Below are 111,707 nucleotides of genomic sequence, written 5' to 3' on the forward strand. Positions count from 1 at the left end.
ACATCATAATATATGTGGCTTGCCCTGAAACACTGTATGTTCCATTATCCCTGGGGAAGAGAATAAGGTTTGGTATAGAAGTCTGCTCTTCCTGGTGGCTCAGACAGTAAAGAATCTGCCTGCAATGCAGGAGACCCAGGTTCGATCCCTGGGTCAGGAGGATCCCCTAGAGAAGGAAACAGCTATCCACTCCAATATTCTTGCTTGAAGAGTTCCATGGATAGAGGAGCCTGGCCAGCTATATTCCATTGGGTCACAAAGAGTTGGACATAACTGAGCTACTAACAAACAGAATTCTCGCTCCCAATTCTCTCTCTGAGCTAGAGATGTTGCTCTACGGGGGTCCTGGGTTGGCCTTGTAAATTCAAGTCCCCAGAGGAGCATTCTGATGAATGACATTTCATCTGCTCTATCAGGAACACAGTAGTTTAAATGGGTGTTTGTGGGCTTTCTGGGGAAATGAGCCCGGTTGCTACGAGATTTACAACCACTTATAAAAAAGAAACTAATTCCTCAAAGGAGTGTAATCTAGGTTCCAAAATCTGGATCTCCAGCCAGATCGTCTCTCTTTCTGGCACTTCCATTTAGAAGTCCACGAGGTGCCAAAAACCTAACATTTTCACTGCACTAAACCTGCCTGTCCTCTATTCCCTGTTTAGTTAATAGCGCTTTATCCACTGATTGTCCAAACCTAGAAACCTGAGATGGCCGTCTTGTTTCCTGTTCTTCACAGGCTCACATCCTGCTAGGCCTTTCCCTGAAATGTGTCCCAAACCTCGCTCACCACCACAACCTAAGTGCAGACTCCAGCAGCCTTTTCTGTGATTATGACAATAATTTCATTTTTTTTTTCCATTTATTTTTATTAGTTGGAGGCTAATTACTTTACAACATTGCAGTGGTTTTTGTCATACATTGAAATGAATTAGCCATGGATTTACATGTATTCCCCATCCCGGTCCCCCCTCCCACCTCCCTCTCCACCCGATCCCTCTGGGTTTTCCCAGTGCACCAGGCCCGAGCACTTGTCTCATGCATCCAACCTGGGCTGGTGATCTGTTTCACCCTAGATAATATACATGTTTCGATGCTGTTCTCTTGAAACATCCCACCCTCACATTCTCCCACAGAGTCCACAAGTCTATTCTATACATCTGAGTATGACAATAATTTCAATGATTTCCTTCCTTTGTTTCTCCCTACTTTCTTCAGATCTATCCTTGGTACTGCCTCTTCCCAAAATACAGGATTATGACAAAGCTTGTTTAAAACAAAAGGCAATAGAAACACCACCACCACCACCACCACACACACACACACACACACACACACACACACACACACACATATACACAAACCACCTGCTTTCAGGAGATTATTTTCTTTTAGGGATATGACAGTGAAAGTCATTCAATCGTGTCTGACTCTTTGTGACTCTAGAGACCATACGGTCCATGGAATTCTCCAGGCCAGAATACTGGAGTGGGTAGCCTTTCCCTTCTCCAGGGGAATCTTCCCAAGCCAGGGATCGAACCCAGGTCTCCCACACTGCAGATGGATTCTTTCCCAGCTGAGCCACAGGGAAGCCCAAGAATACTGGAGTGGGTAGCCTATCCCTCTCCAGCAGATCTTCCTGACCCAGGAATTGAACCAGGGTCTCCTGCAGGCAGATTCTTTAGCAACTAGCTATCAGGGAAGCTCCTTATAGGTACATAATAAATTTTTTAAAATTTATTTTTATTTTATTTTTTGGGCTCACTGGGTCTTCATTGCTGTGCATGTGATTTCTCTAGTTGCAGTGCGAGGGCTCCTCATTGCAGTGGCTTCTCTTGTTGTGGAGCACAGGCTCTAGGGTCTGAGGGCTCAGCAGTTATGGCATGTGGGCTTAGTTGCCCCACGGTTTGTGGAATCTTCCCAGAACATAGGTGGAATCCATGTCCCCTGCAGTAGCACTTAACCACTGGACCACCAGGGGAATCCTAAAATAATTTTTTTCATTGAAGTATAATTGACCTGTGGGCTTCCCAGGTGGTGCAGTGGTAGAGAATCTGCCTGCCAGTGCAGGAGATGCAAGAGATGTGGGTTCGATCCCTGGGTCAGGAAGATCCCATGGAGAAGGGCATGGCAGCACAGTCCAGTACATTGCCTGGAAAATTTCATGGATAAAAAAGAAAAAAAAAAAATGTCATGGATAGAGGAGCCTGGTGGGTTACAGTCCATGGGGTCACAGAGTCAGACGCAACTGAGTGACTGAGCACACACGCATAATTGACCTAAAATATACTAAGTAAGTTTCAGGTGCACAGTATAGTGATCCAGTATTTCCGTATGTTACAAAATGGTCACCATGTAGAGAGATCACTGCCCACACTGTATCACTCAACTGGTCGGCACCTCTGCAGCTTTTGCTGGCAACAACCCCCAAGCTCTGATGTGAGTCCTACAATAAGGCCAGGGAACAGACGGCTTGAATGCTTCCAGTCTCTCGGTCTTGCTCTATAGTGAGCCCCTCTTTACGGACCAAATGAAACTGACAAGATGACTGGAGGCCGCAGAGACAAAAGGAAATACAGAGAGGAGACCAGTTCATGGGCTCAAGCGGGGACTCCTGCTACAGAAATAATCTCCTGGCTTTTTCGTCTATTCTCAGATTTCCAAAGACCAGAGGGAAATGTGTTGTTGTGATAACTCCTCTTAACCACAGTTTTTATGCATTCCCCCCTTTCACCATTTTCCTGATTTGTCTCTGGTCATATTATTAGAATTTTAATGGCTTCAGTTTGAATCAAGTTATTAAAACAGTCTATATATTTACCTATTCAGATAAATTAGAATAATGACTTAGAATGCCACCATTTTCTTTCTGCTCAAATTCTGAAAGAATTCTCCTCAAATTCCTGAAATTCAAATTAATTCAATAAACAAATATACGTTGAGCCCATATTTAGCAGCAAGCACTGAAACTGGTGCTGGGGCTACAACAGTAAGGAAACCAGGCGTGTTTCCTGCCCTCCTGGAGCCTACAGTAGGGAGAGTTGAATAGGCACTAACCAATCACATAACACGTTCAAGCATAAAACCGCAAGTGCTCTGAAGGGGAGGTGCCTGGTATTTTGAAAAACTATAAAGCTGAAATTTGACTTAATCCACAGGACTCCTAGGTAGGGACACCTGATCTGAAGCAGGAAGGATGACTAGGAGGTATCTACTTGAGATAGTCAAGTATTCCAGGCAGAGACAAGAGCTTCTGCAAAGTGGGAATATGAGATGAGCTTGGAGAGGTAGGTAATAGCTAATCCCATTCACAGGTAAGATGTACCTATCATTATCATAAACACAATGGAAGCTCTTCAAGAGCTAACTTTACTGGGAGGGAAAGTGCGCTACCACGTGTGACTATGGTCTCATCAAAGGGAGGGGAAAGTGCAAGAGTTAGTCACTCAGTTGCATCAGACTCTTTGAGACCCCATGGACTGTAGCCTGCCAGGCTCCTCTGTCCATGGAATTCTCCAGGCAAAAATACTGGAAGGGAGAATACTGGAGTAGCCATTCCCTTCTCCAGGGGATCTTCCCAATCCAAGGATTGAATCTGGGTCTCCTGCGTTGTAGGCAGATTCTGAACCACCGGGGAAGAGAGGGGAACTTCTGAATTCCATCTCTGGGACACCTTGTTAACCCTATAATGCCTCCATGACTCAAGTGTCTTTACCTATAACCAGCTTACTTCAATGAGTGCAGTCTCAAGCGTTGTGAGATATTTTAAGAAACAATGAATCATAATTGCTGAGCTCTTTGAACTCTTTGGATGAGAGATGCTGTAGAGCCTATAAATGTAAAGCATTGTTATTACCTATCAGACAGAAAGCTGTCTCCAGCCAGAAAGAAACCAGCAATATATAAAGTGTTTGAGGCTCCAACTACTTATATAACACATTCATAATCTGGGTATAAATTAAATGGGTTTAATGCTGGGTAAACTCAGCATCTTTGATCTAAAATGCTCAGAGCACTCTGCAAACATGAGGTCATCTCTTCTCAAAACACCAGCCACCATAATTCATTCCTGAGAGTTACAATTGAGTTCACAAAGTTTACATTTCATTTTAAAGGTCACCACCCAAGGCAGGGTAAAATGCCCAGAAGAGGATATAAACTCCTGGTTTATTCTGCCAGTCCTGTTGTTTGTTTGTTTTTCACTCAAGCAAACAAAAATACCTCAAAACCAAAATATAAACTACAGAACATGGAGATGGGGACTTCTCTGGTTGTCCAATGGTTAAGACTTCACTTTCCAATGTAGGGGGTGTAAGTTTTTGATCCCTGGTTGGGAAGCTAATATCCCACATGCCTCATGGTCAAAAAAAATCAAACGTAACACAGAACGATATTGTTAACAACTTCAGTAAAGACTCCAAGAAAATGGTCCACGTTTAAAAAACATCTTAAAAAAAAAAAGAACATGGAGATGAAGGAAGAGGTTTTTTAAAAAAAAAGCAATAAACTTTTCCCCTTGGTAAATGTCTTCTCTCAGTGGATTGCCATTTCCTTCTCCAGGGGATCTTCCCGACTCAGGGCTTGAACCCATGTATCTTATGGTTCTTTACCACTAGTGCCTCCTGGGAAGCCCCTATCTCTTTCTTTCACATAGGGAAAATTAATACCTTATGTATTGTTGTGGTCTAAGAGGAAGAGTAGAGAAAAGGAACTGTAGATGAAGAAACCACAAGGATAGAGACTTGTGGCAAAAGAAGTAACATAAAGACAGAGATGAGAAGGAAGTCTGCAAGTTGCCTCCTCTTCTTTCCTTCCAAAGAAGACCTTTAATATTATTGGTATCTTCAGAACAGCTTATCTTAGGGGTGAAGAAAGGGAGGGAGAGAGAACAAGGCCCAGAGTAAACTTATCCAGGGCCTGTGAAAATGTTTTCAGTTCTTTTAAAATGATCTAGTCTGGGTTAAATTTGTCTCTATATCAACACAGCCATAAAAGATAATGCAAAAAAAATTTTTTTTATTTGGTGGGAGGGGTTCATGGAGGCAAAAATACCCAGGGCCTGTGAAAGTTAGCATGAGGCCTTACAAATGCATTAACTTAGATATTTTAAAGAAAAATTGATGCGAAAATCATTGACAAAGATTTATTTATTCTACCCAGGCACTGGAGAATCTCACAAAAAACAACTGAAAACGATGTTTTTCAAGTGATTCAACAAACCGAATGGAGCCTGGCTAAATGAAAACATCTGGAGGACAACCAACAAAGGAAGACATGGTTTGATTTCCCTACGCAGCTAATCCAGAGAGCACAGGGTTGTTATTTTATCTAAACGGGCTATTGAAGCGATGCGAGTGATGAGTCTCATTGAGAATTTATAACTTCAAGCTCTTCCTCGTGCTGGTTTCTGACCTTAATTTACATTAACTGTGCTATCTGGTAAACCTATTGCAAAAAATTATTTTTTAAGTTTTCCTGGATTGGTAGTGCCCCTAAGATCCCGAAAGAAGCTAATACAAATTCTCTCTCAAGCAAGGTATTTAAACATCCCTCAGATGATTCACACAAAGCCCCACAAATAAGAAGCCAACAATAAGAAATAATCATAGAACATGAAAAAAGAGGCCTAAAATAATCAAGAACCTGTATAAAGAAAAGGATGAGACACACAGATTTCCAATAAAGTAATTACTGTACACCTAATCTATATTCAATATACTTAGAGAAATATGAGAGGTATTTGGAAGTATGAGTAAGGAATAAGAAACCAAACAAATAGGAAAAAAGATTAAATGTCTATAAATGAAAAATGTAGTTGAAATTAAAATTCATCCAGAGAACTGAATAGAAGACTCAACACAATTGAAGAGCAAAGTTGTTAACTCAAAGACAAAATTGAAAAATTACCTGAGATTTAGCTCAGAATACCAAATACTTGAAAAATAAAAGAGAGTAAGATACGAAAGTTCGAATGAGGAGATGTAATATATATCTAACTGGTATCTCAGGGGATGATAAAAGAATGTGGGGAAAACAATATTCAACAAAATTTTGAATACTCAGATTTTTCCAGAATTGAAGGATGACAGTAATTCAGGTTTAGGAAATCCCTGGCTGGACAAATAAACAGAAACTCCGAACTAAACATCTTGTAATGAAATTAACAAATTAAAGAGAAGATCTTAAAAACAGCCAGATTAACTACAAAGATCATCAGATTAACTTCATTCCAGCAGCAAAGACAGAATACCATGGAACAGAATTTTGAAAGCACTGACAGAATAGACTGACAAGACCCAAATTCTACACCAAGAACTCTACTTTTTAAGAAGGAAGGCAAAATAAAGGCATATTTTTAGACAAACAGAAATCATTTCTCAGTAAACGAAGTTTCCTCAGTAAAGGAATTTGTGAAGGACATACTTCTGGAAGAAGGAAAAGAAGTGGTTTGACATACAAGAAAACATGAGAAAGAATGTGAGAATTGTTGACTAAAGAAAAATGCAGAATGTGAAAGTTGTGGGTGAGGTTTTATTTGTGGACTATACTGAGGACTATAGCCTGGGAAGCAGTCTCTCAGATAGTTTAGGTATCTGTTCCGAGGAAGTAAGGGGAAAGCTAGGATATACATTATATAGCAATTTTCTCTTGAAAAAGGGGGAAAAAATACATGTAGTCAAACATCAAAATATTACTACTAGTAACAAAAAAACCAGACATCTCAAGTTAATAATTTTAGTGCTTTGCTATATGTGGGAGAAATATTAATAACCTCAGATATGCAGATAACATCACCCTTATAGCAGAAAGCGAAGAAGAACTAAAGAGACTCTTAATGAAAGTAAAAGAGGAAGTGAAAAAATTGGCTTAAAACTCAACATTCAGAAAACTAAGATCATGGCATCTGGTCCCATCACTTCATGGCAAATAGATAGGGAAACAGTGGAAACAGTGACAGACTTTATTTTTTGGGGCTCCAAAATCACTGCAGATAGTGACTGCAGCCATGAAATTAAAAGATGCTTGCCCCTTGGAAGAAAAGTTATGACCAACCTAGACAGCATATTAAAAAGCAGAGACACTACTTTGCCAACAAAGGTCCATCTAGTCAAGGCTATAGTTTTTCCAGTGGTCATGTATGGATGTGAGAGTTGGACTGTGAAGAAAGCTGAGCTCCGAAGAATTGATGCTTTTGAACTGTGGTGTTGGAGAAGACTCTTGAGAGTCCCTTGGACTGCAAGGAGATCCAACCAGTCCATCCTAAAGGAAATCAGTCCTGAATATTCATTGCTGAAGCTGAAACTCCAATACTTTGGCCACCTGATGTGAAGAACTGACTCATTTGAAAAGACCCTGATGCTGGGAAAGATTGAAGGCAGGAGGAGAAGGGGACGACAGAGGATGAGATGGTTGGATGGCATCACCGACTCGATAGACATGAGTTTGAGTAAACTCCGGGAGTTGGTGATGGACAGGGAGGCCTGGTGAGCTGAAGTCCATGGAGTCACAAAGAGTCGGGAACGACTGAGTGGCTGAACTGAACTGACATATGAGATGATGCAAGAGTCTGACCTCACTGAAATTATAAGTTAGATAGGCTTCTTTACTATCTAGGGCCTATAGCCAAAGCACAGAATGCTTCCTGTTTTTCTCCATCCTGAACTACCCTCCAGGTGTACATTGGTGGGGGTGGGGGAGGAGGTTAGTTGCAGTTGTTGATGGCTTGATCCTTGTAGAACTGGAATGGCAGGCAAAATTCTTTGTTTACTAGAATGGCAGGCAACATTCCCTTTCCACAAGACAAATCTAATTAAACAGTGCTATGTAACAACAACAACAAAAATGGCAATACATAATTATAAGGTAGACAGAACAAAAACAATGGATTACAATAAATTAGGAGAGGGATTTGGTAGGAGTTAAAACCAGTCTAAGATCTTCATATCATTGCAGCATAGTAAAGATGTCAATTTTCTTCAGGCCTTAAAATTTTCAATACGCATGGGGACATTTCGCCCCAACTGAGGGCAGATTTTTGAATAAAGGAGAATTAAACACATGCATTTGCCTCTACTCCTCCCAAAGAAAATCTCATTATAGTAAATGGAATTTTTAAAAAGGCCTCCAGGCATACGGACAAAGGTAAAAGGACAGACGTTAACAATACCAACATTTTAGAAACTGAAAAGCAGATGATGAATTACAGACTGAATGCACTCAAGAAAGTTGAATTCTAAGCCAGCAGTGGTCCAAGTGAAGCTTCAAATAGTTTTGAAACCAAACAGAACCCTGTGGTGTCCTCCTAGGTACAAATACTTTCTGTGTCCCCATTCCCTGTTAGTAGGAAATAGGCATTATTCACTTTCCTTGTCCTTCCCTGAAGTCCAAAAGGCAGCTTCAAACAGCTGACAATTAGAAAAGTGAGGGAGGGACTTCCCTGGATAGTCCAGTGGCTAAGACTCCAAGCTCCCAACATAGGGGGCATGGGCTCAATCCCTGATCAGGGAATTTGAACCCACATGCCATGTGGGTTCAGACTCAATGGCGTACAGACTCCACAAGAGTTTTCATGTCGACACTAAAAGACTCTGTGTGCTGCAACTGAGATCCAGCCAAATAAACAAATTAAGAAATATTCTTTGAAAGAAAGAAAAGTGAGGGAATGCAGAGACAAAGGAGGACCAATCAAGAAACAATAGTGTAGGGCTTCCCTGGTGGCTTAGTGGTAAAGAATCTGCCTGCCAATGCAGGAGACATGAGTTCAATCCCTGTCTGGGAAAATTTCACATGCCTCTCAGCAACTAAGCCCTCGAGCTGCAACTACTGAGCCTGCATGCCCTAGAGCCTGTGCTCCACGACTACAGAAGCCAATGCAATGAGTAGCCCTCACACTGCAATGAGGACGCGGCATGGCCAGAAAAATAAATAAATAAAATTATGTATGTATATATTTATGTTCAGCTCAGTCACTCAGTTGTGCCCGACTCTGCGATCCCATAGACTGCAGCACACCAGGCTTCCCTGTCCATCACCAGTTCCTGGAGTTTACTCAGACTCATATCCCTTGCGCCGGTGATGCCATCCAACCATCTCATCCTCTGTTGTCCCCTTCTCCTCCTGCCTTCAATCTTGCCCAGCATCAGGATCTTTTCAAATGAGTCAGTTCTTTACATCAGGTGGCCAAAGTATTGGAGTTTCAGCTTCAGCACCAGTCCTTCCAATGAACACCCAGGACTGATCTCCTTTAGGATGGACTGGTTGGATCTCCTTGCAGTTCAGGGGACTCTCAAGAGTCTTCTCCAACACCACAGTTCAAAAGCATCAATTCTTCTGTGCTCAGCTTTCTTTATAGTCCAACTCTCACATCCATACATGACTACTGGAAAAACCATAGCTTTGACTATACAGACCTTTGTTGGCAAAGTAGTGTCTCTGCTTTTTAATATGCCATCTAAGTTGGTCATAACTTTTCTTCCAAGGAGCAAGTGTCTTTTAATTTCATGGCTGCAGTCACTATCTTCAGTGATTCTGGAGCCCAAAAAAATAAAGTCTGTCACTGTTTCCACTGTGTCCTCATCTATTTGCCATGAAGTGACGGGACCGGATGCCATAATCTCAGTTTCTAAATTTTGAGTTTTAAGTCAACTTTTACACTCTCCTCTTTCAGTGTTATCAAGTGGTTCTTTAGTTCTTCTTTGCTTTCTGGCATAGGGCAGAGATACCACAGAGGCAGAGATGCTAAGAGATACCTGGAGTAACAGGCAAATTTGGCTTTGGAGTACAAAATTAAGCAGGGCAAAGAGTTTTGCCAAGGGAACACACTGGTCATAGCAAACACCCTCTTCCCACAACACAAAAGACTCTACACATGGACATCACCAGATGGGCAATACCGAAATCAGACTGATTATATTCTTTGCTTCCAAAGATGGAGAAGCTCTATATAGTCAGCAAAAACAAGACCAGGAGCTGACTGTGGCTCAGATCATGAACTCCTTATTGCCAAATTCAGACTTAAATTGAAGAAAGTAGGGCAAACCACTAGATCTCAAATCCCTTACGATTCTCCAGTGGAAGTAACAAATAGATTCAAGGGATTCGATCTGATAGAGCACCTGAAGAACTATGGAGGGAGGTTCTTGACGTTGTACAAGAGACGGTGATCAAGACCATCCCCAAGACAAAGAAATGCAAAAAGGCAGAATGGTTGTCTGAGGAGGCCTTACAAATAGCTGAGAAAAGATGAGAAGCTAAAGGCAAAGGAGAAAAGGAAAGACATTCCCATCTGAATGCAGAGTTCCGAAGAATAGCAAGGACAGATAAGAAAGCCTTCCTCAGTGATCAATGCAAAGAAATAGGGGAAAACAATAGAATGGGAAAGACTAGAGATCTCTTCAAGAAAATTAGAGAAACCAAGGGAAATTTCCATGCAAAGATGGGCACAATAAAGGACAGAAATGGTATGGACCTAACAGAAGCAGAAGATATTATGAACAGGTGGCAAGAATACACAGACGAACTATACAAAAAAGATCTTCATGACGCAGATATCAACTATGGTGTGATCACTCACTTAGAGCCAGACATCGTGGAATGAGAAGTCCAGTGGGCCTTAGGAAGCATCACTATGGACAAAGTTAGTGGAGGTGATGGAATTCCAATTGAGCTATTTCAAATGTTAAAAGATGATGCTGTGAAAGTGCTGCACTCAATATGCCAGCAAATTTGGAAAGCTCAGCAGTGGCCACAGGACTTTCATTCTAATCCCAAAGAAAGCAATGCCAAAGAATGTTCAAACTACCGCACAATTGTGCTCATCTCACACATTAGCAAAGTAATGCTCAAAGTTCTCCCAGCGAGGCTTCAACAGTATGTGAACCATGAACTTCCAGATGTTCAAGCTGGATTTAGAAAAGGCAGAGGAATGAGGGATCAAATTGCCAACATCCACTGGATCATCAAAAAAGCAAGAGAGTTCCAGAAAAACATTTACTTCTGCTATATTGACTACGCCAATGCCTTTGACTATGTGTATCACAACAAACTGTGGGCAATTCTTAAAGAGATGGGAATACCACACCACCTAACCTGCCTCCTGAGAAATCTGTATGCAGGTCAGCAAGCCACAGTTAGAACTGGACATGGACCAACAGACTGGTTTCAAATTGGGAAAGGAGAACATCAAGGCTGTATATTTTGTCACCCTGCTAATTTAACTTATATGCAGAGTACATCATACAAAATGCCAGGCTGGATGAAGAGCAAGCTGGAATCACGATTGCCGGGAGAAATATATATATATGAAACAACAGTTCAGCCATGGGGCAGGGTCCTGGGGCCTCCTCAAAGGATATATATAACAATATCTTTGAGTTCGGCTGCAGGAACTAAGGCGTCCACGAAGGTGGCGGATGGTAACAAGACTGAGAGCAAGATTTCTAGATTACCAACCTGTTACTGTTGTTGTTTGGTCACTAAGCTGTGTCCTACTCTTTTCAACCCCAAGGACTGTAGCCCACCAGGCGCCACTGTCCATGGAATTCTCCAAGCGAGAACACTGCAGTGGGTTGCCACTTCCTTCTCCAGGGATCTCCTCGACCCCGGGATCGAATCTGGGTCTCCTGCACTGAAGGCTGACTCTTTACTGTCTGAGCCAGCAAGGAAGCCCAACAAAGACTGATCTCCTCCCCAGATGATTAACCACAGTTAGCTTCCTTTCTCTCCCTTTAAAAGTTTTCATGGTTGAGCAGAATCTTGGGAATTGGATACAAGTCTGCCTTCTCCCCAGGTTGCCAGTCTCCTGAATAAAGCAACCTTTCCTTTCCAGCCAACACTTGTCTGAGTGCTAGGTCCCTTACTGAGAAAGGGAAATTCATTTAACAGCTGTGAGTTATTTGTAAGCTTGGTTTGAGGATACCAAATAATCCATAATTTGCAAGTTCCAGAAATAATGAGATTATCTCACTGCCCATTCTAGGAACATAATTTCCAAGCAGACAGTTACAACAAAGGTTTTTAAGGTGTCATTAATAAGTTTCAGATTATTGCATAATTTCAGCTGCTGTTTATGTGAAATAATGCACTAGTAAACCAAAGTCTAAAGATGATTTCAAATAACTTTTATCCCTTTTCCCCCAGTTTTAATGTAATTTCTAAAAGAAAAATACTTCACTAAATAGGATAAACTGCTCATTTCAAAGTGATTTAATCCTTAGATATACTCGAGTGTGTGTGCCCAGTTGTGTCTGATTCTTTATGGCCCCACGGACTGTAGTTAGCCAGGCTCCTCTGTCCATGGAATTTTCCAGGCAAGAATACTGGAGTGGGTGCTGCTGCTGCTGCTAACTGCTAAGTCGCTTCAGTCGTGTCCGACTCTGTGCGACCCCATAGACGGCAGCCCACCAGGCTCCTGTCCCTGGGATTCTCCAGGCAAGAACACTGGAGTGGGTTGCCCTTTCCTTCTCCAGTGCATGAAAGTGAGAAGTGAAAGTGAAGTCACTCAGTGGTGTCCGACTCTTCGTGAACCCATGGACTGCAGCCCACCAGGCTCCTCCGTCCATGGGATTTTCCAGGCAAGAGTACTGGAGTGGCATGCCATTCACTAATCCAGGGGATCTTCCTGACCCGGGGATCTAACCCTCATCTCTCTCTTATACCTCCTGCAGGAGGTGGGTTCTTTACCATGAATGCCACCTGGAAAGCCCTCCTTAGCACTAGTGTCAGCCCTTTAGAGATGATTCATTTGGAAAAATCTATGCTCAGTAATCTAAAGAAGAAAACATTAATTTAGTGAAATTTACCTTTTAGAAGTACATTCTGAAAGCTATATTAAGATGGAATGATTTGTGAGATACTGTATGGATATTTACATACTCCATTAATATAGCCAATATACTAATTAATATATGAATCTATTCAACAAATCCTAGGGAACCTACTGTGGGCTATGCTCCCCAGAGTAAAGAAGATGAGTAATGTGCCTTTTGGCCTTCTAGGAATATTCAGGAAAGAGAAGTGATTGATAGGAATGAAAATGCCTACCACAGAAGGAGGCAAAAGGCAAGGATTGTACAACAAAGTACCAGAATAAAAGAGATTAAGATGAAAATAATTTCAGGTAATTTTTAAAGATCTCCTTTAGTAAGTGACTGAGATGACCCCAGAGAGTGGGTTTGATTACTATGGAAGGAGACACTCAAGGTATTAACAACAACTTTATAACAAATGTGTGCTGCTTGGAAGTGATTCACTAGAAGAGTCCTCATAAATAGTCTGAAACTTAAATACTTCCCTGGGTGGCTCAGATTGTAAAGAATCTGCCTGCGATGGGGGAGATCCAGCTTCCATCCCTGGGGCTGCCCAGTTGGCTTCCTTCATCCAGGTAGTATAGTGGCAAAGAACCTGCCTGCCAATGCAGGAGACATAAGAGAGGTGGGTTCGATCCCTGGGTTGGGAAGATGCCGTGGGGGAGCGCATGGTAACCCACTCCCAGAATTCTTGCCTGGAGAATCCCATGGACAGAGGGGCCTGGCGGTCTATAGTCCATGGCGTTGCAAAGAGTCAGATATGACTGAGGGATTAACACGTCACATTTTCTTTCTCATTTCATAAAGTATAATGTGAAGTGAAGTGTCAGTTGCTGGAGTGGGTTGCTGTTTCCTTCTGCAGGGGATCTTTCTAACCCGGGGTGGAACCGGGTCTCCCATATTGCAGGCAAATTCTTTACCATCTGTGCCACCAGGGTGCATGCTAAAGTATAATGTGGTGCATAAAAATTCAACTTCCAAATATTTTATATAGTTCCTTCAATTATGGGCTTTCCTGGTGTCTCAGTGGTAAAGAATCCTGCGATGTAGGAGACATGGGTTCAATCCCTGGATCGGGAAGATCCTCTGAAGAAGGAAACGGCAACCCACTCCAATCTTCTTGCCTGGGAAATACCATGGACAGATGGGCCTGGCAGGCTACAGTCCATGAGGTCACAAGAGTGGAAAACAACTTAGAGATAACCTATCACCATCACCTTCAGTTACATCCAGTAGAATTCTTCTTTACTCAACTAATAGGAAGTCCCTAGCAGTTACTCTGGACTCTTCTTAAATCAGCCAAGATTCCACTGGAGACAAGTTAAGCCAGGATTGCCGGACTTGGTGTTCAGGTATTTGTATTTTATAAAAGTTCTCCAATAATTTTAATGTGCAGTCAGGGTTGCAAACCACCCACCTAAATTGCAGGGGGGGGCAATTTTGGCCTTCCTGATAACTGTTTCACTTTCTTTGCTGGTTCGATAAATAACAAGACTTTTCCATCACTTCTTATTAGCTTCCACTTTGATGAGCACTTACTATGTGTCAGGCACCATGCCAAGCATTCTTTCGTGAATTATCTCATTTAATTTCCACAGCTACCTGTGAAAGTGTTAGTCACTCTGTCATGTCTGACTCTTTATGATCCCATGGACTGTAGCCCACCAGGCTCCTCTGTCCATGGAATTCTCCAGGCAAGAACACTGGAGTGGGTTGCCATTCCCTTCTCCAGGGGAATCTTCCAGATCCAGGGATTGAACCTGGGTCTCCCACATTGCAGGAAGATTCTTTACCAACCCAGCCACCAGGAAAAACCCCATGAGGTAGGTGCTATTTCTAAGTTACTTGCCCAGTTATTGCCCCATTCAGAGCCCAAGAACTCACCCACTGCTTTTCTCCCCTAATTCACTCCCAATAAGGAACTCCTGGGAACACCAAAGTCTGTCTATAGTTATTCCTGGTGTCTCAGACAGTAAAAATCTGCCTGCAGTGCACTAGACCCAGGTTCGATCCCTGGGTTGGGAAAATCCCCTGGCGCAGAGAATGGCAATCCACTACAATATACTTTCCTGGAGAATTCCACGGACAGAGAAGCCATGCTGTCTACAGTCCATGGGGTCACACAGTCAGACACGACTGAGTGACTAAGGTTTTCACTTTCAGTTATAAATAAACATTATCTGCAAACACCAACCAAGGAGAAGTAGCAAAATGACAGAAGAACAAGGATGGCCAGCCCCTGCAGGCAGAAGCCACATCGCAGGGCTGACAGGGAGAGTCTGGAGATTCAAGATCTCCTTCCCAGGTCTCCCAATCACCACCCTCTTCCCCACCCCCAAGCCTTTAGCCGTCCCTGCTTATCCCCACTTTTCAGACTCACTGGTCGTTGGCCAATCTCAGGGCTGGAATAACCTTTAAATAGAAGGGAGGAAACCCAATCTGGGAATTTCCCAAATTAGTTCCGTCATTATTGAAGACGCAGAAAAGCCTCTAGCCTTCTAGTACAACAACCAAAGGACCCTACCTTATGGGAGCAAATGCCCGGGGAATGCCCAACTGGCTTCCTCCATTGAGGTGGCGCTAGTGGCAAAGCTTCCCCGGTGGCTCAGGCTGTAAAGAGTCTGCGGGAGACAGGGGTTCGATCCCTGTGTCAGGAAGATCCCCTGGAGAAGGAAATGGCAACCCCACTCCAGTATTCTTGCCTGGAAAATCCCATAGACAGAGGAGCCTGGTGGGCTACAGTCCATAGGGTCGCCAAGAGTTGGACAGAGCTGAGCGACTTCACTTCACTAGTGGTAAAGAACCCGCCTGCCAACGCAGGAAACAGGAGAAGCGGGTTCGATCCCTGGGTTGGGAAGATCCCTTGGGGGAGGGCACGGTAACCCATTCTAGAATTCTTGCCTGGAGAATCCCATGGACAGAGGAGCCTGGCGGGCTACAGTCGACAGGGTCGCAAAGTCAGTTCAGTTCAGTTCAGTCGCTCAGTCGTGTCCGATTCTTTGCGACCCCATGAACCGCAGCACGCCAGGCCTCCCTGTTAATTAAGCACACATGCCCACACCGGGATCCTTAGGTGGGAGAGCCCGCGCCAGCAGCAAGTCTCCAGAGGTAGGAGGCGTGGCTGGAGGCTCCCACACTTCTCCCCGGAGGGTAGGGTAAGGGCAGGCTGGGCCGACTGCTGTAGCAGCCCTTTTGTGTCGGGGGTCAGGTGGGCGAGGGTTGTCTCGTGCCTTGCCTTTAAGCAAGGGTGCGACAGCAGTTTCAGTCGTCTGGGGAGAAGAGCTGGTCCGACCCACGTGCACCAACCCGATTTAAATGAAGGCATGGAGGCGGGGATCCAGGCTCCGGCTTGGGGCGAGTGGCTGCTGGAGCACCTCAGCGCCCGAGCTCCGGGGGACAAGAGTGCTTTCCCGGGAGGGTTCCCGAGGCTCCGGGTTGCCATAGCAACCCCACGCACCCGACGGGGATGGCGCGGGCCGCCGGGGCTTCGCTACTACCGGAAGTGACGTGTTTCACCTGCCGAGCGAGGGCGGGGTGGGACCGGGCAGCGAGGTGCGGCCGCCGCCAGCCAGTCGGGAGCGCGCGCGGAGCTGGGAGACTGAGACCCCGGGGTGAGAGCCGCCTACCTGCCGTCGTCTCCCACGGCCGGGCCGCCACCATGGCGCTTCTGCTGCGCTTCGCGCTCCTGTGCGGAGTGGCGGGTGAGTCGGGGCGGGGGGGGCGCGGTTCGGTCCCTCGGGTCCCCCTCGCCTGGCCAGCCCTCGGGCGCTCGCTGCCTGCGGCCACCCGGGAACAATGAGGCGTGGGGGAGGGGGCGATTTGGGGGCGCCGCGGCCGGCGGTGGCTGTGCGCGCCGAATTGCGCCCGGGTGGTTTTGCAGGACCCGACGCGCGAGCCGCGTAGGTGGGGTCGCTGGAAGGGGAGCCAGGCGAAGAGGTGGGGTGCCCGGTGGCGGGGGGCAGGCGGGCAATGGAGTTGGGGGGAGGACCGAGCCCCGGGAAGAGGGGGCGGCGGCGGTGGAGGGGCGCCCGGGGCGCGGGCGAGTGGGCGCGGCGTTCTGGGTGCGCCTGGAGCTTCTCCCGGACTATTCTTTGCTGCCGGTGCAGGCTTTGCTTTATTTACTCTCGCCCTTTCCCTTGTTGGCTGCTGGGCCGTGTCCGTCCAGGGTTACTCGATTTCAAAAGCCTTGGGCATCAGCGGGTTTTTTCAGGTGCCGAGCTGCCCCAGCCAGGAGACCGAATTACAAACGCCATGATTAAATGTACAGTGAGCTGCTCAGCGCCTCTGATCGTCCGGGCTACCTCTAGGAAAGAGGCGCAGAGCGATCTGTAGGCTGAGCATTCTCGGTCTCTGGGAAAAGGCGAGCTCGAGCTGTACTAGACGGTAACTCGGCGAAGTAAACCGTGGAAAATCGGAAGTAGGTTCCAGAAAAAAAATGCAGTATTGATTTCGGCAGTCGCCGGGCCGAGTGCAAAGGAGAAATTAGTAACCTTGAGTTTATAATGTTTTGATTCATGTTGATGATAAGATAGGATGACTTGTATGGGGTAATTCCGAAAGGATCCGCCAAGTGCATGTTCGACTGAGTCTTTGTCAAGGGAGGGGGAAAGGGCTTTTAAAATAATGTGGACAAAAGACGTGGTCATTTGATAGTTTTTAAAAAACGGATTTGTTTCCATGTCCGTGGTTTAGCCTACTGATCTTGTTATGTCAAAGTAAGCGCTTGTCTCATTGTAGAACCAAAAGATTTCGGTAAACCACCCACAACAAAACATCCATCGGTGGGACCCTAGGACAGACACTTTGTGTAGCCCCGGAAGGATAATTTTAAAGTGCTCTGAAGCTGGACGGAGTGGCCCGTTGTATTGGGATGGCTCTCTGCTTCCTGTTGAAACGTTAATTCCATTGTTGGATGCCACAGCTGTGAGCATTACTCATGGGATCAACATTCTATTAACAAGTCTAATTTTCGATCTGAGTCTATATAGCATTACCTCCACATTTTTAATGCTTGTCATTTCGACATGGCTGAAATATCCAAAGTAAAGCTTCCGGAAAAGATGAAAGATCAGTAAAACCATTTTAGGTGATAGGTTTTTCACCTTGTTTTGGTCTAGGACTAAACCGAACAAGTTGAGAACATTGTGATCTCTGTGGGAAAAAAGGAGAACAATGTTTTAGGCTACATCTAAAGCAGAGAAGTGGAGGAATATAAACTTTATAGAGGATTCTCCATCCCCTCCCCCCAACCCCCATATGAGGATAATTTCATTTCTTCTGGATGCCTCACTTTGGTAGGCACAATCTAAACCCAGGATATTTTGATAGGTATAGAGTCCTGCTGCTTGTAAACTGCACACAGTAGTGTACATCTCTTTAAAGGACTATTGTCTTCAACTAAACTAGTTTTACTTCAGTTTTCCTGCTTAAGCAAGAACTCAAAAACTGTAATTGATTTATGGCTTTGAGTATTTCTTCAGATACTTCTTGACACTTGAGAAGTTGATTGCCATGAACTCAGTTTGAGTGGTAACACAATTGGAATCTGTTTGACAGTTGGCAACATAAGGTGGAGGCTGACATTAAAAACGAGCCAGGAGTAGATCTTCCTCTGGAGCTGTCTGTATGTGGGTTGCAGAGTTTTGTGGTGTACTCTGGTTGCTGGTGGAACACTTTTCATTGCCTTCCGAGTAGCAAGCCGTTCCACTAGTAGTTAGTTGCAGTAGCAATAGAGTAGTAGCAGTAATAGTAAAAAGTAAGGCTTGATTTTGCAGTTATTACATGCCAGGCACTGTTGTAAAGGCTTTACATACACTTATCCAATGTACCTTGCAGCCCTGGAGGATGTGTATTGTAATGATCCCAGCTGCACAAGTGGAGAAACTGAGGCACAATGTGGTTGCATACCTTTACTTGCCAAGATCATAAATTTCCTCCTGAATCCCTGCTTTTATCACTGTGCTATCACTTTCCTCTTGGATTACCTCTGATCGACACCCTAAATTAATGTCACTGGTTATCTGTCACTTACTAAGAACTTGCTGTTGGTTTGACCACATGCCAGGTACTGAAGGCTTTTATTAGTAGCCTTTTATTAATAATTTCATAATCTCAGTCAAATATTTTTGGACGCTCTAAGAACATGAGGATCCAGGGCTTGAACTGGTGTTGTAAGCTTATATGGCTCATGACCCAGCAGCACTGTTGTCACCTAGGGATGGCAGTGTGAAAAATTTGAGATGCTGCTGCTTTTCAGAGTATCAGTCTGAGTGAGAGTAAAGTCCTGGCCAATGATTCTGGTCTCCAGACTACTTGTTAGCCATTCGGTGACAGCAGGACCCTGTTCTCTGTGAGGCTCAGTTGGTTTATGTGTCAGGAATACTTATTGCTTTGCTTTACCAGGGGTATTTTCCTTTACTTAAAAGAATAAATGAAGATTATTAGATGTGAACTTTATCCCCTCCATATGCCTGTCTCTTAAGTACATTCCTGTATTTATGCCACCACCAAAAGTCCCCATTAGACCAGGGCAAAAGTTGCTTTTCCTCCAAGGCAAGCCACCCAGCATTGGCTCCTTACCCTATCTGTTGTGGGGTTTCCATAAAAGTACCCAATATATCTCACTGCACTGGGTCGTGGGCCTTATCTGTGTTGCTGTTCACTGTTACAGTCCCAGTGTTAGTTTGTGGTGCCTAGCAGATAGCAAGTATTCAGCAAATGTTGAACGACCAGACGCTTTCAGCCTCTTTGCCACTAGGCTTAAGGATATGGTACAGCTGTCATCAGTTACATCTCTTATTCTCTCCTGGTCTCACCCCCCTACTCAATTGTCAAAGGTATCAATAATCAAGTGCCAAATCCATCCATTTCTTTGCAGCTCCATTACACCTGTTTTGGTTCCTTTCGACTGTGTTCCCCTGCCCTTCTCTGCCTTCTTCACTACGTCCCTTAAATGTCAGCCTCCCCCATGATTTGGCCTGTAGCCATCTTCTCCATCTGAAACCTGGATGACTTCATCTGTCCATCACTGCATTCTCAAAATAGTCACTAGGGATATCAAAATGTTGCCAGCTCACCTCTCTTTTGATTTCTGGGCCACTGTTTCCAACTGCCTTCAACATTCAGCCTTCCACTTTGCATGCGCTTGAGTACCTGAGACTCTGCAGGTCCTCAGCTGAACTTAGCATTAATTAACTGATTAAATGGTCCAGTCATTAAAATATTTATGGCCTGCTGCATACTGTGGTTGTGCCAGATGCCCCGACAATTGTATAGGATTTTGCAAGATGCGCAAGGTTTGATGGAGTATTCCCAGCAGATAGAAATCTGGAAGGAAACCTAACTTGCCTTCGGAGCTGAGATGTCCAGGGCATACGAGGCATCTAACTAGCCCTTCTTTTGATGTTCAGCTGAGTCAGAGGGATGTGGGGTGGAGCTTGAGGTTTTGAATGTTAACAGGTTCCACGTGATGTCACTGCTGACTGCACTTTGGGCCAAGGCCTGGAGACTGTGTGGAGAGCTTAGGGGAGGATCGCTGTCTGTCAAATAAAGTGTTGTCTTGCCCCCTGCCGCCCAGGAGTGGCACTAAGAAGCTCGTGGAGGTGTTAAAGAAGAGAGGCTGTACGCTGAGAATGATTCTCTTGAAGGGTGTAGAGCTCCACGATCCATCTGGAGGCAGGGAGAACCACAGCTCCAAGGCAGGAATCCATCTGGGATGACCTGGGCATGTGCAGCCCCTGGAAATAGAGCAGGAGTGGTGCTGGGCCCCGTCTTTCATCTGAAAAGTCGTTCTGAGGGTGGTGCAGTGTAGCCCAGTATCAGGTTGATTGAATGAGTGGGCAAGAAAAAGCTGGAGGGGAGGAGTAAGGCTTCTGGCTTGAGTGAGTGGTGATGTCGCTAGTCTACAGGGAATCAAGAAAAAAGAAGCAGATCTTAGATGACCGATCTTTGGACCAGTCGTATTTGCAGTGGATGCCTGAGAGGAATGGAGGTGAAAGAAATCCAGTGGGAAGATTCCAGCAAAGGACTGGATCTCACGAGAGGCAGAGACGGGTGGCACAGAATAGAGAATCACTGCTGATAGTTTAGCATCTTTGTCAGGTTAACAGGAAAAGCAGGTAGGACTCCAAGAGAAGGTGAAACGTGAAGCTGGAGAACATCAACATCTTACTAGATGGCGGGAAGTGAGGAGCTGGGGATGGGAAGGGGTGATGGGATGCTGGAGAGCTAGAGGATGAGGGGGTCCCAGAAATTGATGAAGAAACGAGACCAGCAGGTCTTATGTTAGGAAATTGTTGAGAACATTTAGGAAGTTATTGATTCCAGAGAGAGGACAATTCCTATGCTGATAGTAAAGCTAGATTTTAGTACATTGAGGAGGGGACATCAGGTAAGTAGAGAATGTACTTAGAGATGTACTTTGCACTTGTAGTTGGTTTGATAGTGCATGTTGCTGGTCTTCACTGGCAGTCCAGTGGTTAAGACTCCGTGCTTCTATTGCCGAGTAGTAAGGGTTTGATCCCTGGTTGGGGAGCTAACATCCCGTACGCGTGTGTGTGTGTGCTCTCAGTCATGTCCGACTCTTTGTGACCTCATAGACTGTAACCCGCCAGGCTTCTCTGTCCATGGATATTCTCCAGTGGGTTGCCATTTCCTCCTCCTGGGGATCTTCCCAACCCAGGGATCAAAGCAGCGTCTCCTGCATTGGCAGGCAGATTCTTTTACCACTGAACCACCTGGGAAGCCCTTTTAAGATCCCACATGCCACCAAAAGACAAACACAAGAAAGTAAAAATAACAACAAACAGTGCATCTTGCAGATGTGGCCTTAATTTCAGGGGACAGTAGCAGACTCTGTGGGAGAATGAAGAAGCCAGCAGATAAGGGCTCTAACTTGTATGTGTGTGTTTAATGGAGTTTAGATGATTTACAGTATTTCAGATGTACAGCAAAGTGATTCAGTGTGTGTGCATGTATATATATGTATATACACATAAACTTTTTCATGTTCTTTTCCATTCTAGGTTATTACAAGGTACTGAATTTGGTTCCTTGTTCTATACAATAGGTGTTTTTTGTTTGTCTAGAGCTCTCACTTCCAACCACGCCTACTTGGAACCTTGTTAACATGATTATTCTTCCTTGAAACAGTGTGTTCCTCTTTACACTCACTTCAGGACTCTGAACCTTTGGCTTCCCATCTCATTTGTCTCTTATGTAGGGATTTCCATCAACTTTAAGGAAGCTTGAATATCCTTCCTGACATGCCCTCAACCCTTATATCCATTATATCCCTCCCTAAGCACCCCCCAGTCTCTCTTTTCTCCACCAGATCTCTTGAAGGAGTTTGCTGCATTTGCTGGCTCCAGAGACTTCCTTCATGCTCATTCCCGTACAGTCTCATTTTCACCCCCCTCCTCCTGTGAAACTGCATGGCCGTGTGGCTGCATCGCACAGTGGACCTGTCCCACTGTCACCCTCTTAAAGCGAGAACGGCTCCATGGACTAAGCTCTTTGCTCCTCGAGTCATCCCTCATTGTCCTTAGTGGATCCACTTTCCTTCCTCTGCTTACGTGTCAGTTTCTGGCCTCAGTTACCATTTCTGTCCCTGCAGCCTCCAGTTTTTTTCTGGTCTCACTCACCCAAAGCTTTGCCCATCACGTCAAAAAACCACTCACTCGACAGTGCTGCTTACACTTGGCACAGGCACCACCAGTCAGCTGACCCTGTCCCCACACCACTGTTCTCTCACCCATTAAATGGCATTTTCAGCTGCCAGAATGCCCAGGCAGAAATCTGGGCGCCTCACTTGACTTTCCCCCTTTTCTCCCCAACTTACACCCATGTGTCTAGGTCGCTTGTGTCCTTGCAGCCACCACTCGTAGTTCAGAGTACTGCCATCTCTTAAGATGGTTGAAATAGCCTTATACGTGGTTTCTCATTGAGTGACTAAACGGGGAACGCTGGACCAGGCAGGAATTTCTGCTTGTTGGCTTCAGAAGAGGCCTGCAGCAGGGGCAAGAGCATCTGAAGATCGAGAATAGGTCTGTCATTTGAAGAGGTGAGCAGGGCTGGGCCCGTGGCTGCCCAGGCTTGCTGTGTGTGCCAGCTCTGCCTCGTGTGCCTCGGTGGGGTGAGTTTGTATTACTCCTCCAGTCTCATCGTAATCCTCCGCTTGAAGCCTCTTCTCCCTTCAGTTCCTCCTTTCCTCTGTCATGCTCAAGTGTAAGTAAGCAAGCAAAGGCAAGAGTTGAGACCAGGAGCTTTTGTTTTTTCCAAACTTTTTATATTGTATGGAGGTGTAGCCAGTTAACAACATTGTGGTAGTTTCAGGTGAGCAGCGAAGGGGCTCGGCCGTCCATGTGCATGTATCCCTTCTCCCCCAAACACCCCCCATCCAGGCTGGCACGGAGCATTGGGGAGAGTTCCTTCCGTCTGCTGTACAGTGGGTCCTTCCTGGTTACCCATTTTGGATATAGCAGTGTGTACAGACCTTCCTGAACTCCTTCACCCTGCTTCACTTGGTGGCCAGCAAGTTTGCCAGCAAGCAGTATTTAATTTGATGATTATTAAAGTAATTAACAGGCTTCCCTGGCGGCTCAGACTGTAAAGAATCTGCCTCCAGTGCTGGAGACCGGGGTTCAGTCCCTGTTGGGAGGATCCCCTGGAGGAGGGCAGGGCATCCCACTCCAGTATTCTGGCCTGGAGAATCCCCATGGACAGAGGAGCCTGGCGGGCTAAAGTCCATGGGGTCCCAAAGAGTCGGACACGACCGAGCGGCTAAGCACACAGCACAAAGTAGTTAATTATTTAGGTAGCCTGAGAAATAATTAAAAGTTAACTAAGATGAGCTTATGGCTTGATCTTACTGTCGCTCATCTACCTTGCTTTTTAAACGATTTATTAAAATATTCATTTATTTATTTATTTTGGCTTCGCCGGGTCTTATTTGTGTCTCCAGAGCTCTTCACTGTGGCATGCACACTGATCTAGTTCCCCAGCCAGGGATCAAAGCCAGGCCCCCTGCACTGGGAGCGCGGAGTCCTACCCACTGGGCCACCACGGAAGTCCCTTGCACCTCTAGAGAAAATAAATCTAATGTTGTAGATTAATCGTTAGATTGGTTTTGAAATTAGAGTGTGAGGAGTGTGATGCTAAGTGAAAGTAAAGAGCAGTCGCCTTCTCTAGCGCTGGCTCCTTTACCTTCTACCTAATTTCTTCAGGGGGGCTGCAGTGGCAAAGGGCAGAGAGTGGGGGGGTGGGGGGTGCTCACCTTGGCACAGTGATCTGTGAAGGACGCCGGTCCTTCCCGGTTTGGTGATCTCTTGGGAGCCTGTTATCGGTGTTCTTTGTAATTTGTTCAGTTTGATTCCATTACTATCTCCACCCGAAGGAAAATGGGCGGGAAGTTGAAAATGTTTCTGCGTTGAGTGGCAAGATGGTGACTTAAAGGGACATTTTATCTCTCTCTCCCTTTTCCACTGGTTGTAGACTTTCCCTCCCCTCACGGACTCACCTTTTCTGGTTTCTAATGAGTTAGCCAGTTGAAGTTTAAGCCTTAAAGGCCTTTGCTTGACTCAGCAGTATTTGCAGTTCATTTTAATTGGCAGGATTCCGGTAGAAGAAAAGATGATTGCCTGCTTGTCATCCTACAAGGGAAGGTAGGATAAGGGACAGTAACAGCCTATTTTTAGGGTGGGTGTGAGATCCGGGACATAGTTCAGTTTGTCCTTTGATAGTTGGTGAGAAAAAGGATTAATAGTCACATTAACCCGTGTTTACATACTGAGACAATGCACTTTTCTTCAGAGACTGTTAAATCACTTCCATTCTTTCAAAGGTACTTTACAGATTGGAGTGGGAATAACTTTGTTTCATTTATTTCTAAAAAATATCAATAAAACTGTGTTTAGATTTCTAGAAGAAGCAACAACTCATCACGGTTCCCTTTTCACTTCCCCATCGTGTCACTGCATGTTCTATGTGAGTTTTATAGGTTTCTCCGAAGGAAGAAACACCGATAAAAATGCTCTCAAGGAATCTCAGGGAATATGCAGATGCAGTGAAATCAAATGTGCTGCTCCCCATCTTTGTTGAATTGTTAGAATGACTCAAGTTGACCCTCCTCAGTCTCTCAGACTCCCCAGTGAAGAGTGCTTTGAACTCTTGAATACCAGGCGATTCCCAGGGGGGTTTTCTTTAATGAACCAGACAAAAACTTTCAAGTGTTTTATGCCCTGGATAGTTCTACAGTAAGAATTGAGAAGACTCTTTGACCTACTTGGTTGTACAACGTGAAATCTGAGACTTATAGAAGGAACTGGTGACTCGGGGCTAGAAGAGTATCTTACTGTGTTTTTAAAGACAATTTCACACGCATCTCATTTGAATCCAGTCTCCTGACAGCCTATGAGTAGGAGGGACACTTTTTTTAACAGGAATCAAGTCATAAAGCCAAGGTCTAAGTCCGATAAATTATGGCATCGGTCCAGACAGTGCCGTCCTAGTAGAAACATAATGCAAGTCACATATGCCATTTAAAATGTTCTGGTAGTCACATTTAAAAGTGAAAAGGAAAAGGTTGAAATTGATTTAAATATAATTTTGTTTAACCCAGTATATATAAAATACTAATTCCATATGTGGTCAGACTGAACATCAATAACATTTTTTTTTTCATACTAAGTCTTCAAAATCTGGTCTGTATTTTACCTGCAAGCACATCTCAGTTTGCACCAGCCACATTTCATATGCTTAGTAGCTGGGTGTGGCTACCACACTGCTTACCACAGGTCTAGAACCTGGAGCTTTAATTCCAGTCACCTTCCACTAACTTTAGTTTCAGAACATGCTGCTGAATGAAATAGCATGGGTGTGGTGTGCCGTCAGAACAGCTTCCTCAGTGGGAAGTGCCTTTGGAATTGCTGTCATGAGATTTTATCTAAAATATTTACATCACATAATATTTCTGTTGGCAACAAATTAAAGTCTCACTTCTTATTTAGTTTCTGAAAATCATCAGAGAATTATATAAACTGTCTTTATTTGATAGTTATATGCATTTGTATTTTAGGTATAAGGTAAAAAACCAAATATAGGAGAAAAATAATATTTTTAGCTTGCCTATAAGGAAAATAAATGCATTTATGGAAATATCAAAAGTAAGGATAGAGTGGTCCCTGGTGATGGTTGCTAGGGAAATTTGAATTCATTTTGGGATATTAGAAAGATTGAGGCTGTCAAGTTAAATATACTTACAACAGGAATTTTTTATTTTGGTAACCTTTTCTTGATTAACTTCACGGTTTTTCGTAAGATCAGTTTATTTGCTTCTTTTGCTATAATCTCTTTGCTTTTTTAATTTTCTGTGATCTCTCTAAGACACTTCACCTGAGTATTGTTGCTGCTGTTGTTTTCGCCAAGTACTCACTTTTTCTTCTTTCATGTTAATTAAAGGAAGAAAAGAGAGCCTGAGGTTTTTTTTGAGCAAGGAGGCAAAGGCAGATTTCTTAAAATGGAGCGATACATACTAATCTCTGAAGGTGATGAAAATATTCACCATGGCAACGGATCTGCTTTACCCATAATGCAAAATACCCAATTTGCATTTGTTTTGCCAGAGAACTCTGAAATTAGCATCTCTGTATTAGAGAACATGAGGAAAGTAGTATACTAAACAGGCTGAGACTTAATTTTAATTAAGAAATGAAATTTGAATTCTTTCCTTAAATGAGTCTGTCTGTGTGCCCATGAGGAGAGGAGGAAAGAGTGGGTCACAATCCAGTTCAACAAATACAATCTGTGTGTTCACATTCCTAACTCCCCCATTTGGTTTTACATTGTAATTTGTGCTTTAACTGCTCCTGATTTATAAGTTACCTATTCAGTCTCTCATACAGGACCTCAATTGCTGTGGAAGAAGTTTGGGGAAATAAATAATATGTATGTGTGGGTTAGGGATGGCAGTAGGTCCTTTTGCAGACAGGAGGAAGATGTCATTCCTACACTATGGGCAAGCTTCAGTCTGGAGGAGGGTGACTGGCATTTAATCCTGAATAAAATAAATAAAACCATAAATAAGTAGATAAGTAATAAATAAATAAATAAAAACGGGTACAGACTAGGGCAACTGTGCTATGTGATGGTTTTCTGATTATTCTCTTGAGGACCCACTGGCTTCTCCAGATCATTTCCCCCTTCACCTTCTATGCCAGCCCTTCAGCCCACTGTTCTTATTGTCCATTTGGCTACAGTTTTTTTTAAAGTACATTTTTATAAAGCATCAGAAATATATGGGGTGGAGCCTGCAGTGAGGCTTATTGGGTCTTAGTTTCCTGACCAGGAGTGGCAGCAAGCTCGCTGAGTCCCAACCACTAGACCACCAGGGATAAAATAAAGACAAGTTTTCTGCGTTAACTCCTTCACTTTTTTAACTTCATTTTAAACAAACCTTTCACTTGTAGAAAAGCGCGCTGTGCTCTGCTTAGTCACTCAGTGGTGTCAGACTCTTTGTGACCCCATGAACTCTAGCCTGCCAGTCTCTGTCCATTGGGATTCTGCAGGCAAGAATATTGGAGTGGGTTGCCATGTCGTCCTCTAGGGGATCTTCCCAACCCAAAGATTGAACTCAGGTCTCCCACATTGCTGGCGGATTCTTCACTGAGCCACCAGGGGAGCCCCGAAAGCATGCAGTTTAGAGCATTATTTACCAGTGAGAGAGCATTAGCACAAAGCAGACACATCTGTACAGTTATCATCCAGGTCAAGAGATAGAACATAACCCACCATCAAAAAGTCCCCTCCTGCCCCCTGCAGTCATTTCCGTCACTGTCTTCTGATTTCTAAGGGCAAAGGTTGGCGATGACACTATGTACACAGAATTATACAGTGTATGTTTTTCTGCCTAAACCTGGCTTCCTGTCACGTTGGTACAGTTGTTTCTGTTGCATAGCTCTAGTTTAGTCATTTGCTTTGCCATATGGTATTCTGCCACGTGACTCTACCAGAATTGATTTACCCATTCTACTGTTGATGGACATGTTTTTCCTCTCATTTTCTCCTCTTGTGAAAAATGTGGCTATAACATTCTCAGCCATGTGTTTGCGTGCACACGGTAAATATGAATGGCATTTCTGGGTCTTGATTATAGCTTTAGGTGATGCTACCAAACGTTTTCCAAAATTAATTGTACCAGTTGACACTCCCTTCTATAGAGATGAGACTTGCTCCGAATCACAGCCTTTTTTCATTTTGTTCTGGTGAGTGTGTAGTGCCACATCACTGTAGTTTTCTTTTTTTAAACTATTTTATTATGGCAAATTTCAAATATATATGAACTAGAAAAAAATGGTACGATGTTATGATATAAAGCCAGAAAAATTATATGATAAATGGTATTTATCATACCAAAAAATAGTATGATAAATGTCTTTGCTCCTCTTCATCAACTATCAGCTCATCTCCGTTGAACTCATGGTATCATTCTGTAGTCTTTCCACTCTTCTCCCATTTCTCTTCACATATTAAAGATTTCAACCAGTCTCTGAAAACTTCTCTTGATTCATTCATTCAGTTGTGTCCAGCTCTTTGCGACCCCATGGACTGCAGCACACCAGGCCTCCCTGTCTATCCCCATTTCCCAGAGCTTGTTCAAATTCATGTCCATCCAGTCAATGATGCCATCCAACCACCTCATCCTCCTGTCTTGTCCCCTTCTCCTCCTGCCCTCAATCTTTCCCAGCATCAGAGTCTTTTCCAGTGAGTCAGTTCTTCATATCAGGTGGCCAAAGTATTGGAGTTTCAGCTTCAGCATCAGTCCTTCCAATGAACACCCAGGACTGATCTCCTTTAGGATGGACTGGTTGGATCTCCTTGCAGTCCAAGGGACTCTCAAGAGTCTTCTCCAACACCACAGTTCAAAAGCATCAATTCTTTGAAGCTCAGCTTTCTTTATGGTCCAACTCTCACATCCATACATGACCACTGGAAAAACCATAGCCTCAACTATGGACCTTTATTGGCAAAGTAATGTCTCTGCTTTTTAATACGCTGTCTAGGTTTGTCATAGCTCTTTTTCCAAGGAGCAAGCATCTTTTAACTTCATGGCTGCAGTTGCCACCTGCAGTGATTTTGGAGCCCAAGAAAAGAGTCTGTAACTGTTTGCATTGTTTCCCCATCTATTTGCTATGAAGTGATGGGACCAGATGCCATAATCTTAGTTTTCTGAATGTTGAATTTTAAGTCAATTTTTTCACTCTTCTCTTTCACTTCCATCAAGAGGCTCTTTAGGTCTTTTTCACTCTCTGCCATAAGGGTGGTGTCATCTGCATATCTGAGGTTATTGATGTTTCTCCCAGCAATCTTGATTCCAGCTTGAGCTTCCTCCAGCCCAGCGTTTCTCATGATGTATTCTGCATATAAGTTAAATAAGCTGGGTGACAGTATATAGCCTTGACATTCTCCTTTTCCTATTTGGAACCAATCTGTTGTTCCATGCCCAGTTCTAACTGTTGCTTCCTGACCTGCATACAGGTTTCTCAAGAGGCAGGTCAGGTGGTCTGGTATTCCCATCTCTTTCAGAATTTTCCACAGTTTGTTGTGATCCACACAGTCAAACGATTTAGCATAGTCAATGAAGCAGTTTTTCAGTTTTTCTGGAATTCTCTGTCCACATTGTTTTCTGCCTCTTATAGTCTAGGTAAATACTCCATGTCTCTCCTTTCTTACAGCAGAAGAACTGTCCTTCCCTCGAATCTTATTTAAAATTGTCTTATCCCTTTTTTCTAGGTCTCATTGTTTCTTTCAGTCTGAGTGTTCTGTGTATTTAACCTCCCATTCCCCTTTCCTTCTGACTTTATAAACATGCTCTACATTTCTCACTTCAAAACAACCTTTCCTTGATGACATATCACACTGCTATTTTTCTCCTACTCTTAAGAGCCAGTTCCTCAAAATAGCAGTCATTTCTGTCTCTGCTCACATACTCCACTTCTGTAGTTAGAAATATCCCTCCCCCACCTGGAGCCTTTAAGTGAAAAAAAAAAAAAAAAAAAAAAATCAGATTTGGTCTAGGTCGCCAATGAGGTTCTGATTGCCAGATCTAGTACATACAAGTGTCCTTTATTTACATAACAGATTTTGAGTTCTGTTTCTAAGATGCTGCTCAGTGTGAGGGATAGATTAAAAAACACCTTCCCAACACAACGCGAGTTCATTTCCTAGTAGGAATGACAGGTTTGGAAGACAACAGCGAGTTGTCATACTGGATACTGTTTATCGAGGGGATGATACCTAAGAACCTTACATGCATTATTGTATTTAACCTCTATGTGGAAGTAAGCATTCTTACTGCTAATGCTCACTTTACAGTAGGAAACAGTAATACTTAAAAAGACTAGAAACTTGCTCTGCCAAAGCATTTGGTAGGCCTTCCCAGATGGCCCAGTGCTGAAGAATCCGCCTGCCAACGCAGGAGACCTGGGTTTGATCCCTGGGTCAGGAAGACCTCCTGGAGTAGGAAATGGCAACCTACTCTAGTATTCTTGCCTGGAACATCCCATGGACAGAAGAGTCTGATAGGCTACAGTCCATGGGGTCGCAAAGAGTTGGACACGGCTGAGTGGCACGCACGCAGGCAAGCATTTGGTAACCTCAGTTTGAATTACGGCACAGCTCGGACTTCAGAGCCCATGCTACTTGTAGGCAGACCTGCTTGCACAGTTTAGCCTGCTCATATTTCAGAAGTGTCTGCACTTGCTGTGAGGTAAGCCCAGACAACTGTCACTACTGGCTTTGAGTTGTGCAGGGAGGGGAGGGGAGGGGTGTTGGGGGAAGGCTTCTTGTTGGTTGCTTGCTTGATTGATGGTCTAAACTTAGGACATATTTAGATCTGAAAGAGATAATTTAGTTTAACACCCTTAATTTATGTTTGAGCCCTGGAGAAACAACATGTCCAAAGTGATAGAGCTTTTTTGGTGACAAACTTGACAACTTGATCCTAGTCTGGTATATCTCTTGTTTTAAAAAACGGGTCAACCCATACTCCTGAACTACATGCTACCTAAAATGCTGTCTTCTTGGAAATCTAGTACAGGAGGGGAATAGTGAAAATTCCAAACCTTCTTCCACCACAGTGACTGGAAGGGGATCTAATAATGTACCCACTGTATTATTGTAGTGATTTTTAAAAGGAAATCTCTTAATGTCCAGGGGTGTTGACTCATCGATTTCTACTTGCAGGGTGAGTGTGGCTTGGGAGCCAATCTGCCTGGATTTGGATCTTGCTCACTTAGTAGCTTAAGTACCTCTTATCATCTCTGTTTCGTCACTGTTCAATTGAGATAATAGTAGTAACGCCCTCAGAGTTGTTATGAGACTTGAAGGAATTAATTTGTATAAAATATTTTGAAAAGTACCTGGCACATAATCTAACACCCATGGGGGCTCAGACAGTAAAGAATCTGCCTGCAGTGCAGGAGACCCAGGTTCAATCCCTGGGTCAGGAAGATCCCCTGGAGAAGGGAATGGCTACCCACTCCAGTATTCTTGCTTGGAAAATTCCATGGACAAAGGAGCTTGGTGGGCTACAGTCCATGGGGTTGCAAAAAGTAAGAAAGGACTGAGTGACTCACCCTGGCACTTAATAGATACTCAGTCACTGCTCATTACTATTTATGGTTAAGGTGATGGTTTCCCTATTTCCATCTCAGTTTATTTTCTGGGCACTTGCTTTTTGATTACTCATTGCGGGTGGGGAGCTGAGAGTTGATTTTTCAAAAACAGCATAGGAAGGCAAAGAAGTAATGTTGTTTCTCATTGTTATTTACTTATCTGACTCTAAGTATTATTTTCTTAGCTCGAAAGTACATATTAACATACTGAGTAACACTTGGGAATTAACTATAATTCCATGGACGGAGGAGCCTGGTGGACTGCAGTCCATGGGATCACAGAGAGTTGGACATAACTGAGGGACTAACACACACTTGGCATTACAGAGGGTAATTTCTACCTTCCAGTGTTTTTTTTTTTTTTCTCTTCCTGAGCTATGTTTAAAGGCCTAGTTGGAGTAGTTAACTACCCTTAATGTATATTACGTTTTTCTTTTTCTTTCCTAAAAAGAAACACTTAGTATTTAAGTAACTTTTAACATTGCTAATCCCAAAGCAGCTCCCTGGTGAGAAGGAAATGGCAGATTAGATTTAGGGTCAAGGAAATGGTCTAAATAGCTTGGCAGTTGCATTTTTGCAACATTTAAAACAGAGTTTAAAGCATCCCAGTGAGTTGCTTGCTAACCCAGACATCTGATTTGTAGTATTTGTTATCAGACATACACAACAAAATTTTACTTGTCCCAATCAACTTCTTAAACATACCACTTCCTGATTTTCCCAGTTTATTTTTTAACATTGCCCTAATGAATCGTTTTTGAGTGTTTCTGTGTTTTTATGTAAGGTTCCTGAACTTGATATTCTGAACTCAGCAATACAACTGAATATCTTCTCTATTTAAAATAGTAACCTTTATGACATTCTTTGATATTTCTCACAAAAGTCAATATCAAATAGATTATTTGTAGAAATTGACATTAAGATCATCATAACATACCCCTTTTCAAGCAACCAAAGAATTATGCCAGACCTTTGGATAATGAAGTTAAATTACTCTTATTTTTATTCCTAGTTTCTCTTTTTTATTAATATCTTTGGAATGACTCCAGATATTTTGAGAAAACATGCATAAGTGTATAACATTTTTCTCATTTTGCTTCTTGTTGTTCTGGAGGTAGTTGCAAGATAGACAAGCACCTTTTTCTTCACCCCTAGCTGTGATTTTAGTGAAGTGAAAGTCATTCAGTCGTGTCCGATTATTTGCGACCACATGAACTATACAGTCCATGAAATTCTCTAGGCCAGAATACTGGAGCAGGTAGCCTTTCCCTTCTCCAGGGGATCTTCCCAACCCAGGGATCGAACCCAGGTCTCCCACATTGCAGGTGGACTCTTTAACTGGCTGAGCCACAAAAGTTGTGATTTTAGGATATTCACAAGTTAAAGTTTTAGTGTCATATTTCTTTCATGTTAACATAAATTTACAGGCTTCCCAAGTGGCACTGGTGGTAAAGAACCCACCTGTCAATGCAGGAGATGTAAGAGATCCTTGGATGGGGAAGATCTCCTGGAGGATATGGCAAACCACTCCAGTATTCTTACCTGGAAAATCCCATGGACAGAGGAGCCTGGCAGGCCACAGTCCATGGGGTCACAAAGAGTCAGACACAACTGAAGTGTCTTACTCGCAACGTTGAATCCAATGTTAATTTCTTATCACATCTGCTGATATTTCTTGTGATGTGAACATTAAAGTAATAAGCATGAGTCTCTGCTCCTGCTAGCATACAGCCAGGCTTGCTCAGCTCCCTCTGAGCTCCATGCATCCCCAGAGGCTTCACTGTTCATTTATTCTGCTAGATACACAGTCTTCCCATGGCCCTCCTTCCCATGACTTTCCCAGAAGGTTTCTTGATCTTTTCTCCCATCAGCATGCCTCTTTCAAACAGCTCCTTCACTTTCACTCTGCCCGGAACTCCCGCTCTGCACTTGGAACTAAGCAGTTTCTTCTGCGGCAGGTCCAGGGTGTGTTGAATAAGGTTGGAACATGCTCTCCAGAGATGAAACCCTGGGACCCTGTTAAGCAACTGAAAGTGTGTGCTTAAGGGTGTGTGTGCTTAAGAGTGTGTCCGACTCTTTTTGTGACTTCAGAGACTGTAGCCTGCCAGGCCCCGCCGTCCATGGGATTTCCCATGGAAGTAGGTAGTGGGAGTGGGTAGTCACTTCCTCCTCCAAGGGATCTTCCCGACCCAAGGGTGGGATCTGCGCCTCGAGAGTCTCCTGGAATGGCAGATGGATTCTTTATACCCCTGAGCCTTCGAAGAAGCCCTCAGTTAAGGGTGGGAACATGTCAGCAACCACGTGCATTAGAGGTCCAGGTTGTGTAATTGTGAGCAGGAAGCAATTAACCCTGCCTGTGGGGACCTGGGGGGAGGAGGTCCCAGGTGAGAGGCGTTCAGTGGGAGAAGGTGGGCCTTGCAAACAAGGGAAACATGTGCAAACAACAGATGCTCCACAGTATGTATGCACTTAATTCATCTTACCCCTTCGGTGCTTCATCTGGTGTCTTGGCCCCTGACCAGGATGCCATCACTGTTGTTATTTCATCTTTGATAGAAAAAGACCTTAACTAATTTTCACCTACTTTTAGCCGCACGTTGTTAATTTTTCTTCACTACTTTGAAACGTAATACCTTTCATTTGGGTAGATTCTGTTTCCTTCCTCTTACACAAAGGAACTACACACTTATGCCGTAGTTTTTCTTTTCCTTATTTTTAAGCCGAGCACTAGAAATTTTTGCTCCGCTAAAGGAAATCAGTGATAATCAAGAAGCTTTGGCTTCTAAGTCAAATGTATGTAGAGTAGGAAGTGTTACCAAGCCCAAGTTATCTCTGCTCACCGCATGACAGGCCAATGAATCCAAGAGATGAGGAATTGAGGCAAAGAAAAGACTTTATTCAGGGAACCAGCTGACTGAGAGGATGGCAGGCTAGCGCCTCAAAATAACCATCTTATCGGGGTGTGGATACCAGGTTCTTTTATAGGTCAGAGATGGCGGGGGTGTGTGTGTGTGAGGAAGCGAAGTAAAAAGGCCATTAATCTTGGAAATATCTCCTAGAATAGTAAGCCTCAGGCAGGGGATGTGTTCATTTCTTCCTTCCTGCCATCCACAGGTGGACAGGGTTCTGAACAAAGGCACTTCAGTTTAACAGGCAGGCAGAGGGGCAGCCCATTCTGTATGATTGTAATAACAAAAGCAAGTCAAAAAAACAGTTCCAACATGGAGTCAGAGTTGGCTTCTTCTCTGCAAAAGAGCGCTTCCCAAGCGGCACTCGTGGTAAAGAACCCAGCTGCCAGTGCAGGAGTCATAAAAGACGCGGGTTTGATCCCTGGGTCTGGAAGATCCCCTGGAGGAGGGCATGGCAACCCCCTCTAGTATTCTTGCCTGGACAGCAGAGCCTGGGGGGCTGTGGTCCTTCTGGTCGCACAGAGTCGAGCACGACTGACTGAAGCGCCTGAGCGCGCATGCACTGCAGCAGGAGGACGTTCAGTAGAGAAGCAGCCTCAGTCAGACGGGGCGAGTGCTCTGATGGAGGCCTTATCCAGTCAGTGAGCCAGCCAGCCGATGAGGCCTCCAGCACGAGCACTCACCCTGTCTGACTGCGGCTGCTTCTTTACCGAGCGTCCTTCTGAGACAGTGCGTGCACGCTTAGGAGTTTTGGTCACGTGTGACTCTGCGCTGGATTCTTGGTTGTTGGACAGCTGTTTCTGTATTCAGGCTCTTGTTTAGTTGCTCAGTCATGTTTGACTTTGGGATCACAAGGTCCTTCTGTCCATGGAATTCTCCAGGCAAGAAGACTGTAGGTTGCCATTCCCTTCTCCAGGGGATCTTCCCAACCCAGGGATCGAACCCGTATCACCTGCATCGCAGGCAGATTCTTTATCACTGAGTGACCAGGGAAGCCCTTATTTGGGCACAAAGAATACTTTCTGGGGAAGGGCCTGGCCTGAGACCAAGCTAGCGTAATTGCCCTAACAGGGGGGCTTGAGCGGGGAAGGCGGTGCTGTAAAGTGTGTGGGTGCTCAGGGCTGGGGTGCATGTGGGGAGTGGGGGTACTGAGCAGCTAAGGTGGGGAGGTGCCCGGGCATGAAGGGTGCTGAGGGGAATAAAGGTGTCTGAGCTAGCGTGGGCCCACCAGAGGTGTTCAGACCAGGAAGCAATGTAGTCTAAAAAGCAATGTGTAGTGAACACTCTAGGTGAAGTATGGAGATGGTTAGAATGAAGTAGAGTGGGTGCCGGGAAGACCTCAGGCTCAGCCTATGGGAGAGATAATAGAGGCCTGAACATGTTACAGAATCCGAGCTCAGCCTGCTCCCTGCACGGCAGGAATTTGGAATTTGGAGATTAGAAAAAACAAGCAGAAAACCAGGAGATGTTATTTCAGTCACTGCCAAAAAGGGGCATGACACGGCTAGTTTATTTACATAATCCAGTACTGAGCCCTTCCTAACAAGACTCTGCAAACACTTAGGGTTGATCATGTGCTGCGTCTTTCATCACATTCTGAATATAAGGTTGAGTAAAATTGTAAGAAGATTTGTTACATGATTCAGTTCAGAGATCATGTTTGAACTTGAAAGTAGTTTACAAGTTAAGCTATCCCTCATGTGCTGCATAAATAGAATTGGGCGGTATTAAGAATATCCAGAGACACGACATGAGACCAAGTGTCTGCCTTTGTCTTCTACAGTTTGTGACTGATGCATGCATCAATATTGAAAAACTATGCCTCCATGCCGAGGGGCCCCTTCAGAGTTGCTAGGAAACCCAATAACTGTTTTGTACCATCCTGAGATTTTAATTCCTTTCTAGTGCAACACAATGAGGAGCAGCTGAATGTTTTAAACATTTTTGGAAAAAGAAGTACTGCAAGTCTTTAAAAGTCTCTTTAAGATTTCTTATAGCAGTATACATATTAAGGAAATCTCATTATAAAACTCACCTTTCTTAAAACCTCTGTCATGAAAAATAACTGCCAACAATTTGTCTATCCAGATCACTTTTATACACATGTAACTGTTTTCTAAGATACTGTTTGAAAGAGGTAATTTTATGTATCTAACAGGAAAGAATGGATGATACTATCATGAAAACAAAGTTACATTTCATTCTAATGATGGTAATGTCAGTGCTGAGAACATGAATTAGGAGGATTGGAACTTTTACTCAGTTTAGATGTCTCAGTGATGCCTGTTAACTTTTCAATTTGATTTTTATAAAAGAAAAACTTGAAGCACAGAGTAACTCGGATTAATTATTTATTATTAATTATTATTAATTGTTTTTTCTAAAGCAAATTTCATTGTTAGATATTTTGCCTTCATATTTTTGAGCTGTCTTGATTCATTTGAAATGGAATTCTCTATCTTACATCATTTGTGTGGCATTCATTCCCAGACCAATTAGATGCAGGCAAGGGTTGTAGTAGCTGTAGATAGATCTTCAAATAACAGGACCTTCTGACAAATTAATGCTCTTTTTCAACATTCCTCAAATTGATCAAACTTACAGTCCAGTCACCCGTTGTTTTCTACTAGTGTGCAAGGAACCCAGCAAGAGATAAAAGCCACAATTTCCCCGAACCCTGGTGGAGCTAATGGTGAATCAGGGTATACATTTTAAAAATTCCCTTAAAAATACAAGGTTGTATGGGAAGATGAGCTCGCTGACGTCTGTGTAGATGAGGCAAAGACCATGGAGCCTGAGTCAGTTTCACAGTAAAGTTTATAAAAGGGAAAATAAGAAAATAGTATACACTGAGTGCCGAGAGAGTGATAATACAGATAGCAGAAGGTGAGCTACTTCACAGAATACTGTGAACATTCCAGGAACACAGAAAGAAGAATCACTGTAGGCTGAAAAGTTAGCAGAATGCCTCAAGTGAATGAAGCAGGACTGGAACTGAGTTATTAGAAACGATGGAAAGTATTCATTCAGAGAATTGAATATTAATCAGGAGAATCAGCTGTAATTATACACATAAGTATCAAATCATACCCCCTAAGCTAGAAATGTGTACATGAAACGGAGATGGGGATAGTATGGACTTTGGGGGATGGTAAGTAGTTCATTTGGGCTGAATCAGAGATTTTGGATGGCGTATCATTAATATTTGCTGTTTAACAAACCAACCCAAATTTGAGAGGCTTTAAAACACCAATCATATGTTGGTTCACGACCTGTCTGGCTCAGTCCTGGGGCTGCAGGTGGCTGGTGTGAGGCTGGGCCTGTGTTCCAGGGGGCTGTGTGTTGGGCACTTGTCGCTGTCGTGCTCACACCTGGGATCTTTCTTACGTCGTGCACGTGGTGGCAGGTGGCAGGGGTCCTAGCGGGCCAGAGCAGGGGCAAGAACACCTCTTGAAGCCTGGCCGTGGGAAGCTCAACAGCACTCAGGCCACAGTCTGTTGGCCAGAAGCAAGGCCAGCCTCTCGTTTAGGGGAAGTTGTGCAGAAAATCCGTGTCCAGTTTTTTTTTTTTTTTTTAATTATTTTTGGCTGTGCTGGATCTCTGTTGCTCCGTGGTGTTTTTCTAGCTGCAGCGAGCAGGGGGCTCCTCTCTGGTTGCGGTACGCTGGCTCCTCGTGGTGGCTGCTCCTGTCGCGGAGCACAGGTTCTGGGGCACGTGAGCTCGGCAGCCGCGGCTCCGGGGCTCCAAGCGCAGGCTCAGCAGTTGTGGCACACGGCCTTAGCTGCCCTGCAGCATGTGGGTCTTCCCAGACCAAGGATCAAGCACATGTCTCCTGCGCTGGCAGGCAGAGTCTTTACCCCTGAGCTGCCAGGGAAACCATGCGTCCAGTTTTAATTTGCTGTTTGATGAGTGCACTTAAGTGTGATAAAAGCTTAGGATGGTGCATGAACATAAATGGTCTTGTATGTAACTTGACTTTCATTCTCAAATCTATTGGCTTCAGCCTTACTAACATTTTATTACAGCTGATAATCCATGTGTACTAAGCCTCTTGTAAGGGCTAATAGGAAGGATCGTATAATGGCTAATAATACAGTTCTTCATTTTGGTTTGTTCTTTTGGAATGTTTATCATTTAAAAACCAGCAATGAAATCATCATTATGGAGAATTAGGACTGGATTTACTTATAATTTTGCTCTGTGTTTATTTTTACATTGTGAACGGGGAGAAGGGGGGTAGAGGGGAGAGAGGAAGGCCCCAAGTGTCATCATCTTAGCGCCTGGGGCCCCTTCCCGGTCATCTTTCAGCCCTGAAAGGGTTGGATGATGCAGAGGTCGAAGTGGTAGAGCTGCTAAACAGAAACCAGTGTGTGCATTTGAAACTTCAGGTCTGCATTCGTTACACATTTGACTTTACACATAACAAAATGTTGGGTTATCACAAGGAAAACATACAGTGACAGACTGGTGCTGTGCAAACTTTTATAGTGTAAATAGAAAAAAAATTAAGTTTTGTGTGATAGTTCATTTACAGACTGAATTTATGTTAAATTGTTGGCTGTTCAAACTGCAGTCTTACTATAAGTAGTGAACAGACCTATTTTTATGTGTGAATTAAAATTAAACTGGATTTTTTTTTCCCTTACAGGTAAGAAAGAGCATCATTATATTCATAGCTTGTTCCATCTTTTATGCATGTAATAGATACTGGTTTTGTTACAGTAAGTCGTTAACCACAAGGAGGAGACTTTTTTTCAGTTCTTATGGGATTGCACTGAGTTTAAACTATCTCAGAATCAGTCAGAAGAAACTATGCTGGAATTTTTATTTGGGGCTCTGGACATCTATTTTTGCTTTTAGAGAGTTTTTAAATATTGCTATTCAGCATTAATTCTCTTCGTAATCTAAGTGGAAGTTTCATAGGATACAAATTTCAAAATAATTTATAGAATTTTAAGATGGCCTTTTAAAATTATATAATAACTGACTTTTTCAGAAGGGAAATAGGAAGAAAGAAAGAAAGGTCTTAAAGATAATATTGAGGTCAACCTTTTGGTATGTTTAAAGCTATATAAATTGACAATATTTCTTCTCCTTTTGAATTGTCATCAAAATTTATTGCTTAGAAATTTTTTAAAATTAATTTTAATTGGAGACTAGTTGCTTTATGGTATTGTGGTGGTTTTTGCCATACACTGACATGAATCAGCCACAGGTGCACACGTGTCCCCCATCCTGAACCCCCTCCTTCCCCGCCCCATCCCTCAGGGCCGTCCCAGTGCACCAGCTTTGAGTGTCCTGTTTCACGCGTCAAACGTGGACTGGCGATCTGTTTCACATATGATAATATACATGTTTCAGTGCTATTCTCTCAGATCATCCCACCCTCGCCTTCTCCCACAGAGTCCAAAAGTCTGTTCTTTATATCTGTGTCTCTTCTGCTGCCTCGCATATAGGGTTGTCATTACCATCTTTCTAAATTCCATATATATGCGTTAATATACTGTATTGGTGTTTTTTCTTTCTGACTTACTTCATTCTGAATAATAGGCTCCAGTTTCATCCACATTATTAGAACTGATTCAACTATGTTCTTTTTAATAGCTGAGTAATATTCCATTGGGTATAAGTACTACAACTTTCTTATCCATTCATCTGCTGATGGACATCTAGGTTGCTTCCATGTCCTGGCTATTGTAAACAGTGCTATGATGAACACTGGGGTACATGTCTCTTTCAATTCTGGTTTCCTCAGTGTGTATGCCCAGCAGTGGGATTGCTGGGTCATGTAGCAGTTCTGTTTTCAGTTTTTTAAGGCATCTCCACACTGTTCTCCATAGTGGCTGTACTAGTTTGCATTCCTACCAACAGTGTAAGAAGGTTCCCTTTTCTCCGCACCCTCTCCAGCACTTATTGTTTATAGACTTTTTGATAGTAGCCATTCTGACCGGTGTGAGATGGTACCTCATTGTGGTTTTGATTTGCATTTGTCTGATAATGAGTAATATTGAGGTATTTTTCATGTTTGTTAGCCATCTGTATGTCTTCTTTGGAGAAATGTCTGTTTAGTTCTTTGGCCCATTTTTGATTGGGTCATTTATTTTTATGGCTTAGAAATATTTTTAAGCATTCAATAAAAGTCACCAAATGAAATTTAATAAAAATTTGGAATTACAGAAGCCTTGACACAAAAAGTGTCAAAATTCATCAGCACGTGCCCAGTGATGGGAATTCCAAGTGTGTTTTTGGCACCATGGCAAGCATGAATTAATGTGGCCTTGAATTAGACTGATGTAACTGACCTTTCAGAGACTCTAGCCAGGTTCAGTTTTAAACAGCTGCCTGGATAATAAAAATCCTCTGCTAGGTTCTTCCAACTCATGTGAGAATGCTGTTATTCCAGATAATAGTGGGAAGTTTCCAGTGCTCTGAAACGAAATTGTATTGAATAGGATGGGTATTAGTATTTCTATTTCTACAGAGGCGCACACACACAAAACGCGACTGCTGAGTTGGAGTTTCATTCCTCTGGTCCCCAGTAAAGTCCTGTTTCCCCCACATCCTGTGGTTCCTCTGAACAGTCAAGGTGTCCTGAGGGTGCCGCCAGCCTGGGAGCAGATGCTCAGTCCATGTGTGTTTCATTTTCTAGATTTCGCCAGAGGTTTGAGTATCACTACTCCTGAACAGATGATTGAAAAGGCCAAAGGGGAAACTGCTTATTTGCCATGCAAGTTTACCCTCAGTCCGGAAGACCAGGGGCCGCTGGACATCGAGTGGCTGCTGTCACCAGCGGATAACCAGAAGGTGGATCAAGTGGTAAGTGCTGCTCACTGGGCAGATGTCGGGGGAACCTGTGTTTGGTGTCTGTCACTGTGTTGATACTGTAGGTGGGGGGACACGGGGAGCTGTGAAGAAAGCCTGAGACTTCCTCGGCTTGCAGCGTAGGGGAGAAAGGCAGATGCTGGGAGAAAAAGCACCCTGATGTAATGGAGTGAAATCCTCAGATTTCAGAGGAAGGAAAGGTCACCAGACTTCTTACACAGGGCTGCAAGGAAGAAGGCGATCTTGAGAATGTTCTGAAAATCTGGCCTTGGACGTGTGTGTGGCCCAGGGGCCTTGGGAGGCGTGTACGGAGCAGCATGTTTTCTGCAGGGAAGCGGGTGACCTGTCAGGGGGCACCGGGTAAACTGGACGTTGTGAGAGGTTAGATAGAAGTGAATTTCCAAGTTTCACACAAGAATTCCATCACCAGTATAAGGGTCAAGTCTAACAGAGGAGCGAAGGTACATATCATTACAGTCTCTTTTCCATATTTTTGTAAGTTAAATATCCTGTATGTTGAGTGCCTTAAAAAACAAAATAGCAGTTGGCCCTCCAGATCTGTGAGTTCTGCATTGGTGGATTAAACCAGTTATGAATTGAAAACATTCAGGTAAAAAAAATTCCAGAATATTCCAGACAGCAAAACTTGAACTTCCCACATGCCAGCAACAATTTACATAGCATTTACATTGTATTAGGTATTCTAGATAAAGGTAATCTGGATAAAGTATATGGGATAATGGATAAGTGACCTCAGATTTCAGAGGAAAGAAAGGTCACCAGACTTAAAGAAGGCTGCAAGGAAGAAGAGGAGCTTGAAAATGTTCTGAAAATCTGGCCTTGGAAGTGTGTGTGGCCCGGGGGCATGGGAGACGAGTAAGGAGCAGGCATGATAGCGCGCAGGGATGTGCATGACATGCCGGGGACGCTATCACACGTCATCTAGATGAGGATATGGGAGGAAGCGTATACTTTACCATCTCATACGTGTGTCAGACTTCCCTGGTGGCTTAGTGGTAAAGAATCCGCCTGCTAATGTAGGAGACACAGGTTCGATCCCTGGATCAGGAAGATCCCCTCGAGAAATGGCAACACCTGCTCCAGTTTTCTTGCCTGGGAAATCCCATGGACAGAGGAGCCTGGTGGGCAACAGTCCTTGGGGTCACAGAAGAGTTGAATACGACTTTAGCGACTAAACAACATATTTACACCCTCTTATTTGAGGGAGCTGAGTATCTGTGGATTTCGGCATCTGAGGGAGGGAAGGGGGAAAGGGAGGAGGTCCTAGAACCACCCCTCCCCCCACCCCATGGTTACCTAGGGATGACTGTCTTGTTACAGAATTTTTTCTAGTTACACCTGAACAGGGACCTAATGTAGAAAACCCCATTACTCTGTGACCCATAGTCAGAGGCATTTTTATAAAGGTGATTAAGGAACTAAATAATTAAAGCAAGCTTGGTCAGTGAAGGCAAGATACAAGTGGAAGGGTTTTTATAAGCTGTTCTCTTATGTGCTATTCTGTAAGACAAGCTCAAGGCTTTCTGTTAGTCACCAGTTTCCATTAACCCTGTGGGGCGCGATTTCAGCCCCGTCTACAAATAAATGTATCACACTTTTAATGGTACCATAATATTTCACTTCATTTAGAATGCCTCATATTAGCTTTGCCTAACATACTTAAAAATAAGTCAATGTTAACAAATACTATTAAACCAGGGAGAGAAAAAGAAGTTCAAATATTTGGAGTAATGTTGTACTATATATATATATTTGGAAGGGAAATTTTTACTTGTGGTCCATATTTTAAAAAGGGGTTATCCAGGCAGTTAGTGGCGGAATCAGTGCAGTTAGGTAATTAACTGTTTTTGGCAAATACAAGTAGTGTGCCCATGATGTTTTTGTGAAGGAAAAAATTAAGGTGCTTTCCCGAGTTGTAAATGGCTGGGGCCACTCCCTCCAAGGATAGATCTCTACCCTGATTCTGATATGAGAACTTCCTTCTCTCCCTGAAGGAAAAGAAATTGAGCCCGACTCCTCCTGTCTACTCAGCCCAGATACCCTGCCCCCCTCCCATCCTGCTCTTCATCCCTCCCCTCTTTCCATGACTGTGCCAACACCCTGAACTCAGGCCTGAGCCCCTGCATGCCCCTCATTCCTTTGCCAGTGAAGTGCCCACCTCCTTTAGAATCCAGGACTCTGGTTCCATGGTTAAGATGTGAGAATGGAGAGCCCAGATCCCGGCTTAAGGCTCAGGGGTGAAGCCCTGTGACAAGGTGCCTCTTGAGACCAGAAAGGCCGGTGTGTCCTGCAGCCTTGGGTTTCCATCCAGGGAGGGAGAATCCAGGGACTTCTGAGCTAAGTGGAGGCCCAGCCTCACGGTCCACAGGACCTGGGAGACAGATGTGATCGTGGGTGCTGGGCTGAAGTGTCCATTTCTGGGTTAAGACACCTAGCCTCTGACCTAAAGCACAGTAAATAAGGCCACAGGAAAGAAGGGTTAGGGAGAGATTGATGCAGAGGAGGACACATGCATAGAATTAGAGCTGTATTAGAATGCTTGCTAAATCCTTGTAATATTTTTAAGCTAGCAGGCAGTGTGATGGGGGCCTGGGCTGGAGAAATTTCCCTCCTCATTCCCTGTGTGATCTCTTTAATCAGCAGTTACAATGTACTTGGGCACTTACCGTGTGCTGGGCTGGACAAGGTTTTATATGCTTTAATTATATATACTTACTTAAGTCTTAAAACAACACTCCAGAATGAAGATCATTATACATGTGAGGAGGAGGAAAAGGAGGCCCAGAAATTTAAGGAGCATGCCCAGGGTCACGTAGCTGGCAACAGACACAGCAGGGCTTTTGAGCCCAGATCTCTCCAGCTACTCCCCCCACCCCCCGCCCCAACCCCATCTGGATTATCTTTTGCAGTATCATGTACTGCCTCCCACATTTCACAATCCTCCGTTTCCTCTTATGTGAACTAAGAACAGGGACACCTGCTTCTCAGGGTTGTGATAAGAATTTTCTGAAAGTACTGTATGCTTTAGTGTTCTCTGAGTCTACAAGTCATTCAGAAATGTTCATGCAGGCACCCTGCGATGCCAGACCAGATGGATCTGGTTTGCATCGCAGCTGTATGACCGAGAGAATCGGCCTGTGACAGCCACTGTCTTCCGCAGGGTTAAAAGGTTAGATGTGGATCGTGCCTCCATCCCCATTGGGCTGTAAAGAGGAATCAAAATTGCCTGGTACATGTTACTTCCCCATTTCTTAGCTCCTGTTTATAAAATTGTTTTCATGAGAACATGACCAAGTTCATTTACAAAAATGACAGTGAAGACAGATTTGTCAGGCCCTCCTTGAAAGGCTGGGCTTCCAGGTGGCTCAGTGGTAAAGAATCCTCCTGCCAATGCAGGAGACTCCACTTCGATCCCTGGATCAGGAAGATCCCCCTGGAGAAGGAAATGGCAATCCGCTCCAATATTCTTGACTGAGAAATCCCACGGACAGAGGATGCTGGCGGGCTATGGTTCATGGGTTCGCAAAGAGTTGGACATGACTTAGGGATTGACAACTAGGGACTCCTAGAAAGGTGTGTGTGTGTGTGAGAATGAGGGATTCAAAGTATCATGGGTTGAGCTTCCTGGCTTTTCACAACAAGAGAGTCCATAGGTTAATACAGAGGAAGATACACTTAAGGAGTTCTCAGTACTGCTGTTGACAGGTGGATGTGGGCAGAGATGGAGCAGATAAAGTGATGGCTTGTGTTTACGGAGCAAGTCAGCTGTAGACCCTTCAACTGCTTTTATTTACTTAGCAAGCTGATATTGAGTGCTTCCTCAGTGCTGACTGTTAATATATAAGCAAAAGATCTTTAGTGAATTAGGAGCGAGATCAACATGGTAGAGGAGGTGATGAAAGAAAACCCAGGTCTGTGCTCTGGAGAAATTCCTACACATACTGCTGATTCTGATCTTACTGAACATATGAGATAAAAGGTCTGCAGGATGTATGCTAGTTTTCTGATTATTATTTAAGTTTGGTACTATTGCTCTTTGGCCCTTGGGTCTCAGATGGCCAGAATGAAGGACTTCATGAGTGAATAAAATGTATAACGTATTTAATTTTCAGTTCAGTTCAATCACTCACTTGTGTCCAACTCTTTGTGACCCCATGAATCATAGCACACCAGGCCTCCCTGTCCATCACCAACTCCTGGAGTCTACTCAAACTCATGTCCCTCAAGTCGGTGAGGCCATCCAGGCATCTCATCCTTTGTCGCCCCCTTCTCCTCCTGCCCCCAATGCCTCCCAGCATCAGGGTCTTTTCCAATGAGTCAGCTCTTCGCATGAGGTTAATCCCTTTTGGGGGAGTAGTGGTGGTGGTTGATAACCCGATTTTATACAGTTAATTGGTGTGCCTCTTTCTCTGAGGCAGCTGAGAAGCAGAGTGTTTAAGAATTCACAAACCCACGCTACTGTGGGTCTCCCTAAACGGCTCGCGTAGAGGGCTGTCTTTAATCATGTCGGGTCTTGCTTTCCCGTCTGTGATGACCGCGTGTGACCATACTTAAGGGTCATATTGGCCTCTTTCCGTTTTCTTGAGAGCTCATTTGGAGATTCTAGTAGGAGAGCACAGCTACCTGTTATACCCTTGATTGAAGACCGGTCCTCCTCTTTCGGGGAAGGTCTTCATCTCCCAGCGAGTGAGCCGCTTCGGGAGGGGCGCTCCTGGAGTGGTGAGGGAGGAGGGGGCTAATCTAGCCAGCCAAAGCAGCTGAATCAGCCCCGGCGATCAGTGGGCTGACAGATGTTGCAAACAGATCGCCCTCACATCCTCCTTCTGTTTTCTTAACCTGTGGTTTGAATAATTGTAGATTCCTCAGGATATTGTGTTCTTTTTATTTTGGATCCTACAGTACTGTGCTGTAACCAGAACTCCTTTAACAAGACAGGCAGTTCGCTTGCTTGCTTGTTTTCTCATTGTCTCATTTTGGCTTTCTTTCAGATTATTTTATATTCCGGAGACAAAATTTATGATGACTACTATCAAGATCTGAAAGGACGAGTACATTTTACAAGCAACGATCTCAAATCTGGTGATGCTTCAATAAATGTGACAAATTTACAGTTGTCAGATATTGGCACATACCAGTGCAAAGTGAAAAAAGCTCCTGGTGTTGGAAATAAGAAGATTCAGCTGACAGTTCTTGGTAAGTTATTTGTATCAATGTTAATTATTAACAGGATAAGGGATCACAGTACTGTAGGAGCAGCATTTACGTGAGACAAAACTTAGAGTTCTAGAGTAGTAAGTTTAAATATTTGACATACTGTCCTCAAATAGCATAAAACATAGAGCTGGCAATTTTTTTTTTTATAGAAAAAATAAGTGAACAACTTCTTCGTGAAGTTCATGAAAGCATTTGAAAGCGAACGAAGGAGTCCTGTGATACAGGAGATGAACCCTAAGGCAGGAGAGGGGATCCAGACTTTTTGCCTTATTCTCAGGTTTGCCCTGGGAATTAAATAAAACCTCTTCATTTCCTTGGCCTCAGCCGGCATTTTTGAAACATAAAAAATAATTATCATTAAATCTCTATGCAGTCTCATTCACCTCAAAATTGTGATGTGTGCTTTAAGCTTTATCAAACCGCATGTCCCAAGGAATAAATGAGATTTCTATGATGAATAGTTGGAGTATTTAGAGCAGAGGAGATGGAATATGGTAGCTGGAATATTGAACTGGGGAAAGATCTCAGACAGTCTTTTAACCTCCCTGAACATCACTGTTTTTTCATCCTTAAAAGTAAGGAGGTTAGACAGATGCGCACTAGGACGTAGCTCTCCAGGACAGTTAAGAAGGAGAATAAGTATAAACTGCTTTGTGAAGATCATAGACTGAAAAGTTTATTATCCTTCTCCAGATTCTGTGGTCATGCACAAGCACCCTTAAGCCCTGCAAACTGAGAAACACTGAATGGTATTGCTCAGAAATATTCTTCTAAAACCTTGCTGTGGCAGCTTTGCCCAAAAGTACAATGAGCTGCAGTGTAGAGAATTTCAACAGTCTGGCACTATTGTATGACAGTAAATTCCCATGTGACCTAAGGTGTCCGGTTTGGGGGACACTTGGGGACCCACTTCACATCAGAAATGCTGATTGCTGGAAATGTCTTCCATATCCCTGGAAAGACCTCATCTACACAAGTCTCCCTCACATCAGCTTCTACCTTTTGTTCCTTTTAATTTAGAGAACTGAGCAGGGCTTAAGTGTGTCGGATTCCGGACTCACTTAGAGCAGGCCAGTTCAGTCCAGTCTCTCAGTCGTGTCCGACTCTTTGTGACCCCATGAACTGCAGCACACCAGGCCTCCCTGTCCATCACCAACTCCCAGAGTCCACCCAAACCCATGTCCATCGAGTCAGTGATGCCATCCAACCATCTCATCCTCTGTCATTCCCTTCTCCTGCCCTTAATCTTTCCCAGTATCAAGGTCTTTTCCAGTGAGTCAGTTCTTCACATGAGGTGGCCAAAGTACTGGAGCTTCAGTTTCAGCATCAGTTCTTCCAGTGAACACCCAGGGCTGATCTCCTTTAGGATGGACTGGTTGGATCTCCTTGCAGTCCAAGGGACTCTCAAGAGTCTTCTCCAACACCACAGTTCAAAAGCATCAATTCTTCTGTGCTCAGCTTTCTTTATAGTCCAACTCTCACATCCATACATGACCACTGAAAAAACCATAGGCTTGACTAGATGGACCTTTGTTGGCAAAGTATTGTCTCTGCATTTTAATATGCTGTCTAGGTTGGTCATAACTTTCCTTCCAAGGAGTAAGTGTCTTTTAATTTCATGGCTGCAGTCACAATCTGCAATGATTTTGGAACCCAAAAAAGCCAGTAGAGACTAATTTTTGTGCATCCCAGCAACAACTTCCAGGGTTGTGGTTGATAAGGCAGTCTTCTGGAAACATTGTTGAGGGCATCCTGCTAAGAGGCACTCCATGCTGAGTGGAACTCATTCAGAATATGTCTATGGTATGAAAAAAAGTGAACATGAAGAGAAACTGGGAAAGGCAATATGGTAACATTGGAAAGTCTAGCCTTTTGTGTCTACATTCAGCAAATATGGAGTTGCCTTTCTTTTTTATAAATGTGGGAGCTGGTAAAAGTTTAATAACTTGTCTGAACTCTTATCCCAGACCGTGACATACCTGAAATTATAACCCTGAGTGTATCTTCTTTGGGGCTTCCCTGGTGATTTCAGATGGTAAATAATCTGCCTACAGTGCAGGAGACATGGGTTGGATCCCTGGGCTGGGAAGATCCCCTGGAGGAGGGAATGGCTACCCACTCCAGTATTCTCACTTGGAGAATCCATGGACAGAGGAGCCTGGGGGGCCACAGTCACTGCCTTCCAGGAAGTGTTGAGTTAGGATATACGTGGAATTTTAACTGGTTCCTGAGGTACCAAGCAGATTATACATATTTTTCAGAATTATTTACTGTGGAGTCCCTGTTTGATGGGGGCAGGTACACTGGGAGGGATGTGATTGGCACATGTTCCCAAAAGAGGTGTGGACAGATACTCTGTGTATCTGTGTGTGTGTGTGTGTGTGTGTGTGTGTGAGAGAGAGAGAGAGAGAGAGAGAGAGAGATCTCATAGGGGCTGTCGCAGACTCTGGCCAGGCACACCCGAGGTGGCAGCCTTGACTGTCGGGCAGGAGGGATGGCCTTTTACATTAAACCCCACACCTCTGACATCTTCCTCCTCGGCCTGGATGGGTGGGAAGCACTGACACTAACTCCTTTTGTTCGCTCTGTGTGGGATCACCATGGCCAGGCAAGCCCTGGTGTCAAACCAGGGTGGGAGGGAGGGACTGAACGAGGGGCCAGGGGAGAGAGGGGCCAGTGGTGGCTGAAGGGGGAAGCGGGGATGACCTCTGACCTGCTGAGACTGTCTCAGAGCCAGAGGAGAATTTCTCCATCTCTCCTCCATGTTTTCAGATGAGTCAGGACCACTGTGGCAGAAGACACTAGAAGTTTCTCTTAAAAGTGAGAGCTGGATAGAAACTTAATTTGTTTGCTTTTTTCCTGAAAATACTGCTTAGGCAGTCTGGAGGAAAGATTGTGCAGCCTCTGAGCTTCACTCTCAGAGGCTCGGCCTGATACTTTGATTTGCTTGTCTAAAATCTGTAGATGCCACCATGGCGTCCCCATAGTAATGAAAACTTGTTCGGGGACTTCCCTGGTGGTCCAGTGATTGAGACCCCGAGCTCCCAATGCAAGGGTTGTGGCTTCGATCCCTGCTTGGGGAACTAAGATCAGCATGGCACAGCCAAAAAAACAATTAAAAAAAAAAAAAAGAAAGCTTGTTCAGAGCCCTGGGTGTGTCCAGACGCAAAGGGGGGTGGCTGTTGGCTGTCTGGGTATGAGGGGTGGTGTGTCGCTCTTCCATGCTCTGTTGATAGGGCCCGCCCTACTCTTTCAGATGCGCCAACTGTACATGTGGATGCAACTCAATAAAGGAGCTAGACAGGGGTGATGATGACAAGGGTTAGTATGGTGGCTGCTCACTGCCAGCACCTTCCCTGGGAACTGCAGCAAAACCTGTTCCTGGGACCTCTTGGTGTAAATAGGCTTGGCTATTTTGGTGTATTTGGTGTACTCAGACTGTACCCGCACCATGAGAGGGGCATGTGCAGGGATTCAGTCAACACTGGGATTTATTTGTTTTTTTTCACTACTTTTTATTCTGAAATAATTTTGGTTTTACAGACAAGTTGCAAAACTAGCAGAAAGTTCATGAGAGTGTACCCATTACCTAATTTTTCCTAATGATAACATTTTGCAAAATCATAATACAATTACTAAAACCAATAAGTTAGTACTGAAGCTATACTGTTAACTATGGGCTTAATTTGAATTTTACAGCTTCCCATTAATGCCCTTTTGTACCTGGGTCAAGTCGAAGGTCCATGCTGAATTGATGTCCCCTTTAGTCCGCTCAAGTTAATGTCAAGGCGCACATGTTGTTCTGCCTTGTTGTTAACCATGGTCACTTGGTTTAAATTTTATCTGATGGATTTCTCCATTATAAAATTACTAATTTTCCCTCTGGGACTGAAAAATACCACCACCCCCAAATCCCCAGTACCAGCTCTACCACCACCACCCCCCTCCCCCAAATCCCCAATACCAGCTCTTTGTATATAAAATAAAAGTTTGAAAACGTAAAAAAAAAAATCCCAGTGGAGGAGCCACTTTGACACTTTGCAAATATCCTTTCACCTCAAACTTTTTGCCTCTCGATTTTTAGCATCTATGCATGGATTTCACCAGAAGTCAGGGTATTTTGAACTAAGCAAAAATACTATTCCTGGGTGGATGACATGATGATAAAAGTATATTCTGTCCCAGACAGAGATTTAGAGTATTTTCTGTAGTCTGAGGTACGGGGCCCCTAGCTTGGAGGGATGATGATATAACACACAGATGGAACACAGCATTACTAAATTGGTGGGATCCCAACCAAGTGCAAGTTGAAAGTCATAGATCTTTAGCTGAGGATTATTTATTGGTTTTGTCACTGAACATGGTGACCGATGTTCTGAAGACAATGACTGGGTATCCTGGAGCCCCAGACTGAAGAAATGTTAGATGATAAAACTTGATCTTTGTTCCCTTTCTGGTTTTATCTTTCAGTTCAGCAAGGTGCCATGGATTAATAGTTAATCTTCCCTATATTGGGATGGGTAAAATTATAATATGGTTAGTGGTTGGGGTTGCCATGTAAAAGACTTGGCCTTTCTCCTCCCTTTGGAAAGCAGGTAGCCACCCCTAGGCGGGGTTTCCCAGGTGTCACTAGTGGTAAAAAGCCCGCCTGCCAATGCAGGAGACATAGACTCGAGTTCAGTCCTTGGGTTGGGAAGATCCCCTGGAGGAGGATATGGCAGCTCATTCCAGTATTCCTGCCTGGAGAATCCCATGGACAGAGGGGCCTGGTGGGCAACAGTCCATGGGGCTGCACAGAGTTGGACATGACTGAAGCAGCTTCCACACCTGCACTCCTCAGCGACACTCACTCAGACCTAGTGTTGGTAAAATCTTGCTCTGTTGTGGATGGAGTATCTTGAAATCTCAAACTCAGTGGAACCCTGACTTCCTGAACAGCTGCTGTAAATAACTGCCCATTATTGGATATGTTTGGGAGAAGGACATTTTCAGTAGAAAAAAAGTTTAGGGTTAGGTTAGAATGCTGTATTACCAATAGAGGCTTGATGTCCAAAGCATTGCTTCAATATCTCACTTACTGCTAGTCTGTGTAATAAAGGATTTATTGGTAGTCAGCAAAAACGGAGAACAAGACTTATTGAAGACTCAAAGGATGAAATACTTGTGCAAAACTGATTCAGAAGTCCAAATGATGTAGTGTCCAGGGCAACTGATAGATGTGAAAAAGAAACAGATTTGCTTAGGAAAATCAACAGTGTAGTTAAATGCATCTGTTGATCCTTATTAAAAAGTGTAAGTTGTAACAGACAAAGGGGAGAAATCCAATTAAAATTTAGAATTATCAAGAAATGTGTGAAGTGAGACCATGATGAACACCCTTAGTTAAAGAGGCCTCACTGGGAATGACAGATCCTGTCGGCTAGATTTGGAAAACAGTTTGACATTTTCTTATATAGTTAAACATCACTAACCTGATGTGAAAGAGGAAAACATATAACAGCACTTAAGAAGCAGCGTTGTTTATAACAGTGCAAAACTGTAAAACCCATTCACATTTATTCTTAGTAGTGAAAAAATAAAAGCCCAACCAGGACTTGAAAGACTCAACAAAGAAAAAAGCAGTCCTGCTGTTGATCAGACTGGGAGGGTGGCTGCAGGTAGTCAGGTCGGGGGTCTCTGGGAAGGTTGCTCTCCAAAGGGTGTGGAGCGTTGGTAAACTCTCGCCTGCAGCTGTCTCCTCACTGTTGCCCCCAGAGACACGTGCACTGCGGGGACTCAGGCTGCTGGATTGTCCTCATCTCCAGTTTAATCTTCGCTTCTCCTAATCCTGCCGCAGAAACGGCATCAGATTCAGAACTGGTCTCTGCTCTTGAAGACTCTTCTCCGGACCTTCAGACTCTCTCACTGCCTTTCCAGTGACATGCCACCGCTTCTCACAGTGCCTCACCCCCAGTCCATCTGATTCCCGCTGACTTCACACCCACTCCTGGTCTAACTGGACTTTGGTAGTAACCCCCAGACAGAATCAGTATTCATCAATATCTGAATGAACAAGCAAATTTATGTTACAGTCAATGGGATCCAACTCAGCAATAGGAAAAAACAGATAACATATATATATACAACAACATGGATCAATTGGATCAATCTCAAAATGAAGAGAAATTAAAGAGCCTCTTGATGAGGGTGAAAGAGGAGAGTGAAAAAGCTAGTTTAAAACTCAACATACCAAAAAACTAAGATCATGACATCCAGTCCCATCACTTCATGTCAAATAGAAAAGGAAAAAGTGGAAGCAGTGGCAGATTTTATTTTCTTAGACTCCAAAATCACTGCAGATGGTGACTGCAGCCAGGAAATTAAGACAGTTGCTCCTTGGAAGGAAAGTTATGACAAACCTAGACAGCATATTAAAAAGCAGAGACATTATTTTGCTGACAAAGGTCCATCTAATCAAAGCTGTGGTTTTTCCAGTGGTCACGTACAGATGTGAGGGTTGGACCATCAAGAAGGCTGAGCACCAAAGAATTGCTGCTTTCAAATTGTGGTGCTGGAGAAGACTCTTTGAGAGTCCCTTGGACAGCAAGGAGATCAAACCGGTCAATCCTAAAGGAAGTCAACTCTGACTCCACTGAAAGGACTGATGCTGAAGCTCTAATATTTTGGCCACCTGATGCAAAGAGCCGACTCACTGGAAAAGACTCTGATGCTGGGAAAGATTGAGGGCAGGAGGAGAAGGGGGCGACACAGTCTTAAGATGGTTAGGTAGCATCACCGACTCAATGGACATGAAGTTGAGCAAACTCCAGGGATAGTGAACAACAGAGGAACCTGGCGTGCTGCAGTCCATGGGGTCACAAAGAGTTGGACATGACTGAGCAACTGAAAAGCAATAACAGAAGCCTTATGATGAATAAAAGAAGCAGAAGTGCATACTGTGTATTCCATTAATATGACTCACAGAGAACAGAACCAACCTGTAGCGGTTATGCAGTTCAGCAAGCGGGTATGAGCTGCCAGGGTGTTAACTAGCATTGAGGTGGGTTGCATGTAATGGAGCTATTAGCAGCTGCTCTAAACAGTACCCCAGAGAGACCTGGAGTATAATCTCAGAACTGCCTTTTTATACCACTGCTCTCTGGGAGGGCTTGGATTGCTATAACTATGGAATGTAATTGGCCCTTGCTGCTCTTATGTGAGTTGTCCATTTTATCAGCATACCTTATCATATACCCCCTGACTGTGGGCTAACAGAAGGATGTCACAGTGCACACACACTCCAAGAGGACTGCATACTCCCGGAAAACTATGCTGCCTGTCAAGGTCCAAGTATAAGAATAGATTTAGGACTGGAGGGGAAGCATCCTTGGGTCTGAAGTAGGCCAGGCTGCATCATTCTTGCTGCTTTCAGATGTGCCCCGTGGGATGGAGGGGCACAGACCCGCGTCTGAGCTGCTGCCTGGCCTCTTACGCAATGGCTGCTTGCCTGAGCTCATTCTCGCATGTTCTGTGCCGGACGCAGCTAAGGAAACTGGCCTTGGCAGCCTGTTTTAATCTTTCAGTCTTGTCTACTCCAAACCCAGGACCACTGCTCTTGATTGAGCGGTTTGCGACATGCTGTGTTTGTTTAAATCATCATTAGAAACATACATTCTGTTTTCCTGTATAAACTTACAACTTTTCTAATGTCTTTTCTTAGTTAAGCCTTCAGGTACAAGATGTTACGTTGATGGATCAGAAGAAATTGGAAATGACTTTAAACTCAAATGTGAGCCCAAAGAAGGTTCTCTCCCACTACGATATGAATGGCAGAAGTTGTCCGACTCACAGAAACTGCCCACCTCGTGGTTACCAGGTACAGCTGATTATACAGCTTGATTCTGTGCCATTGATTTGAACTACAGCCTAGTAGGATTTGTGCACAGATGTATAGATTTTTTAATCCCAATTCTTCCCTTCCCTAGACAGGGCAATCAGGATTCTAAGGGAATTAGTGTTTTATAATGACAACTTGGTGTCACGTAGTATAAATGAAGAGACATTTTACAACTGTTTAGGATATTATCATTGATTTCTTTGGTGTATATTTTTAATTACCGGTAATATTGATGGAAACTTCATTATCATAAATTAGTGGCTAAGCTACAACGAGAGATGGATCTTGAGTGTTTCGGCTGGATTCAGGTTGAAGATATGGTTATTTACACGTAGCATGTTTGTAAAAACAAAGCAAGGTAGCTGTGTGACACTATCCACGATGATTCAAATGTGTTAAATCTGATCGCTCGTCTATGTGTTATAATCAATCTATTCAAACTGATTAATCCCCCTCCACCCCCTGTCCTCCGTAGGATGTCTCTCCACCTCTGTGTCTTTTTTCAGACTGAGAGGCTGAACAGTGGGACCTTCTGCGTTTCTGTCTCTTCTGTTTGGGGGATGAGATGCATTTTGCAGATCTTGCTGCTGCACCTAAGAGCTTTCATGCCACGAAGTATTTTTTATAATCCGCGTGGCTCTGTTTCAGCAGAGACTCTGTGCCTGGCCGAAGGGTTCATGATTACTTTGGCGCTGACGCGAATGGACTGGAGGCGCAGTGGTGTGCGTTCGGGAGACATGCACGTGTCTTACTGTGTTTGTTCTGCATCTCGCTTCAGTTTGTCTTTTACCTGGATTGTGAATCAAGTAGGGTTTGCCTTTACTAGAAACTCAGCAGTCTGTTATTATAAAAATGGGTTTTGCTCCCTCACCCCCTCTTTCTTCCCATAGAAATGACGTCACCTGTTATATCTGTGAAAAACGCCAGCGCCGAATACTCCGGGACATACAGCTGTACAGTCAGAAACAGAGTGGGCTCTGATCAGTGCCTGCTGCGCCTGGATGTCGTTCCTCGTAAGCATCTTCTCTGTGCTCTGATGAGGTGGTTTCGTGATGTTTATGCAGTCGCCTTTGGTTCCATCAGCAAGTGTGTGTGATGGGCAGTGGGATGCTGCCTTTGAGCAAAGCACTGTGGCTTGGTTACTCGCTTTTCTAAGACATGGAAGGGAAAGAAGTACTACATTTTATTAATAAAAGCTTCATTATTGTAGCACCATCATGGCGGCAAGAGTTGTCAGGTTATTTCTTGTACCATATTGAGCCCACGTAAGTGAGGCTTCCCTGCTGGCTCTAGTGGAAAAAACATCCATCTGCCAGTGCAGGAGATGTAAGAGATGCAGGTTCGATCCTTGGGTCGGGAAGATCCCCTGGAGGAGGGCATGGCAACCCGCTCCAGTATTCTTGCCTGGAGAATCCCATGGACAGAGGAGCCTGGAAGGCGGGGTCACAAAGAGGTGGACACGACTGAAGCGATTTAGCACGCATGTGACTAAGGACGAATTATTTAGAACATTCTTATGCCAACCTAGATAGCTGTGAATAGTAAAATCTTTCAGAGTGATTTTATTGTTTTTATCCTTGAAATAGATTATGCAGTTCAGAAGAAAGTTCGTTTAGTAGATTTTCCCCGACAAGGAAAAGCTAGCTAATTTGTCTCTTAAAGTTAATATTGGCAATGAAATCGATCTGTTACTTTGTATCATTACCTTCAATATGACTAGGTAAAAAGTATTTTTGTTTTGTGTTGTTTTTACTATTAATTATTTTCTTGTTAACATCTTATCCTAGCTTCAAATAGAGCCGGGACGATTGCAGGAGCTGTTATAGGAACTTTGCTTGCGCTTGTGCTTATTGCTTTTATTGTCTTTTGCTGTCATAAAAAGCGCAGAGAAGAAAAATACGAAAAGGAGGTTCACCATGATATCAGGTAATTAAGTGACACAGGAGGTGACTGATACACTGAATTTATTACGTCATTAAAGCGTTAGTTCTCTTAACCGTCTGAAGCATTTGGCTGCATGAGGACTGGATGAAAGCTGTAGCTTTTCCCCTTAACACATTTGAAAGCATATATACTTATTTCAAGTGTGTGGAGCCAACTAACCTCTCTGCTACCTTGGGCCCTACTTTAAGAACCACTGCCGGATGCGCGTCTCAGGACTGTTTGCCTTCTCCCAGTAAAGTACAGGCATGAAGTTTTTAAGAAAAGAAGATGTTAAGGTTGGTTAACATCTTTAAAGGTCTGATTGTATCTAGTGACGTAGTTAGTTAACAGATCTATTGGTAATGTGATTTAATTTTTTAAAAATACTCTAAACCAGTAGATCTTAACCAGAAGTGAATTATAACATTGAATTATAGAAGTTGTAAAAATAACAACATATGACCAAAGTAACACCCAGAAAATTGACATTTGCTGAGTCTGGGGTGGGGTCTGGCACTTTTCTTTTCGAAGTGTACCAGAAGTAACTCAGATATATATTCTATGTCAGGGCTCATTATGAAAATTCTTATGCCTGCTTCTCAGGTTTTGCAAACTTAAATCTGCTAAGTTTTCAGCTAAAGTCTTAGATGAGTAGCTTTCATAATAAAAAGGATATTTTATCTTGGGTGTTTTTTTTTTGGTTGAAATATCTGTCAGTTTATTGACTATGAAGTATTACACGACTATAACCAGATTATCTAGATCAGTGATACTAGAATATGAAAATATTTGAAGTTTGTTCTTTGTGAGACAACATTACAGAGTCATGCCTTTTTGTAAAAACCACGTTTCATTGTGTGTGAAGATAGAAACTCTGTATTGATAATCTTGGGCCAAACACACACTTGATGACATCATGCCTTCCTGAGCGTGTTTTCCATGTGTCACTCACACTTTTACACACTTGGTGCTTAAATAGCGGCTCTTCCCTCATCCCTGCCCCGATTCACAGCTCACATAGTGTAAGATTTTTTTAGAAACGTTCTTTGGGATCTTCGCTTTCTAGAGAAGACGTGCCACCTCCCAAGAGCCGTACGTCCACTGCCAGAAGCTACATCGGCAGCAATCACTCATCCCTGGGATCCATGTCCCCGTCCAATATGGAAGGATATTCCAAGACTCAGTACAACCAAGTGCCAAGCGAAGACTTGGAACGTGCTCCTCAGAGTCCGACGCTCCCGCCCGCTAAGGTAGCTGCCCCTAACCTGAGTAGGATGGGGGCGGTGCCTGTGATGATTCCAGCGCAGAGCAAGGACGGGTCCATAGTGTAGGGCGTCTGTGCTCCTCACCCGTGCTCTCCTCTGGAAATAGGAACACCCGTACGTTTTGCTACCAGCCTCAAAATACATGAGAGAAAAAAAAAACAGCTAACCAAAAACTGTAAGAATAATACATCAAAAAGTTTTGTTTGGTTATACTGAAATAGTAAAGGCATTGACATTCTGAGGACAGATTCACTATCTAAATAATATTTCCTTTAAGAGCTTGACTTTATAGGTTTCTGAATATCAATACTTAAGTCAGATGTGGCACTTTGAATATGAAATCAGAGGTGAAGAAGGAAATTGGTGAACTTTCATGCACACCAAGTTGATACTTGAATCATCTGAAATTTCTGCCATTGTTTTTAGATTGCTTTTTTTCTACTTAATTTATGTGACCCAGTAGTGTTCCCCTAACCCCCTCAAGATCGGTAAAGAAAGATTCATGGCAAAAATACTTACATGCATTTATGTTTGTTCTTGTTTTCACCTCTTTGAAAGCTTTGTGTTTGAAATGTCTCTAATAACTAGAAAACACTACAGTGTTCTAGAAATCACCTGGTTCCGTGTAATTCATAAGCCTTGGATATGAAATGACTTCTTAAGTATTTAACGGATAGATTGCTGTGAGTGGCAGGGACATAGATAGATTGCTGGCAGGGACATAGTAGGCTCTTTGGTATGCTAAATTAAAGGAGCATTTATCTGATTCATTTGGAAAATTTGCTGTTACCTGTATACAGTGATGACACTAGTGGTGCAATAGTGAGGATGGATTTTGTTGATTAGTGTTCCAGTGGCCCGAGGCCTGTGGTGGTCTGCAGAACAGTGACCTGCTATCGAAGATGTATAGTATTTTGCAGTTCCCAAGTAAATGCTGGCCCTGCGCTTTAGGTGATATTTTCCTAATAAGAAAAAAAAAACTATAACTCATTTATTGTTTGGCAATTACAGATTGTCATTCTCTAAATTATTGGTTCTAAATTGAAGAATTTTTTGTTTTCCTGGTTTGGTTTTTTGTGTTTGTGATGGTGTTGCATATTATAAAGCTAATCTGAAATTTACCCTCTTAAATGCAGTTCCTGGAGGATATTTTCTTCATAGACTTAGAATGATGAACTACATTTTAAATTAGTAAGTGTCCTCTGTCAATTCTGTATTTCAGACTTGGGAGGATGTACAGTTGCTATTGTATGGCCAACATGTCTTGTGTAGTTTCAGAAAATCAAGTTGAGCTTGGAAAAGTTTTGTCTTAGTTTTGTGGAAGTGACTTAATCTTTAAAAAAAAAAAGAGAAATGAAAGGAAGAGGAATTAGAAAAATACTCCTACTGCCAAATGTGTTAAATACTGTTTTAGTAGATGAAAGTGAATTTATTGTATTTCCCTTAAGACTGTGAGGGAGTGTGGATTTAGTAGAATGAGCCAACAGTTTCTTTAAAGTAATAAGGTCTGCAATAAATTATTTCACTAGCTCTAAAACCTTTTCCCTAGATTTTAGTAGGGAGTTGGTTTCTGTTCATCTCTTTGGGTGCTGTGGTAGTAAATGCTACATTACACATTAATGTTGGCGTGTATTTATGATTAGGCAGAGTATTGTATACATTTTTAATGGCAAATTAAAGCTGAATGTGTAATGGATTCATGTATAGTTTTACATATTTGGAAGCATTTTTAACATAGGTTTTTAACATTACATAATGTTGCTTTTATACTTACGTTAACATTTTCATCTGTGCCTTTTGGGTAATTTAGTTTTATTATGAATTTCTGGTGCCTATGAGCTAGCTATCACCTGAAAGGTGCTTAGAGGTGAAGGTACTGTCCCTAAAAGTGCATCACTGTGATACCTATCTATCCTCATACCTTCAGTCTTGCCTCTTCCTGTTCTTTTTGGATACAAGGTAACTGATTGCATTGCTCATGTATAGTTTTTAAAATGTCAACATCCCCTACACTCTTTGACTGTGTTTCTGATTTTATAATAATAACTATTTTTGAATATCAGAGCTCTGATCTGTTTTATATGAATAAAATGTATAAGGTATTATAGAAGTAAATAACCGAGCACAGACATTACTAATAAGAATTTTGGTCCTTCCTCGTCCCAGTTTTGTAATGAAGAGTATGCTATCAGTATACGTAGAAATTCCTACAAAAAGTGGACATATGTAAGGCTTTCCTTACCTTAGACTTCATAGTTAATCTGGGATTTGGCTGTAGAATCTCTTCTGAAAGTGCTTTTCAGGCAAGAGTACCGAAGTGGCTTCCATTTCCTACTCCAGGGGATCTTCCATACCCAGGGATCGAATCCACATCTCTTGCGTCTCTCCTGCGTTGGCAGGCGGTTTCTTAAGCCCTAGCGCCATCTGGGAAGCTCCCCATTGTTTCTCTTCCCCTAGACTTCGAAGTTAATCTAGGATTTGGCTGTAGAGTCTCTTCCAGAATGCTTCCTTCCAATTCAGGTCCATTACCACCTACAGCCTGAGAAACAAGCTCGGAGAAAAAAGGCCACTGTCATGACCTCAAGAGACCTGTTAGATGTGGTTGAGTTTAGAGGACAGAACTCAGTTTTCAGTTTAAATCTCTAGCTACTCGTAAATTTCAGTGAATCCAAAAGTCAGATAGTACTGATAACTTCCTAAATATTTCTGACTGATAGTTTCCACTGAACTAGAGATCAAATATTTGTTCTAGAATTACTGTTGGTAATCATCAAGCAAATCAACAAAAGATTATTATTCAAGCGTTTTGAAATGTCAGTCAAGGATAGTGCTGAACCATCAAAGCAAAGCTGTTCCATTCCACCTTGTACCTAAGACAATTGACACTGTCTTTTTGAGTTAGTTGGAGTACCTTTAAAAGAAGTATAGAGGTTATAATTCTGTGTTTTGAATATGTAGATTACAGGTGTTTGTTTTCATATGGCAACCTTACTAATATTTCCCTGTTTGGAAATCAAAAACAAAAAAAATATTGATTAAACTGGCCAGTTATTCCAGGAAGATAACCTTTAAATTTGGACAATCATGGAGTCATTACAATGGAAACACAGACTGAGTGTGTCTTAGGGGGATGTTAATTCAAGAAACACAATTATATTATTGGTATGAAGACCTGGTTCTTATTAAAAAGATGATTTTTAGGATTGAGTTCTGGATATTTGTAGCAGGTAACAGGGGCAGATAAGACAGTTTGATTAAACATGAAAAGAATTCATTGCATGAAGTTGGATATCCAGTCCTGTAATGTATGGCTTCTTAACTATTCTGTCTTTCTCTGTGCGTGCAGCATGTAAATTTGAAGTTATATAAACGTTTAAAGTTTTTTTCTTATCTTTTTCATCTCCATAGTGTTTAGGGCTTTCAGATGGCCTTATTCCAGTGTGCAAAGAAAAAAATTCATATTTTCTGTGGTTGATGCTTTGATGTGTCATGTAAGGAGTAGTTTGTAGAAAATGTTGGCACAATTTTAACTTTTTAGTGGCTTGTGACATATATTATATATATGTGTATATATATATATCTCTTTATAATATTTCTGTGTTTAGTAGTATAAATGTTCTGGGCAAGTTTTAATATTTCAAATGCCTTTGGATATTCTTGCAATAAAGGCGACATGTTCTGTAGTTAGACCTTTTTTACTCATTTGACACTAAAATGGTTCATAACTGAGCACAAATTCTACCTAATAGAAATAGGAAAGAACAATATATAAATTGGTGAATTGTGGTTCTCTTTGTCTTATGAAAGGTAACACCAACACACGTTTGTTGTTTTGGCTTCTCACTGTTAATTAAAATCTAGTTTTGCAAAATACCCTCGTTTGTAATTTCAGAGCGCGGTAAATGTCAGTTGAGTTTCGTTTAGACCTCAAACACTAAAAGCTCCAAAGAACTCTGTTTTCTACTAACTTATTTTATGACGCAAGTGTTGAGAGAGCCGCAATTCACTGATTCTCTTATTCTCATTCCTAACTGTGAATTTTTGTGACAAATACACTTGTGCTACTGAGAAGAAATATTTTGACACTTCACATATGCAAGTAGAGAACTGCAAGTGTCAGTTTCAAAAGTGATTTTTTTGTATTTCAAGTTTCTGGCTTAAATATCCAATGGTGCAGATTTTGAAATTTGTAAGAACAAAATTTGGTTTCAAAAAAGCCAAAAACTTGCTCTAGTTTTGTGACCTTGTGTACTTTGAAAATAAAATCAAGAAAGCAGTTTTTTGCCTCATGGTGTGGCTTCATTGTGCCTCTTATTTAAAAAAAAAAAGTGTGCTTTATAATGTTTCAATATACTGTTCTCCCTGCTTTCCTGAGCCAGTGTTTCTTCCCCCACACCCCCTTGCATCTTTTATTAAACAAAGTAAAGATCAGAACAATCACACATCAATGAAAACTTATCAATGAAAATTTTTCCAGTCCTGTGCATCTATATGACAGTGTATAACAATGTTTTTGTGGTTGAAGCCTCCAAAGTTCCATGGAGGATCGTGTCACAATTACAGTCTAAAGAGTTTTCAGATACATTAAAAATGTGTGTACAGTGACTTGCCTGCTGGCCCAGTGGTAAGACTCCATGCTTCCATGCAGGGGGTTCAGGTTCAGTCCCTGGTTGAGGAACTAAAATCCCCCATGCCCCATGGTATGGCCAAAAAGAAAAAAATGTTCATGCGTATATGTATTAAATACACATACATCTAGTTAGGCTTTAAAGCTATTTTCATTGACTCTAAACAGTGATTTCAGAAAAAAAAAAGGGGGGGAGGTAGTAATACTTTTGTAAGAAGATATTTTGAGAAATATTTTGTTTTTACTATAGTTTCTCAACCTTGGCTCTTTTAACATTTGAGGATGGATGATTCTTGGTTGCGGGGGACTATGTGCATTGCTGATGTTTAGCGGCATTGCTGACCTTTACCTGCAAAGTGCCCATAGCTCCTGCCCTCCCCACCAAGAGGTGACAACCAGAAATGTCCCCAGTGTTGCCAAACAGTCACTGGGGCGGGACAACAACACCCCTGGTTGAGAATCAGTGGTTTATACTAATGTGAAGCTTTCTACTCACATTAAAAGAGAGCATAGACTTTGGAGTCAGACATATCTGAGTACCATTTATTACTAGATGCTTTACTTTACTTCAGTTGCCTGGTGTTTAAAACGGGGATAAAAATACCTGCATCACAGGGGATGTAGGAAGATTTTAAAGAAATAAAATTGATATAATGATGAAAATTCTTTGCATTTGTCCCTGTTTGCTGGGATGCTGTAGTGAGGCACAGATTTTCAAAGCATCAAGATTACAATAATATAGGCTTAGTGAAACTACTAAGTATAGTTTAATGCTTTTCATTTAGATCATATTTTAATCATGCATTTCTGAAGGCCAGATCATACTTCTGGATAATTAAGTGCCAAATGCCAAAACTGTTGAAATCGAGACACAATTTTTGTCTCAAATTTGAGCATGAAATAATTTGTTGTTAAATAAAAATGGTTCAGCTCTAAGGCATAAACAAATGTAATTTCTAAATGTGGCAAAGGCAGCCAAAAAAAAAAAGCCAGTGCTAGAAATTCAGCTATTTTTCTTGCTGGTATTTCTGATGTATAAATCATATGGGATTTGTTTTTCTACTTAAATGATTTTTCTAAATTTTTAAACTATTTACAGGAGGAAAAAAGTCATCCTAAGATAACTGCAGAGAAAATAGAATTTCCAGAGTTAATGAAGCACTGAGATATAAATTTTAGTCCAGTTAACCAAGGACTAGGTTCTCGATCAGTATGCTTCTTGTTTTAAGTGCTGAGCTTGGAAATTCTAACGGAGACCGTGAGGTGGTGAGAAGACAGAGGAAATTACAGAGGTGACATCTGATGTTAGCTGCCAAGAAACTGCTAAAAAGCCGTCATCATCTTGACTTTGTCTTTCCCTAAGTCATTTGTTGTCTGTGGTCCTAGCGGATTGGTTGTCTTTAAAGTGTAAATCTGATCATATTGAAATTTAAACCAGATCATCTTAACCTGATATAGAAGGTCTCTGGTGACCTTGCCATTTCTCTGTGGTTTATTTTTTGCACACTCCTAGATGCATCTCTGTGATAGCCATACTCCAGAAATAAGGGGCAAGGTCTCATAACTTTGTGAACATACCATTTCCTCAACCAGAAAGGAACCCAGCCTTGTTGATCTGCCCAGTGCATAGTTGCCTGCCCGTGTCAGTCCACACTCTTGTCTCCTTGGAATCGTTTTTCCTATTCCCACCCCTGCCCCTCAACTCAAGCTAAACTAGGGGTGCAAGACCCTTGACATTGCCAGTATGGGTCTTTATGGCACAGAACCTTTTGCATTCTAATTGTTCAGCATGCTCAGTATATCTTCTTGATGAGTTTGACTGACCTTTATCCCCAGTTCCTAACTCTAATTTGCATATTGCTTAGTAAATGCTGAATAAATTTTTGGAAGGGACGTTATGGACATGTGTCATGTGTTTTGTAAGACAATTGGCCTGATTTCTTCCAAGAAGGCAATATCAAGAGGAAAAGGGTGAGTGAGTTCATGTGGTGATGGAAAATTCTGCATAGGGCTTAAAAAGATAAATAAATGTGCAAATAAAGACTAGGTGAACTGACTCAATAAGAGCCAACACAGAAACAACCTAGTTATTATACAGACCTAGAGCAGTGGAGAAGCATTGGAGAAATACATTTCTAAAACCCTCCTCAGAGATTCTGAGTAGGTTCAGGTAAGGTCAGTGGGTCTGTGTCTCTCCCAGGTTATTTTCAATAATCACCCAAACTTGGGAACTTCTGCATTGTTTGGAAACCTGCAGATGACTGGTGTCCATGCTGCATCACTTGGGGTAGAATGTTTTTTCTTGAGATTCATGAACTTTCAGAAATACTTGAGTCTACCTTCAGTGAGACCAAAAAACTTAAATGCTTAGATATCAGGGCCTAATTTGAATATCAAAATAATATTTCAGAATTTAGGGAAACCTACTTAGGTAAATAAAGCACCATATCTTAGAAGATTTAATTTTTAATGAAAAAATTTTTTTAAATTGACAATATGTCAGTTTTCAAGTCTCTTAAAATGATTAGTCTCCCAAACAGACTAGTCATTTATAATTAATTCTGTGTATAGTTGTATTAGTTTGCTGGGGCTGCCGTAACAAAGTACCACAAATTGGGTGACTTAAAAAACAGAAGGTGACTGTCTCACAGTTCTGGAGGCTAAAGGTCTGAGAGCAAGGTGATGGTAAGATTGGTTCCTTTTCCAAAAAAATTTGAAGTATAGTTAGTGGATTTACAATATTAATTTCAGGCGCACAGCACTGTGATTCAGTATTTTTTAATAGATTATACTCCATTCAAAATTATAAAACAATGGCTGTATATCCATGTGCTGGATGATAAATACTTGTAAGCTTATTTTATACATAATAGTTGGTACCTGTCAATACCATACCCCTCTCTTCCCCCTCTCTCTCTGCTGATAACCACAAGTTCTGTGAGACTTTTTATGTTTTGCATATATATTCACTTGTATTAGTTTTTGATTCCATGTGCAAGTGATATCATATAGTATTTATCTTTCTCTGACTTAATTCACCAAGTATAATATTCTCCAGGTCCATCCACATTGCTCCAAATGGCAGAATTTCATTCTTTTTGATGAATGAGCAGTATTCCATTGTATACATATGTGAGATTTTATTTATATAAATATATGAAATTTTATATGTAGGGATATAGATATATATGGTGGTGGTTTAGTCATGTCCCACTCTTTGCGACCCCATAGACTGTAGCCCACCAGGCTCCTCTGTCCATGGGATTTCCCAGACAAGAATACTGGAGCAGGTTGCCATTTCCTTCTCCACATCTTAATCAATCATCTGTGGGTGGGCACTTGGGTTGCCTCCATGTCTTGGCTGTTATGAACATTAGAGTACACATATCTTTTCAAATTTGTGTTTTCATTTTGTTTGACTGTATACCCAGGAATGGAATTTTTGGATCATATGGCAATTCTATTTTTAGTTTTTGAAGAATTTCCATACTATTTTCCATAGTCAGTCAGTCAGTTCAGTCACTCAGTCGTGTCCGACTCCTTGCGATCCCGTGGACTGCAGCGTGCCAGGTTTCTCTGTCCATCACAAAGTCCCAGAGCTTGCTTAAACTCACATCCATCTAGTCGGTGATGCCGTCCAATCAACTCATCCTCTGTTGTCCCCTTCGCCTCCTGTCTTCAATCTTTCCCAACATCAGTGACTCAGTTCTTTGCATCAGGTGGCCAAAGTATTGGAGCTTCAGCTTCAGTATCAGTCCTTGCAATGAATATTCAGCATTGATTTCCTTTAGAATTGACTGATCTCCTTGCAGTCCAAAGGACTCTCAAGAGTCTTCTCCAACACCACAATTCAAAAGCATCAATTCTTCTGCGCTCAGCTTTCTTTATACTCCAACTCTCACTTCCATACATGACTACTGAAAAAACCATAGCTTTGACTAGATGGACCTTTGTTGGCAAAGTAATGTCTCTGCTTTTTAATATGCTGTCTAGGTTTACCATAGCTTTTCTTCTAAGGAACAAGCGTCTTTAATTTCTTGGCTGCTGTCACCATAAAATAAAGTCTGTCACTGTTTCCATTGTTTGCCCATCTATTCACCATGAAGTGATGGGACTGGATGCCATGATCTTTGTTTTTTGAATGTTGGGTTTTAAGCTAGCTTTTTCACTCCTCTTTCACTTTCATTAAGAGACTCTTTAGTTCCTCTTTGCTTTATTCTATAAGGGTGGTGTCGTCTGCATATCTGAGATTATTGATATTTCTCCCGGCAGTCTTGATTCCAGCTTGTGCTTCATCAAGCCCGGCATTTCATATGATGTACTCTGTATGTAAGTTAAATAAGCAGGGTGACAATATACAGCCTTTTCCATAGTAGCTAAATATTTTCAATAGTAGCTGTATCAATTTACATTCCCATCAACAGTATACAAGGGTTCCCTCTTCTCCACATCCTCACCAACAGTAATTTGTAAGACTTTTCAGTGATAGCCATTCTGACATGTGTGAGGTAATATTGTGGTTTTGATTTGCATTTTTGATGATTAGTGATGACCATCACATCATGTGTACCTTTTGACCATTCATATGTCTTCTTTGAAAAAGTATCTATTCAGGTTTTCTGCCCATTTTTTTTTAATTATTTTTAATTGAAAAATAATTGATTTACAAAGTTTTGTTGGCTTCTGCCAAACATCAACATGAATCAGCCATAAGTATATGTATGTCCCCTTCCTCTTGAACCTCCCTCCCCACCCCACCCCTCTAGGTTGTTAGCCCCTGTTTGGGTTCCCTGAGTCATACACCAAATTCCCATTGCCTGTCCATTTTTTAATCAGCTTGTTTATCTTTTTGATATTGAGTTGCATGAACATTTTGTATATTTTAACTATTAAACCCTTACCCATCTTATTGTTTGCGCATTTCTCTCTTTTAGTAAGATGTCTTTTCGTTTTGCCAACAGTTTCCTTTGCTGTGCAAAAGCTTTTCAGTTTAATTAGGTAAAAGCTTTTCAGTTTAATTAGGTCCCATTTGTTCATTTTTACTTTTGTTTCCTTTGTGTTAGGAGATAGATCCAACAAAATATCACAATTTGTTTCAAAGAGTCTTCTCCCTGTGCTTTCTTTTAGGAGTTTAATGGTTTCTCTAATTCATTTTTAGTTTAGTTTTCTGTATGGTATGAGAAAATGTTCTAATTTCATTCTTTTACAGGTAGCAGTCCAGTTTTCCCAGCACCACTTACTGAAGAGACTGTCTTTCTCCACTGTGTGTTCTTGCTGCCTTTGTCATAGATTAATTGGCCATCGGTGTGTGGGCTTATTCTGGGCATTCTATCCTGTTCCATTTATTTGTTTTTGTGCCAGTACCATAGTGTTTTGATTACCATAGCTTTGTAGTATAGTCTGAAAGTCAGTGAGCATGATATCTTACAGCTTTGTTCTTTACCCTCAAGATTGCTTTGGCTATTGGCGATCTTTTGTGGTTCCAAAGAAGTTATAGGATTTTTATTCTCAATTCAGTTCAGTCGCTCAGTCGTGTCCGACTCTTTGCGACCCCACGAATCACAGCACACCAGGCCTTCCTGTCCATCACCAGCTCCCGGAGTTTACTGAAACTCAAGTCCATCGAGTCGGTGATGCCAAAATGTCATGTGTGAAATTATCCTTCAATTGAAAAACATAAAATTTTTTAAAATGGCATGGGTACTTTGATAGGGTTTACATTGCATTGATAGATTGCCTTGGGTAATATGGACATTTTAATAATATTTCTCCAATCCATGAACATGGAATTTCTTTTCATTTAGTTGTGTTTTCAGTTTCTTTCATCACTGTCTTATACTTTCAGAGTATAGGTCTTTTCATCTCCTTGGTTAAGTTTATTTCCAGGTGTTTTATTCTTTTTGATACAGTTGTAAATGGGAGTCTTAAATTCTCTTTGTGATAGTTCGTGGTTAGTGTATAGAAAAACAAAAAATTCTGTACATTAATCTTGTATCCTGAAACTTTAGTGGATTTATTTCTTAGTTCTGATAGTTTTTTGGTGGAGGAGGTTGGCTCCTTCTGATTGCTGTGAGGGAAGTCCTGTCTCCTGGGCTTGTCGATGGCTGTCTTCTCTCTGTGTCACTTCAGGTCACTGTCCCTCTGTGTGTCACTGTGTCCTAGTTTTCCCCTTTTATAAGGACACCAGTCATACTGGATGAAGACCCACCCTAATGACCTTATTTGAACTAATTGTATCTTCAACAGTCCTATTTTCAAATAAGGTAACATTCTCAGTTACTGGAGATTAGAACTACAACATAGGAATTTGGGGGCACACAGTTCTATCCGTAACAGTAATGATTATTGGAAATTGTGGAGCAGAACTAATAAAATAGTGAAAGTTGGGCAGAATACATTCCCAGAAAGTTTTCATTTTCTTCTTAGTTGTTAGTGGTATGGTAAAAAAAATCAGCACCTAAGTAACTGTGCCAGTTTAGTTTTTGCATAGTTTTCAGTGTCCCCCATTCTTACCCCAGGAGTATACTATCTTTATTTCAAAGATGGAGTGACCATAATACACTATTAACCTCACATCTGCTCGTCAAGTGAAAGAGTCATTGATGAAATGATTATGGATTGTCTTCTTACGAATCTTGCTGACAAGGTGAAACTATTTTTCCAGGGGAATACATTTTTAAAGTACTGTATTTCAAGTTGTATTTCGAGTTGCTAATACAGTTTTTTGTAGAATGAACAGCTTTTTTTTTTTTTTTTTTAATGTTTCAGATAGATAGTGCACATGATATAGAGTGAAATGTAAATCACCTTCCCATTCACGTTTTTCAGTTTCTGTCCTCAGTTTCCTTCAAGAAACATAACAATTTTTTGTTAATTTTTTAAATAGGTAGTTCATTCATGGCATATAAAATTCATAAGGTCTAAGAGCATGTAGTGAGACGTATGATCAGTTTCTTATTTATCCTTCTAGAAATACTTTACAGTTATAGAGATACATGTGTATATTCTGAACACTTATTTTAAAAAACTAATAGTAAATGGATTGGCCATGGAGGTATGAGGGGATATTGAGTGGGAAATGAAGACATTGAGTCCTGTTTCTATTAGAATTCATTGGAATCTATGCAGGATGATAGTAGGCAGGTGAATCCTGAACCTGGATCTAAGTACAAAACTCAGGGCCGGAGATAAAAATGTGGCAGTCATAAGCAAGAAGACAGATTTTAAAGACACAAGGAAAAATAGAGAAATAATAAAGGTGGAGATTGGATCCCTGACTCTTGGAATGTTTGAAAGTTAAGCTAAGGAGTTTTGAACATGTTGAGTTTGAGAAGTTTATCATGTGTATTAATGAAGTGTTGGATGGATACATGGATATGTGGATCTAGAGTGTGAAGGGTGGGCTGAAAACGGAAGTCATGCATGTGAAAACTTTGGAGGTTACTCAGGAAGTGATGTAGGGGACGATGAGTGGCCAAACCAGGCACTTCACTTAGGGAACTAGTAAGAAAATGAAGGCAGGAAAAGGTGTATGTATGTGAAAGGTTTGATACTGTGGGAGTCCAATGCTGTCAGATAGTAGAGAGCTAATATTCCTGGAAACTTTGGAAGAGCTGTTTCAAACCATCTTTCTGTTCCTGTTGAGAAGGTTTTTCTGGTATTTTGAAAAGTTTCTGTTCCTCAATTTTGGATTTTTATTTTTTAGGGGATTGCTGCTTTAGTAGGAGAGAAAAGTACCCAACAGGGATCTATTGATTGAATACATTTCATTTTGGTGTTACAGGCAGTCACTGCAGTGTGCGGTGGGGGTGGGGCCTTGACAGGGTAACACTCTAAAATGAGTTTGGAAGACAACTTGCCTGGTTCTATCTGGGTAACCTTAGACAAAACACTTTACCTGTATTCTACTTTTCCTTAACACTACAGTGAGAATAACAGGACCAACTTTGGAATTTTTCTGAGAATGGTTAGGACATCTGAGGCACTTAAGCTAGCACATCAGTGGTCTGTAAGCATTGGTTGCTGTCATTATTATGATTATTACTGTGTTGTAAATAGCAGTATTTGCCTCATATCTTATGGGATTGGGTGACTGTATGCCTTTCCCCAAGACAGTTCTGTCTTTGCCTGTTATCTCTGTAAATGCAAACAGCAATAGACGTTTTGCTCTAGAAAATAGATTGGACAGCAAGATCTGCCATTACCCTGCCTTTGACGTGCATGGAGGCATGGTGATGTAGTACTCGGCATGAAGAAAGGAAATGTCTGTGTTCACTTTTTCTGACACTGTTCAATGCAAAGCAACACCAATATATTTACATTAATTAAATTTCCTTTAAGTTTAGGTTACCAGGACGACTATAACACATGGGATTGTCCCATGTGTTACATAGGAATATTTACCAGTATGAAAAGTAGTGAAGAAGTGTCAGTTCCAAAACAGGGTTAACTCATTACACCTTCTAAATTTGATTTCATCTGACTTGAATGGTGGAATATTTTGAAAAACTCTTTCCTTATTAAGATAGCATTGTAACAACAGTAAATGAGTTGAAAAATAATTTCACCTAAATGACATCTTTACAAAAGCCCTTTCTGTTCTATTTCTCTTCTCATATATTTAATATCCCTATTATTTTTAAAGTGAACATCCTATTTGATTTCTTTCTCCTACTTGATATTGTGTCATATTTGTTTATCTTAACTGTTGTTAAAAGTGTTTATGTATATATGTATATATCCATTTTAATAGCTGCATAATGTTTCATTAAGATGAGCTTCTATAATTCATTTTTTCCCCTACTTTTGGACCTAGAAGTTCTTTCTGATTTTTTTAGTTGTATGTAATTTGATTTGCATTCCTAGAGTCTCCCCCATTCTTTGAGGTATTTCAGAGCACAAGGATTAAAACACTGGTGGTTAGGGCAAGTTAAGTTGTGGGATTTAAGTGAAAGTACTGTTGAGTTGTTTTGTATACAACTAAACTAGATTATTTCACAAGCTGCTTTTTGTGAATGCAGAGCACAATTTGAGGAACCTGGTGAGGTGAAAACGTGAAGTTCTGGCCGTTTTAAGCCAAAGGTGTATATATATGTACATTCAGTTCAGTTCAGTCAGTCATGTCTGACTCTTTGTGACCCCATGAACTGCAGCACGCCAGGCCTCCCTGTCCATCACCAACTCCCGGAGTTTACCCAAACTCATGTCCATTGAGTCGGTGATGCCATCCAGCCATCTCATCCTCTATCATCCCCTTCTCCTCCTGCCTTCAATCTTTCCCAGCATCAGGGTCTTTTCAAATGAGTCAGCTCTTCGCATGAAGTGGCCAAATATTGGAGTTTCAGCTTCAGCATCAGTCCTTCCAATGAATACCCGGGACTGATCTCCTTTAGGATGGACTGGTTGGATCTCCTTGCAGTCCAAGGGACTCTCAAGAGTCTTCTCCAACACCACAGTCCCAAAGCATCAATTCTTCGGCACTCAGCTTTCTTCCCAGTCCAACTCTCACATCCATACATGACCACTGAAAAAACCATAGCCTTGACCAGACGGACCTTTGTTGGCAAAGTAATGTCTCTGCTTTTTAATGTGCTGTCTAGGTTGGTCATAACTTTCCTTCCAAGGAGCAAGTGTCTTTTAATTTCATGGCTGCAATCACCATCCACAGTGATTTTGGAACCCAGAAAAACAAAGTCAGCCACTGTTTCCACTGTTGCCCCATCGATTTGCCATGAAGTGATGGAAACAGATGCCATGATCTTAGTTTTCTGGATGTTGAGCTTTTTTCACTCGCCTTTTTTTCACTCTCCTCTTTCAACTTTTTCACTCTCCTCTTTCACTTCCATCAAGAGGCCCTTTAGTTTTTCTTCACTTCTGCCATAACGGTGGTGTCATCTGCATATCTGAGGTTATTGATATTTCTCCCGGCAATCTTGATTCCAACTTGTGCTTCTTTCAGCCCAGCATTTCTCATGATGTACTCTGCATATAAGTTAAATAAGCAGGGTGACAATATACAGCCTTGACATACTCTTTTTTTCTATTTGGAACCAGTCTGTTGTTCCATGTCCAGTTGTAACTGTTGCTTCCTGACCTGCATACAGGTTTCTCAAGAGGCAGGTCAGGTGGTCTGGTATTCCCATCTCTCAGAATTTTCCACAGTTTATCGTGGCCATGTGGGGCCACCCAAGACGGATGGGTCATGGTGGAGAGGTCTGACAGAATGTGGTCCACTGGAGAAGGGAATGGCAGACCACTTCAGTATTCTTGCCTCGAGAACCCCATGAACAGTATGAAAAGGCAAAAAGATAGGACATTGAAAGATGAACTCCCCAGGTCAGTAGGTGCCCAATATGCTACTGGAGATCAGTGGAGAAATAACTCCAGAAAGAACAAAGGGATGGAACCAAAGCAAAAACAAAACCCAGTTGTGGGTGGGACTGGTGATAGAAGCGATGATTCGATGCTGTAAAGAGCAATATTGCATAGGAACCTGGAATGTTAGGTCCATGAATCAAGGCAAATTGGAAGTGGTCAAACAGGAGATGGCAAGGGTGAACATCGATATTCTAGGAATCAGCAAAATAAGATGGACTGGAAAGGGTGAATTTAACTCAGATGACCATTATATCTACTACTGTGGGCAGGAATCCCTTAGAAGAAATGGAGTAGCCATCACAGTCAACAAGAGTCTGAAATGCAGTACTTGGATACAATCTCAAAAACGACAGAATGATCTCTGTTCATTTCCAAGGCAAACCATTCAATATCACGGTAATCCAAGTCTATGCCCTGACCAGTAACACTGAAGAAGCTGAAGCTGAACAGTTCTATGAAGACCTACAAGACCTTCTAGAACTAACACCCAAAAAAGATGTCCTTTTCCCTATCGGGGACTGGAATGCAAAAGTAGGAAGTCAAGAAACACCTGGAGTAACAGGCAAATTTGGCCTTGGAGTACAGAATGAAGCAGGGCAAAGGCTAACAGTTCTGCCAAGAGAATGCACTGGCCATAGCAAACACCCTCTTCCAACAACACAAGAGAAGACTCTACACATAGACATCACTAGATGGTCAACACCGAAATCAGATTGATTATAGCCTTTGCAGCCGAAGATGGAGAAGCTCTACACAGGCAGCAAAAACAAGACCGGGAGCAGACTTTTGCTCAGATCATGAACTCCTTATTGCCAAATTCAGACTTAAATTGAAGCAAGTGGGGAAAACCACTAGACCATTCAGGTATGACCTAAATCAAATCCCTTATATGTACGTTAAATTTGCCAAAAAAAACCAGGAGGGGTGTGAACTCACTCAGGAGAGAGTTGTGTGGGATGAAAGGAGGACCCAGGTCAGCCCTCTGGAGCAGAACAGACTGAAACAAACCATTCTGGGAATGAAGTCAGTCATGGTGACGGACCAGTTCTCGTGGAATGGTTGTCCCACTCAGTTCTGCAGGTTGAAACATGGATGAGAGCCGAAGAGGATCTAGAAATGTAGTTAACATTCAAAACATGCCCCACTCAGATTAAATCCTGCAGAATGGAAACAGTTCTTGTCTGTCTTCCCATGATATCCCCACCAGCTCTTGAGATGTCTGATTCATAAGATGCAATTTGAAAGCTATGTTAGACTCTTCTTTCAGTATTCTTGGCCACGAAGGGAAGGAGGCAGGCAGAGGAAACAGTAACTAGATTTGGGTAAAAGTTAGCTACTTTGTGAGGCTGCGGAAGAGGAGTCTGGAAAGAGGAAGGGGTCAAAACGGAATGTGGGTAGGATTGGGTTGACCAGATCAAAGAGAATGTCTTCTCCTGAGATTGAGGGTGAAAGTCAGTGAGGTTGGGAGCAGATTTAATCAGATTGTGACTGTATGGAATATAATTAGATCTCACTTTTCTCCAGGAAGTAAAGGTGAGGTCATACTCTGGGAGGGTGGGGTGAGGGTGGCTAGGTGGTAAGACGACTGAGGGAAGAGATGAAATTAGGAAGTTTTGGCTGAGGAATGGGAGAGGGAGGAGGCTAACACACACAGAAAAGGGACCCCAGATAGTCCCGAGAGAGCAGATGCGGTTTCGACCATGAGTGTGTTATGCCTGGCCTGTTTAGCATCTGGTACTAGAGCTGACTAAAATTAAGTATTCAGTGAAAGCGTGTTTATAATTAGTTTCAGCTCTGTTGCTTTTATAAAAAGAAATATCCTTTTCCATTCATTTACTGCTTGCTTGGAGAGAACTGCAAGCATCTAACCTCAGGAAGACTTGAAGAGGTGATTGTTGCTCAGTCACTAAGTCGTGTCTGACTCTTTGCAACCCCATGGACTGCAGCATGCCAGGCTTCCCTGTCCTTCACCAACTCCTGGAGCTTGCTCAAACTCATGTCCACCGAGTTGGTGATGCCATCCAACTCATCTCATCCTCTTTGCCCTACTTTTGCCCTCGATCTTTCCCAGCATCACAGTCTTTTCTAATGAGTTGGCTCTTTGCATCAGGTGGCCAAAATACTGGAGCTTCAGCATAAGTCCTTCCAATGAATTTTGGCTGCCTTAGATAGAAATAATCTATCTGATATTAGAAGGAAGTAGATGACCATTTCTCTATAGTTACCTTTGTTCAGACAAAAGTTGATTAAAACAATCCGATTCAAAGTTAATCTTAAAACACTTCAGTGCACTCCCTTGCTTGAAAGCTTTCCTGGACAACATCTAACTTAAAAGTCCACACTCTGCCTACCTTTAAACTTTCACATCTAGCTCTCCACTTCAACATTTACTGTATGCTTATGCTTCCATATATGTACATGTATATCGTGTGTTCAGTCGCTCAGTTGTGTCCAACTCTTTCTGACCCCATGGACTGAAGCCTGCCAGGCTCCTCTGTCCCTGAAATTCTCCAGGCAAGAATACTGGAGTGTGTTGTCATTTCCTTCTCCAGGGGATCTTCCCGACCCAGGGATCAAACCCAGGTCTCCTACATTGCAGGCTGATCTTTAGTACTGAGTCACCAAGGAAGCCCCACATGTGTTTTTTTAAAATGTTTTATGCACACTTATTTTTTTAATTTAACAAATCCTCTCAGACCATCCTGCATTTATCTATTATCTATCATTTATATATCTAAAACAATCTTATTTTCATAACTGTATAATATTACTTCAGAGTGCTACACTGTAATTTATTTAACCAGTCTCCAACTGGCCACTTAAGTTGATCCCATCATTTTGATACAATGAATAAAATTATAAGTAGTATTTGTATATATATCAGTTTTCATATGTGCAAATATATCTTTAAACTTCTAGAAGGGAGAAGTACTGAGTAAAGCCTATTTTGATAAGCTGTTATTACAATATCTTCTTTAATTAGTGTAGCAGCTTATGCTTGCAACAGATAAGAGTGCTTAACTTATCTCTCTCCAGTTCCTCACCGATACTCTTCTCCAACATTTTTATCTTTCCTCATCTCTGAGAAGAAAATTTTGTCATGGCTTAAATTCCTATTTCTGTTTGGTTAATTGAGCGTCTTTTCCTATGTTTAAAAACCACTTGTGGTTTTGAGAACTATGTTCATATGCTTTGCCCATGTTTCTTTTTTATTACAATTCTGCTTATTTGGTGTGTGTGTTGTGTGTTAGTCACTCAGTCATGTCCAACTCTTTAGCAACCCCAGGGACTGTAGCCCACCAGGCTCTTCTGTCTGTGTTCTCCAGGCAAGAATACTAGAGTGGGTTGCCATTCACTTCTCCAGGGGATCTTCCCAACCCAGGGATGGAACCCAAGTCTCCCATATCGCAGTCAGATTCTTTACCATCTAAGCTGGAGCTCTTAAATAATATAAAAAATAGCCCTTTGTGATATGAAATGCACTTTTTTCCCCCCTTTTACCAGGTTACCCTTTTTCTTCCACTCTGCATATGGTCTTATCCTTTTCTGACCATGTAATCCCAATCCTTTCTAAGCTCTCCTCCTAATTTTTTCCTTCTTGCGATTGTACCCTCCGAGGAAACTGAGGGTCCCCTGTCTTCACCTGGTCTGTCTCCTCTCTGTAAGTAGAGTCACACTTCTCAAAGACAAGATCATGTTTACATCTAAATGATCAACGCATAGTAGATTCTCAGTTAAACTTTGTTGATGAAGTAGGAAATGGCAACCCACTCCAGTATTCTTGCCTGGAAAATCCCAGGGACGGAGGAACCTGGTGGGCTACAGACCATGGTATCACAAAGAGTTAGACACCACTGAGCGATTAAGCACACGCACTCAAACTCTGTTGATAATTGGGGCAGTTCTGACTATGTTCGTATCAATTCATTGCCACAGTATACCCATCACTGTGTATTTCTTCATCATTTATCCTTGGTTTCTTCTAGTCTCTGGAGTTTTTGCCCAGAGCAGTTTTATGGAATCAGCACAAACTACTAATGGTGAAAATGAGTTATCTTGCACTTAAAAAAGATGTGTTGGTCACGTGTTAGGTCAGCCGTCAGGCTGGTTACTGGCACTGTGTTCTTTTTATGTTGCTAAGTAAGACATTTTTCCTCATGGAGTCCCAGAACTGTCAACAGTGAGAGCACTTCTGGAGAACAGTAGACTGACCTTGCAGTTCTGAGAGGAGACTGTGATGGTGAAGATCCAGTAGTCCCCCCTTGCCCCTGGGGCATTCAGTTCAAGACCCTCCTTGGACACCTGAATCTGCAGGTAATACTGAACCCTATGTTTACTGTGTTTTTCCTACACATACATACCTGTTTCATTTATAAATAGGCATAGTAAGAGATTAATAACATAACTAATAATAAAGTAGAACAATTATAACAATGTGCTATAATAAAATTTATGTGAATGTAATCCCTCTCAAAAATCTTATTGTACAAATTTAATGCCTTTTCCATTTAATTAAATACCTGCCCCTCTCAGTGGCTATAGCTTGGCAGTTTGAAGTGTGACAGCAAAACCAGCACAGATTTTTTTTTTCTTCTTCACAATTTACAGATGAAAGATTTATTCCTGTAGATGTTAGCAACCTCAGCAGTTTTTTCTTACTAAGTAAAGTTTTATGTTTTCACTTAAAGGAAGCACTTTATGGCTTTTCTTGGGCTTTTTTTTTACAATTACCAGCATTACTACACTTGCACTTTAGAGCCATGATTAAGTAACATAAGGGGTTACCGGAACACGAATGTCCATCTGATGACTGAGAGGGTCACTAAATGACTAGCAGGTGGGATACACAGGACAAAACGATGCTTCATGTTCCAGGCAGGACAAACAGCATGGCCCGATATTTCATCACACTGCCCAGAACGGTGTGCCGTTTAAAATTTATGAATTGTTTCTTCATAACAGTAATATTAAATGAAAAAATGTTTGGACGATGGTTGACTGCAAGTAAGTGAAACCGTGGAAAGTGACACCATGCGAAGGACTCCTGTGCCAGTGATTTGAAACCTTGTGGACAGTCAGCCCTCCATCATTCAGTCTCCACCAGGCTTTTGACCTCCCGATAAGGGGGAAGACCATTTATAAGTTCACAGAAACAAAAGAACACAAAGTAAGATAATTATATGAAAGGAAATGGAATCTCTGCCTTGCCAACTTAAAGATACAATCTGTTACATCCAAGACACTGGATAGTAGCCAACAGAACTTGATGAACACATGTTTTTGTAGGTTTGATTTTTTCTGTGTGTGATTTTGTAGCAATTTTCACAATATTATGGGCAAAAGATTTGTAATATAGTTAAGTGAAGAAAATTCACATAGCAGTTAAATTTGGTAAAAGCCAAACAACCCCCAGGATATCCTTGGGCTATGTTATCTAATTCAGCATCATTTTATGAGGGCTTCCCTGGTGGCTCAGTGGTAAAGAATCCACCTGACAATGCAGGAGACTCAGGTTCAATCTCTGGGTCCGGAAGATCCCCTGGAATAGGAAATGCCAGCTCGCTCCACTATTCTTGCCTGGAAGATTCCATGGACAGAGGAGCCTGGTGGGCTGCAGTCCATGGGGTCACAAGGAATTGGACACGACTTAGCGACTAAACAACAACAAACATCATTTTATGAAAAAATCAAGATTAAGAAAGGTTTGGATTTACCAAAGCAAATAGAAATGAAATGCAGTTTTCCTGATTCTATTTTTTTGGCTGTGTGGGCTTCTCTGATTGTTGTGCACCGATTTAGTTGTGGTGTGCATATGAGATCTTAGTTCCCCAACTAGGGATCAAATCCTCTTCCCCTGAATTGCAAGGCAGATTCTCAACCACTGGACCACCAGGGAAGTCCTGTTATTAGACAACTGACTGTATATTGATTCATTTTAAACATTTAAAATGTTTAATGGATAGATCATTTGTAATGGTTTCCCACCTAAACTTTTTGATTGGCACTTGTAATCATGCTAGGGAGGGTAATTTTACAGTAAATCTGCATGCCAAATCCCTGTAAGAGAGCTTGGATTTTAGTTTTTTGTGTATTCCTTTCGGGATTTCACAGTGACTATCAAGCATCCACAAGCGGTCTTTTCGGAATTATTTACGAAATAATTTGACCTTATTAGCTATCAATATCTAATTTTAAATATGGTGTCTATTAACATTGGCAATATTAGGAGACATGAAATAATCAGATTTCACTTTAACTCAGGTGAAAAAATTTAAGTTTATATTTGTCATGTTCCAGTCACTTTAGACAAAGTTCATAAGTTTTAAATACTTTTAATCAGTAAATTTTATTTTGTGTCTTTATATGTGTTTGATGAATGATCAATAAGATTCAAAAATGAAACTTTTTTTTCATTGAATTTAGTGAAATAGTCCTATTTTATAGCTTATTATCTTGACTCTTAAGAAATTTATCATCTATATACTTTCTGTATATAAATTAAACTGGCAACCCTAAAACAATTTGCTCATTTATTTCTGGACTTCAAAGGAATACCTCCCTCCCCCAACCACCTCCAACAAAGGAGATATATATTTAAATAAAGTGGCTAAAAAAATTTCCTAAAGAGATCAGTAGCTTAATAGCTAATGATAAAGACTGGTTAAATCAATTAAGGTACATAAATATGAATTCCATGAAAATATTAAAAATCATGTTTTAGGAAAAAAATCAATGACATAAGAAAATGTTCCACATTTTCAAATTGTGAGACCATAAAATGAGTATATTTCATAACAACAAAACAGAAGTCTATAAAGTAAAAGCTCCCTCTTAAATATCGTCATCCACTAAAATAGTAACTCAGCTACTAGATAAAATAATTTTCTAGATAAAATAGTTATCTCAGCTGGAAAGATTATAGTTAATTTTGATGATCTCTTTCTTTGTGCTTTTAGGTACTTTTATTTTCCTTAATGAACTATACTTTTTTTTTAATTAACAAAAATGATTCCAGTAAAGCAATGTATGTAATAACTTTGGCATACTTAACATTCTCCATTTCAAGTAGCAATTTCTGTATGTAGATGTCTAGGAAAAACAGTGATTTAAACTATAACCACGAATACTTTTCCTTGGAGAAGGGAGATTATTTAGACACAACCTTTAGTTTGGAAGTTAGAAAAAGAACATCTGATGCCCTCTTGTGGCCAATAATTTTTATAAAGTGACTTTTCTTTTTCATTGAAATCCAGTCTAAACTAAGAGAACAATGCCATAGCTCAGTCGGTAAGGGGCTTCCCTGATAGCTCAGTTGGTAGACAATCCGACTGTGATGCAGGAGAGCCTGCCTGGTTCGATTCCTGGATTGGGAAGATCCGCTGGAAAAGGGATGGGCTACTCACTCCAGTATTCTTGGGCTTCCCTTGTGGCTCAGCTGGTGAAGAATCCACCCGGGTTAGGGAGATCCCCTGGAGAAGGGACAAGGCTACCCACTCCAGTATTCTGGCCTAGAGAATTCCAGGGACTGTATAATCCATGGGGTTGCAAAGAGTCAGACACGACTGAGCCACTTTCACTTCACTTCACTTCAGCTGGTAAAGAATCTGCCTGCAGTGCAGAAGACCTGGGTTCAACCCCTGGATTGGGAAGATGCCCCGGAGAAGGAAATGTCAACCCACTCCAATATTCTTGCCTGGAAAAGCCCATGGACAGAGAAGCCTGGCAGGCTATACAGTCCATGGAGTCGCAGAGTCGGACACAACCTAGTGACTAAACCACCACCTTCTATTTTGTTGCTTTCTAAAACAAACAAGCAAAAATAGTAATAATGCTTACACACTATTATTAACAGTTTAAGGGTAACTATTATAAACAGTTTTGCCTCTTTCCAACCCTCTATCTTGCTCTTAAAAGCATGTGGAGTCATACTGCCCTGGTTTGAAGACCTACTAGTTTAGGTCACCTGACTTAACTTGAATACTCAAGATTGTCTTCTAGTAAGATGAGGATAATACTACACACATATCATCAAATGGAAAGCACTTAAGTACCTGTCAAATGGAATTACATTTTCCTAGATGAAATGCTTCATAGATGTATGCATATGTATGAAGTATAATGGTGAACATTATCCTGTGATAAATCTAGATGGGTTCTATTGTCCTCACTTTTTATACCTGTTTTCACCTTTCATACATCTTATGTAAACATAATAAAATTCTTTGAGCACTGGATATATTCCATGTATTGGAGCACCTTATATTAATCATCTTACTTCATTCCATGATAATAAACCTATTAAGTTCTACTATTATCCTCACTTTTTGTACCATTTTTACCCCTTACATAATATGGTGGACATCATTTCACATCATTGGATACAGATCATTCTTTTATTGGCCTCTTACACAGTAAAATGAATTATAGTCTTTTATTATAAATATAACAAAAGTCCACATCCATTGTACATTAATTTTTATACATTTTTGGAAGTGTTTCTATAGTTTATCTTATATATAGAATTTGAATTACTGGGCAAAAGGATATATGCATTAAAATTTCTTTTCAGTGTCAATTTGTTGGGTGAAAAATTGTATTTCCTGCCTTCAACTTAAATTTTCTTTGTCCTTAGTGTGTCATTAGCACATCTGTTATTTTCTTAGTCTTTTGTGTTTCTTTATATTTATTTGACTCTGCTAAATATTTGTGTTAATACTAATTTTTCTTTTAAAAATTTTGTGGAAAATCTCTCCCTCTTTGAAGTTTGTCCTTGAACTGTTTGTCTTTTGCTAGGTAATTTATTATCTGTAAGATGGATAGAGTGATTACTCTAGCCAGGTAAATGCATATAAGTGTTTTTAAGTTTTTTTCCTCTTCCCAATAAAATCACTTTCACAGTGACAGCTGAGTAGAAGCCAATATAAAGTGCTTCATTATCTTAATTTGAAGCTATAGATAAACTAAAATCCCAGAAATAAGCACTTTGGTATTTATGTCATAGAACTTACCAAAAGAGTTTGTATTTTTTAATATTTCATGTCCAAGTTTAACCTCCAAATCTGTGAGCTTTGCAGCTATGGCTACAGATGTAAAATAAAATAGAGAATTAAAACAGATTATCATCATTCAGTCACAAACTGCTCATTCCTGAAACCACCTCATAAATGCTCTCAAGCTGAAATTATGCAGTGACATTGTCTTCATGGAGCAGTCCTGGAATCTGAGGGAGACAGACTGCGGTGTTATGGCTCCTAGAGTTCTAATTACTAGTCAAAAAGTTTTACACACTATGAAGTGCATATTTATCAAATTGAATTTAAGATGCAGCTTCTGATAGTTTTATTTCATTAGGAATGGCTTGGAAAACCTATGCTTATGAGCACTTTCTTTTGCTTTAAATGAATTTTGGAACAATATGTGAGGTGGATAGTCTATTAAAGGCAGAATCTTCTATAGGTAATACATTTAACATGCAAATTCAAAATTAGCATTTTCCCTAAGACACTCTGCCATTTAATTGTCAACAGTAATGAATAAGAAATTTGAAGAGGTTTTATAGTAATCTAATGTGGAAAGAAAGGTGTAGCTACTAGGTATAGAACAAAAATATTTCCCACAACAGTATAGCTGTTATGTGTCTGATTTTACAACATGGTAATAACCTCAAAATGAGCAAACTAAGAGAATAAATGCTATCTGCTAACGCCATGATAAAAATACCTGAAACTTGCCACCTTTATGCATTGTCCACAAATCTGCCACTATCACCCAAACTCTCAAAGATCTCTAAGGAAACTAACAATAAAAAATTTTATTTTCAAACTTAATCTCCTGTGACGCCAGTTACCCCTAGGGAAATATACTCATGTTTGAATATTGTTGTGTTGTTCAGTGGCTAAATTGTGTCCGACTCCACAACCCCATGGACTATAGTACATCAGGCTCCTCTGTCCTCCACCATCTCCCAGAGTTTGCTCAAATTCACATCCATTGAGTCGGTGACAGTCTAACAATCTCATCCTCCGCCGCCCCCTTCCTTTGCTTTCAATCTTGCCCAGCATCAGGGTCTTTTCCAATGAGTTGGCTCTTCACATCAGATGGCCAAATGATTGGAGCTTCAGCTTCAAGTCTTCTAATGAATATTCAGGGTTGATTTCCTTTAGAGCTGACTGGTTTGATCTCTGTGCTGTTCAAGGGGCTCATCTTCTCCAGCACAATTCGAAAGCATTGTCAGCACTCAGCTCTCTTTACGGCCCAACTCTCACATCCATACCTGACCACTGGAAAAGCCAGAGCTTTGACTCCACAGGCCTTTTTGTCAGTAAAGTGATGTCTCTGCTTTTTAATACGCTGTCTAGGTTTGTCATGGTTTTTCATCCAAGGAGTAAGTGTCTTGATATCATGGTTGCAGTCACCATCTGCAGTGATTTTGGAGCCCAAGGAAATAAACCTTGTCACTGATTCCACTTTGTCCCCTTCTACTTGTCATGAAGCGATAGGAATGGATGCCATGCTAATTTTTTTAATGTTGTGTTTCAAACCAGCTTTTTCAATCTCTTTTCACCCTCATCAAAAGGCTTTTCTTCTTCCCTTTACACTAAAAACCACCTTATGTGATTAAGATTAGTTTATAGGTATATATATATATTTGCATGTGTGTGTGTGTATATATATATATTTATTAAAAACTCTTAGGAAGTGTCTACCAAAAAGCAAGTGTTCAGTAATTGTCAGCCATTTTATAATTTGTCACTATTGGCTCCTGCTCATGATTTTCAGAATCTCTCCCTTCCTGGGACACTCTTCTTTGCACTACTCTCATTCCTACCTGCATTCTTTTCTTTCTGCTCCTTAAATATCAGTGTTTGAATAAGCATTCACTATGTATCTCAGAAAGAAGTAGATCCTGTGGTTTAGAAGCATGTAAAACATTGCATATGGCTTCTTGCTTCCCTGCTGGCTCAGGCAGCAAAAACTCGGCTTGCAATGCAGAAGACCTCGGTTCAGTCCCTGGGTCTGAGATCCCCTGGAGAAGGGCGTGGCAACCCATTCCAGTATTCTTGTCTGGAGTATTCCATGGATTGAGGAGCCTGGCGGGCTACAGTCCATGGTGTCTAAATTTAGAAAATTTCTAAATTTAAAAGTTAAATTTTCTGTTGAAATTGCAGACATTCTGAATTCCACATACCCTGAGAGCTATGTATCTTTATCATTTGTGCACTTTTCTGGTAGTCTATACTTAACAAAATTTATCACCAGGCAACAGGAATATCTGGAACAGCCAAGGACATCCAATGTTTATTACCAAGTGGTGATTTTTCTGATCAAATAATTTAGGACTAGAAATTTAAAGATGTGGATAATGAGAAAGTGTAGTGATCTTAGTTTTTTAAAATATACCTTCGGGGAAAAAATCCAATTTTTTTTTAAAATCCAAATTTTTTTATCTCTTTTTGTTTTTGTAGTTCAAGTACACTTACGAGACTGATGGCACTACAGTGGTATAAGTATGAAGGGCCACTGAAGAATCTGAAGTACTGTACTGTTTGACTTTATTTAAGACCACTAATAAAGACTAACATGTTGAAGAAAAAAAGCACAAGGCAGAGTTCAGAGCATCTACAAGAACATTTTTGCTTTATGCAATGGCACTAGGCGTATAAGTCATGTCTTATCAACATTTGTACAGGCCAAATTCTAGGCTAAGAAAATCCTATGTATAGTGACTTTGATGACTGAAAGATGTTTCACTATATTTATATTTTCAATTAGCTACTACTAACAAATTTTAGACTTTTTATATGAATCACCTGCTACTATAGCCTTTGGGAAAGTTATGGTTAATAAAAAATTAATTTTTTAAAGAAAAATGGAAATTGCTACATTGCTTTTTCTTTGCTAAATAATTACACACACTACAGTGAGATAACCCTTTTGTTCCTTCCCTGTTTATGCACAGAACAGAAGCACACATTGCCATGCCTCAAACTACTTTTTATTTGCAACTACATGATTTTATGCAATTCTTCTAAACAATGACATAAAATAGATTTCCATGTATATAAATAACTTACATACTTTCCATAAAGTAAATGCTCAAAGGTGCTAGAACAGATCATCCACTCCTACAGTATCCTCATAAGCAACAGAGCTGATGCACAATATATAAATACTCAAGTTTAATATTAAAAACTCAGGCACTTGACTAACTTTTATAAAGTTTCTCAAACTATATCAATATATCTAAAGTGCATATATATTTTTAAGAAAAGATTATTCTTAATAACTTCTCTATAAAAATAAGTTTGATGGTTTAGCCCATCTAACTTTACTACTTTAAGTATGAACTTTTAATATGTAGTCAGGCTTATTCTACCTTCTCTCAACATGACACCAACAGACAAAAGCAGCTAGTGAGGTGCTAACATGTGAGGATTAATCCAGTGATTGCGGTCACAATGCATTCCAGGAGGAGGTACCCATGTTACTGGAATTGGGCGATATGGTTTATTCTTCCGTCCCTGATTTGGATAACCAAATGGAATGGGAGGAGGGTAGTGACTTTGATTGCCATTCCCTCGATACATCATTGGCTTTTTTCTGGGCAACGGGTGCCACATTGGAAGAGGTGGGAATATCAATTCTGAAATCTGTAAGGAAAATAAAATGGTAAATAAAAAACAAACTCACTCACCCACAACCCAAAGAGTAGCTCTAAGGGACATTCCCTACAGTCAAGTCTAAATATGTTAAAAACTTCAAATATAATAAATCAGTGTTTTTCATATGAACGAAAATTAATAAACACACCCCTAGAAAACCAGGTATTCTCTGGCTATATCAACGAGAAAAGATGAAAACAAAGAATGAGTACAGGCCTATAAGGACACATCATATTTAAGACCACTGGTGTCCAAAACTGGCTAAAGAATCACCTGTGAAGCTTTTAAACACAAAAACGTCATGCCCTAGTCCTGTTCTATTGAACAATATTAACAAAATTTTAGGAAGAGAAGCTGCCAGGTATTTGATGACACTCTGCAGGTGATTCTAATGTAGCCAGTTTAGCATTTTGGAACAAGTCTTAAATTATCCTGTAAGTCAAGTGGGACATCAAGTTCACATTATGAAAAATGTTTTCAGCAGTTTTGGACCTCTCTGCTCAGAATACTGTACCCTGTGACTATGAGTTTCAGAGTTCTCTGATTTCTAATCTGCTCTTAGCATAGGGATTAAAAAATTTATATTCTGTATATCAGCACTACATTCAGGATAGAAAATTCAAAAGGCACAAAGTTGTATATAGTGGGGAAAAAAGTCTCTCTTTATCTGATTACCAGCTACCCTCTCAGAGGCAGCAGACACTAATCAATGTTTTGATTACCTTTAGAGATATTCTATGAATATACTTGTGTGTACATCTATATACACACTAAATATCCACAATTCTGCATACTGCTTCTACACTTAATACATATCAGAGACATTCATATCAATATATAATGACTTTTTTCATAAATCTACAGCTAGACAGTAATGCAATGACTATGCCATAACTAAATTAAGTGGTATCTTGATAGGACATTTCGGCTGCTTTCAGTCTTTTAAAAAAACAATGCACTTGAGAAAAAGGTGCAACCCAGATGCCCATCAGCAGACGAATGGATGAGGAAGCTGTGGTACATATACACCATGGAATATTACTCAGCCATTAAAAAGAATTCATTTGAATCAGTTCTAATGAGATGGATGAAAATGGGGCCCATTATACAGAGCGAAGTAAGCCAGAAAGATAAAGACCGTTAAAGTATACTAACACATATATATGGACTTTAGAAAGATGGTAACGATAACCCTATATGCAAAACAGAAAAAGAGACTCAGATGTATAGAACAGACTTGTGGACTCTGGGAGAAGGCGAGGGTGGGATGTTTCAAGAGAACAGCATTGAAACATGTATATTATCTAGGGTGAAACAGATCACCAGCCCAGGTTGGATACATGAGACAAGTGCTCGGGCCTGGTGCACTGGGAAGACCCAGAGGGATCGGGTGGAGAGGGAGGTGGGAGGGGGGACTGGGATGGGGAATACATGTAAATCCATGGCTAATTCATTTCAATGTATGACAAAAACTACTGTAATGATGTAAAGTAATTAGCCTCCAACTAATAAAAATAAATGGAAAAAAAAATAAATTAAAAAAAAAAGAAAGAAAGAGGAATGTAAAACCTGGGTGAAGAAAAAAAAAAACAATGCATAAAAAGCAAACAAAACAATGCTGCAGTGAATAACCTTAGCATGCACAGTTAATTCTTGATTACCTACAATAATGGGGAAATGGAAAAATTTATTAAGAGTTCCAACTAATAATCGACCTATACTACAATAGCGAAGTAGAATGTTTTCATTTCTTTCTATATTGGGGTGCTGGTAAGCTTTTAAAACTCAGAAATTAGACACAATTCTGGAACAGTGGTTCCCACAAGCAACCACGGTTCAAATTTCTATCACAGACTGAGTTCTCCCTGTTTGTGAACATCATATAAATGGAAGACATATATTCTTTTGTGTCGAGCAATATTTTTCGGGGGCTGTAACACCTGACTTATGGGATCTTAGCTTCCCAACCAGGAATCAAACTTGTGCCTTTGGCACTGAAAACAAGAGTCCTTAACCATTGGACCACCAAAGAATTCCCTGGCCAAATTCTTTTGCTCAACAGAATGTTGTTTAGGTCTTTCCGTACTGTGTCTATTATGACACAGTATTATTGCTATTATCCTACTGTATGAATGAATATATGACTATCTTCCCCCATTCACTTGTTAATGGATTTTTTTTTTTACTGTTATGTTAAAAAAGCTGTTACAAACATTCTAGTAATAGGCTTTGTAGATATGGTTCTTTTCATTTCTCTTGTTAAATACTTAGGAGTCGAACTGTTGAGTTATAGGACAGATGCATATTTAAGTGCCAAGCAGTTTTCAAAGTGGTTGTACCATTTTACACTTCCATCAACAGTTTATGAATCCAGCTTCTTCACATCCTTGTCAGCACTTGGTACGGTCAGATGTTTTAATTTTAGCCATTCTGAAAGTAGTGTTTCACTCTGGCTTAAATTTACAATTACCTGATAACAAATAAGGTTAAGCACCTTTTTCATTTGGTTACTGGCCATTTATATAACTTCTTTTGTACAAGTGTTTTTTCACATCTTATACCCACTGTCATTATTTTGATCATTTGTCTTTTACTGTTGATTTATAGGACTGATTTTTAAAGTATATTCTGAAAACAAGTCCTCTGACAAATACATGTATTGAGAATATTTCGTTCCAGCCTGTATTTCTGCCCATTCATTTTCTTTACGGTTTCTTTTGATGGGCAAAGATTTTTAATTTTGCTGAGGTCAAATTTATTAACATTTTTGGAATAAATCTTTGCCTATCCTAAATAATAAAGGTATCACCCTATGTTTTCTTCTAAGTGTCAGAGATTTAGCACTTACGTTTAGGCCTGTGACCCATTTAAAATTAGTTTTTTTTTTTAATGTATGGTATCAGGTAGCAGTTAGGGTCACTTTTTAAAAAATAAATGAATTATCAAAAAATAAAAAATAAATGAATTATCAAAAAATAAAAAATAAATGAATTATCCAATCATTTCAGTACCAGTTCTTATAGACTTTCCCCACTGAATTGCTTTGGCCTATTAAAAAAATTTTTGTACATATAGAAGTCTACTATCTGTTCCAATAACATATTTGTGTATCTTTAAACCATTACCACAGGGATTCCCTAGTGGTTCAGTGGTAAAGAATTTGCCTGCCAGTGTAGGAGGGTGGATTGATTCCTGGGTTGGTAAGATGCCCTGGAGAAGGAAATCATAACCTACTCCACTATTCTTGCCTGGGAAACCCCATGAACAGTGGAGCCTGGCAGAGCACAGTCCATGGGGTCACAAGAGTCGGACACAACTTGGTGACTAAACAACAACAAACTATTAACACACTGTCTTGATAAACATGACTTGATATTAGTGTGAGATCTCTAACTTGATTCTCCTTTCTTTGAATTTTATCTAGAAAAAAGCCTTTTGGGATTTTGATAGCAAGGTGAATCTGTAGACCCATTTGGGAAGAAATTACACAATCTTCATTCTTAGTGGAGAATTATCTTTCGAGGGTCCTTTCAGAAAACACAGACCCCTATCAGAGAACAAAGATCCCCAAGCTAGAAATTATTTTGTCTGTACTTTGATAACCTCTTTTTTTTTAAGGTTCTTGGTAAAGCCAGATTCAAGATGAAAAAAAATGGGACAGGTACAAAAGATCTTAAAGTGGACCATCTGCTCCAACTTTCTACACAATGACTGTTAAGAGCTGACCTATGCTTCTCCATAATGAAATGTTTTGTAAGTGAATGTAATGTCAAGAAGAACTGTTTTATTTTAAAAGCATATAAAAGACACTTCAATTTCTATGCTTTTCTGTTAGAATTTTATCCCAGTAGTCTTTCAAAATGGGGGAAAACAAATACAATTTAATTTTAAAAGAAAATCTAAAAATTAAAGGTCAATTTACTTGTAAAAATTAGTAGCAATAAGTTCAATTTGGGATTCATACTCTTGCTTTACTGAGTAACAACAAATAAAATTCTGAGATAAAATTAACACACATCTCAATGAATTGCAGGTAATTTAACAATGGTAATTTGTAGTATATAATGCATCAGAGGGAAAAAAAGTCCAAAATATTTATGTCAGTGGTCTTAAAATGACCCCTGAAATACAAATATTATGTTTACTTATCTATATAGGGACTCTCTTGGGAAGGATACAAAAATAACTGGTCATAAACACCTTCATGCAAGAGCACAGGACTGGTGGTTGGGGAAAAGGAGGACATGTCACTGTCATACTCTGGCTTTGCAGGTGACGCTAATGGTAGAGAATCTGTCTGCCAGTGTAGGGGACATTAAGAGATGTAGGTACAATCCCTGGGTTGACCAGAGTACCTGAAAAAGGGCATGGCAACCCCTCCAATATTCTTGCCTGGAGAATCCCAAGGACAGAGGAGCCTGGTGGGCTACAGTTCATAGGGTTGCTGAGTAAGGTTCAGTTTCTAATACTCATGATACTTTTATTTCTCACTCACTAAGGTCTAAATTCTCATGTTAGGCCAAATCAAACCCTACCAGAAACCTGTTATATTTAATTATGTCTAATTAAGACCAACTTAATAAAAACAGGTATATTTAAAAATAGACTTAAAATCAGAAAAAGTACATGTACAGAATAAGGCTCAACTCAAAAGATTTTTCATTTCTTTTACTTGAAAATATATTTCCTGTTGAAAAGTACTGTTGCTAAGAATTTTTCAAACTATAATACATGTTCTTTGGTACGTGGGGTATAAGTAATAAGTAAGTGAACAAAATACTTGCATGACTGCTATGTGTTAGTTGCTCAGTTGTGTCCCACTCTTTGTGACCACATAGACTGTGGCCTGCCAGGCTCCTCTGTCCATAGAATTCTCTAGGCAAGAATACTGGAGTGGGTTGCCATTCCATTTTCCAGGGGATATTTCCAACCCAGGGATCGAATCCGGGTCTCCTGCATTGCAGGCAGATTCTTTACCAAATGAACCAGCAGGGAAGCCCTCATGCTTGCTATATGATTCTTTACACGTAAAGGCAAAGAAAGATATTGTTTCAGCTTAAATGAAAAATTAACTAAAGAAAAATTTATTGAGGTTTCTCTTTAACCACAGGGAGGGAGGAACATGAAAGTTAAACCTAGAGTTACAAATTGGAAGTGTTAAAGGCTACCAAAAAAGAAAAAAGAAAAAAAAAAGTGGCTGTTTCTGAAAGCACTAAGGATTTTAAAACATCAGGAATGTTTTATTTCCATGATTTTTCCTATTCTTTTTGAAATATATTTATCCTTATTGAATAGTAAAGCAGACCTTTGATAAAATAACTCAGGATGCCTATTCTCATCTCAGATGAAACGGCTTCCCCTTAGTGTGGAAAGGCAAGAACTGTGATCTAAAATCTCAAGTCAGAAACCCTGGGCAATATGAGCAGGACTACCCAGGATGACCTTGCAAGCCTTGCTCAGGACCTTCATTATGGAGCCACTTCCCGGTTACCTGGTATACAGGGCTGGGGGTCGCAGCCACAGAATTCGGTTTCACTTCCACTTCCTTACATGTTTCTTCATCTGAAGAAGAGGATCCTGAATGATAATCAGAGGTAACCTTATCAAGGGCCCTGGTAACTTTCTTGGAAATCTCATCCTTGTTCTCATCCTCATTTTCAAAGCTGGCAACAATAAATGCATTATTTTTCTCTCCATACCTAAGAATAAAAAAATCCAAAACCAAAAAACTTAGAAACCCTTGAGTTACATCAACAAAGCAACAAAATGTCCATAAAAACAACTCAACAGGTCTGGACATGCCACCAGTCCCGGGCCAAGAAGGAACCCTCCCAGAACTTGATTCTACACATACAGTATGTTAACCCAGCTCCATGCCAACAGGTATGCCACAGTTTTCCAGTCTATTAACGTACCAAAAAAGTGACCACATTCATTCTCTTTTCTGATTTTCTTTTCTACTGCCTCCTAAAAAGATAGTTGTTTAAAATGTCAAAGAGGAATTCATTAATTACATTTTTGTATGCACCACTGAAACTGGCCATACATTAATGTATTGGTCATTTACATTCATACAGTAAAACTTCCTAATAAATTAATTGACCCTTATATTGCAGATCATAGTAATTCAAGTCAAAAATCAACTAAATATTTCCTATGGGATTTACTTTTACTGCAATTAAATTAAAAAGGGGGCCTGTGTTTCCTGTATCTACACTGACAAAAATGAGAACTGAGGCAACTGTTGAGGTAAAAGAGGAAGAGAAAACACAGCTACTGTTGAGGAAAATAAAAGGATTTGTCTTGACTCACACTGCTGATTTCACAGAGATTCCTATGATAAATGTTCGCTTCTTTTAAATTAAGCAGTGTTTTTTATCCTTCCAAAACATTTTTAAAGCCTTGATCTAAGAAAAACTGTCAGGATATCTAACTTTGGCTATTGGTTACTAGGAAAAAAAATTCTGCTATGAGGGAAAATAGCATAATACACAGTAAAACTAGGAGTTTTCATTGAGAGGACAGAGGGGAAACCACAAATCCATTCAAATAAATTACACATCATAAACACTATGAAACAATTTCTAGGAAGTGTTAGGACAAAGACTGTTAAGCAGTCTTACACAATATGTAATTAAAGTTAAACAAATGATTTCCAAGCTTACAAGATGTAAGAATGACTTCAATAGAAAAATAAGGTTAACTATGATATCAATTAATTTCAAGATAACTCATCTCAAATTATTTCTGAATCAGGTATTTACAATTAAGTGTAAAAGGCCTAATTACAACAAAGTCTATGAAAGTTTAAATGGCAATCAAGGAGTCTCATAGGTGAGTTCTATTTCTTTCAGCTGTGCTATCTTCCATTCTCATGGGCTGAATGGGGTCATAAATGCAATCCAAATACAGTATATAATTCCCTTTTTCTATTCTTTTTCAGTCTATCTCATAAACGGCTATAGGATGGTGGAAAGAGTACTAGACATGTTTTTGGTTCTGCTGTGCCATGTACTAGCTGTGACCACATACAAGTTATTCAATCTCTCCAGGCCTTAGTTTCTTATCTGCAGAATGAAGAAACTGGAAATAGTTGGAGAGTGGTTCTTCTTCAACTGTTGATTCTTCTTAGTAGAAAATGCCTGAACAATTGGGTGAGTTCTTCACAACACAGAATTCATGAACTACAATTTCACCTTGGGCAAAACAGAAAGGCAAGAAATCTGAGGAAAAACCCTGCCTCAGTAGAAACAGAAACCTAAACCAAGGGCAGACATCTGTATGACTGAAGGATTAGCTTTATTAACTCAAATTTCTTTGACACTTGAGCTCAATTAGGTTTTGCATTTTTCCCTTGGTAGTATTTTGGTATGAGGGCTCTCTTCAGGTTAAGTGAAGCAGCTTACTATGTTACTGTAATATTAGAACATGCAGTTAATTCCTCAGAATTATTAAGGGACAACTTTTTAACTTTCCAATTTAAAATTTAAACACACTGCTGAAACATTAAGACCAACTGAGTTAATTTGAAAAATATCAAGAATATCTAATGCTCTTTATCAGGAAAAGAAAGGATTATAGAAATTACAAACAAAAAAGAAGTGTAGACTACTGAGTAGATACTACATGCCAGCTATTTGCAGGATTTCTCCTTATAGGAAAGATCTGTTTTCTATTCAGTATAATCTGAAGTATTTCATGAAGTGATAACCTTTATATAATGCTTTTGCATTCTTCCAGTATCTATCCTGATGGAATAATTCTATGAAGAATGTTCTCTCTGAGTAGATTTCAAATATTTTTTATAACCATAGCCTTTAGTATAAAATGATTTATTATTTTTAATGACTCAGATTATTCAACTATGTAACTGCTATATCAGTTTTAATTTTCAGAATATTCCAAGTTTGGATTCAAAAGCACTAATAAATCTCTCGATTTCCTTTATTAATTTACAGCAATCATCTCTACCCAATTACTAACACTTTGTTTCCCCTGGGATTTCTATTATCACTTAATGAACATTCTGAAGATAATTTCTATTAACTGTGAAAAAATTCACATCATAGTCAATTTGGGGCAAAATTTTGATCATATAGAAGGCTACTGAATGCAAGGATTTTCCTATACTAGCAAGATGAAAGCTCAGTAATTTTTCATTATCTGGTATTATCAAATAATGAAGTATTCACTTAAGTAAAATAGAATGTCCAGGTAACTAAAGCTCTCATCTTCAGCTGTCAAGATATGGTTTAAGCATTTCAAATAAATATGTCCAAAATGTTCATGTAATTCGCCAACTGCTTAAACATCCTTGGATACAGAAACTTTCCCCTAATGATTTAAGACCGTTGTATTAAATATTCCTTATTTGACAGTGTGATAATATATTTGGCTCAACTCTTGCTTTTTTGTTCCCACTTCTATGTTAGACTATTATTTTTTTTGTAGATTTATGACAGCAGTATCCTGGGGGACTGGTTCCAGGACCATCCCCTCCCCCTCCTCTCCCAATGCCAAAATCTATGGCTGCCCAAGTATTGTACCTTAAATAAAATGGCAAAGTATTTGCATACAACCTGCCCACATGCTCCCATACATTTTTTTTTCCCTCCATTAATTTTTATTAGTTGGAGGCTAATTACTTTACAATATTGTAGTGGTTTTTGTCATACATTGACATGAATCAGCCACGGATTTACATGTATTCCCCATCCCGATCCCACCTCCCACTTCCCTCTCCACCCTATCCCTCTGGGTCTTTCCAGTGCACCAGGCCTGAGCACTTGTCTCATGCATCCAACCTGGGCTGGTGATCTGTTTCACCCTAGGTAATATACATGTTTCGATGCTGCTCTCACGAAACATCCCACCCTTGCCTTCTCCCACAGAGTCCATCTGTGTCTCTTTTTCTGTTTTGCATATAGGGTTATCATTACCATCTTTCTAAATTCCATATATATGTGTTAGTATACTGTAATGGTCTTTATCTTTCTGGCTTACTTCACTCTGTATAATAGGCTCCATTTTCATCCATCTCATTAGAACTGATTCAAATGAATTCTTTTTAATGGCTGAGAAATATTCCATGGTGTATATGTACCCTAGCTTCCTTATCCATTCGTCTGCTGATGGGCATCTAGGTTGCTTCCATATCCTGGCTATTATAAACAGTGCTGCGATGAACATTGGGGTGCACATGTCTCTTTCAGATCTGGTTTCCTCAGTGTGTATGCCCAGAAGTGGGATTGCTGGGTCATATGGCAGTTCTATTTCCTCCCATACACTTTAAATTATCTCTGGATTACTTATCATATCTAATACAATGTAAATATTATGCAAACACTTTGAATATTATATAAATGTTATGTAAATAGTTGCATAGCATGGCAAATGCACGTTTTGCTTTTTAGAACTTATCTTTAATTTTTTTCCCTTCAAATATTTTTGAACTAAAGTTGGTTGAATGCGTGGATACAGAACCCTCAGATATGGAAAGTCAACTGTATTTTGAACAATCCCCCTTCAAATGTCATGTAAGTCTTTATGGGCTTAAAAAACTACACAACTAACTTAAAGAACTGTGCATGAAGTAAGGGTAAATCAGGATCAAAGTGTAGGCCTTGAAAAAGTTAAGTATTTCAATATACTTAACTTTGTGATAGCTATTTCTTGTATACTGAAAAGTCTTCTGAAGGAATTCAGTGGACCAAGTCTACAAAACAAAGTCTGACCCAGGCCTGAGGTAAGTCCTTCCTTAGTCCCAGGCTCTAAAAATTGTCTGACCTTCTCAGACAAAAAATTGCTGCTATTCCTTCTTAGGAGAAATAAGTACTGGAGAATCTACCTGCCCCCAGTTTCCCAAAGCAATAAGCTTACATAAGACACCAGCTTATATCAAGCAGCTCCAGGGTGGTCCAGAAAATTGTTGCAGAATAACCATGTATTTATCCAGCATGTCTTCATCACCACTTTCATTGATGGAGATCAAGTCACAGCCTATGACCATCTTTAGAACATATTAGGGTTGTATCAAAAGCACCTCTACTACAAACAATGGGTGAACTGTACCTCTAAACCAAAGAGAAAACCCTAAAGGAACAACGGTAGGAAATCACTCACAGGGGGTTCGATGCATCTGTTCATCCTGTTCCTCCTGCCTGGAAACATCTTTCCTACTTTGTCATCTAGTCAACTGCAACTCATCCTTCCCCACTCAGCTCAAGTATCACCTACTCAATAAAATCAGTCCTCTGTATCCATGGGTTCTGCATCCGTGCATTTAGCCAACCACAAACCGAAAATATTTGGGAGGAAAAAATCTAGAAAGTTTGTAAAAGAAAAACTTGAACTTTTTCAATCTAAGGCAACTATTTACATAGCATTTACACTGTATTAGGTATTATAAGTAATCTAGAGATGATTTAAAGTAAATGGGAAGTTATACATAGGTTATATGCAAATACTGCACTATTTTATATAAGGGACTTGGGCATCCGAGGATCTTAGTTCTTGCTGTGCATGCGTGTGTGTGTGGTGAGGAGTGTCCTGGAACTGATCCTTCACTGAAACACCAAGGGGTGATTACAGTCTTCTGTGAGGCAGTAACTTTCTCCTTTGTGCCACCAACCAGTGCATCTTGTACATATTTCTATCATAGCATAAATCTCACTCTGTTGTTATCTGCTTATTCTTTCTTCTCCCTTATTACACTTTGAACTACCTGAAAGAATAATGTCACTTTCATTTCCACAACTAAGAATGCCTGGTCCACAATGAATGCTTTTAGAGTGAATGAAGTTCAATTTCATACCTAACACACCTACCTTTTACAATTCTGCTCGTTAGGAGACAAGAAATAATTTCCATTATGAAAATAAAACCATGAAAATTTCACTCAGTCACTTAAAAGCCAAAAAGGGGGAGAGAGGCAAGAGTAGAAACAAACAGCAACAGAGACCAACCAAAAGTAATTATCCAGTATTATTTGGGATTAGCAACTTTACTAGTCTGAAGAGGGGAAAGACAAGGGTACCATCAATGCGCGAAGGTAATAATTGACCTACAGGGAGTCAAGCTATCTAAATTCTACAATAAACTTGGTAAAGCTCTTCAAAAAAAACCCTGGTCTATCATTTCTTAAGTTTCTTTAGTTGTAAAACAGGAGTGTAACCAATCTTTTACTATCACCTCCAAGAAGAATGGTTTACAAAATTCACATCTGAGAAAGCCAAACCACCAGCTCCTGGCCATTAAGATATGTGTATAGGCAGTACCTGAGAGAATTTCATAAAAATCAGTTCCAGCATGGTAATCAGTTCAGCTGCCAAACCCAAGAACTCACCTACAGCACACCTCACATGGGTCCACCCATAGAGTTAGTTCCTTTGGCAAGCCTAGGTCACTGTACAAGATGCAGCTGTTCTCACAGGCTTTCAGGACATCAGGATCAACTCTCTGAAACTTATTGACACGAATGCATCTACAAAAAAGTGGAGTAATGTTAATAGCTTTAAATAAATTTAAATCAAAAACTTAGTTATATCTACTAGTATTTGCCAACATGAATTTAAAAAAATAAAACCCTGGTAAAGAACTCAGGAATACCTATCCTAAATAGGTAACAAATCTGAACTAAAGGCAAAGAGGCAAGCAGTGGCATCAACGCTACCCAGCCTGGCAGAGAGAAGAGGGCATCTGCATGAGCACAGGGGAATCAGGAGAAAGGGCTCTCCCTCACTTCAGACAGTAACTACTCACCTCACATGCACTTCAACAAGCAAGGAGTATGAAAGTTGCATGATATTACTTAGAACTTTGACCGCAAAAAATCAGCCAAATTCATATATAACAAAATCTCCAGCTAACAAAAAGACCTCAGCTAATGTTTTAAATAATATTCGGAAATTCTTGTGACAAGGTTTGCTCTGTCGTTACTTTGCTTAAGAAGGGTATCCTTTGCCTTACCTATAACTGTTCTCTAAATACCAAATCAGTCCAGGACACAGAACCATTTATATCACGTATTAAGAGTAAAATATAATCCAAAAGTGTTACTGGCTTACTTAAGTTGTGTTACTCGAGGGTTTTCATATTTTCTAGTTAGCAAAAATGTGAAAAAATTCTAAGCCAATAAAGACTGTTCTAGCACACAGTTTACAGGATCTTAGTTCCCTGACCAGAGATCAAACCTGGGCCCACAGCAGTAAAAGCATAGCGTCCTAACCACTGGACTACCAGGGAATTCCCATCTGTCCCATTTTTTCTTTTAACCTAAGAAATACCAACCACAGCTACCTAACAGAATGCTCAAAGATAGCTCTCAGTATGAATGCAAAAATACCTGTTAAAATAAGCATCCTGCTTACATAGATAAATTTTTAGTTACAATGAAAGTATTTACTGCCTACAGCTAAGAAATGAACCAAGAGAATCCAGGTTTTCATACTAATCCTGATTTATAGGGTGAAAGTGTGAAAGTAAAAGTTTTAAGTCTCTCAGTCATGTCCAACTCTTTGTGATCCCCATGGACTGTAGCCCCCAGGTTCCTCTGTCCAAGAGATTCTTCAGGCAAAAATACTGGACTGGGTAGCCGTTCCCTTCTCCAGGGGGTCTTCCCGTCCCAGGAATTGAACCTGGGCCTCCTGCATTGCAGGCAGATTCTTTACCATCCGAGCCACCAGAGAAGCCCGCGATTACAGGGTGAATTTAGATTATATCATTTTACTTCTTCAGACCCAAAGCTTTAAAATATAGAAGATATAAGTTTATTGACAAATATTGATAATACTACTAACTATAATACTGTAACATCAAGAGAATAATGTGTTTAGTCAATTTCTATTTTCATTTAAAACAGTGAAAAAGTTCTCATTAGATAATAGCTAATATATATTTCTAAGTAATAATAATAACCCTTTTTGAAGGTTTACCATGCAATGGGGAGTTTTCTAAATACTTTGCATGTATGGCCATACTTCGGACATTGTGGGTTGGTTAAAGACCAGAGCAATAAAGCGAGTATCACAATAGCCAGTCACACAAATTTTTGATTTCTCAGTGTACATAAAATTTCTATTTACACTACACTGTAGTCTATTAAGTGTGCAAGAGCATTACATCTAAAAAACAATATACATAGCTTTATGCTAAAAAATGCTAACCATCACCTGAGCCTTCATCGAGTCTCTGTAATAGTAACATCAAAGATCACTTATTACAGATCACCAAAACAAATATAATAACGAAAAAGTATGAAATAATATAAGAATTACCAAAATGTGACAGAGACACAAAATGAGCAAATGCAATTTCAAATGTGGTGCTGACAGACTTGCTCAATGCATGCTTGCACAAACCTTCAATTTATAAAAACCACAATGTCTGTGATATGAAATAAAGCAAAGTACAATAAAACAAAATATGTCTATATTAACTCTTTAAATTTTCACATTGATCCTGTGAGTTAGATACTATTTTCCATTGCAAGAAAGAAAGGAGGCAGAGAGAGTTTGAGTAACTTGCCTAACATTACCCGGCAAGAAAGTAGTGAAAGCAGGGTTCAGATCCAGACCAGATGCCAAAGTTCACCTTATTAAACAACCCAATTAGGCCTATGCTTATCATAACATCACCATTAACGATTTAGCAAATTCAGAGTAGAAATTAAAAAAAAAAAACTAGTTTAAAACATGTAAGAAAATCTTTGTTCCTTTCTATGAGATGCTCTTATGTTATAGATTCTAATGTTGTGTAGGTTGATTCAAAAGTCCCATGTGCCCAGGATCAAAATCAGTTAAGAGTAAGGAGACAGATCTTACATATATATATGTATGTGTTTTTTAACATACAGTGAAGATGTAGGCTCTAAGCTTAAAAAAAAAAAAATGTAAATATAGAGGCTTAGAGACTCTGTTTCAACAAAATTTGCATACCATACATATTTCTATGCTTTTTTTTTTTCACTCTAGATACTGTGACTACTCACCCATTAACCACTCTTCAAAAACAAGATTTTAAAAGTTGCATAAAAATAGTCTATCATTTACTTGACAGTGCTTTCCAATTTTTTGCAATTATAAAGTATAAGAAATATCCATATTCATACATATTTGTCTGCATTTCTGATTATGCTTCTAGAATAGATTTTAGGAGACTCACTTTTCGAAGACTGAATATTTTTACAGATCTCAGTAATGTTGCCAAATTGCCCTTATTTGTATATGTTACAGAGAAACATACTAATTTATAAAAACTTTAGAAGAAAAAGAACACGTCCAACCTACTCTATGAAGAGTCTAGTAACTTTGGTTAATTCTATAGCCTACTCATTTTTATAAAAGAAACAACCCACTATTAACTCTAAGAGTTTTCTACTTCAAAGATGGCTTCAAAATGACTCAATGATAGTTCTGATTACATGCCAATTTAATCCTGTTTGGCTAACTTTTTTCCTCAAGTTTTTGAAATTAATGGAAATGAAATTGTACACTGTCTGATCTTTAAGCATTTACTTGACAGTGTCTCCTTTTTCAGTAACAGTACAGTGGCTTGGCACTACCAAAAGCCTTAGTCCAATGTCAATTACATCAGTGTAAAAAGCCTCAAGAGCTCTAATTCACAAAAGCTGTTCACTTTATCAGAAATGAAGATGTGCAGGAAAAAATTAAGAGAATCAAGTGAGAGGATAAAAAATAACTTGAATTACATTCACATTTCTACTTTCACTCACCACATTTTCCAGTACACTAGGAAACCTCTTTGAATAAAAATGAGAGAAATATATCAATTACTTTGATTCTTTTCAACAGATCACATGCTCACCTTGTTTTTCACAAATGAGAACTAAAGAAGTTGTGTTTTCATCTCCTTTGCACACTCTGTGAATAGTCATACACTTGACAAGAGCTCAGTGACTGTAAGAAAATTTTTACTGTGAAGTGCTGATTTGTGGAGGAATCTTTAGGGTCAGCAATATGCATAAATAAAAGAATTTCTGTATTCATGACAGTCACAACTGTTCCACTTTTTTTTGGTCACATCCACAAATGGGACACAGTTTGACAGCTGAGTTTAGTAGAACATTCTCAACTCAGGTTCCCAAGTAGTCACACAAATACTAAAGAGAGAACATGCCAGGACATGTTTTATAGGAGTCTGCTCTTCTTTAAACTGTATATGGAACTTATAAACTAGAGTACAAAAGACAGCTGGGAGTGAGAACTGCCTTCACTCTCAGAGACAAGGCAGTGGTCACACTGAGGTGTAACAGAAAGCTCCTAAGAATTTAGGGTGAGTTAGACCTGAATTCAAATTCCAGAGCTAGTATTTATCATTTGCAAATCATAGGCAAGTTACCTTCATCTATAAAATGGTTACACTGGCTTCTACTACAATGAATTACGCACAGTACAGATGAAATTATTCCTGTGTCAAGAACATATCAGGTGTCTAATAATATTATTTCTCATTTGCCAGAAAACTTTTAATATGTCACATGTAATTTAGATACAAGGAGCTCATTTCTCTCGACTCTTACCATGCCCTTTTCTAAGTGATAGTTTTAGGGGTCCTCTACAATTCTGGAAATCCTCAACTACCTGTGATACACAAAGAAAAACACTCAAGAGTTACACTATGACCACAAGACTAATCCCCAGGAGTCTACAGATTGGCCTCCCAAGTCCAGGCAGTAGCAGTCCCAACAGCAAATGCTTGTATTTTAAAGTGAATAAGGAAAAAATTAATCTGAGCCACTCCTGAGCTGGGTATGATGCAGCTAACCTGTGAAAGACATGGACAGGACACCATCACTCCTCTGGCCTGGCACTTATTTGAGGAGCTGATGATCATCCTCTTCACTCAGTCCAATCCAAATGTCCAAGCTAATCCTTTACCTGTAGGCTTGTCCTTTTGATGGTTTTTCCGGATACCAGTGATTTTTATATTTTTCTTGAAGTATTAGGGTCAATTTTTCAGCAAACCTCTCGACTGCTTCTTTTTTCAATTTATCATGTTTTCGAACTAGTCTTGTGAAAAAGAAGACTACAGCAGCAATTTCATTCTTCATTTTCCCCTGCAAAGATAAAATAGTTTTTCTCAAAAAACTGAAACATCAAAATTTGAAGATAAAGCTCTGTGAAATATACCTCCTTTACAGCCCCCTTTCCTCCTCCCAATTTTATCTTGTGTTTCATTGACTGATTTCTGGAGCAGGCAACAGTCACTAATTTATGCCATAAAGACCTTATTATAAAATACTGCTTAAGAATTTTATCACCTTTGTAAGGAGTTCACTAAAGAGAGCACACCAAGTTGCTCCTGTTAGCTAAAATAAAAATCAGAGATATCACTCAGACAGAAGCACTACAATGACACCACTATATAGCTTTTACTACATGCATAAATATTTAACTACAATAATTCAAGTTTAAAATTCTAAGAAATATTTTAAAAAAATAAATAATAAATAAATAAATAAAAACAACAAAAAAATAAACTGATAAAAAAAAAATTCTAAGAAATAACTTGTACTTTGAAACATAAAAAAGTCCACTTTAAAATCCAGTATTGTAGAGCCAATATAGAAAATAGTTTGGCAGTTCCTAAAAAGGTCATATATATATATGGCTACCATATGACCCAGCAATTCTATTCCTAGCTCTATACCCAAGAAAAATGAAGCCACATGTTCACACAAAAACTTGTACACAAATGTCCACAGCAACATTATTCATAATAATCAAAAAGCAGAAACAAACTAAATGTGGAGCAACTGATATATGCATAAATAAAATGTGGAATATTATTCAGCAACAGAAATGACAAACTGATAGGTGCTACAACATGTATGAAACTTGAATACATTATGCTAAGAAGCCAAAAGACCAAATACTATATAACACTAATTATTTGAAATGTCCAGAATAAGCAAATCTATATAAACAGGAAATAGATTAGTGGCCTAGAGGTAGGAGAATGGGGGAGAAGGAGTGATGTCAGTGAGTAGAAGATTGCCTTTTGAAATGATGAAAATGCCCCAAAATTGACTGTGGTGATGGTTGTACAACTTAGTGAATACACTAATACCAATGAACTGTACATTTTAAATGTGTGGATTATACAGTGTATGAACTATAGTTCAACAAACCTGTCATACACAAAGAAAAAGATCCACTATGGAGCTTCTGTAAGCATTCTTTCAGGATCAGAGACACATTTACCTTAAATGTGACCAAAAAACCCAGCTCTATCAAAGCATATTTTAAAAAGTGGAAATTCAGGGTCATTCATGGAAAATCCAACTAAAAGTAATAATTAGAGATTCAGCTGCATTTTGGAACTGCCTCAAGAAGGATTCTTTTTAAATGTCAAATCTGATTTATCATTGATTAATCCATAAAAGCAAAAACCTTGTATTGGATATCTTGCACTGGGATTGTTTCAATGTATATTCTGTCTTTACCCGATGAGCTCATTCATTTGGCTGCTGTAAGTAACTTGGAGTTATCAGATGCTGCATTTACTAAGCAACACCACCTTTTCAGAGCCAATTATTAAAGACATACAGCACCTGCTATGTTTGTTGTAAAAACTGACTAACCTAGCCCATAGTTCTTTCAGAAAAGCTGATTCTGTTAGCTTCCTTTTTCTTTTCCCAAACCTCCTCTTAAAGTCTGTCTTCATAATATGATTCCTTTCCTCCTTGTGAAAATTCAAACAAGGGATGTCAGTGTGAAATAAATTCTGTATGGTATTTGAGAAGTATGCTCGCAGCCATAGCTACCCTGATCCTAGATGGAAAGACACCCAAACCTTCCTCCTGGAACCCTAGAATGGGTTTTTTCTATGGCCAGCAGCACACAACCCGAGCCCGCTGCAACTGCTGTGCAGCCTCCTGTTGAAAAAAACGTCAGCCATTTCCACGTATAAAGCTATATTTATACTCCACCACGTTATGATAGAAAAGAAAACCCACTGCAATTTAATATATGCTTTGGGATGAAACTTGCTGATGGAACTACATCAGCCTCCACTCCACCAAAGAAAACAAGGAATCACGCTAAAGAAATATACTCCATCCCCAACTAACTCATTTTCTTCATTCAATTTGCCAACTCTGCTCTACATATCTGAGTTTGGGGGTTTGTTTTCCTTTCCCGCCCCCCCACCCCCACCCCCGGCCCTCTGTTTCACATAAGAAAATAAAAGGAAGAAAGGAAGGAAAGAACCACTTAGTGGTGGCTTTGGGTTGTAACACAAGATGAGTCATTTGGAATTATTCCCCCCCCCCCCCCCCCCCCCCCCACTTTTGAAGGAATGGTCTCTGAATTGCTGACAATTTAACCCACCCTCACCGGTCAGTATTCCAGAAGGATCCGAAAGGTACCCCCCAGAGGGGAGAGTCATAAAGTCAGGAAGCAGAACCCAGCAGGGCCCAGAAGACCCGAGGTACGCAAGGGAAGTATCTCGAGTAAGGGGCCGCAAACCCTCCACCCACACTCGGACGAAAAGCTCCCATTTTAAATCTCGCACGGTGACGTCATCCGGAGACGTAGTCACCGCGGCTGCTCCTCAAGTTCTACTTTGTTCCACAGGCTCCTCGGCTCCCGGCGGCGGGCCGAGAACCCCAAGGAAAACCCAGCCCTGCCTGCCAGGAGTTTATAACTTTGTACTTTTTCCCTCCCTTGTAACGAGAGACGAGTCGCACCCGTTTCTGGAAACAAGTATTTTTCCGGACAGACTTTCCCAAGGTTGAGGGAATCCCAGCCGCGGGGGGTGGGTGAGGAGCCCCGGACCAGCCCCGCGGCGGCAGAAAGCGGGCGCCGGACCCCGAGAAGCAGGATCCCCGCGGCGCCGGGAGTTGGGCTTTTCAAGCCCCGGCAGCCCGCGGCCCGGCACTGGCAGGGGGCTCTTGAGGAGCGCTAGGTGAGGGGGCACCCCACGTCTCCACCCACTCCTGGAAGAACCGCCCGCGAGCGCGTCCAACTTCTGCAATCGCGGTTTTTCCCGAGTTAAGGGGGCAGGGCCCGAGCCCCGTTCCCTTCCTCCCCCGCCAACAGTCGCGCAGGGTCCGCCGCCCCCGGGCAGGTTCCAGCCTTCGGAGGCCCGGCTTCGAGAACTCGACTGCCCTCAGGCGCGACCTCCGTCCACCCCCCAGACAGCAAGCCGGGTCTCCGGCTCCAGAAAACCCACGGCCGCGCGAGCCAGGCTGTCGCCCACCCCGAGCGGAAGGTAACGCGCTGTGGAAACGTGGCAGGAGCCTCTAGGCGGCGTCTCCGCCGTCGCGATGGCCCTGAGGGTCTCGCGGAAACCCTCGAGGACCGCCCCCTTCAGTCCCCAGCGCTTCCTTCGCGCCGGGCCGGAGCCGATGCAAGCTTGTTCGACCCCGCACTCCTCACGGTTCCCCCACGCACTGCCCGCGCGCGAGCCTTCGACGTGGCCTCCAGGGCGCCCGGACCACCCTCCTCCCGCTACCCTCAGCCCCGCCATGTCCGCCTCCTCCCGGCCCAGTCCCCTCACCGCCACCGCCTCCGCTCTGGGGCCACAGATTCGGGGACCCCGACAGTCCCTGGGCCGGGAACCGAACGTACCGCCTTAGCGGACTGGCGCTTGGTGGTAATGAGCACTGCAAGCCTCGTCAGGTTTGTGAGGCTCCCGCGTCGTCGGGCGTCCAAGCGCGCGCTGAGAGGGCGGGCTGGCTAGCGCGCGCGAGCTAGCGAACGCGGCCCAGAAGCGACGCGCGGGGGGCTAGCGGGCCGGAAGAGGGGCGGGGCGATGACCCGGGAAAGGGATGGCGCCGCTCAGGACTGGCTCGCGCTCCTAGGGGGAGGAGCCTAGGGTGGGGCTTTCTCCTAGGCCACGCCCCCGAGGCGCCGGCCTCGCGGCGCGGGTGGCGAAGCACCCTCAATCGTATCATGCGCGCAGCAGACCCTCCAGTCCGAAGGCAAGGTCAACAACGCCACCAGCTTCCCCTTTCCGGAAAGAATGGTACTGAGGGTCTAGCGGACCCTCACCAGCCCGACCCACCTGCTGCAGCCCCTTCGGGGGTCGCGTGGGTCGCGTGGGCCATTTCCCCTCTGCCGCTGGGGCCTCTGCTTCTCCCTCTCGTGTCTCCTTGTCGCCCTGCGCCCTGACACCCCGTGGCGGGGAGGGCGAGTTTTAGATCCTGCTCTGTAGAGGCGCAGCTCTCTAGACCCCGGGCTTGGGGGGCGGCTGTGGGGGTTGCGATTAGGGGGAGTCTACACAAATCCGACGGAAGGCAGACGTTGCTTTTGTGGACAGAACCTCTTCATTGGTTTGATAATTAGGGGCACGTCAGCTGTGCGGCCTCCTGGTGACATTTCAGTTTGTTTCAAAGTCCTAGTTGGGCCCCTCTCTGAGCGGCGGGTAGCTCCCTCGGAGCAGGGACTGCCGCCTGCTGACCTTTGTGTCCCAACCAGACTCTGAGTACAGGGTCTTTCTGGCACAAAAGAGAGTCGCCAGGGATATTAGCTGAATGAAACCCTGAGAGTCCAGCCTTTCTATTTCCCAGACACTTGTAGTCAAGGACTTCCACATGCAAAGTTTAATCTTTGAGCAAATACACATGTGGAAAATGTACATTAACTTTCTGGGGGGGTGGGGAAGAAACATCTTTCTAACGTTTCCTTTTGGCGCTATGGTATTAGTTTTGCGAGAGCACTTTAATAACATTAAACAGGCCAGAAAAACACAAGATATTTCTACTTTTTTCTTTTAACTGAAAGCTAGCTTTCACTGTTTCTAGCCAAAACATGATGCAAATTACTCAAGAACTTATTGTTCAAGTTATACGTTGACCAGATATTTCACTGCCTGGTAGGCCTGGGAGCATGTTCTCAGCCCAGTTCTATGAATATTTTAAGTTTGCATTACTGATGGTGAGTATAACCTATTTGCAATTCAAAACGCTAGTTCTTTAGCAGTAAAAAAGTTCCCAGACCAGTACAATAAAACTGTGTTTGTGTGTGTGTGTGTGTGTGTGTGTTTGTATAAAGTATACTGTTCTACCTGAAGCTACTCACCGGTCAATTTGAAGAGGATACTTAAATTCATAGCCTAGTCTGTTCTAGGAGATACGAAGCTGTTTTCATTCTAATCTCTTAACTATCTGATTGAGGTTATTTTACTGTTGAAGCCTTTTCTCTCTACAATTTAATAAAATAGCTAGGCAGTGACAAACACTACTCAGAACTTGTCCAGAAATTTCTATACCTCAAGATTAGTATTTTGATGTTTTTTTTAATAAATCTGTGACCCATAAGGTCCAGTCTTAGAACACTACTATATTCAAAACACACAGGAATACCTGAAACCCAATTTCAAAATCCAAAAAATTCTCATAGCCTTGAAACTGGGAAGCAGGTAATTAACAAACTGTCTTAAACACTTCTCTCTCATCAACCATTCTCATGCAAAGTAACTGCTTCTGTGCCTCTTTTTCAAAACACTCTACTCTTCTTCAGTCCTGGCTGTGTGCTTTAGATCTTTCTCCCTCAGCTCTTTCCTCTTAATTCAGAATCACACAAGCCCAAAAGAAATGGTCTCAATGCAGGTCCCTACTCTAGAAGGCTGGAACAGGGGAGCAGAGCTGATACAAACAATTACCCATTCAAATGGGTTTTTTCCTTTCACAGTTGATTTCTTTTCTCAGTTCACTCTAAATGTTCACTAAATCATGTATTAATAGATGTAGTTTTCTTTTAGTACAGCTGTTTCCTTTGAGAATGAGCCACCTAAATGAGCCTAGGGCAAGGGCTCTATAATCACACACATAAAGTCACAGAGACCATGACTCAGTAATCACCAAAATTTCAAATCTGTTATTCCTTCGAGCTCAGAGAAATTCAGCAATGAAAGCAGAACAGTCTCAGGTACCGTCTTCTCAATCCACATTTCAAGTTTGGATCTGAATACAAAACTGCCCACTTTTAAAGTGGACAGGGAGAGTTCTGTTATATAACATTCGGGAAAGTGTGTGGCTTTTGAGGGCCTTTGGAGGTCTACCAAGTGGGATTTAAGACTTTTTAATTCTAAAAACACTTCAACATATTACTTCAAAAATTTCCAGGACCTAACCACTTGGCTGAATTGAAAGAAACTAAATCAGCTTTCTTTGCTTCAACTTCTTAAATATCCATAAACTGGCAGTAGTTTAAAACAACATAAGCATAAAGAAAATTTGTAATCTTCATTATTTTCTCCATTACATCATGCAATAAAACTGACTTCCAAGAGTCACAACACAAACTCTCTTGATGAATGAGGCAATGGAAACTGGGCAAATCATCTTATTTTGAGTTGCATTAACTCTTAAACTCCTCCCTGTCCCAAATATGGCTTATCTTTTTTGGAAAAAAAGGTTTTGATCAAGCTTCTCAGTTTATTAGAAGTTGGTTATTGTGTTATTGTTTAGCTGCTTAATTTGTGTCTCACTCTTTTGAGAGCCTATGGACGGCAGCCCACCAGGCTCCTCTGTCCATGGGATATCCCAAGAAAGAATCCTGGATTCCTGCCATTTCCTTCTCCAGGGCATCTTCCCAATTCAGGGATCCAACCCACATCTCCTGCATTGCAGGTGGATTCTTTTCCACTGAGCCACCATGGAAATTGCTTAGGATTTGTCAGTTCATACGGACTGGCTTAAGAAAATCTGTGTGCTTAGTCACTCAGTCGTGTCCGACTCTTTGTGACGCCATGAACAGTAGCCCACCAGGCTCCTCTGTTCATGGGATTCTCCAGGCAAGAATACTGGAGTGGGTTGCCATTTCCTTCTCCATAAGAAAATTTATAGGACATAATATTTAGGTAGGCTGCACACTCTGGACTCAAATAGAGCTTCATACTGGAAACTTCTGGTATAGGATTTCTCTGCTTGCCAGGAGAGGTGCCAGTGTTGTTGGATTCCTTGCACAATACTCTCTTGTTCTTCACACCAGCAGAATTTACTATTAGTAAGCAGTATATAAACTCCTACCCCTATTCAATATAACAAAAGTAAGAATATAGATATATTCATTAAGCGGAACATTCAGAAATACTGTGAAAGAAAGAACTGTTTAGAAACACAATTGTGTTAGGGTTCTCCAGAGAAACAGAACCAAGAGGATACATATATGGCAAAAGAGATTAATTTAAAGGATTTGGTTCATGTGATTGTGGGAGCTGGCAAGTCTGAAATCTGTAGGTCAGGCCAGCAGGAAACAAGAGTCAGAGCTGCCGTCTTGCCTCTAGAGTCCATAGAAATCCTGTTGAGTAATATTCCTTCTACTCTGGTAAATCTCACTTATTTGCTTTGAAGGCCTTCAGATAATTGAAGACCACACATGTTATTGAGGGTAATCTTTTCTTGAACTTCTAATTATAAATGTTACCAACATCTACAAAATACCAGTCACAGCAATATCTAGGCTAGTGTTTGAACAAACAACTGGGCACCACAGTCTAACCAAGTTGACACATAAGGTTAACTGTCACAACTACCTTCACTCAATAGTATTTCCTAAGCAGGTTTAAAAATGTAAATTCCCTTAGTGAACACCGTAAAGCATGCTTTTAATAAGAAAACGAATCCCTGCATTTTTATTTTTCTTTGCTCTTTTCAGTCAGTTGTGTGGTGATGGGGATGGGTGGGGGTGAGGGAGAGAGGATTGGATGATGGTCTTCAGGTACGCAAGTCTGCTTAATGATGTCACATATCTATGCTAGAGTATTGGGGACAGGACCCTGTGTCCATTCAGGAGGATCTAAAAATGAGCAAATGAGTTGCTCACAATCTAGTGGAAGATAGAGATAAAAACAATCCACCTGACATGTTACATGTTAACTTATATGCAGAGTACATCTGAGAAATGCTGGGCTGGAAGAAGCACAAGCTGGAATCAAGATTGCCAGGAGAAATATCAATAACCTCAGAAATGCAGATGACACCATCCTTATGGCAGAAAGTGAAGAAGAAATAAAGAGCCTCTTGATGAAAGTGAAAGAGGAGAGTGAAAAAGTTGGCTTAAAGTTCAACATTCAGAAAACTAAGATCATGGCATCTGGTCCCATCGCTTCATGGGAAATAGATGGGGAAAGAGTGGCTGACTTTATCTTTTTAGGCTCCAAAATCACTGCAGATGGTGATTGCAGCCATGAAATTAAAAGACACTTACTCCTTGGAGGAAAGTTATGACTAACCTAGACAGCATATTAAAAAGCAGAGACATTACTTTGTCAACAAAAGTCTGTCTAGTCAAGGCTGTGGTTTTTCCAGTAGTCATGTATGGATGTGAGAGTTGGACTATAAAGAAAGCTGAGCACCGAAGAATTGATGCTTTTGAACTGTGGTGTTGGAGAAGACTCTTGAGAGTCCCTTGGACTGCAAGGAGATCCAACCAGTCCATCCTAAAGGAGATCAGTCTTGGATGTTCATTGGAAGGACTGATGCTGAAGCTAAAACTCCAGTACTTTGGCCACCTGATGCAAAGAGCTGACTCATTTGAAAAGACCCTGATGCTGGGAAAGATTGAGGGCAGGAGGAGAATGGGATGACAGAGGATGAGATGGTTGGTTGGCATGACCAACTCAATGAACATGGGTTTGGGTGGACTCCAGGAGTTGGTGATGGACAGGGAGGCCTGGCATGCTGCGGTTCATGGGGTTGCAAAGAGTCAGACACGACTGAGCGACTGAACTGGAACTGGACATGTTACAAGTTGTATTATAAATTTCCACAAAAAGTATATAGGCAATAGTGATGTAGGTATATAAAAGGGTGTGGATGTGATTGGGCCCCCATCTGAAAGGAAGTTTCACAGACTTGGAAGGCAGCATTGCAAACCTCCTTACTACTTTTTCAGTTCGGGTAGGTGGAGGGGGAGAGGCCATAAGCATAAAGAAATTGCTCCTAAGGCAGAGTCACTCCTCTGATGCAGCAACATCAGTTGCACCACAGAGATAGCTAGAATTAGTCAAATTCACGCAGCATGTCCTGACACTTGATGGCTTAATTAGGATGATTATGGGTGAACTTTTAAAATCTGCTTTGTCAGCAGATGATCCCATCAGATGTTACCATAAGGAGCATGTTCCCATCCCTCACCCAGCCTAGGAGAAGCTCAAAACATGGAGCTAAAGTTAGTACATTAATAGTTTGTGATGTGGTTGGTGAAAATATTTTGTAATTGTGTTTATAGGAGTACTTTAGGTACTTTAGATAATTGCAACAAGTCTGGCTTTTTTCTATTAGGTTGTTGTAAAAGTAATTGCAGTTTGCATTGTTGAACTTTGCCATTTGATATTGGAATATATTCTTAAATGTGGTTATGTTATATATAATTTTAATGCTCATTTCTCACTTTATCATTTTTTTTGCTAATGATATTACTTGATGCTTATTTTATATATATTTTAGACTATAGAAATGATGTTAGACAAAAAGCAAATTCAAGTGATTTTTTTAAAATTCAAGTTCAAAATGGGTCATTAAATAGCAGAGACAACTTGCAACATAAACAGCCATTTGGCCCAGGAACTGTTAATGAACGAATGGTGCAGTGGTGGTTCAAGAAGTCTGCAAAGGAGATGAGAGCCTTGAAGATGAAGAATGCAATGGCCGGCCACAGGAATTTGACAAATACGAATTGAGAGGGATCCCCTTACAACTACATGAAAAGTTGCCGAAGAACTCAGTGTCGACCATTCTATGGTCATTTGGCCTTTGAAGCAAATTGAAAAGGTGAAAAAGCTCGATAAGTGGGTATCTCATGAGCTGACTCCAAATTTTTAAAAAAATTTTCAACTTGAAGTGTTATCTTCTCTTATTCTGTGCAACAACAATGAACCATTTCTCAATTGGATTGTGATATGCAATGGAAAGTGGGTTGTATACGACAACTGGCGATGACCAGCTCAATGGCTGGACCGAGAAGAAGCTCCAAAGCACTTCCCAAAGCCAAACTTGTTCCCAAAAACAGGTCGTGGTCACTGTTTGGTGGTCTGCTGCCTGTGCAATCCACTCTAACTTTCTGAATCCCAGCAAAACCATTACATCTGAGAAGTATGCTCAGCAAATCAATAAGTTGCACCAAAAACTTCAGTGCCTGCAGCCAGCATTGATCAAAAAAGGCCCAATTCTCCACAACAATGCCTGATCGCATGTGGCACAACCAGTGCTTCAAAAGTTGAATGGTTTGGGCTATGAAGTTTTGCCTCATCCACCATATTCACCTGACCTTGTGCCAGCAAATTACCACTTCTTCAAACATATTGACAACCTTTTGCAGGGAAAATGCTTCCACAATCAGCAAGAGGCAGAAAATGCTTTCCAAGAGTTCATTGAATCCTGAAACATGAATTGTTATGCTACAGGAATGAACAAACTCATCTCTCATTGGCAAAAATGTGTTGATTGTAATGGTTCTATTTTGATTAATAAAGAGGTCTGATTAATAAAGATGTTTGAGCCCAGTTATAATGATTTAGAATTCATGATCCGAAACTGCAATTACTTTTTCCCCAAACTAATATCTTGTAGGATG

General features: G+C 41.1%; 2 protein-coding genes across 6 annotated transcripts; one reads left to right on the plus strand and one right to left on the minus strand.

The window, feature by feature from the left end:
- Positions 1–16,165: 16,165 nt before the first annotated feature.
- CXADR (CXADR Ig-like cell adhesion molecule) lies at positions 16,166–88,983 on the plus strand. 4 transcript variants are annotated; one of them, XM_070455095.1, is made up of 8 exons: positions 16,167–16,501; positions 41,027–41,193; positions 46,209–46,413; positions 54,134–54,289; positions 55,201–55,323; positions 56,098–56,236; positions 57,300–57,483; positions 88,783–88,983. In XM_070455095.1, the coding sequence occupies exons 1-8, from the start codon at positions 16,267–16,269 to the stop codon at positions 88,873–88,875; spliced, it is 1,302 nt and encodes a 433-aa protein (XP_070311196.1). In that variant the 5' UTR covers positions 16,167–16,266; the 3' UTR covers positions 88,876–88,983. The 4 variants fall into 4 exon arrangements, with proteins under 4 accessions (XP_070311197.1, XP_070311196.1, XP_020761033.2 ...); XM_020905374.2 differs by lacking the exon at positions 88,783–88,983 and adding an exon at positions 83,968–84,372 and having other exon boundaries at positions 16,172–16,501; XM_070455096.1 differs by lacking the exons at positions 57,300–57,483; positions 88,783–88,983 and adding an exon at positions 83,968–84,372 and having other exon boundaries at positions 16,166–16,501.
- Positions 84,038–104,906, minus strand: BTG3 (BTG anti-proliferation factor 3). 2 transcript variants are annotated; one of them, XM_020905375.2, is made up of 5 exons: positions 104,757–104,906; positions 101,061–101,239; positions 96,509–96,646; positions 90,656–90,863; positions 84,038–85,152 (listed from the first exon to the last, which is right to left on the minus strand). In XM_020905375.2, exons 2-5 carry the CDS (start codon positions 101,231–101,233, stop codon positions 84,913–84,915), a joined length of 759 nt encoding a protein of 252 aa, XP_020761034.1. In that variant the 5' UTR covers positions 101,234–101,239; positions 104,757–104,906; the 3' UTR covers positions 84,038–84,912. The 2 variants fall into 2 exon arrangements, with proteins under 2 accessions (XP_020761034.1, XP_020761035.1); XM_020905376.2 differs by lacking the exon at positions 104,757–104,906 and adding an exon at positions 104,686–104,709.
- Positions 104,907–111,707: the final 6,801 nt, after the last annotated feature.

The sequence above is a fragment of the Odocoileus virginianus genome, chromosome 25 (assembly GCF_023699985.2).
Source record: "Odocoileus virginianus isolate 20LAN1187 ecotype Illinois chromosome 25, Ovbor_1.2, whole genome shotgun sequence".
Classification (NCBI taxonomy): domain Eukaryota; kingdom Metazoa; phylum Chordata; class Mammalia; order Artiodactyla; family Cervidae; genus Odocoileus; species Odocoileus virginianus.

Excerpts from the sequence above, each read along its gene's own strand:
- BTG3 (XM_020905375.2), bottom strand. The coding sequence starts at position 101,233 with ATGAAGAATGAAATTGCTGCTGTAGTCTTCTTTTTCACAAGACTAGTT. Across the intron at positions 90,864-96,508 it reads CCATGTGAGGTGTGCTGTAG|GTATGGAGAGAAAAATAATG; the intron begins GTGAGTTCTTGG and ends TTTTATTCTTAG. Across the intron at positions 85,153-90,655 it reads CCCCCAGCCCTGTATACCAG|ATTTCAGAATTGATATTCCC; the intron begins GTAACCGGGAAG and ends TTTTCCTTACAG.
- CXADR (XM_070455095.1), top strand. The coding sequence starts at position 16,267 with ATGGCGCGGGCCGCCGGGGCTTCGCTACTACCGGAAGTGACGTGTTTC. Across the intron at positions 46,414-54,133 it reads GATTCAGCTGACAGTTCTTG|TTAAGCCTTCAGGTACAAGA; the intron begins GTAAGTTATTTG and ends GTCTTTTCTTAG. Across the intron at positions 57,484-88,782 it reads CGACGCTCCCGCCCGCTAAG|GTTCTTGGTAAAGCCAGATT; the intron begins GTAGCTGCCCCT and ends TTTTTTTTTAAG.